Raw genomic sequence first — 140,140 nt, 5'->3', positions numbered from 1 at the left:
CTTTTGGTTTCCATTATGATTATATATCCTTACATCCTCTTCATCCAATTTAGCTACTATTTGATCACTCGAGGACGTAGCACCGCGCCGTGCTGCGCCACCTGAAATGAAGCTTCTCCATCTTGGAGTGTCACATTGTTAACTTGAGCAAAATCTTCTATCCTCCCTCTAGCCCGGCCTGCTCTCAATTTTTACAAAGTACAAGATTCTTAAAATGCCCTGGATTTCTCTCTGGCGGGCTGTCCAGGTCAACAAGAGCCATGACAGTGGTTTCGGAGACCAAATGAACAGAGACCCCCTGCTTAGTCTCCCCATTTGCCTAGAAATATCCCTCTGAAGAACATTGTCCTCCTTTGTTCTAGAAATTGAAATTAACCGTAACTACCTGAGGCTCTAACCTGAGAAACGAGCACAGCCGGAGCTAAGACGCTGCTGTCCCGCAAAAGACTGCCATGAAAACCCAATAATCCCTTCTAGACAACGACGTCTACAAATGCTTTTTCAATTTTTTTCAACTGTCAGGAGAAACTACTTAAGTTCTCCAAGCCCATTTCTCCAGCTGAGGCCGGGAAGGGCCGCCCCGGGGCCTGAAAGGCAGCTGGGCGCAGCGCTCAAGCGGGAAGGGCCTGGGGGCTGCCCCCACCGGCCGGAACCCGGGGGGCATCGGGCAGGGGGCTCAGAGGGTCTTGGCTCAACAGTGAGGGAGAAGAAGGCCGCCCACACCGAAGGCCGCTCCGGTCCCACGGAGCAATAGTCACAGAGGCTCAAAAGCCCCCAACTGCCCCCGGCCCTCTAACCGCATCACAGAACAAAGCTCAGAAACGACGTCCGGGAACACAAAGGCATCCAGCCCCCAAGTGAAAACCCTAATGCTGACATCTAATCTAGAAGGACCAGGTTGCAGAAGTGGGAAAATCAACCCACAAAGAGGAGCTAGAGACCAGATTAGTGGCTTCCAGGGGTAGGAACCAGGGGAGGAGCAGAGGGAAAAATTCAGTCTCCAAAGGTCACAGACTGTATGACTCCACTGATCAAACATCCCTGAAATGACAGCATTAGAGAGACAGAGAACAGATTAGCGGTTCCCAGGGCCTAGGAGGCTGAAGGGAGGGGAAGGTGTGACTATTAAGGGGGAGCACAGGGAGCACCCATCATGGCTCAGTGCCAATGAATCCGACTAGGAGCCATGAGGACGTGGGTTCGATCCCCGGCCTCCCTCAGTGGGTTAAAGATCCGGCATTGCCATGAGCTGTGGTATAGGCTGCAGATGCAGCTCGGATCTGGCATGGCTGTGGCTGTGGTGGTTACACAGATCTACACATGACAAAACAGCACAAAACTACACATATTAAATGAATGTCAACTTCCGGGTTCCCACACTGAACTACAAATTATGTAAGATTTAACCTTTGCGGGAAACTGCATAAAAGGTACAAGGATCCTTATATAGTATTTTTTGCAACGTCCTATGAATCTATAACTGTTTCACAATAAAAAGTTTTAAAAAGATGCAAAAAGTACACACCCTAAGAAGAGACTGATATGTCTGATTATATAAAAGTGCAAAAACAACAATTTGGGAAAAAGAAAACACATACCATGAATAAGCTGAGAAAAATCACTGTCTTTATCACAAAGGGCTAATTTTCTCAACACGAGTACCTACAAATTCTTAAGAAAAATATTTCCAGGGGTTCCCATTGTGGCGCAGTGGAAACAAATCCAACTAGTACCCATGAGGATGCAGATTCAATCCCTGGCCTCGCTCAGTGGGTTAAGGATCGGTTAAGGATCCGGCGTTGCCATGAGCTGGGGTGTAGGTCTCAGACACGGCTCGGATCCCACGTGGCTGTGGCTGCGGTGTAGGCCGGCAGCTGCAGCTCCAATTCAACCCGTAGCCTGGGAACCTCCATATGGTCACAGGCACAGCCCTAAAAAGCAGAAAAAAGAAAAAGAAAATATTTCCGAATCAATAGCAAAATGGGCAAAGGACGTAACCAGATAATTCAGAGAAAAAAACAAATGACTCCTAAAAATTAAAAGCTGATCAAATTTATTCACAAGAAGAAAGCTAATTAAAATCACCAGAAATAAGATACAATTTTTTGCCAATCAGACTGTCGATAATCAAAAACTTACCAGGGCCTGGTGGCACAAAAATAAAAGTTTGCTCATGCACAATGTTTGGAAGTATGTAGGGAAACAGACACTCTTGCACGTGGCTAGAGGGGAGACTGTCCAACTGCTGCAAGTGTATATAACCTTTGCCCCGGACCAGAGATTCAACCCGGGCTGCAGTGGTGAAAGCGCTGAATCCTAATCACTGGACCACCAGGGAGCTCCCCACATTTAAGAATGGATTGATCCTACAGATACACGCACATGTGTGAAATGCTGCAGGGACAAGGTTAGTGGCTGTAGCACTCTCAGTAAAAGATTACAAATAACGTAAATGCCTGCAGGAGGACAGCGCAGTCATCCAGGGCTGGGTTACGTAGTCTTAACAAAGAGGCAGGTCCATGCACTGATATGGACAATTCTCAAGATATACTGTTATGTAATGTCATCGGGTGTCATATGTATTAGATACTTTTAAAAAATTTTACTGGACCAGGAGCTCCCATCGTGGCATAGCGGAAACAATCTGACTAGGAACCATGAGGTTGCAGGATCGAGCCCTGGCCTCGCTCAGTGGGTTAAGGATCTGGCGTTGCCATGAGCTGTGGTGTAGATTCAGATACAGCTCCGATCCCACGTGGCTGTGGCTGTGGCTGTGGTGTAGGCTGGCAGCTGCAGCTCTGATTCGACCCCTAGCCTGGGAACCTCCATATGCCGCGTGTGCAGCCCTGGAAAAGACAAAAAGACCAAAAAAAAAAAAATTACTGGAGTATAGTTGACTTAAAATACTTTTGTTTAGGAAGTTCCCATGTTGCACAGCAGGTTAAGGGTCTGGTGTTGCTGCAGCTGTGGCGCAGGTTAAAACTGCAGCACAGGTTCGATCCCTGGCCCAGGAACTTCCACCTGCTGCTGGCACAGCCAAAACAAAACTGTTTTAATTTTTCAAAAGTACTGTTTCTTTAAAAAAAAGAGAATATCTTTATGTGTTTCTATATGCGGAGAATTCATCCCTAAGGACACATGAAAAGCTGATAACTCGGCTTAGGTCCAGGGAGGGATGGAAGCGGGACTGGGGCACAGAGCTGGGAAAGAAATACTTATTTGTACACCTTTTTGTACCTTTAAAAGTTGCACTATGCATGTTTTCTATTTTTATAAGTTACTGTTTAATTAACTACACGATTAACTTAATCCAAAAGAATGACAATTCCTGACAGCACTGACGTAAATTTCCTTTGTTGGAGTTGAGGTACACGGCCTCCCATCTGGGCATATTCCTTGGCTGCATTTAACAGGGAATATTGCGTTCGGTTCTCAGCAGTGCGTTTTGTTTGAGAGGCAGCCTCAGCGAATCTCCAAAGGATAGAGACCAAGACAGCCAGAGGCCTAGACAGGAAATGATACGAGGAAAACTGCAGGGCTGGGGGAGGGGAGCGCGGCGGGGGAGGAGCAGAAAGGGACTCGCCAAAGAGGCCACTGGCACAGTCCTTGACCACGGCCTCCTTGGCATTTCAGAGCAGAAACGCTAGAGGTGCCTACTTTTCCCGACAAAAGCCATTCAAAAGGCCACGTGGAGAGAAAGCCTAAATAGCCACAGACACACAAACGCTTCTTTCTTATGGACCCATAAGGATATCTCTGCCTCTGTGGAGGCCGCAGACAGCTGCTCGGGAGAAATTTCCACTCGATCCTTCCTCTTATCGGAACGTCGCAAGATGATGACAGAATGAATGTGAACAATTCGCACGGCGTCGACCTAAAGGAAAAGCCACAGAAACGTTTACTCCCTCAAATAACATCTCTCCCTGTGATGCGCCGCATCATGTCACCAGGGCAACATTTCCATCTGAGAAAACGGGCGTTTTTCTCATGAATAATGGAATGTTTCAAATCACAGACATCCAACCTCAGGATATACCTTTCGAAACAAAAATACAAAGGCTGATATTTACATCAAGGGAGGACGTTTCGAATGATCAATCGACTCATGTGCTCGGGTGTCCGACGATGCACAAGAACACGAGCCACAGCGCCAAATCGATGCGGATGAGCTGTGTGCAAGACAAGCTGGCCACCCGATTTAAATGCAGAGCTTGAAATGGAGTGGCAGATACGAAGGCTAAGAGAGAAGGTGAGAGTGAAAGCATCCAAGGCCTCAGATGCCAAGCCGTGGTCTGAAGGGTGAACGGGAAGGGAGGAAATGATTTCAGACAGCTCGACCAGGAGGCAAGGACACAGTCTGGACTCAGTGTGTGTCAGAGATGGAAGAAACAGATTTGACACTCATTAGGAAGGAAGAGTCCAGAAGTTCCCTGGTGGCTCGGCAGGTCAAGGATCTGGCATGGTCACTGCTGTGGCTGTGGCGCAGATGTGATCCCTGGCCCCAAAGGCGACCCCCAAAAAGATGGAAGGATCCACAAGATTGAGTAGCTTATAGACCAGGGATGATAGAGGGCAGGACACTGTCACGGTTGAGACTCAGTGGAACACAGGAGGCAGATTTAAGTTTAGGTCAAGAAAGAAGGAAGACGAGTGTGTTTTCAGCTGAGCTGGACTGAGAGAGGACGTAAATCGAGGCAGGGATGTGCACTGTGATACATGCAGGATGATGACTAAAAGGAGAGTTAAAACTGTCATCACTCATGGAAGAGTAACAGAGGAAAGGGGACTAATACAACATATTGATGAGTCCCAAAGAAGGCAGGAAAGAGAAGAACAAAACAAAGATGTTGGTCAAATCAAAAGCAAAAGTATGGCAGCTTTAATATATACGTAAGATGCGTGTGTGTGTGTGTATGTGTGTGTGTGTGTATAATTACATTAAAAGTAATTGGAGTAAATACTCCAATTCGGAGTTCCTGTTGCGGCTCAGTGGGTTAAGGACCTGATGCTGTCTCTGTGAGGATGCAGGTTCCATGCCTGGCTTCGCTCAGTGGGTTAAAGATCCAGCACTGCCACAAGCTTCAGCAGAGGTCGCAGATGCGACTCAGATCTGGCATCGTGTGACTGTGGTGTAGGCTAGCAGCTGCAGCTTGACCCCTGGCCTGAGAACTTCCATACGCTACAGGTGCAGCTGTAAAAAGAAGAAAAAAGAATTCAAGATGAGGACATGGACTCTTGAAAAATAAACTGACATCATTAACACTGGGAATGTAGGGAGTTCCTGTCATGGCTTGGTAGAAACGAATCTGACTAGCATCCGTGAGGATGCAGGTTCGATCCCTGGCCTCACTTGGTGGGTTAAGGATCCAGCATTGCTGTGAGCTGTGCTGTAGGTCACAGACACAGCTGGGATCCTGCGCTGCTATGGCTCTGATGTAGGCCGGTGGCTGGAGCTCCGATTCGACCCCTAGCCTGGGAACCTCCATATGCTGCGGGGGAGCGGCCCAAGAAATGGCAAAAAGACAAAAAAAAAAAAAAAAAAAAAAAAAAAAAAAAAAAAAGATTGGGAATGTATTTACTAGGAGTTGATGCCCAGGATGAATTTTCTCTCTCTGGGCAGAGACAGCGTCTGTGCCTAAAAAGAATGAGTAAAAGAAGTTCAGCCCGGGAATACAGCAAAACCAAAGTAAAACAGCAGAAACAAAGGTCACAAGGGAAGGAGAGATGTCGCTGAAAGCCCGAGGGAGCTGAAAGGTCTGAGGAACAGGTTATTGTGGTCAGTCACACAAGAAGGAAGGTATTTCAGTGTGGCTAGATCGGTCCCTACACTTTTCCACTCTTAGAATTAAGGTACTAAAACCCAGTTCCTACAAGTGTCCATGGGGACAGACGACTGGATTAGGACGATGTGGTTATATGTACACAATGGACTATTACTCAGCCGTCAAAATGAACGACAGAATGCCATTTGCAGCCACGTGGATGGAACTAGAGACTCTCATCCCGAGTGAAATCAGTCAGAAAGACAAATACCATATGATATCACTTATAACTGGAATCTAATACGCAGCACAAATGAACATCTCCACAGAAAAGAAACTCATAGACTTGGAGAATAGACCTGTGGCTGCCCGGGAGGAGAGGGAAGGAGTGGGAGGGACTGGGAGCTTGGGCTCAACGGATGCAAACTATTGCTCTTGGAATGGATTTACAGTGAGATCCTGCTGTGTCGCATCGAGAACTGTGTCTAGACACTTAGATCGCAACACGACAATGGGAGGAAAAAGAAGGTACACATGCATGTGTAACTGGGTCCCCATGCTGTACAGCGGGAAAAAATAAATAAGTAAAAGATAAAAATTAAACCAATAAATAAACAAACAAACAAACAAAACCCAGTTCCTGGAAGTCCCTGTGTGGCCCAGTAGGTTAAGGATCTGGCGTTGCCACAGCTCTGGTTCAATCCCTGGCCCGGAAACTGAGTAACTGCAAGAGAAACTGCATGGCCAGCCCACAAAGCTCTGTCTGTACCATCTGGCCTTGGCAGAAAGTCTGCTTCCCTGGCATGGCTCCCCATGGATCTCGGGGGCAGGTAACACTACCCTCCTGCCGCAGGGGGTGCATGTGAATGCCTACAAGTATTTATCCAGTGTGTACTACATGTGAGGCGCTCCAAGGGGGCCTAAGTGTGCAGAGATAGACAGGATCCAGCCGTCCCATCCAGGAAGAGAGGCAGGTCAACGAGTCAGGACCACACACATGCACTGCGCTAGACATGTTCAAGGAGCTGGCCCACAGGTGCCTCACAGGAGGCAGGTGGCACCTGGGCTGAACTGCAAGCAGAGAAGGAGAAGGAAGCCGTCCAGGCGTCATACCCAGCAGCTCCCACAAGGAAAGCAGCATCGTCTGCAAAGTGACGTCATTTACCACGGCTGGAACTTGGAGCCACGTAAAGAAATGGAAGGACACGACAAACAGAAATGAGATCACGAAAGATCCTGAATGCGTCACTAATGCGACTTCATCCTCAAGGTAAGGGGAAAGCACTGAGTTTGAAGCCAAGTTATATCAGACCTAAACCTTCTCCAAAGATCATATCCCAAGCAGTCAGAAGACTAGCGGCCAGACAGACTCACGACCGGGCAAGCAGGGCAGAGGCTAACGCGGTATTCGACAAAGGCAATGAGAAGGACCTCAAATAAGGCAGCAGCAGTTGGGATGAAGTGTTGCCAAACAAACCTAAAAGCGGTGTACCTTAATGGTTCAGAATGTCAGGCAGTGGTTCCCCAACTTGGCAGCACCTTAGAATCACCGGAGCTTTTCAAACTCCAGCCACACAGATCTCACCAAAGACCCACGTAGTAGTCGGCATCCGGATTTTGTAAGGATTCCAAGGTGCAGCCAGGTGTGGGAAGTGATATGGCAAGAGGAATGTGCCGAGGGAGCCACGAGGAGCTGGCTGGAGAGACGGAACCGGAAACCAGGCCTTGGTGGGTTTCACTGGTGCAGGTGAAGGGGTTCTGACGGTAGCCTGTTCTCTTAAGAGGCCTGGCTATGAAGGGAAGGGTACAATAGCAGTTAACTGCAGGAGGTTCCAGGATTGAGAAGTTATTTTTCTTTCTGAAAATGAGAGTAATTTAGGCACAGTTGTATCCTAAGGGGGAAAAGCCAGATGACAGCAACAGGCTGAAGACTCAGAAGAGAAATAGGATATTTGATAAGCAAGTGTCTACAGAAGCTGTGGACAGGAAGTGGACTTCTTTCCCCGACGTGGGGAGAAGGGAGGCAACGTGGTTGTGACGTGAAGACTGTACCTAAGGAGGTGGGGTTGCTGCCTGACAGCTCTGCACAAACTGGCCTAATCCCTGGCTGAGAACAGAAATCCCTCCCCAAGTGCGAGTTTCCATCATGCAAAATTAGAGCACACGTACCTTTTCAGCAACTGTGCGCATTTCAGTTCCAGTATATGTAAATTTGGGGTCACTCCTTTTGGGGATAAATTAGAAAAAAGGGAGCTGAGGTTTGGAATATAAAAAGGTATCAAAGCAAAGTAACAGGATTAGCAGTTTTTGCAATGAAACAGCAGACACGAAGGAGGAGGAGGGCAAGTAAACTGAGGCTAGGGCAGTGCTCACATATCTGTTAGAAGCAGTGTGTCACATGCCTAAGTGGCTAAGTGCATAGTTGTCGTGGGCAAGGCAGAGCGACATGTTAAACTCCTTTAATCATGCGTGTTAAGGAGGTGGGTTTGACAAGTAGACGCTGCTATGCTGTGAAGTTTAAATAAAGGAAACCCAAAGCTTCCACCACCTCAAGCATTTGAGCCACTGGGGGTGGGGGGGTCTCTGAAATCACTGTAGGGCATATCAGGGGCAGGCAGAAAGCTACTGACAGTTTAGATGGAGAAGTGGATTAAGAGGGGGCAGTGTCTCTTAATATGCGCAAAGAGCTTTCAACAGGTTCCCTGGTGATCTCCTTTCCCCCCCCCCCATCTTTTCCCCATAGGGTCATAAATATCTCAAGCAAAAATCCTCGTGCTGGAAAGTAAGGCGGAAAGCAACTGTCAGGGTTGAGGTGGAAGTAAAAGTGTATTATTGCGGGGGAGCCAGGGTCCTAATGGTAAGTTAAAACACAACCTATAAAAAACATTGCCAAACTTGTGATCATTGTAAGTTAACAGGGACATAGAGATCAAAAGACAGGAGTAAACAAATGCGGTCTTACCTTGGGTCATCATTCAACTAGAGTGGGAAAGAGCAGAAAACATTATTGATCACATTAAGCTTATCAGATGTAAATGCATGCAGACTACATGAAATTTAGGTTACGTGCTCCTGCACAGCTGCACGAAGGAGTAAAGAATTCTTATTTGGGATTGTCCACAAGTAAGCTCTAGTTCGTCATGCTATTTCGCCCCTCTGCAATACTGAACGCAGCGGAAATTCTGAAGTCTTGGGTTATGTGGTACCTTCCAAATGATTTCTAGAGGGAACAACCGAGGCGAGGCTAGGGACCCTAATTGCGGCCAGCCGCTTGCTAACACACCGACGTCCGCGTTATGCAATAATGTTTTTCGGGTCTCACTTGCGGTTGTGGTGGTGAATGGGGTGATAACTCCAGCTCTAGAGAAAACCCAGACTGCAAGAGAAAAAGCAAGGCTTCCCCCCCTCCCCGCCCCCCTTCCCTGAGGCTTCTGCGGCTCGCTGGGGGCTCGCGGAAGGCTAAACGAGCAGGAAGCGAGCGGAGGAAAGGGGACCCCGGCGACAGGATCATCCCAAGGATCTACCCCAGGAGCCAAGTCAGGGGAGCCTGTGGCCTCCGCAGCCCTGGACGGCGCCGGCACCCCACCCGGGGACGCGGTGGGACCGAGCACTCCGCGCAGTTCCGGCCCGGGGCAACTGACCGACGGACTCACCTCGCCTATGCACAGGCCCATCACCTCCTCCTTCTCGGTGCTCAGAGCGTGGTTGAGACAGACGAGGAAAGCATCCGACTCCAGATGAACCGCTTGCACCGCCTGCACCACCTGCACCGCCATCTTGGTCCGACCCCGCTCACGTCCGCCTCGGGCCCGCTCGGGCCTGGCCAACCCGGTGCTCCGGCTCCGGGTTCCGCGGGGGCGGGCCGGGGGGCGGGGCCGGCGGGCGCGGGGCGGGCGCGCGGGGGCGGGGCCGCGCGGGGGCGGGGCCGGCCCGGCGGCACCTGGGAGACGCCCGCGCCGGTTGGGGCAGGCGTGGCCAGCGCGGCGGAGGGCGGCGGCCGGCCGAGGTCGGGACGTCAGGCCGGGCGCGGGGGGCTGCAGGGAGGCGGCGCTCTCGGGCCGCAGGCGGCCGTGGTCTGTAAGGAGCGGCCGGGCGGCCGGGCTGGCGCCTCCCGAGCGCCGGCGCCCATTTTGCCCGCCCGTTGAGAAGAGTCTTGCGCGGCCTACTCGCTCCGGGGACCTCCCTCCGAGGCGACATCGCCTCGCGCGCCGGCCTCTTGAGCCAAGGGGACGTTCTTTTGCAATTCGGCCCTCAGTCAAGGTTTTCTTTTCTTTTGTTTTGTTTCCAAGTTAGGGGCCCCCGAATGTTGTCCAACTCTCCTTCCCTGGACCACTTCCGGTTGCCGGCCCGCGCCTTGTAACTTCGGTTCTGGTGACCTCGGCCCGGAATGCCCCTCGCCTCGTCCCGGGCTCACGTCCCGATCCCGGCTTGAGTGGCCCGGGGTGGGTGACCAGAAGTTTTAGCCTCGCAGCTCTCGAGGCGGATTAATTAGCCCAAGAAACATTATATTCATGTGAGTAACCTCTCGGCAGCAACAGTGCTATACTGTATCTAAAAAAGTATCACTCTTAAGCTTGGCGGCTGCTCCTTTCTGCAGAGGCTTTTAGGTATCTGTTTGTTGGATACAGGGAAGGGGAACGGGGAACTTCAGTTTTAATTCAAGGTCGGATGTATCGCAGCAGATGTGCACGATGCAAGTTTCCTCAGCTCTCCTTGTCTCGAGGATATCAGACATGGTGAAATGATGGGTAAAAGGCATTGTCTTTGGAGGCGTAACAAACATGCCTTAGGGGAAAGGACCGCCCTTGCAGCTCCCAAGGTTAGGAAGGAATTACACGTGGATTCGAGGTACGAGTCTCAATCAAAGACGAATCTATGCCGTGCTGCCTGCACGGCCCCATCGGGGTCTATGTTCGTTTGATGTGGTTTTCTATTCCGTGGGTACTTTTGAAGCCAGGCCGACATGGCAGTACTGGAAAGGGAACATGCCCAGGGTGCCCCTCGAAGAGGTGTTGATGCTTTGCTCTTTTCTCCCAAGTCAGTTCCAACACAAGTCTCCCCACTAATAGGGCCCGCATCCAGTGCAACTATATCTGCAATATACCTGCCAGCAACCTCCAGGTTTTCCTAATGTTTAAGGATCATATGGCACATGCGTCCATGATTACTTTTGATAATGAGGAAGCTTGGGCAAAATTGCAAGTGTGCAGTCACATTGGACCCACCTCGTTTTTCTCTTAAGCTTCAACTTTACACCATGCCTTATTTTCAGGTGCTATTGGTGGCTATCATGCCCTGCCCTGATGGTGCAAGTATGGCTGTTCTCATTATTGTGTTTTGTGATGGGACGTTGTGTGTTTATAGGCACTTTTAGGCATCTTCAAGAAGAAAAACACCTTTTGTCTATGGTTGGTGTTAGTCAATCTCATACTCCAGAATGACATTCTCTAACTTTTATAATGCTCGTTGCTGCATTTTACAGCTCTAAATGTTTTATTGGAGTAGAAAAAAAACCCATTAACATTTATGGCAACTTTATAATGTGCTACACACTCTCCTAAGCATTTATGTACCTTGTATGTGTAAACGGCCCCAAATGGAATCAGCCTCTGCGACTTCCTAGCTGTGTTACCTCATGCAACTTACCTAACTTCTCTGTGCCTGACTTCCCTCATCTTTAAGTGGGGATCATAACAGTATCCATGTCATCGGTGATTGTGAAACTTGCAATGGTCGCTATGTAGAGAAAACCTGTAGGAAGTGCTAAGTAAGTGCTGACCGTGATGATGGATGTGCTCCTTAAGTCTCATTCTACACCTTAGAAAACTGCTGTGTAGAGAGGTCAACTTCTGTGAGGTCACAGAGCTACTAAGTGGCAAAATCAGCATTGATACACACACCAGGCTGACTCCAGGGCTTGCATTCTTGGTAGCTTCCCCCATTGTAATTAGATGAGTTGATTAATTGCCTTCAAATAAAATAAGTCTGCTCAACTGCTTAATGTTCAAAAACTGTTCAAACACCTGGAAATTGAACCAAATTATACTTTATTTTTTGTTGGTTTTTTGCTTTTTTTTATACTTTTTTTTAAGAAGACACAAAATAATTGATTCTGTAAATGAAAAATAATGGTTTTACTTACATTACCTACCTAAGGAAGCCCTTCTGTGTTTATCATCTACTTAAAACATAGTTTACAAAATGCCTTACTAATAAATATTCGACCTAGGCCAGTGTGCTCCCTGGCCGTGGCGGTAACCCCATGGGGACAGTCTCTTTTAGTGCATTCATGGGTAATAAAGCTATGTAAACACTTTTATGAATCCATTTGAATTTGCAGCTGGTAGTATTCCTTGAGTGGAACAGGTTTATGTTCTGTGTATTGTACCTTGTACCTAAGTTCATCTTGAGGTTTTAAGAGATTCATCTCATTTCACGAGGTCCTGAATTTTGTGCACAAGTACAATATGCAAAAAAAAAAAAAAAAAAAAAAAGTTCTCCAGTCAAATAAATTTGGGAAATGTTAAAATAAACTTTCTTTACTGCATAACTTGCCAGAGTTTTACTATGCTTATGTGCTCTGTGATTCTACAAGATCCCAAACTTATTTGACCAAGGAAAAAGTTAGGGGCAAATATTCTAAGAATCGCATGTAGGGAAACTGTGTTCTGGTCATACAACCTGTGATTTCGTGGGCTTTGATCGGAATCCCTCTCACGCAGCTGGTCCTTTCTCTGCTGAGAATGGTGTTGATTCACGCTCACAGGGGAGCTTCTCCGTCCCCGGATGGCTGCAGCTGCCTTTCGCTGGGCCCGCACGCAGTCTCCGAGTGGCAGCGCACGCAAGGCCAGGGTTGTGCGCTGGGCTTTGTTCCCAGGCTCGCCCTGCTGGTGCTCAGCATGTTGACCTTTGGGTCACACCAGCACATCACACGGCTTTTCTTCGGAGAATATTTTGTAGTGACTCATAGGCCGCTTTGTAGTGATTCATACTAACGCAGACCATCAGCTCCAATGTGTTTGCCCTGAATTCCACTGGCCTTATTTCCTTTTCATGTCAGTATAACCAGGAAGATTTTGCTTTTCATTCGAAACATATTTAAATACCCCTGCGCTGGTTGTCAGTAGGACCTGTCTGTGAATTTGAGATGCTCCTTAAAGCCTTAACACTTGGTTTCTACTTTGAAAGGTGGGGGGCACACTTATTTCTTTTGTACTCAAAATTCAGACTTTAATTTGTCTTATTTTGACATTAGTATTTACTGGGTTTTTGTTTGTATCTCTCCTTTCCAAGGCTCAGGGGAGGACAAGAGGCTGAACAATTGTATCTGCTAAATGGGAAAAAAAATGGCTTCGAGACAATAATCTATAGCTATGTAACATACCTAGAGAATTGATCTCTCCCCGTGCCGTGTGGCTTTTGTCTCCCCTCTCTACCCAGCAGACACAGCCATCCCCTCACAGCAGCACCGCACGACTCAGATCTGAGACTTAGGGCGCCCCGGCACTCATAATACTGTGCTGGAGGGGGAGAGGTGACAGGACGTGAGATAAGCAGAGCCAGATACGAAGCAGTTTGGAATGAGAGCCCCAAAGGCGAAGTTTACCTTAGACAGAAACGCGACCCCAGTCATAAGAGGCGAGTTCTTCCAGAGCAGGCGGGCACCTTCACTGTCCTAATGGCACCGGCATAGGCAGGCCTGGGGAGGCGTTTGGGAGCAAGATACGGAGCTGGCCACGGGAGCCTGGTGTCCCGGGAAAGTTTGTCTCCAATTCGGTGGTAGTGGGCTTGCTGCCCTTGCTGACAGATGGGATGGGCCACGGAAGCAAGGAACGAGCCCGTGGTAACTCAGACGTTTGGAGTCTGCAGGATCAGGAGAGGCTGTGCTGCCGCTGAGAGAAAATCAGGATCTGGATAAGGCGCAGGGCTTCCACGTTAGGTGAGTCGGAAATGAGAGAGCCCTGTAAGAGCAGAGCTGACGGTGGGCTCAGAGTCCGATCTGCTCAGGGTACAATGGGCGCAGCAGCTGTGATGCTCGGAAATTATTCACTACGCTCCAACTATTTCTTAAGCCTAGAAAAGAAAGACTTGCCTTTTAGGGACAGTAAACGAACGGTGTTAAGGAAAACAACAAGTCAGACTCCCCGATCGTTGTTCTCGAAAAGAGGGCTTGGTTTCGCTCGGTTGTTCTCTCTGGCATCCTACTGTGTTCTGGCATCTCCTTTGCGCTTGACAGTCTCGCTTTGAGGGTTTAACAAGCTCCCAAGCTGTGGCGCAATTCCGCTCCTACCTAATGGGCGCCTAATGGGCGTAGGAGGCCTTTGTTTTGTGGAGCAGATCCCCGTGGAGCTGTGCTCTGCCGAGTGGGGAATCCAAGGACTGCTGTGCCCGAAAGACCTGCTCCTGTAAAACCCAGGTCGAGTCGTTGTGAGATCAGGGCTGGGCGGGGGAGTCCTTAGGGGTTAGAGCTGAGTCTGCCTTAGGGAAAGAGTTTGCCCAGAAGGTGTGCAGCCCTTATCCCCATGGAGGGCACAGGGGCTTCTTGGCTGGCCTTGTGACGTGGGAAGCCAGAGCGTAAGCCCACGCCTCTGTGGACACAGGGGCTCCTGCCACTTCTGGAAGCGTATTATTAAAATGCAGCGAGGAGGCTCTCCTGTGCTCTCGCTTGGCTCTGACTCATCGTGATCCCCAGAGTCTCTTGCAGCTGAAGAATAATTCCATGATGCTACCGAAAGCGCTTTCCCTAAAATGAAAGCCCCCTTCTGGAAATGCCTGCCCCCCCCAAGGAACCTTTCTGAGTAAACTGATGACTAGGTGCTTTGCCCTTAAAACACCTCTCACTTCACCTTAGACAAGCCACGCGCAGCGGGAGGCCCTGACTTGACCTTCACAGTCTTGCCTTTGCAAATGCCAAGCGCTTGGAAGGAAGGGGCTTCTCCCTGGCGAATAGGGCCTGCATGTGTTGTCTGGGGTACTGCCTTCCCGCCCGAATAAGCGTGCCCTTGTGCCCACTCCCGTGCAAATTCCGTTGCTAACTCCAGGTTGCCCGGTGCTGCCCGGCTTCTGGTAGTGCTAGGCCTGCGTTTCCACAGAACTCCTCGCCGAGCGGAGTTCTTGAGTGCTTCGCGGTCAACAGCATCACCTGAGGTTCTGCCCGAGGGTCCCTTCAGTGTCTGGCAGGGAGCCTCAGGTGCCCTCGGTTCTGTTTAGGCTGTGCAAGTAGACATTTGCGAGGTTTGGTTCTAGGTGGCGGTTGCTAGGACCAGGTCACCTTGCTCACTGGTGAGTTCGTTCAAACCCAAACAGTCACACCTGTGTCCTGTGCGCGGGTGCTGCAGGCTTAGGTGGAGAAAAGCAGGGCTAGAATTGGAATCCAAAGCCCAGCATGGCAGGAGAGGATGTGGGGGCTCCACCCGATCACCTCTGGGTTCACCAAGAGGGTATCTACCGCGACGAATACCAGCGCACGTGGGTGGCCGTCGTGGAAGAGGTAACTGCTTACGTTTTGCTTACTTCTTTATGGATTTTGCTTTCAAGCAACTTGGTGTCTAACCAGTCTCCATATCCTGAAGTCTTTGGTTTTATTTTTGATCACTTCTTTCATTAGGAGACGAGTTTCCTAAGGGCCCGAGTTCAGCAAGTTCAGGTTCCTTTAGGTGACGCCGCCAGGCCAAGTCACCTTCTTACCTCCCAGCTACCTCTCATGTGGCAACTCTACCCTGAGGAGCGCTACATGGATAACAACTCTCGCTTGTGGCAGATCCAGCATCACTTAATGGTACACATGTTGCTTAATAATTGTTCATTGTGCTGGGACTCGTAGGACAGAGTACTCTAAACTTGTCTTTTCCTGACAGGTCAGGGGAGTACAGGAGCTGTTGCTTAAGCTTTTGCCTGATGATTAATCTGGTAGGTATTTCTAGTTCTCCCCGGCCCCACCCCCTTCATCTTCTTCACTCTGTTCAGCCGGTGATTTTGATGATGTTTTTTTCCAGGTGCTGGGATCTGGGAAGATAAGCCCCTCTGCTCTGTTCAGTACATGGCAGTCACGTCATCCGTCCCTGCAGTGCACCCCCCCGTGGGCCTGGGGGGAGGGAGGGGGTTGAAAAACTGTTCAAGAACACGGAAGTTTAGGAAGGGCCATGAAGAACACCGAAAGCGGAACTGCAGAAAAAGGGTTATGCAGGCAGAAAGCAAGTCGACAAAAGCACTTAGTTAGGACACGTAACTTGAAATTGACTCCTTTGGAAATTGCCATAGAACCTTTAATGGACATCATCAGCTGGAACTGGGATCTGATGAATCCCCCAAAAGTCAGCACCTGCTACAGAACAGATGCCCTGATCACCAAGGACTTGGTACTGATTTAGAGAGAAGAGAGCAGCATCAACATCTATTTGTCGCTTATTGCCCTGCAGCAATCCACCTGCCTTTCCTTCTCCCATCCTGTAAATATCCCAGATTTTGCTCCAGTGTTTCCCATCCCAGTACTGACCTAACTTGGACCCACCAAGAACTTAGGGGGCTCTGAGGAAAAAAAAAAAAAAAAAAAAAGCAGATCATTTGCATTAATGAAATTAGCTACAAAGGCTCCTGGGCCTTTTTCCTTTCTGAAATTGTGTCTTCAAATTATTAGAAGTTGCTGATCAGAATCGTGGGCACTTAAATTATTCCCTGGTTACAAATATTTTAAATAAGTTGCTTTCTGTTAGAACTCCAAAAAGCGTTTTAGCTGCTTAACTAGCACCTCTCTCAGGAAGTAATAATAGCACTAGGTATTGCTGATTCACTACCTGCTAAAGAATTTCCTGAGTTAAAATAGTCATAGCGGTTTACATACAGAAAAAGCAAGGTTTTGCTGGAGTTCTCTTGTGGCGCAGCGGGTTAGTTACAGATCTGGCATTGTCACTGCAGCGGCTTGGGTCTCTGCTGTGGCTCAGGTTCATTCCCTGGCCCAAGAGGTTCCGCATGCCTCTGGTGCCGTCAAAACAAAACAAACCAAAAAAAAAAAAAAAAAAAAAAGTAAGGTTTTACTTTTTAAAAAAATCTTGGGAATAATACCTATCACGTATTGAGGCCTTCCTGCCTGCCAGGCACGGTTCCATGCGCTTTCTATTCGTTATCACTTTACTCCTTCCCTAAATGCTTTCAGGTAGGTATGATCCCCGTTTTACACACAACTAATAAGGAAAAAGGCTCAAGGAGTTAAATCACTTATCACGGGCGGTTCTGTGAAAGACAGAGCCCAGCAGTGAGGCGGTCTCCTCGGGCTGCAGCGCCGGCCCCTCTAGCCCAACGCTAGTTTACGATAGTCAAGATGAGTTGAATTCAAAGGATTTTTTTTTCCCCATGTAAAGCTATTTATATCTTCTAAGTCAACTGGAATATTATAAAAATACAGTTGTTTCATCCTTGAAACGGGAAGAGTATTTCTTAGTGCACTCGTTTTGCAGCGATTGTAAGAGCATCCTGCTTGTCTCAAGAAAATTCCATCTAGAAAGGCTTTAACGTCTATCTGTATAAAATTCAAAATAAAAATCATCTTTCTTATTTTAGTTTTCTGGATATGCCGCAGAAGGATCCGTGCCAGAAACAAGCCTGTGAAATACAGAAATGTTTACAAGGTAGTATGTTAAATGTTTTTTATATTTTTCCACTTCTCTGTGAACTAACTACAAGAGATCAATTGTTCTTTTTATCAGCAGACTATATTAACGCCTCTCGGAATATACTATTTCTGTAATTAACTTAGACTAAAGATTTTCCTCACCGATAGTCAAAGACACAGAAAATAAAAAGCGATGCGATCTAAGCTGGGGGTTTGCAATCCTGGTTGTACTTTTAGAATCACCTGGAGAGTTTTAAACACTTGCCTAGAACAATTAAATCAGACTCTCTGGGGGAGGAATCCGTCTAAAAAGCTAACCAAGTGATTTTAATGGCAGCCAGAGTGGAAATTAGGCTGACTTAAGCTGAGCAAAGTCCTTTTTTAAAAAGACTAGTTTTAAAGGGGTTGGTAATACTTGACTGTGGCCGACAACTCACTTTTTAAAAGCAATCAGGTTAGAAGGGGCAGGGGGTGAAAATGCAATTGGAATTCAGGCTGCCGCAGTCAGCAACTAAACCTCAAAGGCAAAAGTGAATTTGAGCTCATGCGTATTCTTGATGTGATTTGTCCATTTTGTTTTAAGCCAGTTAATAAGTTTGATCAAATGCTAGAGGATTTTACTTTCTTAAGTCAGCAAATGACGATTAGCAGAATAAAGAGAAAAAAAGCTACAGGGCTATCTGAATTTGAAAATTGACTTTTTTGGTAATTTTTCCCATTATTAAAGTAATAGAGATGGATGCCCATGAAAATATAGAACTGCAGGAGGGAAAAATGTTCAGAGTTCACCCAAAGACTCACCACCAAAGAAAACTGCTGTCTGTGTATTTCCTTTGACTTTTAACTTTCATTCTTGGACTTTTCATTTTATGATGTGAGCAGTATTTCATAAACGCTTTTAATCTAAAATGTTCATGTATAATAGTAATCCTACCTATACTAATAAATGAATAATAATCCATTCATGTCTTCCCTTCCTCCAAATTTAAGAAAAATGCAAAATGTCTTTCGCCCTTTCTTCTCCCAAATAAATCCTTACCTGATTCTTTCTTACCTGATTTGCATGAGCAGCATTTGGCTAAAGGAGAATCGAGCTGAGCTGGCTCCCCCCTTGCTTCTGTGCAGATGGGGGAGGACTCAGGACAGCAGCACAGAAGTTCTGTGCCTTGTCCGGGTCACAGAACCAGGAAGGGTCTCAGAGATGATGTGAACCCCTTTGGTCTGGGGCCAGACCTGGACTCAGCCACCCCCCACCCCCACCCTTCCTATTCTGGGCTACCTCCCACACACCCGATTTTAGTCCTGCGGGGGTTGGGGAGGGGCCAGGTCAACTGCAGCAGACCTAGAACCTTTAGCCCTCTTTGACTTGGAGTCTCTGCTTAGGAGGGATCTGCAAATGTTTGTGTGTGTGTGGGGGGGGTTCTTTCATTTTTCTTTTCTTTTTAGGGTCGCACCCATGGCATATGGAAGTTCCCAGGCTAGGGGTCAAATGGGAGCTGCAGCTGCCAGCCTACACCACAGCCACGGCAACTCTGGATCCGAGCTGCTTCTGCAACCTACGCTGCAGCTTGCGGCAACCTTAACCCACAAGGCCAGGAATCGAACCTGCATCTTCACAGACACTATGTCGGGTTTTTAACCCACTGAGCCACAATGGGAACGCCCGCAAATGTTTCATGTAAAGGACCAAACAGGAAATGTTTTAGACTTTGGATGTCAGGAGGTCTTTGGTGTGTGTGTGGTCACCAACTTTTGCAAAAACAATTCTTAGCTCAGCTCTAAAAAGGGTTGGATTCCACCCTGCCGCTGCAGGCTGCCAACCCCTGATGCACAGACATGGTAGGGAAGGTCAGCCACCTGAAACTGAGTGCAAAGCGATGGGCGTAGTTTCTCCATTTCCCTAATTAGCAAAGGTGTCAGTAACCAGAAAAGAGAGAAAGGAGGTCCAAGACCACTGCCCTAGAGAAGGCACGTAGGTAATCAGCCTTAAAGAAAAGGAAAGTATATGCGAGAATACCTTCTGGAGTTCCCTGGTGGCTCAGCCAGCGTGGTCACTGCAGCAGCTCGGGTCGATGCTGAGGCCCAGGTTCAATCCCTGGCCCCAGAACTTCCACAGGCCACGGGTGCGGCCAAAAAAATTTCTTTACCCCCTTTTGCCGACTTTGTAAATCACCTTTTCTTCCTTGTGCACGTGTTTTCGGGTCACTAAATCAGAAAGAATGCGGTGCACTTGGGTACCTGCTGTGTTTCTCGAGTCTGTAGATACGCGGTCAGGGCCAAGGGAGTGGGACGCTCCCACCTAAGCCCCCTGTGCCCTCCCGCAGCCTATGAGGTCGTGACTGAGGTCTACCGGTCTGTCTTTCAGCCAATAACTACATGGAATCTAAGTGTCAGGCTGTCATCCAAGAACTGCGTAAGTGTTGTGCCCGGTACCCCACGGGGAGATCTCGCGTCTGTTCGGGATTTGAGAAAGAAGAGGAAGACCAACTGCCGCCGAAGCCCGCCTCACAGTAAAGTTCTGCTGACCAGTTGGATGCTGCTCCTCATTCCCACCACGCGGGGTTTATTTCTCCTCCTGACTCTGTCTTCAGGCCAGGTAGCAGCAAATAGCCAGTGAAAATGTCAACTGTAAAGGTTAATATGCCATCTATGCAGAACAAATACGAATACATTGAACAAATTTGTACAATGTAATAAACAGCTGCTAAAATAAATCTTTTAAGTGAGAATTTCTGCTTTGGGACCTGTGCTCTTTGGGCTTTGTCTCTGGTCCGGCGCTGGGCTCCTCAAACCCTTGGACCTTCCGTGGCCAAGGTGTCTCTGGTGATTTTAATGAGGTGACCCTGGAAAGCCCCCGGGGAACCGCAGGCTGGGGGCCGGTTGCCAGGGGAGCCGACCCCCGCTACCCGAGGGTCCAGCCCGCCTCCTGGGGAGGGAGGAGGGTGACAGGCTGGGGCAGACGGACATCCGTCCCCAGCAGCCGACGACTTACTCCAAAGATCGCAAATGACAGAACGCCCGCGACTCACCGAAGCAGTACTTCAGGTTTATTGTGCAGGCACCAAACCGGCGTTTGCAAACCGCAGCGCGCAAACCCGAACAAGGCCTGAGGCGCGGATCCGCTGGCACAAAGCAGCTTTGGTAGCACGTGAAGGCGGGACCGTTCGGTTCTTCCCGCCATTGGTTATCGTGTTACAACCGATCCACACAGACTGGTTATGGTGTTAGAATGTTTGAAAACGGTAGGGAATTGGTTAGTGGTTACTTCATGTCAACCTCGGGAAACAGTTGTTAGGTTTGGTTCATCATTTCTGAAGCAGAGGCAAGAGATGACCCAGGTCAAGGTCGGCTTGCCAAACAAGCTGCATTAGGCCATGCTCGGGAAAGCTCAGCTGGTTCCCGGGGAGCTTCTGAGGCTGCTCTGTGTAACGCAGCCTCCTGCCGGACCTCGCCCTTCACCTGTTCACCTGGCCCTCGATCATCTGTATCTTTCATCCTTCCCTTTCGAATAAACTGGTAACGTTTAAGCGAACATTTCTCTCGAGTTCTTCCCCTGAGGTAGTAAATCAAATGAACTCCGGGAGGGTGTTGCTGGGAAGCTCAGATTTAAAGCTAGCTGGTCAGAAGCCTAGCTTACGACCTTGACGTGCAACACGTGTCTCAGCAAGTGGCTGCAGTGGGACTGAGCCCTTAACCTGTACGACCCAGTCCGTGGCCAATAATTCTAAGTGACCTTCCAGATGCCAGGAAGAGCATCTCTTTCCACTTTCGCACCCCCACCACGGTGCCTAGCCGGAAGACACTTCGTACTGGTTCAGCGAGTGGTAGGAAAGGCATAGAAATGACTCCTGGAGTTCCCATCGTGGCGCAGTGGTTAACGAATCCGACTAGGAACCATGAGGTTGCGGGTTCGGTCCCTGCCCTTGCTCAGTGGGTTAACGATCCAGCGTTGCCGTGAGCTGTGGTGTAGGTTGCAGACGCGGCTCGGATTCCGCGTTGCTGTGGCTCTGGCATAGGCCGGTGGCTTCAGCTCCGATTCGACCCCTAGCCTGGGAACCTCCATATGCCGCGGGAGCGGCCCAAGAAATAGCAACAACAACAACAACAACAAAGAGACAAAAAAAAAAAAAAAAAAGGAAAGAAAGAAAGAAATGACTCCTGCAGTGTTTAATGACCCTGAATTTATCATAACACCACGAGGCCAATCAACCCCAATAAAAAAAAAGTTCTCATGAGAGAACTGGAAAAAAAAAAAAACCTTCATCAGAAGTCGAGCAGCAACAGAACTCGAATTCTTAAGTGTTTTCTCTACACTTCACCGCCTTGTAATCAAAACCCACTCCGGTGGATCCTGATGATGTTCGCAGCGACGCCAGATCGGAGCCGCAACTGCGACCTACACCACAGCTCATGGCCACACGGGATCCTTAACCCGCTGAGCTGAGCGAGGCAAGGGACTGAATCCACATCCTCATGGATACTAGTCGGGTTCGTTACCGCTGCGCCACGACGGGGACCCCTGGGGTCTGTTTTATAAGGGCACGAATCCTATTCCTAAGGGCCCTGTGCTCATGACTTCACCACCTCCCAAAGGAACCCGCTTCCCAATACTATCACCTGGGGAGTTCCCATTTCAACATGAATTTTGAGGATCCATCAACTTTCAATCCATAACAGAAAGGATCCTTCCTTCCTTCCCTCTTCCAGCTGTGAGCAAACTGACCGACCCCGATGCTCAAATCCCATTACTGTTTGAGACCAAGGGTTCTTTAAAGCATCACTCCCACAACGGTTTCTGGGAATTGCTGTAACGGGGGGCGGGGCGGGGAGGGCTTGCATGCAAAGCTAAGTTCAGGGAACGCTTGCCCACAGAGAAGCAAACAGGCTTCTTTCCTGTAAGACTGTCAAGCTTCCCCTACGCTCACGTGAATTATGACCCTTTGAAAGCACTACTGTAGGCAGCCCTTGCCAGAGTGAACCAGCAAACCCAGGTCACAGGCAGCATCTCAGGGGCAAGAGCATTCTCCAGAGATTTGGAGAAATGCTGCCTTAGGGTGTTTGGTCTGGGGAAACAGTGCCATATTCTCGTGAAATCATTTGAAGTCTTGTGTTAGGAAAAAGTCAATGAAACATTTTACGACTATATTTACATCATACGCAAATGTAAATTACATTTAAAGTATCGATTGATAGTGGTGTTGAATTCACATCAGCAATCACTACATGATGGAAAAGACTCCTGTGCGTTATTACAAGAGTTATTTTGTTGAGTTAACAACTCAAGTTTCACACTGTTTGTCCGCCAGATTAGGGCTTGCTTTCTTTCCTTTCTTTAGGGCTCTGAAAGCTTCAAATCAACGGTTCGATCTTTAAACTCAGTCCCGTCTCAGTTTAAGTCAACATCTATTAGCAGACGCTGGTTTAAACCTTACTCTTCTCAGCCGTTATCATGACATACAGAGAAAGAAAAGAGCCATCGAAGCAGCTTACCATTAAGAGTGTCATTTCTGTCTCAGGGACCATGACTAGCGCAGCATCTCGGCCTTGGGGAAGAGCTGGGGTAACTAGTGGCTGAGACAGACCCGCCCACCGGAAAGGGCTAAGTGCCGTGGGGCGTGAAATGCTGGCCCGCTGTCATGCCCTGCAACACTTAACAAATGCTATCATTGCACTTCGGTTCTGTATTCAGAAGGCATCTGATGTTGCTTGGCACTTAATTGAAAAGGCTTTAGTGGGTATAATTTCATCAGCACCAGCTTCCAACTGTCCTCCGGCGGTTCTCGGCGCTGGCTGCTCATTGGAAACAGGAGGCGTGTTAAGGCCCCAGGCTGCCCGCCCGGACCTCGTTTCTCCGGGCGGGAGCCACGCAGCAGGCGCTTCCCAAGGTACACAGGTGACTGCCCCGAGGAGGCGGAGGAGGAGGAGGCGGCGGAGGAGGCGGGGAGCCGCCCGTCCTCCCGGCGGTCGGTCGTTCCTCCCTCCCGTTCCTCCCACCGCAGCTTCTGGCAGGTCAATAAGCGGACTTGCCAGGTTTCTGACGATGTGAGGTTCCAAGCGCTCCTGAAATTCCTGATTCCTTAAGGGAAGAATCAAACATCACAGACAGAAGCCATGCCTTGCGGTTTCTGGGAAACCTGGCCCAGCATAAGGTACGTTTTTTGACCCATCCTCGAAGAGATCACGGCGACACTGCATAAGCGAGTAAGAAGGCCCTTGGCCTGGAATTCACGACAAAGAAACGAAGCTGAAAGCGGGTGGAGGGAGCGGTGAGGGTAGTGGTTTAGTTTCACCTACAGGGTCCAACACCGGCCTCGGGCAGGCTTCCGTCCGGGAAGAGACAGACTGTCACGGAGCATGAATGACCTTCGGATACCGCGGCTCCATCCCCACCTTCTTCAACCGGATACTCACTGCGCTTCCCAGACGCCGCTGAAGAGCCCAAGCTTTCGGCACGTCCAGCTTCCGGGCATGTGTCCAACAGCAGGCACCTTCTCACCACAGCGACTCTGCGAGCTACCTTTCCAGAAGACGCACTCCTTGAATCATGTCTTGTGTTCTGCCGGGTCCAGGAAGGAGGGCTCTCAACCAAGTGGCAGGCCAGGCGCGGGGGGGCAGGACGCCCGGCCGGTTGATGAGCCCTGAGGCTGAGGGGTGAGACGTGGCAGCAAACTAGTGGCCCGGATAGACGGCAGGAGGAATGACAACGGGGCTGCTGAGGCAATGGGGCCCTGTAGGCCCTGAGCTGGCAGTGGCCGGAAGGTGAAAGTGACCACGGGCCTTACAAGGAGGGAACAGCGGCAGCACACGAGGGCTCTGGGGAGAGGAGCCAGATGCAGGGTTAAATCCCCGAAACCGCAACACGATCCAAGTGAAGACTGGGGAAAAAACCCCAAACACACTGCTGTCTCTTCAGCCGTCTATGACCTCTTAAAACCCGCTCCAACCTGTAATCTCTGTTGTCATCACCAATAACCACAAGAAACACAGAGAAAGGAAGCCCTACCAGAGGGGCGTTCGGGGCCACTGTCCCCTTTTACAGACACATACCCAAGTATCATAAAACACCACATCTGGTATTTGTTCCAAAATAATTGATCAACTATAATTTGATAATCATTATAGGCCGCTGATGGGCATACGGGGGGGGGGTCACTGTACTACTTTCTGTACTTCTATATATGTTTGAAAATTTCCATCATAAAAAGTGCAAACAATTTTTTGAGTTCTTATATGAAAATACAGAGCAAAGTGGCTCATGCCATTATGATCTGTGGATGATGCACATATATTACAAGCAAAATAACTTATGCTGCCTTAAAATACTACCATGACAGGAGAAAAATGCAAATGGAGAAATTCTAAAAAATTCCATACATCCACCGGTAGTTACAATTTCCAAATTCAATACATCATAAGTTAAAAGGCAAACCTTTGTTTTTGTCTTTTTAGGGCTGCATTTGCGGCATATGGAGGTTCCCAGGCTAGGAGTTGAATTGGGAGCGACAGACAGCTGCCGGCCTACACCACAGCCACAGCAACGCTGGCTTCCAGCCAGGTCTGCAACCTACACCGCAGCTCACGGCAACACCAGATCCTCAACCCACTGAGTGAGGCCAGGGATCAAGCCTGTGTCCTTATGGATACTAGTGAGGTTCATTACTGCTGATCCAAAATGGGAACTCCAAAAGGCAAACATTTTAAAAGGAAGGCCTTGATCGCTTCTCGGCCTTTTGGCTAAGATCAAGTGTAAAAGGAAGGCCTTGAGAGTTCCCTTGTGGCACATCAGGTTAAGGACCTGGCACTGTTGCTGCTATAGCACAGATTTGATCCCTGGCCTAGGAACTTCCACATGCTGCAGGCACAGCCAAAGCAATAAAAAACAAAAAAGGAAGGCTTTAAAAATGTACAGTTTGGGGAATTTCCCATCGTGGGTCAGCAGAAACGAAAGCAATGAGTATCTATGAGGATGCAGGTTTGATCCCTGGCCTTGCTCAGTGGGTCAGGGATCCAGCATTGCCACGAACTGTGGTATAGGTCTCGGACGCAGCTCCGATTCGACCGCTAGCCTGGGAACCTCCATATGCTGCAGGTGCGGCCCTAAAAAGCAAAAAAATAAAAATCAATTTTTTACAAGGGATCACCTGTAACTTTAAAAATTAAATCCAGGTTTTCTGCATCAGTCCCTTTTCCAGATACTTTTCTCTGAGCTTATTATTTATACCCTGGCTGCCTATGACGTGCTCGGCCCCACGGGTACAATGTAGCTGAAGACATAAGCCTTCCTGCAGTGACTCATTTATATTTGTTCCTTTTTCCTTTTTTTCCCCTTCTTGGTCACACCTGTGGCATATGGAAGTTCCTGGGCCAGGGAGCCAATCCAAGCCACAGCTGTGACCTATGCCACACCTACAGAACACCAGCTCCTTAACCCCCTGGGCCACAGCAGGAACACCTGCAGTGGTCCTCCAGGTGGTAGAAGGCCGTTACAGAAAAATGCGTTACGTTTCAAAGCATGGGTTTGCTATAAACTTTTAATTTAAAGAAAAATCCTACAAGTTGGGGTCAGATGTGCTATTGCCATTGCTACTGCTCTCAATTCTGAGTGTTTTAAAGCTCTGGCTCGAGTGTTATGGATTTCTGAGTGACCGGATAAAGAACTACGCGAATTGGCACAGAGGCGCAGTGGCTTCCCCGATGGGCTGTGTTTGTGTGTTCCGGGCCGTGGCATGCAGCAGCTTGAGACAGGATCCCAGTTCCCAGACCAGGGACTGAACCCGGGCCACAGCAGTGAAAGTGCAGACTCTTAACCACTAGACCACCAGGGAGCTCCCTTCGCCTGATGTCTTGACAAGAGGTAAAGAATACATCACATTGCCAAGCTTAAAACTTCTCCATCGAAAAATACAAATCCAAGAGCTTCTTCCCTCTTCCACCTAAAGTCACTTATTTTACCATCAATAAACCCTCTGGAAACAGCCGTGAGCTGCATGATCCAGTAGGGGTGGAGGATATATCCCCCCTGGACAGCACCCCTTAACGCCTTCAATGACGCACTGCCTCTGACCACCCCAACTGTGTCTGCTGCCTGGCTTCCCCGAAGACCTTCCCCCCAACACGACTTCCGCTCAGCCTCTGCGCCTTCAGCACAAGCGGACTCCACATTCGGATTTTTTCCAGTTACAGGGCGTAGGCTGTCCTTGTGTCAGGATCATTTACAGCCACGCCAGGTCGCCAGGTCGCCCTCTTTTCTGAAAGGTAAAAACGCACTAGGAAAGAAAGCAGACACCAGGAAACCAAACTCTTTCATGCTTCAAGGCAAGTGTATTCAGTTCCCTTCCCTGCAGCACAGCATCGGCTATAGCGCACACGCTGCTTCTTCCTTTTCCCAAGCAAGCCGGGCGCCCTCTCGCCCGGGGGTGCCTTGCGGAGCAGGGAGGACTCTTGCCGCGCGGTACTCAGGGGGAGGGGCGCTACCGCCTCCGTGTCTTCACCGCCTGCGAGCTCCCGGCGGGCCGGTCACCTCGGAGCCACAGACGCCTGCAGAAGCCACTCGGACACGCCCGGCGGGGAGGAGAGGGACAGGCTCGGCGTCCTGTCCTGGAGCGGAGCGGCTGCCGTCGGAAAAGCCGGGAAGGACGGCCACGAAGTCGTCGCTCTAGGACGCCATGCCAAGCAGAAAGCCTCCGAAAAACCCCCCCGTCACCAGGACGTTCTTCTTCACAAAGGACACCACCTGCGGAGAGAAGACAGCGGCGGGTGGGTTATCCCGCCGAGGACGGGCGCTTAGCAGGAAGCAGGCCGCCGGCCAGAAGGGGAGGCGCCAGCTCTGGCGGCGGGGGGGGGGGCACCAAATTCAAGCCGTGTCTTTGAGGTGGGCCTGTGCCCTTGGCTGTGCTCCCTCCGGCCGTTCCCGCCGCTCTGAGGCCTCGGCCCCCGTCTCTCCAAACACCCGCCGTCCCCCCAGGCGCACACCGTCCCTCCCTCCCTCCGAAAGCCTACTTCGGCCAGTTGCCACGACGGCCCAGAGCCCCGTCGCTCCAGAGTCCAGAGGGACGCCGGGCAAGGGGGTGGGCCCCCTCTCTGCCAGGACAGGCGCCTGGGCCTTCACTCTTGCCCCGATCCCCCCTCACGGGGAAGGCACCCAAATCGGGCCATTTCCTCGAGGAACTGCTTTGGCTCTTCACCCGCTCCGTGGGAATGGCCAACGACCTCCCCCTGCACTCAGCGTCCGCGTCTCCGCGGAGAGCAACGACATCTAACACGGAAAAGCTTGCAACAGCCAGGTGGGACTTTTGCAAATGTCCGAATGCTAAAATGTTGGCGAAATGAAAAACGGGGAGCAGTTCCCACTGCAGGGCAGTGGATTAAGAATCCAACTTCCGGAGATCCCCCTGTGGCTCAGGGGGTTAAGAATCATGAGGATCTATGAGGATGGGGGGTCTGACCCCTGGCCTCGCTCAGCAGGTCCAGGATCCGGCGTGGCCGTGAGCTGTGGTGCAGGTCACAGACATGGCTCGGATCTGGCGTGGCTGTGGCTGTGCTGTAGGCCAGCAGCTGCAGCTCCAAAAAGAATCCAACTGCGAGGCTCGGGTTGCTGTGGAGGTGCAGGTTCAATCCCTGGCCTGGTGCTGTGAGTTCAAGGAGCATCTGGTGTCGCCGCAGCTGTGGCTCGGGTTTAATTGCTGGCCCAGAAACTTCCAAAAGCTAAGGGTGCCGCCATTTAAAAAAAAAAAAAGGAAAAAAGTGGAACTTTCCGAAGCTTGAGCCTGAGAAGGTCCCTTCCGTCTGCTTCCCAGACCCCCCAAAGTGCTGACGTCCCCCCTCTTCTCTTGGTCCTAGTGAATTCAGCCTTTCTTTGTTACTGTCACTTGGAAATCGTTCAGAAGGACGTGGACACAAATGCACACGTTTAATCTGCCACATTTAAGCCAAGTTCACCGATCACTGCCCACTCTACCTGTTTATGGGACTCTTCCTAGTGTCCATTTCTGCCCAGTTAAGAGCACTTATTTCTCTGGGACATTTGACTTTTTTTTTCTAAAGGTGGTGAGGAACTACCAAAATCCAGCCTTTTTAGACAGAAGGATTTCTCATGTCCTTCCAGTGCCAGCCTGAGTTTACGTGTTGAATCAGGGTCAGCAGACGACAGCCCGTGGGCCAAGGGCAGCCGGCTGCCTGTTTTTAGAGGCACACCACCCCCCCCTACGTATTGTCTGTAACTATTTGCACACCACACGCGGAGCTCAGTTCTGATGACAGAGGCCACGCAGCCTACAAAGCTGAAAACACGTACCATCCGGCCCCTGCCGAAGAGTCCGCCAACCCTGAGCCGCACATGCCCACTAGCTGTGTGTCGAACAAGTGAAGTGTAGATGTTCAGAGGTGTGTGTGTGTGTGGAGACAAAAACACGACTTGAGGAGCTCCCTCTGTGGCCCAAAGGGATCAGCGGCCTGTCTGCAGCACCAGGATGCAGGTTCCATCCCCCGCCCAGCACAGTGGGTTAAGGACCTGGCATTGCGGCAGCGGTGGCATCGGTCACAAGTGCAGCTCAGATCTGAGCCCTGGCCCGGAACTCGCTGCGCCGCAGGGCAGCCAACACGAAAACACACAAGAGCGAAAAACAGGAGTCCCAGTGCCCATCCTGGCTGCACGGCGGTCGTCCCCACCATCCTCCCCAGTGGCCGAGCTGCTCGCATCCTGACGACAACTGGTTACATGCGTGCTCGCGTCGCTCCCCAACAAAGGTCACCAAACCCTCTTTCGGTCCTTGGAGGTTTAACGGCTGCAAACACCTCTGCGGTGAGGACACTGCACCAGAGGCGGATGTGTCGGCAGGCCTACCCACTTTTGCACACAAAATTGCCTGCACCCGTACACGGGCGCTGCATGGGAGCAAAGCACGGCTCACCTCTTCTGCTTTGCTCTTGACCTCCGTCGGTATCTGGTTGCTCTTACGGATCTTCAGCTGCTCCTTGGCCTTCTTCATGTCCTTCTCCACTCGCTGCCAGTCAACTTTGATGTACCCAGTATGGTTTGCAAGCTACCGTTTAAAAAAAACAATGACAACAAGAAATCAGAAACGCAGGCTGGTTATTTCTCTTTATCAGGAGAAACCACTGAAAACACATTAGCAAAAACCCTTCTGATTTTTTTCTTTTTTTTGTCTTTTTAGGGCCACACCCAGGGCATATGCAAGTTCCCAGGCTAGGGGCTGAATGGGAGCTGCAGCCACGGCCTGCAGCCCGTGACCTATGCTGCAGTTCCCAGCAACCCTGGATCTTCAGGCCCCCTGACAGAGGCCAGGGAGCAAATCTGGCTCCTCACAGACGTTATGTCGGGTTCCTAACCCGCTGAGCCACAAAGGGAACGCCCTGGTTTTCCATTTTTGGAGGCATCTGGCATCCGGTTTCTTGTGTGGCGGAGTATCCTCCCTACGTGCAAGGCCCGGGGAAGCAAGGACTGCGGACACTTGCACTTTACTGAGAGTCTGAGCATCGCCATGAAGTTTGAAGTTAGCTCGGGAAGACAAAATGGGAAATGCAAGTCAGAGCTGGAAGGCGAGCTGGAAGGCAAGAACCTGAGGTCAACATAAGCCTGAGTTCCCTGATCATGGGAGGAGAGCAGGGCTGTCAGAGAGAAGTCACTGCTGGCCAGAAAGATGTCTTCCAGAACATGGCCCCACAGAGATGTCTGAGGGGCAACTTCAGGGGTCCTGGGAGAATCACATCCAAATAACCCTGTGGAATAGGCCTGTGTCTCTCAGCCAGACACGAGCCTGGGGAAACAACGCCATCAAGAATGTGTGTGTGCCCTGGCGAGGACAGAAAACATAAAAAGCAGTGTCAAAAAAAAAAAGAACGTGTGAGCAGGGTGTTCCCGTCATGGCAGCGGAAATGAATCTGACTAGCATCCATGAGGACTCGGGTTCGATCCCTGGCCTTGCTCCGTGGGCTAAGGACCTGGCGTTGCCGTGAGCTGTGGTGGAGGTCGCAGATGCGGCTCGGATCCAGCATGGCTGTGGCTGTGGTGTAGGCCGGCGGCTGTAGCTCCAATTCGACCCCTAGCCTTGGAACCTCCATGCGCCTCAGGTGCGGCCCTAAAAAGACAAATGACCAAGGCCGGGCTGTCTACCGGCTCCACTCCTACCCAACGCTGTACGGAAATAAGGCGTAGCACAATGGGGAAGAAAAGGGTACAGGAGGCATCTAGATCGGAAAGACATCAAACTGTCACTCCCCACAAACTGCCTTGTCTACATAATCTCAAAGAATCCACCCAAAAAGAAATAAAAACTCTTACGTCTAAAACGTGAGTTCAGCAAGGTTGAAGAATACAAGATAAACACACAAGATCACCTGTATTTCTACATACTAGCAATGTGAACTAGAACTAGAAATAAAATGTATGATTTTATAGTAGCTGCGAAATGGAGTTCCCGCTGTGGCACAGTAGGTTAGGAAGCAGACTGCAGCAGTTCAGGTTGCCATGAGGTGCAGGTTTGATCCCTGGCCCAGGGCAGTGGGTTAAAGGATCTGACACTGCTGCAGCTGTGGTGCAGGTCACAGCCGTGGCTTGAATTCAATCCCTGGCCCAGGACCCTCCATAAACTGTGTGTTAGGCCATTAAAAAAAGGCTGCAAAATAATTGAATACTAGCTACAAATCTAAACAAAAACCATAATGGGATCTGCATGCCGAACAGTGTGTAACATGGAAGAAAGAATTCAAAGATGACCCAAATAAACGGAGGAACCGGCTGTGTCCATCAACGTCAAAATGCATCCGGGTCTCTGCACAGGAAGCTACAGTTACCGAAGTCCCAATGCCGGCAGGAGGTCCTACGGATACCCAAACAGCTGGCTCTAAAATGCAGGCAGGAGTTCCCGTCATGGTGCAGTGGTTAACGAATCCGACTAGGAACCATGAGGTTGCAGGTTCGGTCCCTGCCCTTGCTCAGTGGGTTAAGGATCCGGCGTTGCCACGAGCTGTGGTGTAGGTTGCAGACGCGGCTCGGATCCCGCGTTGCTGTGGCTCTGGCGTAGGCCGGTGGCTACAGCTCCGATTAGACCCCTAGCCTGGGAACCTCCATATGCCGCGGGAGCGGCCCAAGAAATAGCAAAAAGACAAAAAATAAAAAAAAATGTAGGCAAAGAGACAGAACGAACTAGAACAGCCAAAGATTTCATAGGCATCACACCACCTGATTCTTTCTGGCTGCGCCCAAAGCATGCAAAAGTTCCCAGGCCAGGGATGGAACCCACGCCATAGCTGTAACCAGAGCCACAGTGGTGACAATGCTGGATCCTTAACCCCCTGAGGCACCAGGGAACTCCCATGGCACCTCATTTTAAGATTTACTATAATGCTGCAGCAATCAAGACGCCGTGGTCCTGAAGAGTCATAGGACAGCATAGAAAGTGCAAATGATCTGAACATTCGCTTCACCAAAAGGGGTATCTGGCCAGCAAATAAGATCCTGCGAAGATGCTGCACAGCAGCAGCAGCAGCAGCAGCAGCATTCTGAGTCCGAGCGGGAGACGGCTGCAGGCCGAAGCACCTGCAGAGAGCAGCCCGCGCGCTACAGCGCCCAGAGGTGTGGAGGCACCGGGCTTCCTTGCAGGGGGAAAGCAAGGCCTGGACAGACCTCGGACAAGGTCTCGCTGAGAGGCTCCGAGTCCGCGGTGCTGAGCCCCGCTCAACCCGGAGCTCAGCGAGGCCAGGCAGCTCCGCCGACGGGCACCCCGAAGACGCGCCGCGGGGACGCCCAGGGACAGAGCGCGACCGCGGGCCCGAAGGGAAGGAGATGGCCAGGCCCTGCCCAGCCGGCGGGGCGGGAGCGAGGAGGCTCGACACCGATGAGCTGGGGGGCACCGGACCAAGAGCAGCTTTCACCGGAGGGGAGGGGAGGGCACAGAGCCGGGATGCGGCGCCAGTCACCTGCCACGGGAACCACACGCCGCAACCGCAACCCTCCCAAACCGCCCACCCCAGCCTCCCTGTGGCAAAGGCACTCCCGCGGGAGTCCAAGGCACGGCCAAGCCAGCGCTCCTCCCCCGGCGCCACTTGGCATCCCCCGGGGCAGCGCGAACACACGCGGATGCGCCAGCAGCCCCAGCACCTCGAACACCAGGCAGAGCTGGGCGCGTCCGCCAGGGACCCCACAGCGCAGGCGACGCCAGGCCCCAACCCGCTGGGCGAGGCCAGGGCTCGAACCCGCATCCTCATGGATACCAGTTGGTTTCGTTTCCCCTGCGCCACAACGGGCACTCCAGCCGTGTTTTGTAAAACTCCCAGGTGAATCTGATGTGGAGTCAAGTTTGCCAATAAACTCCAGGCCAAAGGCCAACAGAGGCCGTCTGTCATGTAACCCTCAGGGCTCCTCAGCTGCCCGGCTCAGTGCCCCATGTCAGTGCCTAAAAATACATCAAATCACAGGGCGCTTGCATCACACTTTGATTTTTTTTTTTTTTTTTTTTTTTTGTCCTTTTAGGGCTGTACCCTCCGCATGTGGAGGATCCCAGGCTAGGGGTCAAATCAGAGCTGTAGGCGCCGGCTTACACCACAGCCACGCCAACTCCAGATCCAAGCCACGTCGTGACCCACACCACAGCTCACAGCAACACCCGATGACCCTTAACCCACTGAGCGAGGCCAGGGACCAAACCTGCAACCTTATGGTTCCTAGTCAGATCCATTTCCACTGCGCCAAGACAGGAACTCCCACACTTTGAATTTTTAAAATCACACTTAATATATATATATATTTTGGTCTTTTTAGGGTTGCACCCATGGCATAGGGAAGTTTCCAGGCTAGGAGTCAAATTGGAGCTGCAGCTGCCAGCCCACACCACAGCCACAGAAATGCGGGATCTGAGCTGTATCTCCGACTACACCACAGCTCATGGCAATGCCGGATCCTTAAGCCCCTGAGTGAGGCCCAGGAACCTGCGTCCTCATGGCTTCTAGTCAGATTCATTTCCGCTGCGCCACGATGGCAACTCTCACACTTGCCTAATATTTCAAGTGGCATTATAAACCCTGTAAGGGAACAACAATAAGGAGTATGTACTTGTGTCCCTATGTTATAAAGGACAAAATAAAATGCCACTAGTAACTGGTGAGCTTTGACTCACACGGTCACCGGCATTTCAAATAGCAGACGAAAACAAGGGTGAATCCTGTTACATACACCTCCTCTCACCCACTCCTAAGGGGCAAGAGCAGAATACCCAAGCATCTAGAAATGTTTCTCATACACACCTGCAGGAGAAAAAATCCACCTCCCACAGCCGTTGCAGCCAACTTTCCAACCTTCTGGAATATGAAACCCGTGCACCTACAAAAAGCAAGTTAACAAGCTGTCAGAGAAACTTTTTTTTTTTTTTTTTGGTCTTTTTGCTATTTCTTTGGGCCACTCCCGCAGCCTATGGAGGTTCCCAGGCTAGGGGTCTACGCCAGAGCCACAGCAACGCGGGATCCGAGCCACGTCTGCAACCTACACCACAGCTCACGGCAACGCAGGATCGTTAACCCACTGAGCAAGGGCAGGGATCGAACCCGCAACCTCATGGTTCCTAGTCGGATTCGTTAACCACTGCGCCATGCCGGGAACTCCTCAGAGAAACTTTTAACAACATGCAGAGCCTACTTACCTCGGGATGACCACCTCCTTCCCACGCCATGCAAGGAAACAGCAGAGGCTCTGAACTAGCAAAGACCCCGACTCAGACCACGAGTCTACTACTACTGAAGCTCACCGCCTGGAGCAAATCCTGCCAGCTCCCAAGCTGCAGGTTTTAAAGATGACTCTGGTTCCACTGTGGAGGATGGATTGAGAAAGGAAAGGATAAAAGCAGAGACTCCAGGAGTTCCACTCGTGGCACAGTGGTTAACGAATCCAACTAGGAACCATGAGGTTACGGGTTCAATCCCTGGCCTCGCTCAGTGGGGGAAGGATCTGGTGTTGCCGTGAGCTGTGGTGTAGCTTGCAGATCCCGCGTTGCTGTGGCAGTGGTGTAGGCCAGCGGCTGTGGCTCTGATTGGACCCCTAGCCTGGGAACCTCCATATGCTGCGAGTGTGGCCCTGAAAAGATAAAAAGACCCCCCCCCAAAAAAGTACCAATTTCGGAGTTGTTGGGAGGAGAAAATGACGTATCTATATAAATACTTACAATGGTACCTGGCATGCAATAAATACTGTGTGTAGCCATGACACAGCACTTCCACACTGTGTTTAGATGTACGCCACAAATGAAGCGATCAGGTTCACAAAAGTTGATGTATTTTCATTGGTTAGAGGAGCTGGTTCCTATAAGCACAACACTGAATCATGCAAAAAAGCAGAAACACTGGACATCTTTCTCATCACTTACCAGCCAGTGACACCTCCAATTAACAGCTGGGTTGCCACGCTATACTTTTCGGCTGAAGGCCCAGATTCCTGCCCAAACAGCTTGCGCCACCATGGCTGCTTTTTAGCCAGTTCTGCAAGGTCAAGTGACTCAAAATTCCCCTCAAAGTTTCCTACAAGAATTAAGATACTGAGTAAGAAAACTGTTACTTTTATAATAAACCACTACCATTCCTAACCTAGATTAACGGATATTTAAAGAAACAGAGACAGTTGTAATAAGAACCTTTAAATATTATGTTTTTTTTCTTTTTATGGCCGCTCCTGCGGCAAATGGAAGTTCCAAGGCTAGGGGTTGAATCAGAGCTGCAGATGGGGCCTACACATACAGCAACGAGGGATCTAAGCTGCTTCTGCATCCTACACTGCAGCTCGTGGCAACTCTGGATCCTTAACCCACTGAGTAAGGCCAGGGATGGAACTGGCATCCTCAGAGAGACAACATCCTTAACCCACTGAGCCACACTGGGAACTCCAAATCTATTTTTCAAAAGTAAATTAACTCTAAAATTCTGAGTACAGATTTTTGAAAATCAGACTAAAATCAACAAATATCTTAGAGGAACAAATGTAGACAATGGATTTCCTTTTTTTTTTTTTTTCTTTTTAGGGCTGGACCTGCAGCATATGGAAGTTCCTTGGCTATGGGTCGAATCAGAGCTGCAGTTGCAGGCATACACCACAGCCACAGCAATGCAGGATCCAGGCCACATCTGCGACCTACACCACAGCTCACGGCAACGCTGAATCCTTAACCCACTGAGCGAGGCCAGGGATTGAACCTGCTTCCTCATGGGTGCTAGTCGGGTTCCTAACTTGCTGAGCCACGCTGGGAAGTCCCAAAATAAATTGTCTTCATTTCCATGTCCTCTTCAGGAGTAACTCAACACTATTCAGTAGTCTGCAAATTCACAAATCCTCAGTCCTATGTGGATCTCCAGTGATTACATAATAAAGATAAGAGGTAATGTTTACTTCGGCTCCTGCTATTCAACAGACGATGTGCTAAGGAATAAACATGTATATATAATTAAGCCCGCAGAACAAAGTAGGTACAGAACAACCTTCTATTTTTTAACCTGATTTCATAATTAAGTGGAGGCTCAAATGTTAAGCAATTTGCCTAAAAACAGAAAAAAAATTTAACAAAAAGTCTAATCCCTCTTCTCTGGGAAAATAAGTTTAATGAAAGAGGCACAAGAACTCTACACTGTAAATGACAAAACACTGCAGGTCTTTTTATCAAAAAATTGAGAAGCTGGTTCCAAAACGTACTTGGAGGTGCCAAGGTCCTAGAGCAGTATTCCAGTTACCACAGCCATACCACCCATCACCCCAAAACTTCGTGGAACAAGACGATCAGTCATTGTGGGCTCGGACTCTGCATCAGGAATTCAGACAAGATACAGCATTACGGCTCAGCTCCGTTCCATGACGCCTACAGCTGCAGGTGGAAGAATTATAGGCAGAGGCCTGGAATCATCTACCACATTCACACACACGGGCTGCCTCTCTATGTGGCTTGGTTTGGGTTTCCTTACAGTACGGTGGCTACGTTCAAGGGTGCCTCTCCCAAGAAAGGGAGTGAGAGAGCAGGGAGACTCAAGGGCTAGGTGGAAGCTGTACTGCCATCCAAGACCGAGCCTCCAAGGCCACACAGTGTTACTTCCACTGTCTCTGCTGGAGCAGTGGCAAACGCACACTCGGATTCAAGAGGGAACAGACGCCAGCACTCAGCAGGAGTGTCAAAGTCACACTGAAAAGCAAGAGCACATGGAATGGGGAGCTACCACTGCCATCACTTAGGAAAACACAATGTGCCAGAAGCAGCCGCAACGACTGTGGTAAAAAAGAACCAAGTGCAAAGAATTTCAAGACCTCTTACAAAGCTATAGCAACATACACGAAACGCGTCAAGACTTGTAAAGCTGTGTATGCTATGTGACACGGTGTCAAAATGACCTAAGGATATACAAACACATCAGGGGAAGACAAGAGAGTCTAGAAGTAGATCTACACATACAGTCATTTGATTCTCAATAACATGGCACCAAAGTTATTCAAGAGATAAAAGAAAGTCTTTTCAACAAATTGTGTTAGAACTACTAGGTATCTGTAACTAACTAGACAAACAAACTTCAATCCCAACCTAACACTGTACACAAAATATAACTGAAGAGTTAATTCAAGACAGATCATAGATCCCAATGTAGCAGAGCCAAAATATACATGTTTTAGGGAACCAGGCTTTCTACTGGGTCACAAGTAGTTAAATGAAAATTTTTCTTGCAATGTAAGCACAAAACATTACTGCCCTGTTGAATAAGAACTCTCTCCCTGGATAAAAGAGTATTACCGAAAACAAGAAAGAGTCTGGAGTTGGAACATAATTTGACCAAGCTCCTTAGCTCAATAGGGGATCAAATCAGAGATCTTTTAATTCACCCAGTGTCACTCACTCATGCAGACAAATCAGCAGCTTTGCCTATGGGCCCAGGAAATCAATGATCAAACATTATGTGATCATTAATATACTCAAGATTGAAATTCATGGAGTTCCCGTCGTGGCGCAGTGGTTAACGAATCTGACTAGGAACCATGAGGTTGCGGGTTTGATCCCTGCCGTTGCTCAGTGGGTTAACGATCCAGCATTGGCGTGAGTTGTGGTGTAGGTTGCAGACGTGGCTCGGATCCCGCGTTGCTGTGGCTCTGGCGTAGGCCGGCGGCTGTAGCTCCGATTTGACCCCTAGCCTGGGAACCTCCATATGCCGTGGGAGCGGCCCAAGAAATGGCAAAAAGACAAAAAAAAAAAAAAAAAAAAAAAAAAAGATTGAAATTCATAATATCAACCTCAAAATGTGGCTCAGCGGTTAACGAACCTGACTGGCATCCATAAGGTTCCATCCCTGGCCTCACTCAGTGGGTTATGGATCTAGCGCTGCAGTGAGCTGCGATGTAGGTCGCAGACGTGGCTTGGATCCTGCATTTGCTGTGGCCGTGGTGTAGGCCGGCGGCTACAGCCCCCATTGGACCTCTAGCCCGTAAACTTCCATATGCTGCGGTTGCGTCCCCAAAATGACAAAAAAAAAAAAAATTTCTCCTAACAATTTCTGAGGTGTAAATATCTGATCAACCTATACGTTTTACCTAACTGAAGTCAGTCTGCTCTGCAGGAAAATAATTACATTGCACATTTCAACACCTTAGAGTCACCTGAATCCAGCGGTGTCCAGGTAAATGTTTACCAACCACGCTGGGGTGGGAGAAGGGCTGTTTAGTAGTCTATACCAATTTCGAGGTTGTATCTCTCACCCTGAGCGTGACATCACTAAATTGTGACATCGCTGAACGCAGAGTTGGGAAGAGAGCGAGTGTACGATGCTGTTATTTCCACCACAACGAACAGATTAAATAACCTCAAGAGCAAAACATGGCAAATAATAAGGAAGTAGAGTTTTGATAATTTTCACTTTGTTTTTAACATAAGTTATGTAATCCTAAATTATATAATTGAGTTTTCGATGACGGCTCTGTTTAGCAATCAGACCTTGTGAGCCGGGTACCGAAGTGAATGTAATCTGAAGCATTCGGCGAAGTGGGATAAGCAGCACGACAGGAAGCCGTGCGTCGCATCACAGGGACTCTGACTAAGCGGACCAAACAAAAGACGATGCGAAGTACCGCACCATGTGGACGACTCTTTCAAACCCATCGCAAGCGCAAGCAGAGGCGCCTTGCATAAGAAAGACGCTGGCCAGATGTTTGAGAAGACAGTCCAAAGGGACAAAGCTGTCTTAGTCTCAAGGTGCCGGACTGCTTCCGAAAACAGGAACAAAATGTCTCCGCGCCCAGGCTGCCGTGGGCGGTGCCGGAAGGCTGGGCGAGCCCGACTGGAGACCACACCCCGGAGCAGTTCGGCTCCAGCCGGGGAAGTGACCTTGGCCGGACCTTGGGGGCAGCTGGGCTAGGGACGAGCCCCGGGCGCCCTACCCGCCCCGGCGCCGCTCAGGTTCCCAGGGGAGCTCTGCCGGGACTAGTGGGCGCGGAGCCCTTCCCCTTCCGGAGCCCGGGAAGGCGGCTCCTTGCGGCGCCGAAAGCGCGCGCGCCCTCCCTTACCTTGACTGGCTGCGGCCATTTCGGCGAGCTGGTCTCGCGATGACACCCGCAGGGGCTCCGCGCGGCAGGACGCAAAGTACCGCGCCGCCGTCGGCGCCGGCTGGCTTCCGGCACGTGGGGAAGATGTTTCCATTCCCACGGCGGCGGCGGAAGAGGGCGGGCCGCCTACGGGGCGGCCCCGCCCCTTGCCCGCGCGCAGCCGCGTCACAAGACTCAGCGGGCGGCGTCACAACCCCCCCTCCCGGCAGCCCCGCTGGGACGCGCGTGCGCAGAGAGCCTCCCTGGACGGAGCTGCTGGCCTCCGTGTGCGGGGTTTGCCGGCTTTTGCCTCCAAGGCAGGTCTTCGGCCGCGGCCAGCGGACACCCTCTAACTAGCAAAGACTGTCTTACTCCTTACTTTACTAAAAATAAAGAAAGCTGACGTGTTTGTTTGTTCCTACAAACATTGATCAAATATCACTGCCTGGTACGTGTTCTACTAGAAGAGGACATTTAAAAAATGTAGCGATCGCAATAACCACGGAGAGTACTAAGAAAGAAAGAGCTTAGGACGGTTCTCAGAGCTTTCTTTCTGAAAGGCTCTTCCCGGGTTAAAATGCTCAGTTTGGCTTGAATAAAATTTTCCATTTCTTATAAAAAAAAAAAAAGAGCTTGCTTGCCGGCGGCTGCCCGCCCACCGCTAAACTACACCTCTAGCTGCTGCTCCACCCCAGTTCGTGGCAACTTCACCATCCCCAAAATCTCGCTGTTATTCTGAACGGCTCTCTCCCAATCTCTCTCTCTCAGCCCGCAAATGCAATTCCTTAGTAACCAGCATCAGGGCCAGCTTCAGCTTCACAGTGAATCCAGCCATTTTCACCCCTCCACTGCTACCGTCCTAGTCCCAAATCGCTGCTAGGATTCTCCGTTAACAGGTCGACCTGCTCCGACACTCCCACTGCTGAAGTCTATTCTCTCAGATGTGTCCAGAAAGCTCAGGACCCTCCTCTAACTCAGAACTCTTCCGTGGCTCCCCACAGCCCTCAAGGTAGAAGGCAGAAGCCTTTGCTGAGACATCACCTTCTCAGTGAGACTTTGCATGACGATCCTCATTTAAAATTGCAACTGGAGTTCCCTTTGTGGCTCAAAGGAAACCTACCCGACTAGTATCCACGAGTACGGGGTTCGAACCCTGGCCTCGCTCAGTGGGTTAAAGATCCGGTATTGCCATGAGCTGTGGTGTAGGTCGCAGAAGTGGCTGGGATCTGGTGTTGCTGTAGCTGTGGTGTAGGCCTGCAGCTGTAGCTCGGATTCGACCCCTAGCCTGGGAACTTCCATATGCGGTAAGTGTGGCCCTAAAAAGCAAAAAAATAAAATAAAATTGCAACCTGGTACACCCCTCCTTTCCCTTCCTTCTACTTTTGTTCCTCTTGTGCAGAGCCCTTATTTGCATCTAACACACATAAGTTACTCAAGTATTACAGGTATTGCTTATTGTCTCTCAGTTGTTTACATTTTTCACTGCTGTGCACCAGTGCCTAGGACAGCATCGGGCTAGGCCAAATGTGTGGTTGTGTACTCTTTGGCAAACCATTTAACCTCTCTGCCCCTCAGATGATTCATCTGTGCTCACTTGGCAGTCTCGTTGTGAGGGTTAAATTACATAAGGTGTAAAGCATCCAACGGAGAATCATCACTCGGGGTTGTGACTATCTGTCTACCTTTGTCTCCCCGCCTGCACCATGACTCCCAGAAAGCAGGAACTGGGTTTTATTCATCTCTGAAGCATGGGAGGATGGTGTAAGGGTGGGGAGCATGACTTCTGGAGCCAACTCAAATGGGTTTGAGTGCTACAAACTGTGTGACTACAACCAAGTTGGCTAACCTCTCTGTGCTTTGGTTTCATCAATCACCTATGCAATGAAGACAAGAATTCCAGCTGCATTCGAAAAGCGCTTAGAACAGAGCCTGGAGTATATTACATGCCAGCTATTATCCAGCCAAACTGGTACCTGGCAGAGAGAACGTCTCAGCAAATGTTTAATCAAAGGGGCTTCTTCCTGATTGTTTGCAAGCTGGCCCACACCTTGCCAGCTGCTCCCAAACACGTTCTTATCCATGCAGAAATGGACTCTCATTGATAACGTTCCTTGAAGAAACCCTGGTCAAGATCCCTGTTAGCTCCTATACTTTGGAGCCCTTGGGGAGGCTCTCGCTCCTCCTAATATACCTTCAACTGAGCAGCGTCTCTGCTTAAGCTCAGCATGGCTACATTTTCATGTAAAAAGATAGAGTCTGTACCTGAGCCGAGTGTAAACCACCTTAAGAAGCATCAGGTTACAACAGTGCGAGAGAAGAGTTCCCGGCGTGGCTCAACGGTTAGTGAACCCGATGGCATCCATGAGGACACGGGTTCCATCCCTGGCCTCGCTCAGTGGGTGAAGGATCCGGCACTGCCATGAGCTGTGGTATGGGTCGCAGATGCAGCTCGGATCCCGTGTCGCTGTGGCTGTGGTGGAGGCCGGCGGCTACAGCTGCAATTGGACCCCTGGCCTGGGAACCTGCGTATGCCACTGATGCGGCTCTAAAAAGACAAAAAAGACCAAAAAAGACAGTGGAGGAGAAGTACATTTATGCTGCGTCGCTCATACATACATTAAGCTGCTCTGTAGGAAAATGAAGCCAAGAGGGATCTCGGGGTGCCAGAGGTCCCAGAGCTTGCGGTGCACGCGCGGCGGCACACGTTTGAGCTCATGGACCGGGGTTGCGCCGAGACTGGCAGGAGGCGTGGGGGTGGAAACGCGTGGCGATCTGGGCAAAGGCGTTTCTGGTGCTAAGGTCCCGGTACAAGAGTGTGCTTGGAACATCAAGGAAGAGCAAGAGGCCCGAGGGAGACGAGACCTCGGAGGTCGGGGAGAGGGCTGTGGAGGTCAGGGAGAATTCTCTAGGCCATGGAGAAAACGAAGACCTCCCTCGAGGCAAGCCAGAAGCCAGCGCAGGCTCCGGGCGAAGAGGTGACAGGATGTGCTTCGCGGTTTTAAAGATCCTTCGGCGATGTCTGTGTGAGGGCGGGAGAGAGTGAGGCTTACTCAGGCTGGCGCAGGTGGATTCCAGAATCTTCAACAACGTCCTTAGCGTCTCTTGCTGCTGCTACTACTAAGAACGAGCTGGACCGTGCTGGGCACATGGATACGGGTTGGAGGCCAACGTCCTTCCTTTCGTTAAAGGCTTTGGGCACAGCAGCATTCTGCAGAGGTGAACGGGTTAAGCTTTAGCTCAGCCTCCCTTTTCCTATTCGCTTCTTCCTGTGGCCGTTTCTCACCGCCCCAGAGGAAGCCATCCTCTCTGCTACTGCTTCGTGCTAATGCTGCTGTCACATGCAGCCAGTAAAGTTCCCTAAAATCCTTTGTGAAAAATTTGGGGCTTTTCACGAAATCAGAAAAAGTTTACCTTTTCTCCCGGGAGTCAAAAATAGCTTAGAGAAGAATTCATCTTTCATTTCTCCAGCTGGACATTTTTGATCAGTAAGAGTCATGCAGCTAGAGCTCTCCACCTGTGTCTTTCTGTGTCTCTTGCCACTCGGCTTTAGTGCCATCAGGAGATACTACCTGGGCGCAGTGGAACTGTCCTGGGACTACCGGCAAAGTGAACTCCTCCGTGAGCTGCACGTGGACACCAGGTAAAGAAAGGCGTGTCTAGAGGGTCTGATCAGGACTGTGGGGGTGAGACTCTGGCTGGAGGAAGGTGCAGACATCAGGTTAGGATGGCTGTGAGGCCACTTAAGCCCCCCTGAAAAGAGCCCTTCCAGGTAAGGCACACATGCATCTGTGCTATCAGCACAAATGCTGATTGCCAGTCCTTTCCATAGATCTCACCTATTTACCGAATTTTTTTTTCTGTTTTGTCCATTGCTTCTCTTTGTCACGTGCTGTCACTCTGGAAGCTAGAGGGTAGAGAGAAGGCAAAGAGGCAAGGAGCATAAGAGACAGCTCAAAACCTGTCTGCAGTCACATCTCCATTCTTATACTCTGTGGAAGGATGTGTGTCTCTTTACTTCTCTTAAAAATTGTATGTCCAAGCAGTTTCTCAGTGTTATTGGTTTTGTCAGGAACCATCTTTTGTTGTCATTTCTGCTTTTGCTTTCATCAATTCATTTCTTCTTCCTAATTTCCTTCTTGGTTCATTTGTTGATTTGATTACCGTGGCTCTATAGTATCTTCTGAGGTCTGCTAAGTGAAATCTCAATCCTCACTGCTCTTTCCTGTACCTTTCTCACCATTTTTTTTTTTTTTTTGGTCTTTTCTAGGGCTGCACCCGAGGCATATGGAGGTTCCCAGGCTAGGGGTCCACACCGCAGCCACAGCAACATGGGATCCAAGACAGGTCTGAGACCTACACCACAGCTCGCGGCAATGCCAGATCCATAACCCATCGAGTGAGGCCAGGGATTAAACCTGCAACCTCATGGTTCCTAGTCGGATTTGTTAACCACTGAGCCATGACAGGAACTCCCCTTTCTTACCATTTCTTAGGCATTTTATTCTCCCATGTAAAAATGTTAAAATGTTTTTCTGATTAAAAAAAGCCAAACCCAGAATTCCCATTGTGGTTCAGTGGGTTAAGAAGCCGACATAGTGTCTGTGAGGATACAGGTTCGGTGCCTGGTCTTGCTCAGCGGGTTAAGTATCCGGCCTTGCCACAAGCTGCACTGTAGCTCATAGATACAGCTTGGATCTGGTGTTGCTGTGGCTGTGGTGTAGGCCAGCAGCTGCAGCTCCAATCTGGCCCCTAGCCTGGGAACTTCCATATGCTGCAGGTGTGGCCATAAAAAGAAAAGAGTTAAAAAAAGAAAAAAAAAGAGCCAAGCCCTGTTGCGATTCTATTTGGAATAGCATTAAATTTATACATTAATTGTATTACTATAATAAATGTAACTTCTTTATTGTGACATTTAGCCCTATGCATTTTATAGATGTGTTGCTATTGTTAATCAGATGTTTTCTCCGATGGTCTCGATTTTAAGTACCAGAACTGAGAAAAGCTATTGGTTTGTGTTTATTCATCTTGAATTTAGCTACCTTACCAAAATCGCATATAAACTGTAATCATTTTACACAAGAGTCGGTATGAGTACTGAATCATATTCAAAATGAGCAAAATGAGACACATTCTAGCTCTTTCCCAATGTTTATAACCAATTATTTCTTCTCTTATTTTACTTGAAAGAGTCGTGTAATAGTTTGCTTTTTAGAATAACATTTGCTGGGTTGTGTGTTTGTGTGTGTGAATGTGGTTGTTTGGTGGTTTTTGTTTGTGTGTGTGCTCATTTTGCCTCATCCGAGGCCAGGGGTCAAACCTGTGCCTTAATAGTGACACTGCTGGATCCTTGACTCCTGCTGTTCCTTTCCGATAAGCGGTCTTTGTTCCTTCTATTCCCATTTGCCGAAGCATTTGCATTGGAAATGGCTTCGCAGCAATCTGGCAGGCGAGGAATTTTCTTACTTCGTGTGTGGAGGACAAATCAACTCTGTCAGTAGACTTCCTGACGTCGAACCCCCTTTCATTCTTGGAGTACAGCCTAGCGTTCAGACACATTGATTATTGCCGGGGTTTATGTGCTAATGTTTCTTTATATACTGTGTGCCTTTATTATGGGGATTGATCTATAGCTTTATATTTAATTGAAGTATATTTGATTTGCAATATTGTGTTGGTTTCAAGCGTAAGGCATAGTGTTTCAGTATTTTGCATATTATATTCCATTAAAGATTATTACAAGATAATGGCTCTAACTCCTGGTGCTATACTATGTAGCCTTGTTGCTTATCTATTTATGTAGTTTGTAGCTGTTAATCCCTGATTTGTCCCTCCCCTGCCCTTTGGTAAGTTTGTTTGCTGTGTCTGTGAGTCTGTTTCTGTTTTGTAACTAAGTTCACTTGTATCAATTTTTAAGATTCTGCATAGAAGTGCTATCATACAGTATTTGTCTTTCTCTGACTTATTTCACTAAGTATAATATTCTCGAGGTCCCTTGCTGCAAATGGCATTATTTCGTTCTGTTTTATGGCTGAGCAGTATTCCGTGGTATATATGTACCACATCTTCTGAATCCAATCGTCTGTCGGTGGACACTTAGGTTGTTTCCGTGTCTTGGCTGTTGCAAAGAGTGCTCCTATGAACACCGAAGTGCATGTATCTTTTCAAATTAGGGTTTTCATTTTTCTGGATATATGCCTTTATTTTTTCACTATTGTTATTAGATTTTTTTTTTTTTGTCTTTTTGTTGTTTGTCGTTTGTTGTTTGTTGTTGTTGTTGTTGTTGCTATTTCTTGGGCCGATCCTGCGGCATATGGAGGTTCCCAGGCCAAGGGTTGAATCGGAGCTGTAGCCACCAGCCTACGCCAGAGCCACAGCAACTCGGGATCCGAGCCGCATCTGCAACCTACACCACAGCTCACGGCAACGCCGGATCGTTAACCCACTGAGCAAGGGCAGGGACCGAACCCGCAACCTCATGGTTCCTAGTCGGATTCGTTAACCACTGCGCCACGACGGGAACTCCCAGATTTTGGTATTAAGGTTTTATTGGCTTTATCAAATGAATTAGTGAGTGCTCTGTCTTTTCCTAGTGCCTAGAATAGCGCAAATAACATTACATTATCTATTATTTTATTTTTTCTTTTCTTCTTTTTTTGTCTTTTTGTCTCTTTAGGGCCACACCTGAGGCATATGGAGGTTCCCAGGCTAGGGGTCCAATTGGAGCTGTAGCCACTGACCTGCACCACCGCCACAGCAACGCGGGATCCGAGCTGCGGCTTCAACCGACACCGCAGCTCAGGGCAACGCCGGATCCTTCACCCACTGATCGAGGCCAGGGATCTGTCTAACCCATGTCCTCATGGATGCTGGTCGGGTTCGTTAACCACTGAGCCACGATGGGAACTCCAAGACCATCTATTGTTTTAAAGTTAGACAAGACTCACCTATGAAGCCATGTGGTCCAAGTGACATATGCAGTCTCTTTTACGTTAATTGGTCAAATCAGATTTCAACTTATTTTTGGAGTCAGCTTTAATAATTTTATACCTTTCCAGGAAATCATTTCCTTTATTTTTTCAATTTTGTAGCCACTGTGTTTCATATAGTGCTCTATCATGATTCTTTTACTCCGCATTATCTCTAATTATGTGTCCTTTCTCATTCTCTTTTTTGTTTTTAACTTTTTATTTATTTTTTCTTTTTAAAAAAATTTATTATAGTTGATTTACAATATTCTGCCAATGTCTGCTGTACGGCAAAGTGACCCAGTTATATATATCTATGTATACACACCTTCCTTTTCTCACATTATCCTCCGTCATGTTCCATCACAAGTGACTGGATATAGTTCCCGGTGCTGTACAGTGGGACCTCATTGCTTATCCACTGCAAATGCAATAGTTTGCATCTACTAACCCCAAACTCCCAGTCCATCCCACTCCCTCCCACTTCCTCCCACTCCCCCTTGGCCACCACAAGTCTGTTCTCCAAGTCCATGAGTTTCTTTTCTTTGGAAAGTTTCATTTGTGCCATATTTTATATTGCAAATATAAGTGATATCAGATGGTATTTGTCTTTCTCTTTCTGACTTCCTTCACTTCGTATGAGAGTCTCTAGTTCCATCCATGTTGCTGCAAATGGTATTATTTTGTTCTTTTTGATGGCTGAGTAGTATTCCATTGTGTATATATACCACATCTTCCAAATTCATTCATCTGTCGGTGGACATTTGGGTTGTTTCCCTGTCGTGGCTATTGTGAATAGTGCTGCAGTGAACATACAGGTACCTGTGTCCTTTTCTAGGAAAGTTTTGTCTGGATATATGCCCAAGAGTGGGACTGATGGGTCCTATGGTAGTTCTATATTTAGTTTTCTGATATACCTCCATACTATGCTCCACAGTGGTTGTACCAATTTATATTCCCACCAACAGTGCAGGAGGGTTCCCTTTTCTCCACACCCTCTCCAGCAATTGTTATTTGCCGACTTCTTAATGATGGCCATTCTGCTTTCTCATTCTTAAATTCCTAAATCTTTGCTATGTATCTTGTATCCATGAACAAGTTTACCAGGCATTTGTCTATTTGGCTGTTGGTGGTCTTTTCAAATAATAAGCTTTTGGCTTTTTTGTTCTTCCAAGTGGTTTTTTATACTTATTTTCAGATTTAATCTTTATCAATGATCTCTTCTTAGTTTCTCTTGGCTTGTCCTGCTATATTTTTCTAATATCTGGGGAAAGCAATATATCCTTTTCTTTGTCTTTTGTCCTTTGCTTTTAATATGAAAGGATTACATTTGTCCCTGAGAACAACTTTTCCATATCCCAAGGGTTATGTTATGAAGAGTTTTCTTTTCATCGTTCTCAGTACAATTTGTAATATCCTCTTCAATTTCATTTAGAAGCCTGATTTTGGAGTTCCCATTGTGGCTTAGCAGGTTAAGAACCTGACAAGTATCCATGAGGGTGAGGGTTTGATCCCTGGCCTCGTTCAGTGGGTTAAGGATCCGGCATTGTCGTGAGCTGTGGTGTAGGCCAGCAGCTGTAGCTCTGATTTGACCCCTAGCCTGGGAACCTCCATATGCCATGGATGTGGCCTTAAAAAAAAAAAAAAAAAAAAGAAGCCTAATCTTTTTAATCTCACTTGTTATTTGCTTTTCAACTTATATTTTTGATGCTTGGATCAACGTTGAGTATCCTATTTGTGTCCTATTGCTGTGTAACAAATTACCTCCAACTTAGCTTGCAACAACACTTACCTAATAGTTCACAGTTTTCGTGGGTCAGAAATCCAGTGCCTTCGACCAGGTGCTCTGCTCAGGATCATATGAGGCCCGAATCAAGGTGCTGGCAGGGCTCCCTGCTGGAGGCTCTGGCCGGGGCAGGGCGTGGAGGGGGAGTCCACTTCCAGGCTCCTTTGCAGTTTCATTCCTTCTTTCTGTTTCCACCCTCCATTTTCAAGCCCCTTTCATGCTTCGGGTCTGTTTGACTCCCACTCCCACGGCTCCTTTCCCTTCTGTTCTGCCTCCCTCTTCCACCTTGAGGAACCTTCGTGATCACATTCGACCCACTCAGATATTTCAGGAGGCGCTCCCCCTCTCAAGATCAGCAGATTAGCAACCTTAATTCCATCTGCTCCTGCAGCCTGTGGAGGTCCCCAGACCCAGGGTCAAATCGGAGCTGTAGCCGCCGGCCTACACCACAGCCACAGCAATGCCAGATCCGAGCTGCGTCTGCGACCTACACCACAGCTCAGGGCAACGCCGGATCCTTAGCCCACGGAGCAAGGCCAGGGATCGAACCCGCAACCTCATGGTTCCTAGTCAGATTCATTAACCACTGAGCCATGATGGGAACTCCAGAAACCCACAGATTTTAAATGTATAGTTGGACAAATGCATACAAGTTACATAACACTGCCCGAATCAACATGCGGGACCTGTACATCAACGCTCTTTCAGCTTTTCACTGGGTCTCTCTACCCTGACCTGGCACCAGGCAGCAAGATTCTTTCTGGAATTACAGATTTGCTTTTGACTTTTCAAGATTTTCATATCAGTGGATTCATTCAGTTTCTGGCTTTCCTTTTTTTTTTTTTCTTTTTGGCCATACTGATGGAATGTGGCAGTTCCTGGGCCAGGGATCAAACTGCAGTGCCAATGCCAGATCCTCAACCCACTGTGCCACAGGGGAACTCCTCAGTATCTGGCTTTTTATCCTCAGCATCATGATTTGGAAATTCACCGAGGTTGTTGCATAAAGTTGTTCTGTCCTTTTTATTGCTGATTATTGCTCCGCTATGGGCATATATCCCACTGTGTAATGACCATTGTCTTTTCACCGCCACGGGGACCTTTGGATCGTTTCTAGGGGCTAATATAAATAAGCCTTCTATGAACAGTCCTGGAAAAGTTATTGTGCAGCCATCTGTTTCCACTTATCCTAGCTAAATATCTAGAAGTGAAATTGCTGGGCCATGTGGAAACGCATGTTTAATCTTATAGCATGTATTGTACCATTTTATGCTCTTGCCAGCAGTGCATGAAAGTGCCATGTGCAGCACATACTAGACAGCTAAACATGCTGAGCATCCTTCCATGTGTAATTGGTCATTCCTGTATCTTTAATGACATGTTTATTCAAATCTGTGGTCCATTTTTGTTTTATTTATTTATTTAATTGGGGGGGGTGCTTCACCCACGGCATATGCAGAAATTCCCAGGCCAGGCAGGGATCAAACCTGCGCCATAGCAATGACCTCATGAATTCACTGTGCCACAAGGGAACTCCCTCTTTGGCCCTTTTGAAAATTGGGTTATCTTGAGAATTCTTTTTGTCGTTTCTCCCAGAAGAAGTTTTCATTTTGATGAACTCCAGTTTATCTATTTTTTTCTGCTGGTTTCTTGTGCTTTTGCTGTCATACCTCAAAAGCCATTGGCAAATCCAAAGTCACGGAGATTTACATCTGTATTTTCTTCTAAGGGTTTTACAGGTTTTGCTCTTATGTCGAATTCTTTGATCCTAAAGGTGGCCAGTGGCCTGGTAGCTAAATGAACCATTAGCTAATTAGATCACTTAAAAAATAAATGAACAATTGGCCCTTTAACCGTTAACATGGCCCTTATTGAAAATTAATGCTGAGATAGTTGTGCTGACTCCATTGCGTGCTTTGTGTTATAGCGTTCGCCCAGCATGCAGGCTGATGTATATAGGGAACAGTCGTCTGAGTGTAAAGTTGAATTGAATGGAGAAAATGACTTATTTGTTATCTTGCTTTCTGCTGTTTCATAGTCGGTCACATGTACTTACCAGGAAAAGGTTGATAGCATTTTTATTTTGATGATACCATTTTATAGTCTAGATTATTTTGATAGTGATTAACAGGATAAGCTGACTCTGGACACATCCTGACAACCCCTGCCAAGGTTTGAAATAAACATCTGGGAAAATTCAGTTTTATATTATCTATTCCTGCAGCTGCTCAACTTCTAAGCAGGGGTCAGGGAGTATAATAGGTTTCCCCATTGGTTTTAGATAAAATGTGAACGAACTGTTCAGGTCAAGGACTTTGTTGCCAAATATATTTGGCAAAATTTAATCCATCAAATCCCCAGGGAATTACACAAACAAAACCCCCACATAAATTAGGAAGGAGTAAAACCTATGAACCTAGGAACATTTTGTCACTTACTGCACAGATTACCCTGAAACTGAGACATGAATCACGTCCCACTTGACGAGGGCCTGGGCTTTCTGCTACTCTGGCTCACAATCTTGTTCTTTTATCTAGCTTTGGGTTTTCACTGTTTCCTCAGTGGGAGAAAAAAGTCTTTCCGGGTGCTCATGTCCTATTCATTCTCTGTTCTTCCGAGCTCTCGAGCTAGTAAACAATTTTCATGTATCTTATATTTTCACTTAAGTCCAAAAGTGAAAGCACTGTGCTAGTGTATATGTCACAACACCTATCTCTGGACATGGGTTTGAGTCTTAGAAACCAGGGGAGGAATTCCCATCCTAGCTCAGTGGTTAACGAATCCGACTAGGAACCATGAGGCTGTGGGTTGGATCCCTGGCCTCGCTCAGTGGGTTAAGGATCCGGCGTTGCCGTGAGCTGTGGTGTAAGTCACAGATGCGGCTTGGATCCTGCGTTGCTGTGGCCCTGGCGTAGGCTGGTGGCTACAGCTCCGATTAGACCCCTAACCAGGGAACCTCCATGTGCCACGGGAGCAGCCCAAGAAATGGCAAAAAGACAAAAAAAAAAAAAAAAAAAAAAAGCTGATACAATCCCTGGGAACCCTCGCTATGGGGTCCATGCCACCATGGCCACTAGCCCACATCTCGCCAGCGCCATGTGAGGCTGGCTAATGTCAATTGTCGTTCACTTTGTCTATGTTACTGTTTCGAACATTTTCCACAGTAGATCCTCTCTGGATGACATGAACATATGGCAGAAAGATCTTTTTATTATAACCACTCACTAGTATTCCTTTGCCCCAGACGTCTTCTAGCCGTTTTCCCTCTAGGCCCCAGCCAAGCCATTTTCTGCTGTCCATTAGTCTGTATATATTTGAAACTTGGGCCATTTCTCCTTCTACTCAAAGTGAACAACCAGGAGTTCCCCTCATGGCTCAGTGGTTAACGAATCAGACCAGGAACCATGAGGTTGCAGGTTCGATCCCTGCCCTTGCTCAGTGGGTGAAGGATCCAGCGTTGCTGTGAGCTGGGGTGTAGGTCACAGACAGGGCTCGGATCCCGCGTGGCTGTGGCTGTGATGTAGGCTGGCAGCTGTAGCTCTGATTCGACCCCTAGCCTGGAAACCTCCAAATGCCACAGGAGCGGCCCAAGAAATGGCAAAAAGACAAACAACCAACATTTGGCCCATTGGGGGATTTGCATTCAGCATTAAACCCACCACGGGAGGGTGCATATCAACCTGACCCATCTGTCAATAAGGCTCAGGCTTTTTTCTCCCTGAGCAGCTGGCCATCGGGGTCCCCCACGTGGCTGTGGGGTGACTTGAGGTCCAGGGGGCAGGGCAGCAAGAGTGGACGAGAGGGGCCTCTGACCATCTGCTCCTGCAGCCTACTTGTGGCCTGTGGTCGGTGCATGGAGCCCTTTTCCTGGGAGAGCCTCCCGATTGGCCCACTGGCCGCTGGGCCTCAGCCGGTCCGGAGAGGCCGGTGGCCGGGCCTGGCCTCGCAGGCAGGGCCGCTCCCGCACGTGCTCGCTCGGGTGCCCGGGCCGCCCCGCGCCGCAGCGCCCCGCCGCCGGGCGCGGTGGGGAGCTCTCCGCAGGCCGGCCCGGGTTCGCGGCGCGTGCGTCCCTCTGCCGCCCGCAGCCTGGGCTGCGCGGGGACCGGTGCCGCGCTCTCCGGGTCCCCCCCCGCCCCCGCCCCGGCCCGACCGCCCCGTGCTGGCGGGCCAGGCCCCGGCCCCCTGCGGGCCGCCTGGGCTGCGGCTCTCGGCCTGGCCCTCGACGCCGGCCGGGGCTCGCAGACCTCCTTCCGCGGGCGCCGTCTGCCCGCGGCCTCGGCCTGGGTCCCCGCGGCTGGCGCTCGGGCCGGAGCGGCTCGGACGGACGCACGGGTCTGGGCCCCCGCCTCCCCGGGGCGCCGGGGGCGCAGCTCGGGCGCCGCCCGGCCGCCCTCCGGGCGGCGTCGCATCTCCGGGCTGCGGAGGACCGGGCCCCCCGCCCCCGCTCCCTTGGCGGCGAAGCCCCGGGCGGGCGCGCCGTCGGCCTCCGGCCGTGGAAGGCGGTGCTGCGCTGAGCACGTCCGCGCCCTCGGGGACGGCGTGTCCGCGAGCGCGATTGGACCTGACTGAGAGCAAATGAATGACTTTTCCTTCTCTTCAGATTTCCTGCTACAGCGCCAGGAGCTCTTCCGTTGGGCCCGTCAGTCCTGTACAAAAAGACTGTGTTCGTAGAGTTCACGGATCAACTTTTCAGCGTTGCCAGGCCCAGGCCACCATGGATGGGTAATGTAAACCAAACTTTCATGAGTGCCTAAGCTCCGCTTGTATCGTTTAGATGTGAGGGTTTCTTTTGAAAGCACTTGGGGCATCAAGCTGTAGCCGCGGAGACTTCAGGAGCCCAGGAGATACTGACTAGTGCCTGATTTTTACCAGGAGCGACTTTCAAGGTCAGCGTCCTGGCGCATCGCCTGATCGCATCGTAAGGAGGGGAGCTGTTTCAGAAGCTCACTGCACTGCCCCTGTCAGGCGTGCGGCCAGGGCGGTCACAGGACAACACTTGCCTCAAGACCCTGCCTGAGAGAAAAGACCTATGTCATTGTATTTTCAGAAGCAGAATCTGAGAGGAGAGATAAAGTGACAGTTAGAGAGGTATGCCCATGCCAGGAGGATGTCCCCATACTGAGAGGGAGAGTCACTGAGGAACTCATGTGGGTTCTCTAAGAAAGAAAGATCCAGATTTCGGCATGTGCCACATCCAGGGGGGCCAAAGGCGCATGGCCACGGAAAGATCAAGAAAGATCTTGTCCCCACGCCTCTTGTCCCACCAGCTCCAACCTGAGGCAGCTGCAGAGGCAGTGAATTAGGAGAGGAAGCAGAGAAAGCAGTGAAGCTGCAAACTACCTTCTGGAATTGCAGAGCTGCGAGGATCAGGACTGAGCTGGAGAAGGAAGGGCACATCAAAACCGGGTGTTAGACCGCACTGGCCGGACTTACTGCTGCCTAAAAATGGCAGTTAATGTGTGAACGTTACTGGAAGAAACTTGAAATTGTTCAAAATACAAGAAAGGGAGATTCCCTATACGATGAAAAACTACAAAAAATAAACCTATTTCATATGTTCATTCCATTGAATCCAGCCCACTCAATAAACCATGTGCAGGCAGCTTATGCTGAGTATGCCCATAAGTCGGAAGTCTCGAGTTCCTCTTAATTTTCTGTGCCATGACCTGACTACCGCCCACTTGCTCAAACCAAACTCACAGGAGCCATTGCTGACTTCTCTCTCTCTCTCTGTCTCTCTCTCTCTAATATGCAACTCACCAACAAGTCTTATCGACTTATTGATCTGAAATAAATAGACCACCAGATGGTTCTCAGAAAAGATGGGCTTATCAGGACCAGCAGGGAGTTGCAGTTTTGGATCTGCATGTCGTGTCTCTGTGGTTGGCCAGATGAGAACAAGTCCGCACACAGCAAGGGGAGAGGAAGCGGGGAGGGCGCTAGTGAACAAAGAGCTTGTCCTTGGCTGTGTCCTTGGGGGGAAGGTGGGGCGCTCTCTTCCTGTTGGGCTCCACTGTTGTCTCGGGGCGCCAGAGTTCCCTCTTCTAGTCTCCCAGCTGGAGTTAATTGACGGTCCTGTTGATTTATTTATTTTTACATTTTCTCCTTTTGATCAAGATCTTTCTCTGAAAGATCAAGCGTCAGGTTTTCTATTTTCAGCAGCTTTTTGTTTCAGGAGGGACTTTTCCTGGGTGTACTGTCTCCCGTTGGAGGGCAAGTACACAGACTGGAGACCTAGGGAGGTCACAGGCGAGTGACAGGGAGGGGTGGGAGGGAGAACTCTCAGGCAGTTTTGACTTCAACACCATATGTTATCAAGATCACAGACAATGGGGAACGTCCGAAGCACTGTGTCATCACCAAAGGTTTGGCAACAAACTTCCAACAGCCCTGGCTTGGATACCTGGGGAAAACGGTCTCATCAGATGTCGTCTGCTTCCATTCTGGGAAATCTTTATGTTCGATCTCGGAGAGACATTACCGAGTGATGGCTTGGAGCGAGATCTTAATTCTCTGCTCAGGAATGGAACCTGGGCAGCCCAGGTGAAAATCAGGAATCTTGGCCCCTAGGCGAGCTGGAGGCCTGTTGAAAGCAAGAATGTTTCAAGGAGGCAAAGGCTGGACAAACAGGTAAAGTTTCTTGTTAGAGACACAGCACAGCCTGTGGGAGAGCACCCGGAGAAGGGTCTGTTTGTCTAAGGCAGAAGCAAAGCAGGAACACACACCCAGAGGAGCGGCCTGAGCGGTGCTTTAAGTCACTTGCACGGGGCAGGCCTTCTGGGCCTTTGTTTTCCTTTGGCCAGTTATCTTGCCTCGTCTTTGGCACCTGACCAGCCCAGGGCCCTCCCCCGCCTGCCTGTGCTTCTTTTGGCCCAGACGGATTCGAAAGCAAGGCGTGGCGGGAAGCTTATCTGGACCTCTTAGGGCCTGGCGCCCCCTCCCTTTCGGACCCGGAGGGGTCTCTGTGGCCCTGAGCGGAGGCAGGAGGTGGCCTCTTTGTTCCTCTGCCCGAGCAGGGCTCGGCCCCTCTTTTGATCGTGTCGTTACCCCTGTTTCACAGGTTCACAGAGGACGAGTACCCCGTGTGTGCCTTGTGCGGGTGTTATTTCCAGCCTCAAGTACAGACAGGCGGCTGCTTGTAAATGTTTGTCCTGGAGCCCACCTGTCTCCTGCCTTGCTTTCAGGTCACCAAGCGATGTGCAGGTGTGTGACCTGAACGTACAAGTCTAGTCCTTGGAGTTTGGCAGCATAAGGGGCGCCCTCCGGTGAGGTTAGGGAGAGTGCCTCGGAGCTGCCTTTCCAACAGACGAAATGTCTGCTCTGTAGGGTGTGATGCCTCAAGTGTCTCCTGAAAGCACATTGTGCCAAAACCGCTCTACCAAAACATGGTTATTTTAATAGAAGCCGTTTGGTCTTTGCAATATTGGGACGTTGCCCCTTTTGTCAGTTGTGGGTTAAAAGAAGCAAAAGCCAAGTGCGTTGGGCTTCCTGTCACTCTCAAAGGGTGAGAGTTTTTGAGTTCCAAAAGGGCTGGGTCTGAGATTCAGAAGAACAAACAGCAATTCTTTTGGCCTAATGCCTCTGCACATTTTTCCAGTTGAATCTTTGGTGGTGGTTGTTGTTGTTGCACCCATGGCACGTGGAAGTTCCCAGACCAGGGATAGAACCTGCACCACGGCAGCGACCTGAGCCCCTGCAGTGACAATGCCGGGGCCTTAACCCCCTGAGCCATAAAGGAACTCCTCCAGTTGACTCTGAGTAACGCCATCCACGTGTTCGACTAAAGCAGGTGGTGGAGAGAGGTGTGAAGTGTGCGAAAACTGGCCAAACAGCCGGGACTTGGCAGAGCACCTGGCCAGTATAATGGGTTCCCCAGTGACATTCGAGAGGAGCTACAAAAGACGGCTGCAGTCCAGTGTGCAAGCCTGCAGACCATGATGAGAACATGTTTCTACCCATCCGATGGAAGAGGTTTTATGAAATCCATTTGCCAGCCTTCAAATGGTTCACAAGGCGGTTTCAGACGCCTGGGAGTCGTACAGCCCGCCTTCCCCGAGCCGTATGGCTGTTTCCCTCCCGATATTGCTATTCATTCGTGGAGACGCTCATTTCCTCAGCAACCCAGGCGGTGGTTTCCTGTGTGTACAGCGGTGAAGAGAGGGCGTTTGGGAGCCTCGGGAAGACCGGGCTGTTTTTTGGCTTTCTCTGTTTATCCAGCCAGCAGCGGTTGCATTTCCAATCTTGTCTTTCCTTTCCTGAGGCCAATTGCTGGAGCTGCACAGGAAGAGAGCATCCACCTGCTGGAGCTTTTAGCCTGAAAGGGACATAAGGTGCCAAAGGAAGGTGGCAGTGTGCCCACGCCCCTTCCATATCTGGGACATCTGAGATCCGAACAAGGGCCCAAAGAAGTACCTCCGGATGGACTTCCTGCTGCCCCGAGTTTCCCCAAACCCTGACCTTAGCGCCCGCTAAGGGAGGTTTTCACAGGCCGATGGTTCCTGTCAAAACTGAAGTCCGAATTTCTCTCTTAGGGCCAAACTCTGGATGTTTTCCTAAACGATACCCCATGCCGGGCGGACCTTAAGCAGCGAGCATGTGAACGAGCTGTTCAAAGTCAGAGAAACCAGGTTCCGATCGAGTGACCGTATGAAATTGCTCAGCAGATCGGTGAAAACCTTCAGGTGTCCAGGAGCATCTGACTGTGGCTCGCAGTTGAGCTTCAGTCCAGGACTGTTAGAGATGAAGAGGCTTAATATTCAAGGGACAGGTGGTGACGAGTTCGGGGGAAAAGGCAGTGGAGAGAGTGGCAGAGGAAAGGGGAGGTCGTGTGAGAGAGGGAGGGGGGCTGAGGGTGTCGAGGGGGCGGAGGAAGTGGTTCTGGAGGCGGAACCCGACAACCCCGACGACCCCGTCTAGGGAGAAGAGCCTGAGGCGTCGGGAGCCCTTTATCTGTCTTTCGTCCTCCGTTTGCCGCACTAAATCTCAAAATTCGGTTTTGCCGGGACACGATTGGAGACTCCTGGTAACATTGCGAAGCCTCCCAATACCAAACGACATGAGCATTCCACTCAGTTCTGGAAATGTTTGCACTGTTGTGGTCCAGCTTGGTTTTAAGGAAATGAAGTGTGGGTACTTCCAAAGTCCTCCATCCTGGCCGGTGACGTTCTAAACTGCTTTTGGTCAGGTTGGCACATTTAGTTAGAAGTGTGCCTAAGAGCAAGGGGGTCACCCTAAGATGCCTCCGTAACTGGGACCCATTTCCTCGAGGGCTTTCCTCTCAAGGACAGTTTTCAATCAGCTCAGACAGCTCATGGCACAAATGGATCAATTCAAACAGCTTACAAGCCAATCCTCGCCAGTCCTGAAAATGAAAACACCTCTGATGCAAACCCAGCCAGAACCCAGACTGGGACTTGAACTCATGGTCTTTTTAATTAGAGTCACTCAGCTGGCGCCTGGACTCACTGAAGCTCGGGTTCTTTGGGTCTCAGCACAGACAGAATTCAGCGGGAGACAAAGTGATAGGCAAGGAATACATTTATTAAGCTAGGACGCTCGTGAGAGATGCAAGCGGGCAGGCCAAAAAGAAGAAGCCCTGCCCGGAGAATTAAGTGGGCTACAGTTTTATAATCCAAGGAAAGTGGAAGAAGGGGGAAGACCGCCTTCTTGCTCGTTGTCCTTCGAGGGGACAGCAGGCTTCATGTCCATCCGATAAGAGAGTATTTGACCCTGTGAGGTCAGACTAGGACTGACCTGCGCTTATTCAGACCCGCCGACGGGCAGAGGCTGAAATTTGTGGAACCATCTCAGGTTTCTGCATAACACGGGTCTGCACCTCAGGATCATTATCTCGCTGAACTTGAACGCTCGCTTCATTTTATCTTTCCCTTAGTGACCTGAGTGAGGCCCATCTCGTGCTTTGCTTTATGGTTTTGTGGTCAGGCGCGCCTGCTTCATGCGGATGCTGTCTTGAGCGACGGTTCGCTCCCAGTGGTCTCCCAGAGCCCCCTCGCTTTCCCTCGCCCTCCGTGGTCCCCCACGGGGACGTCTCCAGCCACCTGGGTGACTAGCCTGCTCCCTCCCTATCCCCCCCAAGGGAACCGCTTGGTCTTGGAGGAGCCAGACCAAAGGCCTTTTCTTGTAGCCAGGCTGCAAGAAGACAGCCCTTTCAAAGGAACGGGCTGCAGCCTGGGCCTGCCCGGGGCGACCGAAGCAGACCCTCTCGGCTGGCATTTTCAGCCAGACATTTTCTGCCCACTTTGGTGCAAGTAATGAAATGTCACGATCGGACCAAAGTGCCGGGCAAATACTCCCGTACAGAACAAGGTCTTTACCAGGACATTGAAACTTGAGGATAGGTCCTGAATAAAGCCTGGAGAGCTTCAAACGCGATCCCGGGGAGGCCTCTACCTTCTGCCTGCGGGGTTGGTGAGAAAGCAGAGCAACAATGGCTCGGGCGCCCCCCCCCCCCCCGCCCCACTGTTTGCTCTGGTTCCTTCGAGGGCGAGGAAAGGGCTGACCTGCAGCAATGAGATGGGCAGATGCTTCTCTAGCAAAGATGGCTTTATGTGGGATCTGCAACCATGGCGAGCCCCTCCCACCCCCCACCCCCACCCCCCCCAAGCCCCTGCAGGGCCAGGGAGGGAGCAGCTTTTACAGGGAAAGGAAGAGGGGAGGGCGCTGGGAAACAGAGGCCAGCGCTTGTCACCGTCTGGTCCTTCCAGGAAAGAACGCAGCCTTTCTTCTTCCTGTCCCACCTGCTATCCCCACAGGGTGGGACAGCGCCCCCTTCTGCTCTCCCAAGTCGATTTAATCGAAGCTTCTCTTTATTAATTTTTTTACACCCTTCCTCCCAAACAAGTCCCAAATCTGCTTGCTTCTTGTAACTTCGCAATTCATCCAAACTCATGTGGCCTGTAACATCCTACTGCGCTCTTGCTCATTCACTTTGCTTCAGCCGCATGTGAATTTACCATATTTAAATTACTCTCTACCTCCTGCCTCATCATTTTCTACCATCTTCATTTACAGCATTTGTAACAAGCTGATTGGTTCTCGTTTATGTATTTACATGTTTAATGTCAACGAGCTCATCTCTAGGACCTGGGACCGTCCCCGGAAAGGAGCAGGAGCTCAACGATAAGCTTAAGAAAGAAATGCCTTGAGTGCATTGCCAGAAATCTAGCCTCAGAACAGTCGTGGGGCTGAGCGGTTGTAGCAGCCTGTGCATTCACTCAGCAGCTCCTGTGTTTCATGGGTCATCACAGGGGCGGGCGCTCCCCCGAGACGTCCAGCCTCCCTTTGGTGATGGCGTTCGGGGCCCATCTCATCCCTGCAGGTCTGCTGGGTCCTACCATCCAGGCTGAGGTTTACGACACGGTGGTCGTTACCCTGAAGAACATGGCTTCTCATCCCGTTAGTCTTCACGCTGTCGGCGTCTCCTTCTGGAAATCTTCCGAAGGTGAGTCAGAGGCTCTCCTACTGCCCCAGGGATGGAGGACCACTGGCGATGAGGTCTTACGACGGGGGACTCTTGGAGTCAGGATTCAACGCAAGGCCCATCTCACGCAGCCACGGAGGGGAGGGCGTGTCGCCATAGTCTATGTCGATGCGACAGACTGGGTCGCTGCTATGGCCAAAAAATAATAATAAATAAATTACATCAGTTGCACAGTGCTGACTTTCTGAGGCCGGGAAGACCTGAACTGGCGGAAGGTGACAGGCAGGAGGGGCAGGTGATGTAGAGGAAAAGCATCCCAAGCACTGACTATCATCTGGCAGGCTGTTTCCATGAGGCGTATCCACTTGGAAGCTTCTAGAACGAATCTAGGGGTATTTTACAGAGGCCAGGCTTCCCACACTTCTGTAGCTGGGAGCTGGTGACTCTCTTGCACCTTAACTCTGGGGAATCCTGGGAAAATAGACTATCTAATCTCTCACACATACGTCTGCGGTGGTTTTGCCCAGAAACAACACAGTGAGCCCACGGCCTAACCCCCGTGTGAGCTACGGTCCTGTCACGAGCCTGTGTACTTACATGTCATGGTCCGCAAGCTCCGGGCCTTCTTAGACCAGCCTGGGCCCCGGATGTAAGTTAAATCCATAACGACGGTGAGAATCAGTTCGTATCCTTGTTGACCTTTCTGATATCCTTACGTAAAGTGTCTGATCGAATGCTTACATTTTTTCCTGACGAAAAAAATGAGTTATCATCTTTTTCTTATTGATTTGTGGAGGAACTTTATATAATCTTAGTACAAATCCTTTGACAGATATAAATATTTGCATAACAGCAGAAGTTCCCTGGTGGCTCGGCGGGTTAAGGACCTGGCATTGTCACTGCTGTGGCTCACATTGCAGCTATGGTATGGGTTTTATCCCTGGCCTTGGAATTTCCATGTGCCAAAGGAGTGGCCAAAAGATAAAAAATTAAAGCGTATGATGTATATGCCAAGATATCTAGTTCCCCTGCAGTGTCTGTCACAGGACCCAGAAGAGGAGTGAAAAGCAGGTGGGTGGAAATTTCAGGTTTGGTCATAAGCTGAAAATGGAAACCCATTACTAGAGAAATGGTTTTGATTTCTTCCCTGGAGGAGTGGGGTTCTAAAACGCCAGCCTAGCCTGCAAGTAGGTCCATAAAATGAGGCTCTGAGTAGAACTAAGATGATGTTGGCCACGACCTGCAACCCTTTGAGGGAGGCACGAAAGACAGCGTGGGGGAATACGCCATAAGAGGGGCTGGCCCAAAGCTGCCGAGCAGAGATCCGCAAGAGAAAACTAGACAAAGGCACCCGAGACGGGCCCGGAGTAGCCTCTGAAGCCCAGGGTCCTTGAGCTGTGGCCTTCAGGACTGAGACCGGCACAAATCCTTGGCATGGGACTCCGAATGGGTGGCCACATGCCTACTGGACACACAGGAGTTCAGAGAGTCTGAGCAGGCCCGCGTGGGGGGGGCTGAGGCGAGGCCCGGGGCAAGGCTGACTCACCAGATGCTTGGGGCGGGGGGGGGGGGGGGCAGAGGTTGACCGAGGACATTGGAAGCAGACACATTCTGCTTGGACGATTTTAGTTAGTTAGTTAGGCTTTTTTTAGGCCCACACCTGCGACATATGGAGGTTCCCAGGCTAGGGGTCGAATCAGAGCTGCAGCTGCCGACCTACACCACAGCCCCAGCAGTGCAGGATCCTTAACCCACTCAGTGAGGCCAGGGATCGAACCCTCGTCCTCATGGATACTCATCGGGTTCATCACCACTGAGCCATCGTGGGAGCTCCTGCTTAGAATGTTTGTAGGTGGCTGATGTACAAGCTCAGGTAAGACTCTGATGGAGGCAAAGACCTTGCCAAGGAACTAGGCATGAGTAGCTTCAGGCATAGACCTAACGGCCTGCTGCACTTGGTCCCGACACATCACCTTTGTCTTCACGGAAGGACTGACCTTGTTATTAGCAACCTGAGCAGAAGCCGAAATCTCAGGTTCAACCTTCCGAGCATCACCTGTTTCTCCAGCTGTTTTTCTCTCCCCTCCGACGACTCTCCGTTGTCCCCAGCATCCCCCTTGCCCTGACACTACGGTTTTTCACCATCTGCCTCGGTTCCTCAGGCCCAGCTTAGATGCCCTGGGCTTTCCACACCCATGGCCTCCTGGATCTCCGTTCTGCGCGCTTGGCTAAACCTCTGTCCCGGTTAAATCTGTTCTCCACCTGTCCTACTGGCAACCAAGCGATTGGTCATACTCGAAATAAAAATAACACAGCCACACGGACTGTATGAGCCCGATGTTTGTAATACCTCGGCTTCCTACTGCTGTTGTTCTACCAATCCATTCCCTGTCCTTCTCCCCAAGACGGTAGAGTTTTCACGCGCTCTTAGCCTGTCATCAACCCCCCCACCCTCCTCCCAACCTTAGTATTGGGGAAAAGGGTATTTTCCTCATGAAATATTTCAAGCAAAAACCTGTACAGGAAATAATAGAAGAAGCAAACAAGTACCCATTACCTCACTTTGCTAAATCCTAACATTTTGCCATCTTTACTTACTGCATTTTAAGAAATTAAACATGGAGTTCCCGTCGTGGCGCAGTGGTTAACGAATCCGACTAGGAACCATGAGGTTGCGGGTTCGGTCCCTGCCCTTGCTCAATGGGTTGACGATCCGGCGTTGCCGTGAGCTGTGGTGTAGGTTGCAGATGCGGCTCGGATCCCGAGTTGCTGTGGCTCTGGAGCAGGCCAGTGACTACAGCTCCGATTCAACCCCTCGCCTGGGAACCTCCAGATGCCGTGGGAGCGGCCCCAAAGAAATAGCAAAAAGACAAAAAAAAAAAAAGAAAAAAAGAAAGAAAGAAAGAAAAGAAATTAAACGTGATGGTTACGCGGTGAGATGGCTCCTTCTTTACCCCTCCACGATCCCCTGCCTCCCTCTCCAAAGGCGCTCACCATTCAGACTGTGACACCAGCCCACAGCCGCACAGACACCTGAACCACACTCTGCACCCCTGGCTGCCACTCAGGTTTTTAACATGCCCACCGGGGGCTGCCAAGCACAGGCGGCGGCCTGCTGTTGCTTCTGGACACAGCTAATTGTCCCGAGTGTTTAGATGCAATGAAGGGGTTCAGCACTCGCGGCGCAGAGGTCAGCTTAACAGTCCTGAGGATGTGGGTGGCCCGCAAATCTCTGCCCCTCATAGGGTCTCTGCCCCTGCAGAGAAGACGAACCCAGTTAAAAAGGTTCAGAAAGCTGTGCCTCTCCCCTTCCCTGACCCTCACCAGTGCTTAGGAAAGAGTCTGGGACGAGGTACCCAGTGCGCGTCTACTGAATTCAGTTGACTCAAATTCGGGAAAAGACGCAATAAGGAAGCGATATCGTTGGTTCGAATCTGGAGTTCTCGGAGAACCCCTCAGCCGCTCATGTCTGCGTATATGTGAGGCTTCTCCCCATCTGTCCCTGTCGCTTGTCAGTATCCAAGTTAAGTTTCAGAAAGGCCGTTTCTTGTGTAGAGTGTGCTGGTGACGGTAAAGTTGGTTCTCGTCGTGGCGCAGCAGTGAACGAACGTGACTAGAATTCATGAGGTTGTGAGTTCGATCCCGGGCCTCACCCAGTGGGTTCAGGATCTGGCAGTGCGTGAGCTGTGGTGTAGGTTGCAGGCACGGCTCGGATCCCGCGCGGCTGTGGCTGTGGTGGAGGCCGGCAGCTGTCGCTCCAATTCGACCCCTGGCCTGGGACGCTCCAGATGCCGCAGGTACGGCCCTAAAAAGACAACGAGAAAACAAAGAAAGGACCAGCTTCTTCCTTCCTGACTTAGGCGCTGAATATGAGGATCACACCAGCCAAAGGGAGAAGGAAGACGATAAAGTCCTTCCCGGTAAAAGCCAAACCTACGTCTGGCAGGTCCTGAAAGAAAATGGTCCAACAGCCTCTGACCCACCATGTCTTACCTACTCATACCTGTCTCACGTGGACCTGGTGAAAGACCTGAATTCGGGCCTCATTGGAGCCCTGCTGGTTTGTAGAGAAGGTGCGTATGAGAAAGGGTGGGGGGAGTCTCTCGTGGCTCAGTGGGTTAAGGATCTGGCGTTGTCACTGCAGTGGCAAATGGGGCTGCGTTCCTCGGATGGCCTTTTCAGTAGAAGGTAAATGCTCTCATGTCTTTTTCAGGGAGTCTGACCAGAGAAAGGACCCAGAACCTGCACGAATTTGTACTACTTTTTGCTGTCTTTGATGAAGGTTAGTGCGTGGCAATCTGAATTTTGGTCTCCTGAAAGAAGGGAGTTCTCTCCGTTTAATCTGGTACCTGAGCACCAGGGCTGTTACCGTCCAGAGGAAGGGATGCTACGAAGAAAGATCACAGGCCATCGATGTCCAGGAATGAAGCCCCGGCCACGTGATGAATTCCAGGAAAAAAATGCAACGTGAATTCCATTTGTTTTACTTTCTAAATGCCCCCCATTATCTTCTACACACCCTCTTTTTTGTCTTTTTGTCTTTCTAGAGCCGCACCCGTGGCATATGGAGGTTCCCAGGCTAGGGGTCCAATCAGAGCTGCAGCCGCCAGCCTGCACCACAGCCACTGCAACACAGGAGCCCAGCCACTTCTGTGACCTACACCACAGCTCAGGGCCACGCTCGATCCTTAACCCACTGAGTGAGGCCAGGGATCGAACCCGCGTCCTCATGGTTCCTAGTTGGGTTCGTTAGCCACTGAGCCACGACGGGAACTCCATCTTTTACATACCTTTGTAATAAAAACTATACCTATTTGTGCACAACCTGATTTTAGAGAGAAATGACGGCCACAGTCTAACAAACCCACCTCCTCGCACGGTTACCTTGTGGGTGTGTGTGGTGAGAACCCCTAAAACCTACTCCCTTAGCGTATTTCCACTGTTCAGTACAGCCTGACTGTCACGTCGCCTGTGCATTCATTCCATCCCCAGAACTGATTCATTTTCAAACCGAGCGTTGGTACCATCTGAGCAGCATCTTCCCATTTCCCGCAGCCGCCGTCAACCGCGCTCCTGCTGTGTGTTTCTCCGAGCAGACCTCTCTTTGGAGTAACTTTGGCAAGTTACTAAGCCCTCGGTGTCTCAGGGGCCTCGGGTTTAACATGGAAAGAAGAAGCACGTTTTCACCGGCGGGTTGTGAGGGTTAAGAGAGCGAGTCTGTCCTTCCGCACCTCCTGCATCTTCGTTAGATGCTCCCCCTCCCGCCCCCCCAGCATCACCTCCTTGCCCCTCGTCGCCTCCCGCGCTGCCGTCTTCTGAGATGAGACCCCACCCTCTCTGTCCTGCCCAGGCTCTGGTCTGTTCGTGCCCCTGGCACCTCGGAGGGGCTTCACTGAAACGCAACTCCAGCCTTTATGGTCCTTGGACTTGACGCTGAGGCGGATGCAGCCTCGCCACGCTGAATGCTTTGCTCACGCGGTTCCCTCTGCCTGGAAAGCCTGGCCCTGGCTTCACGCCAAGTGTCTTCTTCCCCTTTGACTCTGCGTTGGACGCCTCTTTATGTCTTTCCACAGCCCCTCGAGCTTTGTCTGTATTCGTCCTCTTTAAGCTCCTATTCCTTTCCCTCGCTCACAGCGCTCCCCAAAGCCCTGTTCTCATCCCTCTTTGTTACCTGAATTGTTCCCCCCCCCCCCCCCCCCCCCCCCCGTCTCTACGAGCTCAGCTCTCCGCACCTTGAAGGCACAGGCTGTGTCTTGGTCTCCGGCATCAGTGCCTAAGGGGCAGCAGCGCTTAGCGAATACGCTCGCGCGAACAGATAAATGCGCTGAGTTCCCCAGGGGCTGGGCGCTTCCGAAAGTTTTGGGCCCTTCCTGCACAAAGGGGCGGCCTCGAGGAGCTGCCCAAGATGATATTTGTAACGCTGCGTTCGCTCCTGTTATATTAGGGAGGAGGTCGGGAAGCTTTGGGTTCCTGGGCTTTCGTTGTACCAGCGGATGAAGCAATTAGTCAGTGCCAGGTCCTGGCAGCCCTGTGCCTAGGCCCGCTTTCATCACCTTGCTTTTGAAGACGTCAGCGGATGAATAGGACGAAATCATCATAGTGCAAACCAGCCCATATTCGCCCAGTCGTCATTTGTCCTTATTTCTTTCTCCCGACCGTCATGGCTAAACGTAGGGAGCGATGATCGGGTCCAGCGAGAAAGGTCTGCCTTTTGGCAACTGTCTCTCTCTTTTCCTTACTGGCCGTGGGACCAAATGCTTCACGGGAGCTGTCTGTGCCCGACGGGGTGGGTGGGAGGGAAGGAGAAAGGGGGGGCCAAGAGACAGACACTGACCTGGCCCCGGCTTGCCTCCTCTCTCACCAGGGAAAAGTTGGCACTCAGCAAGAAATGACTCCTGGACACGGGCCATGGATCCCGCACCTGCCAGGGCCCAGCCTGCAATGCACACAGTCAATGGCTATGTCAACAGGTCTCTGCCAGGTACGCACAGCCTGCCCTGGGAGCCTTGGCACCTTGCGTTCACTGCCGCTTCTCCTCAGACACTTCCCACCCCAACATTCTGGCCTCCAGGGGCCAGTGGCTGCTGCTTCTTCCAGTCGTTTAGAATTAAGGACTGCCCGTGGACACAGAGCTCACGGATTTCTCTCTTCTTTTGCTGAAATGCAAATGGGCGTCCAAGGCTAGACAGACATTTAGGGAAAACCTGAAACACGAAGGGCATGTGCAAAGATACGGAAAGGAGTCTCCCTGAGCATCTCTTCCATCTGGTTGTTCCTGGTGATGCCTTTTATAGTGAACAGGCTCTCTAGTAAGTTACAAAAAAGTAATAATAGGACTGTATGAGAAAAAACAATGGAAACAAGACTACGCTCACTGAATTAGGAATATGACTGTCAAAATACGAACTTAGTAGAAAGAAGATAGTATAAAGAAAATCTCCCGGAAAGCGAAACAAAAGAGATTGAGAGCATCTTTTAAAACAGTTTTTTGTTTTTGGCCATGCCCACAGAATTCTAAAGCTCCTGGGCCAGGGGTTGAACCTGCACTACCGCAGCAACCTGAGCCACAGCAGTGACAATGCCAGATCCTCAACCCATTGAGCCACACAGAATAAAGTGTTTAAAATGAAGAGTCGAGTCTTCATATGGAAATTTCCCAAAATTCTCTGGTGACGTAATGGTTAAGGATCCCACACTGTCACTGCTGTGGTGCAAGTTCCATCCCTAGCCCAGGAAATTCTGTATTCCATGGGAGAGGCCAAAAAAAAAAAAAAAATTCCCAGGATAAATTTTAAAAGATCACCACACATGGAGTTCCTGTTGTGGCTCAGTGGGTTATGAACCTGACTAGTATCCATGAGGATGCGGGTTCGATCCCCGGCTTCGATCAGTGAGTTGAGGATTCGGCATTGCTGTGAGCTGTGGCATAGGCTGCAGGCTGCAGGTCCAATTCCGGTGCTAGCCTAGGAACTTCCATACGCTGCGGGTGCGGTCCTAAAACGAATAGATGGATAGATAGGTAGGTAGATGATAAATAAATGAAAGATCCCCACCCAAAATGAAGATTGTGGAATTCCCAAGAACAAAGAGAAGATATTTAAGCTTCTCCTGGGTGAAATAGGTTACATTACAAAGGCAATACCTTAAAATTGCTAAAGGAAAAGTTATCTTCAATCTAGAAGTCATAGACAAATCAGCTTTGGGGGAAGAATAAACACATTTTAGAAATGGTGGCCCTTAGAAGCCACTGGACTTATGGTTTTACCACAGTAAAACTAGAGAGTAATCCAAGAAAGAGAAAGGTGGAAAATTCAAAACCCAAGAGAGTAAGGAAGGATATTTTCTGAACTCTTCTCTGAATTTTTCAATAATTCTATAATTAACATGCCTGATTTCAGAATGAGACAGTACCCTTGTGTCCTTGGAAAGTTTGATTTCAAGCCAAGAAAAGAAAATCCAGGGAGTTCCCATTGTGGTGCATTGGAAACGAATCTGACCAGTATCCCTAAGGATGCAGGTTCAATCCCTGGCCTCACTCAGTGTGTCAGGGGTCCAGCCCTGCTGTGCCTGTGGTGTAGGCCCACAACTCTAGCTCTGATTCAACCCCTGGCCTGGGAAATGCCGTATGCCTTGGGTGTGGCCTAAGAAAAGAAAGAAAAGAAAAGCCATAAGAATGGTTTGTCCATCGTGTCTAAGAAAGTGTTTTCCATTTCAAATTCTCTACTTCTTTTTTTTTTTTTTTTTTTTTGCCTTTTAGGGCCACATCTGCGGCATACGGAGGTTCCCAGGCTGGGGTCCAATTGCAGCTACAGCTGCCAGCCTACACTAGAGCCACAACTCGGGATCCGAGCCGTGTCTGTGACCTACACCACAGCTCACAGCCAGGCCGTTTCCTGGACCCACTGAGCGAGGCCAGGGATGGAACCCGCCACCTCGCGGTTCCCAGTCGGATTCATTTCCGCTGCGCCACAACAGGAACTCCCCTCAAATTCTCTGCTTCTTGATCACAGCTGTCTTCTTCCTACTTGACAGGTCTGATCGGATGTCATAAGAAATCAGTCTACTGGCACGTGATTGGAATGGGCACCAGCCCGGAAGTGCACTCCATTTTTCTTGAAGGCCACACGTTTCTCGTGAGGCACCATCGCCAGGCTTCCTTGGAGATCTCGCCACTAACTTTCCTCACTGCTCAGACATTCCTGATGGACCTTGGCCAGTTCCTACTGTTTTGTCATATCTCTTCCCACCACCATGGTAACGTGCACATCCCAGAAATGAGTGTTGTCAATATCCAGCTCTTCTTTTAATGGAATTTGCTGTCCACTGTTGTTAGACCTTCTGTGGCATAGAAAGGGTGGGTGTTAGCATTGTCCGCATTTTCTATAGCATGAAGATGAGACCGAGATTATCTCATAGACTTGCTGGAGGGCTTACCCCTAGGCACGGGCAGACCTGCTCTTAAAACCTTTTAACATGTGTCCTTGATTCTAAGTTGTACCTTTGCATGTTTTTGTGAACTTGGACTCTGTGTTGAACTGTATATCGGTACTAACATTTTTCTTGATAAACTCTTGCTAAAATCAATGGCTTGTATCATCATCCAACGGACTATGTGTAAAGTCATTAGGGGCCGGTCTGGCCTGGGCTTCCCAATGACGAAGACAGCCCGTTCCTCGAGCCTCCTCTTTCTAAAAGCCAGGGCACGATAAGCGCAGAGCCAGCTCCAGAAGGGAGGTACTCGTGCATATCATAAGAGCAAATGAGTGCGTCTCGAAAAAGGGGTAAAACACCCAGTGGAGGAGAGTCAGGCACAGCCCGCGGCAAGAGGCCAGAAAGCAGCGGATAGGCGGCGCGAGTGGGCACGGGAACACTTAGGAGAGGGCCTCGAAGGCCAGCAAGGCAGAGCAAAGTCACACGCCTTGAGGCGAGAGAGTCCCGTTGGGACCTGACCCTGCTTTGCCTGCCTCCAGGTGGCATGGAGGCTCACGTCAGAGTAGAAAGCTGCGCCGAGGAGCCCCAGCTGCGGAGGAAAGCTGATGAAGAGGAAGATTATGATGACAATTTGTACGACTCGGACATGGACGTGGTCCGGCTCGATGGTGACGACGTGTCTCCCTTTATCCAAATCCGCTCGGTTGCCAAGAAGCATCCCAAAACCTGGGTGCACTACATCTCTGCAGAGGAGGAGGACTGGGACTACGCCCCCGCGGTCCCCAGCCCCAGTGACAGGCGAGCCCCTTTTGACTCCTGGTGCTGTCGCTTCCCCATAAGGTAGAGAATCACAAGGCAAGGGCAGGAGCTCCCGCTGTGGCAAAACGGGACTGGCGGCTGCTTGGGAGCACTGGGACTCAGGTTTGATCCCCAGCCCAGCACAGTGGCTTAAGGATACGGCGCTGCGGCTTAGGTCACAACTGCAGCTCAGATCTGATCCTTGGCCTGGGAGCTCCATATGCCCGGGGGGGGGGGGGGAATGAAAAAAAAAAGAAAAAAAAAAGGCAAGGAAATTCATCTGCTTGGAAATTAACGTAGCTGAGCCTTAAGAATGCCTGTCCTTTTCTCGCTCCTCTCCTTGATGAAATTGTATCAGCCATTTCCGAGTTGGATTTGAGCCATCTGTCCTCTACCTAGAATTCTCCCCTCCAACCTCTCATCTTTTTGTGTCTCATCCAGAAGTTATAAAAGTCTCTACTTGAACAGTGGTCCTCAGCGAATTGGTAGGAAATACAAAAAAGCTCGATTCGTCGCTTACACGGATGTAACATTTAAGACTCGTAAAGCTATTCCGTATGAATCAGGAATCCTGGGACCTTTACTTTATGGAGAAGTTGGAGACACACTTTTGGTAAGTTGAGGGTTTTGAGTTTTTTAAAACTTCACAATTCAGCCTTGTCTCTAATGGGCATGGTCTTTTAAAAATCATGAAAGTCACGCAAATAAAGGTAGATTCTAATTTTGTTTTAAAATATGAGTATATAGCAAACAAACTTAGTGCCACCCATGCAGCTTTGAAATACCCATTGCTTACACGTTCCCACACATCCTACAACTTTCCCCACTGGTTATGCAGGACGGGAATCAGCAGAATAAGGGCTGGGAGCCAAATTTATCTCTCTTTGGAGAGCCTGGGAACTTAGAAGGATTTTACATTTTTTAAGAGTTGTAAAGAAAAGAAGAGAAAGAATATGTGACAGGACTGAATGTCGCTCCCAAAGCCGAGAGCATTTACTGTTCACCCCTTTCCAGAAAGTGGTTCCTGACCCCTGATGTAAGGTGTGAACAATGCTTGTGCTGCAAAGAACAGAAAACTAAGTGAACAGAGGTTTTAGAAAATAGGTGGGTATTTGTTTTACAATCAGGACTGTCACGGCGTGTCAGGCAGAACTACACAGAGGGCAGCCGAGACCCACACTGCGCCAGCACCCAGGAGCAGAGGTCCAGACACTGCTGCCCACGGCACCGTGGTGCCAGAGCCACCCAGGAAGACACAAGACTGTCGAACACTGTCCGGGCCAATGCTCTTACTCTCAGGGAAGAGACAGAGCAAGCGGGGCTCCGGCAGCGTGGGCGGGGAGCCGATGCACCCCTGCCTCCCGTGGCAGCAGAGGCCTCCCAGCACCTGCCGCGCTCAACTCCTGGAGACCGAAACGGGGAAAGGCGTGGGCCTCTGCTCCTGGTAAAGAGCTACTGCAGACCAGGGCGCACCCGCACGTGGCAGAGCAGGGTCAAGGGACTGCGCCCACGAGACGCCTCTCCGGACACGGCGTTTGACCAGCCGTTGCCAAAGTGCCTTTCCACAACTGGGTACCAATTCCTCCCCCACCGAGAGTATGTGGGTGCCTTTTCCTCCACATCATTGATGACCACATATATTATAACCCTTCAGAAAATGTTGCAGTTGGATGAGCAACAGGGTAATATGTTGTCTTCATTTGCATTTCCCTGGTTAGGTGTGAAACTGCACTGGGTTTCATGTTTGTAGACCATTTATACGACACCCTCTGTGAAGTGCCTGCTTGTAAATTTTGTCGTTTTCTATTAAGGTGGCTGTCTCTTGCTTATATATTTCTAGAAGGCTTTATGCATGACAGATATAAGCCCATTGTTAGTCATCTTTCAAATATTTTTCCCAGTCTGTCCCTCGTACGTTACTCCTTTAGGATGGCTTTCGTCCTGTAAGGATTTTCAATCTTTATGTAGTCAGGATCCTTCATCAGTCTTTACATTTTGGGGGGATATCTTCATTTATGTTTTCTGCCTTGGAACCTCTTCCTTACCCACAAGACATTATAAACATAGTCCACTGTATTTTATTCCTTTACATTTACAGTTTTATTTTTACAGTAAGCATTTTAATTGCTCTGGAAGTTACTTTTGGGTATAGAGCATGGTGTCAAATAGGGATTTTTCCCAAGCGACAGCCAATTGGCCCAACCAATCCTTTTTTCACTCATTTAAAAATACCTTTCTTATTATATATTAAAATGTTAAAATCTGTTCTCTTTAACGGATCTGTTACCATACTGTTTTAATGATCGCTACCTTATAATATGTTTTGATATTTTTAAGGCAAGCTTTCCTCATTTTACTTCTTAAAACATTTTTTTGTCTTTATTTTCTTTAGGGCCGCACTCGTGGCATACGGAGGTTCCCAGGCTAGGGGTTGAATCAGAGCTGCAGCTGCTGGCCTACACCACAGCCATGGCAATGCTGGATCCTCAACCCACGGAACAAGGCCAGGGCTCGAACCCGAAACCTCGTGGTTCCTAGTCAGACTCATTTCCACTGCGCCACAACGGGAACTCTGATAGGAGCTGATATTAACAGGAGAAAACATGGCCAGATATGCATATAGGTTGGTCAAGTTGATGGTGGGAGGATGAGGAATTTCTTCTCCCAGTGAAAAAAGAAGCACCTGAGACTGAGGATCAGGAAGCAAATATTAGTCAGCTAAGCGCGTGGGAAAGTGAATTTGTAGGAAAACATAGCAGGATAACTGGGTAGCTGGCGTGTCTGCTTGTGATTTATGGTCATGAATCTAAAGAGGCTCACTGCAGACATTTCATTCTGCTGCTTAGGTGCAGGCAAGGAATAGGCTGGCAGTGGGTTTTACCAAATGAGCGGGTTGAAGACCAGACTGCAAGTAGAAGTTGATTTTTTTATCCTCATATCATGCAACCTCAGATAAGAGGCCGGTTGATATACTCAGATTTCTTAAGTGCTGCTTCCATGCTATGACTCTTCTAGCCTTTCTCTCTTTCTTGGCCCCTGCGGTCATGCCCCTGCCATCACGCCCCTGCCATGCTTGCTTATGTCATTGTCAACCGTCCTCCTGGTCATGCCTGCTCCTCCATGCAAGATTCTTTCTTTCTGTCTGTCTGTCTTTCTTTCTTTCTTTCCCTTTTACGGCCACACTGTGGCATATGGAGGGTCCCAGGCTAGGGATCAAATCAGAGCTGCAGCTGCCGGCCTACACCACAGCCACAGCAACACCAGATCCTTAACCCACTGAGGAATCCCTAACCCAGGGATCGAACCCACATCCTCATGGATACCAGTTGGGTTGGTTTTGCGGCTGAGCTGCAGTGGGAACTCCAGTTTTATTTTGGTTTTTTATCCTCCCCACCGTTGGGAATTCTGTGCCCTAAAGGTGGGAAAGGCTGAGGGAAGCAGCGTCCTGAGCAGACGGCCAAATTGCAACTCCTAGGGTGAGAAGGTGCAAGGAATTCTTCCCGAAGCAGGTAAAATACTTGTTTTTCTTTTTGATTTTGCCTGCAGCATGTGGAAGTTCCTGGGCCAGGGACTGAACTTGCACCACATTAGCGACCCAGGCCACAGAAGTGACAACGCTGGATCCTTAACCCACGAGGCCACTAGGAAACTCCCTAAAATAATCTCATATAGATGGGAAGGAGCCTTTCGTGAGAAACCTAAGTAGCTGTCTGAGCAATTTTATGAAAGGAACAAGAATTTGAGCTTTATTATCTAGGCTCAACCCCCTCTACCGTGGATACAAATCAGCTCTTATTTTCTGGAATTGGCCACACTTTTCTTGTTGCTCCTAGTTGTCTTGGTTCTTGATCTCACATCGCATTTATACTTTCAGATTATATTTAAGAATAAAGCGAGCCGACCATATAACATCTACCCTCATGGAATCACTGATGTCAGCGCTTTGCACCCAGGGAGACTTCTAAAAGGTCAGTCTGACCTCGATTGCATAGACCTTACTTACCTGTGGATACAGATGCGGCCACAGCCTCAGTAACAACTCAAATCATGCACAGTTATCACCCCACCATCCTTATTCTCCTAAGTTTTATTTTATTTGAAAATGGCTTTATTTTGCTTTCACTGTTTTTATTTTGTTTTGTTTTGTTTTGCTTTTTAGGGCCGCACCCGCAGCATATGAAGGTTCCCAGGCTAGGGGTGTAATCGGAGCTGTGGCCACCGGCCTATACCGCAGCCACAGCCACTGCCACTTGGGGTCCGAGCCGCATCTGCAGGTCACACCACAGCTCAGGGCCATGCTGGATCCTTAACCCACTGAGCGAGGCCAGGGATCGAACCTGCAACTTCATGGTTCCTACCTGGGTTCGTTACTGCTGAGCCATGATGGGAACTCCTAATTTTACTTTCACTTTTGAAACATCTTTATGCTTTTATCAATACGGGAAAATAACAGCACACAAAAGGTAAACTAGCTAAATATATATGGCAATACTGTAATTTGCCTATAACAGCACTTAGATTAAGGAGCATAAAGAGAACCAAGAATTCTGGGTTGAGAGGGGTTCCTTTTTCATTTAGCACCTTTGAAATATTGTCTTACTGTCTTCTAACCTTTTCCAACAGCCACATATTCTTAGCTAGTTTACCTGTTCTGTGCCATTATTTTCATACATCTATATATATTTGGCCACACAGGAAGCATGTGGAAGTTCCTGGGCCAGGGATCAAACCCATGCCACGGCAGCGACTCAAGCCGCTGCAGTGACAACACTGGATCCCCAACGCACTGCACCACAAGAGAACTCCTATTTTCCTGTACTTTTGTTTATTTCGTGTTAGGGCTGCCTTGTGTAAACAGCCTGTATTGGTTTTGTTTTTGTGCCCAGTCTCTACCTTCCAATAGGAGATTTTATCTTAGTCACGCTTGTGTCACTGCTGATATATTCGTGTTACTACTGATGAATGTACATGCTTTACAGTAATTTTATATTTTTACTTACAATTATTTTACTCTTTTATTCTTTTAGTAAGTAGTTTTATTTGATATATATTTTTCCTTTTGGTAGATTGGATGTTATAAATATTCTTTCTACTCTTTAATTTGGGGTGAATATTTATTTCGTCAAAATAATACATGCTGAAAACTATGGAAAGGCTGTAAGCTCCATTCCCTAGAGGCATCCATTTTTAAGCCTTTCTGTTTTAGACTTTTGGGGATTATCTCTATACCTCGAAAAAATCATTTATATGCTACTCCTTTGCTTTTCAGATTTAAACTTTATATGTTGATTTTGTGTAAAATGAGGATTTAGCATTGTGCTTCTTCCCACTCCAATCGTTTTAGACTTTTATCAGTGTTTTTAGTGCCTCGACTGGCTATTATTAGAATTTAAGAAATATGCTGAACACCCACTTTTTATATCTTTATGATATTAGGTGCCAGTTAAAGGTACTAACAACACAGCCCTTTCCCGTTTCCCTCCTCTCTGCTTCCATTTCTCAGCTGCTGCCAGCCATGCCTTTACTTTTATAAAACTAAGGTTGAAAACATTTACAGGGAGTTCCCGTTGTGGCACAGTGGATAATGAATCTGACTAGGAACCATGAGGTTGAGGGTTCGACCCCTGGCCTCGCTCACTGGGTTAACGATCCGGCGTTGCCATGAGCTGACGTGACTCGGATCCTGTGTTGCTGTGGCTCTGGTGTAGGCCGGTGGCTATAGCTCTGATTGGACCCCTAGCCTGGGAACCTCCAAGTGTCACAAGAGTGGCCCCCAAAAAGGCAAAAAGACCAAAAAAAAATTTACATTTTGTACTATTATTTTAAATAAATTCTTGCTTTTACTATGTATCTATTCTGAACTTTAAAAAATGAAAACCCAGCATTTAAATTATTTTATTTTTTTGTCTTTTGTTTTCTTAAGGCCGCACCCACGGCATATGTAGGTTCCCAGGCTAGGGGGTCTAATCTGAGCTGTAGCCACCGGCCTAGCCACAGTCGCAGCAATGCCGGATCCTTCACCCACTGAGCAAGGGCAGGGATCGAATCTGCAACCTCATGGTTCCTAGTCAAATTCATTAACCGCTGTGCCACGATGGGAACTCCCGGCTTGTTACACTTCTAATCAAGCTCTTCTGGGGTTTGGCTGCGGGTAGGTTGGAAACATTTGAAAGACATGCCAATTCTGCCAGGAGAGACTTTCAAGTATAAATGGACAGTGACTGTGGAAGATGGGCCAACCAAGTCCGATCCTCGGTGCCTGACCCGCTACTACTCGAGCTCCATTAATCTAGAGAAAGATCTGGCTTCGGGACTCATTGGCCCTCTCCTCATCTGCTACAAAGAATCTGTAGACCAAAGAGGAAACCAGGTGAGCTTACCTCTTTCCCAGTGCCGGGTCTGAAGCTAAGAAGGAATGACGATGCATGTGAGCTTCAGACAACACGTCCTACGCTCTCTTGGTGTGTGTCTCCCTGTAGCCTGCAGAAAACATGGGAGTCTACAACATTCGCCACTGAAAGAAGTGAGCTGGGTTTCTCACTGCGCCACAGCAGTGACAACACTGCATCCCCAACCGCTGGGCCACCAGGGAACTCACTGCTTTTATCGAATTTAAGTTTGGTGTAATAAACTTGCCTGCTGGATGGATAGGAGCGCCTGGGCCCTAGATATTTCTATATAATACTCATTCTCAGTCTGAAATTACTCTCTGTAGGTGATCTTGCCCCCCCCCTTTTCTTTGTAGGGCCGCACCTGCGGCATATGGATGTATGTTCCCAGGCTGGGGGTCGAATCAGAGCTACAGCTGCCGGCCTACACCACAGCCACAGCAACACTGAATCCTTAAGCCACTGAGTGAGGCCAGGGATGGAACACGCATCCTCCTGGATAATTGTCAGGTTCCTTACTGCTAAGCCACAATGAGAGCTCCCAGATAGTGCCCCCCCCTTTTTTTTTTGTCTTTTTGTCTTTTTAGGGCCGCACCCACAGCATGTGGAGGTTCCCAGGCTAGGGGTCTAATTGGAGCTGTAGCCACCGGTCTACGCCAGAGCCACAGCAACGCAGGATCCGAGCCCCATCTTCGACCTACACCACAGCTCATGGCAACGCCGGATCCTTAACCCACTGAGCAATCTCATGGTTCCTAGTCGGATCGTTTCCGCTGCGCCACCACAGGAACTCCAGTGCCCATTTTTACATGATCAATTACCACCTATTTTTCGATGACTCACAAATCTATATGCCAGCCTGGAGTCTCCCCTAGATGTCTCATTGTGGGTGACTCAGACACCTCAAGATGAACATATCTGCAGCATCTAGCACAGCAGTAGGAGTGCAATAAATATATGTTGAGGAAAATACAGGGAAATATATCAATATTTCAGAATATGGTCAGAATGTGGACCCCTTCTGTTTTAGAAAAATAAAGTTAAGTACTCTGATTTTTTAAAAAGCTTCATTCTTCACAAAACTCATGGTTGGCTCCAGAATAACTCATTGCCATATTGCTGAGGCTTGAGTACATGTCCATTTTGTTACTTAGGATACATAGGATTCCTACTGGTCTGAAAACACTTTGTGACTTTAATGCAGGGAAAACACGAGGCGCACAAACCCAGAGAGGCATAAGTACTTGTCCTGACTAACTTTTCTGAATTATGCTTTTCCCATCAGTTTTTTTGAAGAGGACTGAGATGTACCTGTATTCTGCAATCTCCTGCCCTCAGCATTTTGGTTTCTGCAGTCATAGGTCATACAGTAAATCTTGGCAGCTTCAACTAGCAAGTGACTAACTCATAACCTTGCTTCCTGTGAAAACTCCTCCTCTGAAAAAAACTTGAAAGTCTGTAAACAGAAAACTTAAGAAGTATTGGACTTAGTTAACATTTTATCATTCATCTTAGCTTGGTCATTTGATTTCTGTTTGGTATTTTTAGTTTTTTATGGATTGGCAGCCTTGCGAAAGGGCATTTGGTAGCTGAAAGTTCAGGGAAAGCATTACTCTTCCTTGACTAAATTGTTTAAGAAAGACATTGAATAGTCACTTGAATCTTTAGAAAGTGAAAATTCTATAATCTGAATACGGAAGGAATGAAGAAAATCAGCCAGCATGTGGCCTTGGATCCAGAAGGAACAAGTTTAATGGGTCCGGTCACCCTCTTGCCCTCCTCACTGCTCTCGGCACCCGCCCCCACTCCCAGGTCCTGAGAGCAATGGAATTGAACCAGAGGCTTATAGGTGTGTTGCATGTGTGCCATCATAGATCACTCATTTCCCGGGACAGGGATTGAATCCAAGCCACAGGGACTGACCTACGCCAACTTCTGACACACGCATAAGATTCTGGGCCAAGTTTGAGACGATATGGACCTGCCTCTGACCTCAGCAATATAACCAGGGCTTTCAGTGAACTAATTAATTTTTTAGGCTGATATTCAATCCTGGAACTAGTTCCTATCAAAGCGACCCAGAGAGACAGAGCCCAGCTGATCACAAGTGGGTAGGGGCACATCTCAGGCTTCAACAGACAAAAGCTCTTTAGTAATCTGAGGCTAGTGTCATATTCCTGGCATGTTTTTCTTTCTCTCAATGCCCATAATTAATAGATGATGTCAGACAAGAGAAACGTCATCCTGTTTTCTGTATTCGATGAGAATCAAAGCTGGTACCTCGCAGAGAATATTCAGCGCTTCCTCCCCAATCCGGATGGATTACAGCCCCAGGATCCAGAGTTCCAAGCTTCTAACATCATGCACAGTAAGTAAAGCAGCCCTTGAGTCCAGTGGGCAATGGATCAAGGGAAACTTAAGCCATAAACCGATTTACAGTGAATGCATTCATTCGTATGCCATGCAAGAGTCATATTTCCTTAAAAACTGTTACATATGAATATATGCAATTTTATATAAATGTATAAATATGATCAGATAATGAATATATTTTCTTTAGAAGGCATCTTCAAATGTTCAGAGACGTTTATTTTTAAAGGATAAATAAAAAAAGACACACAGTTTTCATTTACTCAAACAAACGTAAGTCATCCTTAATGCAAAATACACTCAGTTGGTAAATTACACGTGAAATAAAAGGGGATGCATTTGTCCCTTGATAAAACAATTGCCAGCTATAACAATTCAGCAGTCAAATTAACATATTGTACATTGTTTAAAAACCGACCTCTTTTTTCCGGCTTTATTGAGGTACAATTGACAAATTAAAACTATATATATTTGTGGCTCAGCGGTAATGAACCCAACTAGTATCCATCAAGTTGCTGGTTCGATCCGTGGCCTCGCTCAGTGGGTTAAGGATCCAGCGTGGCGGTGAGTTGGGGTGTCGGTTGGCAGCTGCAGCTTCGATTTGACCCCTAGCCTGGGAACCTCCATATGCCACAGGTGTGGCCCTACAAAGCAAAAAACAAAAACAAGCTCTACCTATTCGAAGTGGACAACGTGATCTGCTTGATGTTTACTTGGCTTCCCATTTTGCATCCAGGTAGCCCGTGTTAAAACACATTCTTCCATGATTATATATCCATGTATGAACATATACGTTGTATTAGTCCCCTAGGCTTTGCCATAACGAAGTACCACTGACTGAGTGGCTTCCACTGTAGACATTTCTTGCCTCATGATTCTAGAAGTCAGCGGTCAAGGCGTCTCCTTGGCTTGTAGATGGCCATCTTGCTGTGTCCTCACAAGGTTGTCCCTCTGTATGTGTCTCTGTCTAGATGAACACACAAATCGGAATGGTCAAAAATGTGACAAAAGTTTTCAATCTCACTACAGAGGGATGCAAAGTAGAAAACCACTGCGATGGCACTTTATATCTATCAGCCGGCCCAAATTAGAAGACAATTACTGGTGGGCTTGTGAGTAAAAGATTATCCTACGGAGGCAGGATAGGTGGGCTCAGGACAAACATTTACAAGCAGCCGCCTGTCTGTACTTGAGGCTGGAAATAACACCCGCACAAGGCACACACGGGGTACTCGTCCTCTGTGAACCTGTGAAACAGGGGTAACGACACGATCAAAAGAGGGGCCGAGCCCTGCTCGGGCAGAGGAACAAAGAGGCCACCTCCTGCCTCCGCTCAGGGCCACAGAGACCCCTCCGGGTCCGAAAGGGAGGGGGCGCCAGGCCCTAAGAGGTCCAGATAAGCTTCCCGCCACGCCTTGCTTTCGAATCCATCTTGGCCAAAAGAAGCACAGGCAGGCGGGGGAGGGCCCTGGGCTGGTCAGGTGCCAAGGCAAGATAACTGGCCAAAGGAAAACAAAGGCCCAGAAGGCCTGCCCCGTGCAAGTGACTTAAAGCACCGCTCAGGCCGCTCCTCTGGGTGTGTGTTCCTGCTTTGCTTCTGCCTTAGACAAACAGACCCTTCTCCGGGTGCTCTCCCACAGGCTGTGCTGTGTCTCTAACAAGAAACTTTACCTGTTTGTCCAGCCTTTGCCTCCTTGAAACATTCTTGCTTTCAACAGGCCTCCAGCTCGCCTAGGGGCCAAGATTCCTGATTTTCACCTGGGCTGCCCAGGTTCCATTCCTGAGCAGAGAATTAAGATCTCGCTCCAAGCCATCACTCGGTAATGTCTCTCTGAGATCATTATAACGCTACTGGCTAACTAGCACGCCCTTAACATTAAAAATGTATATGCCTTCTGGAGTTCTGGTTCTGGTTAAGACGGAAGAACACATGTCGCCCTGTCTGTCCCACTGAACACAACCGTTTTTAGTTGCACATTCAGTAGGACAGTTAATGATTTTTTTCCCTAACAGAATGCATGGAGGAGCTGTTTAAGAACCCCGAAAATTAGTTGGCAGCAGGCAAATTGGGAAAGGAAATGAGAAAGATTTAAAAGCATGCAGGTTGGAAGTAAAGAAATAAAACTGAGTATGACCTGAATATCTACATAGAAAATCTCATGAACTCCACAAAAAAAGCACCTAGAAGTAATTTAAGTGAGTTTAGTATGGCTGCAGAATGCAAAACCCACATATAAAAAAAGTCAATCATGGAGTTCCCATTGTGGCTCAGTGGGTTAAGAACTCAACTAGTATCCAGGAGGATGTGGGTTGAGCCCCGGCCTTGCTCAGTGGGTTAAGGATCTGGCGCTGCCACAAGCTGCCGTGTAGGTCACAGACACAGCTAGGATCTAGCATCGCTGTGGCTATGGCTGTGGTGCAGTCCACAGCTGCAGCTTCGATTTGACCCCTAGCTCAGGAAATTTCGTACGCTACAGATGCAGCCCTAAAAAGAAGAATAAGTAAACAAACATTTAAAAAATAAAAAATAAAACATCAGTCATGCGTCTATATAACAACAGCCAACTACTGGAGATCTAAATTACAAAAATAATACCATTTATAATAGCCTCAAAAAAAGAAATACTTAGGCATAAATCTAACAAAACACATGCAGGATGTGCACACTGAAAATTACAAGATGATGCAAGAAATTTGAAAAGACGCAGACAGGTGGGGAGACACACGGTGTTCACAGATTGGAAGACTCAATGGAGTGAAGGCGTCGCTCTCCCCAAACAGACCTATAGATTGAAAGCAATTCCTATTACAATCCCAGCAGGATTTTTTTGATGGTAGGTAAAAGTATTTTATAAAATTTATATGGAAAAGCAAAGGAACTAGCATAGCCACAACAATTTTGAAAAAGAAAAATTGGAGTTCTCATCATGGCTTAGTGGTTCACAAACTCGACTGGTATCCATGAGGACTCGGGTTCAATTCCCTGGCCTTGCTCAGTGGGTTGAGGATCCAGCGTGGCCGTGAGCTGTGGTGGAGGTCACAGATGCAGCTCGGATCTGGCATTGCTGTGGCTGTGGTGTAGGCCGGCGGCTACAGCTCGGATTGGACCCCCAGCCTGGGAACCTCCATATGCCGCAGGTGCGGCCCTAAAATGACAAAAGACAAAAAAAACAGAAAAAGAAAAATTAAGTTGGAGGACTCATACTACCTGATTTTAAGACTTACTCTAAAGCTACAGTAACCAAGATAGCCTTGTATTCACCAAGATGCATGGCACAGTGCAGAAACAGACACACACACACAGCTGACTGATTTTTTTCTAAGTTGAGAGTTATGTTTTATTTGGTGGACAAAACCGAGGACTTAAGCCCAGGAGGCAGCATCTCAGGTAACCCTGAGAAAAGTACTCTGAGGAGGTGCGGGGGGAAGCTGGGATGTCTGGGAGTTTTGCAACAAAGGGCAGGTAGAACAAAAGAGAATAACAGAAAACTAGATCTCTCAGCTGTCTGGGGCCAGAATCCTCAGTGGGTTAAGATCCCAACATAGTGTCTATAAGGATCCAGAGTTGCTGTGAGCTGCAGTGTGGGTTGCAGATGTGGCTCGGATCCCGGGTTGCTATGGCTGTGGTGTAGGCCGGCAGCTGCAGCTCCAATTCGACCCCTAGCCTGGGAACTCCCATATGCCACAGGGGTGGCCCTGAAAAAACAAAAACAAAAAAGCCAAAAACAAAACAGTGAGGTAGCTGTCCATGTCTATTTTAATAGCCCAAATAAAACAGAACAGACGATATTAACTGTGCTAGTGAATGCAGAGCAACAGGCACCCTCATTGTGGAAGATGGTTTGGCAGTTATAACGTTGTACTTACCGTATGATCCAGCAATCCCACTCCTGGGATTCCATTTCACCCTAGAGAATGAAAACTTATGCTCACATAAAAACTTGTCTCTCTGTATACATACATATATATATATATATATATATATATATATACACACACAGCCCCTCTGGCCATACTGCTAAAACTTGGAAATAATCAGAGCTCCTGGAGCCAGCTCCTGACCCCTGCGCCTCGAGCCAGGGGCTCCCTGCCAAGGGGCTGGAAGAAGGCGCCACAGGAGTGGGGGGAGAAAAGCCCCGAGCAGGAATCTGCCGCTTAGGAGGAGCCAGCGTGGATCTGTGCGGAGACCCTGGGAGGCCCTGGCCTCGGGGCGGCCCTCTTCTTTGGCGACCAGTTGGCAGGCTCGCCTCTTTAGCCGGCTCCAGCCCCTGGAGACCATGAACAACGGGGAGCTCCCGGAGGAGGCGAAGAGCAGAACGTTAGGAGGAAAAAATGAAAGCCTTTGTCCCGGAGCTGAGGAAGTGAGGTTGCCCCGACGCCAGGGACCCAGGAGGTCCGTTTCTCTTTTCTGCACACCCGGCCTGCCTGTCGCTCTGCTTTCCCAGCCGCCACTGGCTTGGAAAACGCTTTCTCTTTAGCTTTTGGTAAAACTGGGTGTGAAGCGTTTTTAAGCGCTATAGCCCCGGGCTTGGGCCATTTGGGGCAGATATTTAAGGGAGACCGCCTTGGGTCTTTCCTTTTCATGAGGAATTACGGAGCTGTGAGTTTTGGAAACTCAGCTTGTGGGGTTTTGTTTTCATTTGTTTGTTTTTTTAGGGCCGAACCCGGGGCATATGGAAGTTCCCAGGCTAGGGGGGTCGAATCCAAGCTACAGTTGCCGGCCTACACCAGAGCCACAGCAACGCGGGATCCAAGCCGCATCTGCAGCCTACACCGCAGCTTACGGCAACGCCGGATCCTTAACCCACTGAGCAAGGCCAGGGATCCAGCCCACTTCCTCATGGATACCAGTTGGGTTCCTTACCACTGAGCCACCAAGGGCACTCCTAGTTCGTGGTTTTTATTCGGGCAGGTTTTGGACTCCAAATCATTTTTATCCCGTGGAGAAAACGCAATGAGGTAGAAAAGAAAAGGGGGGGAAACTTTATCTCCCATCTTTATCTTTAGCTTCTTGCAAATGGGGCTCCGCGGAATAAATCTGATAATGTTTTATAGCAACGGAGGCTCAGAAATAATCAAACATCCTCCAATAGGACAATGGTTAAACCAGCTGTGCTGCGTCCATACAATGGAGCCCAGTCAGCGGAAGAACAGCAGCTTTCCGAAGCGGGAGAAGTCGGGCCGCGGGCGGGAAGCTGGGCGGGGACCCGGGCGGGGACCCAGCAAATGAGACGCGAACCTTGGCGGCGGCGGGCGGGGAGGTGCCCCGGCGGAGGCCCCGCCCCCGGCGGAGGCCCCGCCCCCGGCGGAGGCCCCGCCCCCGGCGGAGGCCCCGCCCCCGGCGGAGGCCCCGCCCCCGGCGGAGGCCCCGCCCCCGGCGGAGGCCCCGCCCCCGGCGGAGGCCCCGCCCCCGGCGGAGGCCCCGCCCCCGGCGGAGGCCCCGCCCCCGGCGGAGGCCCCGCCCCCGAGCGCCTGCGCGGACCCGCCGTGGTCGCCATTGGAGACGGCGGCGGCGTCAGGGTCGGCTGTTTGTGCCTGCGGGGAGACCTCCGCGCTGTGAATGACCCAGTGACGGGCTTCTGTGAGTCTTATGCTTTTCTGTAAACTTCCCCTCAAAAGTGTTTCATAAACGGAAAAGCATTTTTGTATTTAGAGGAAGAAAATAAATTAACGGGCAATAAGAAAAGAATTTTGGGAAGAATAGACTTTTCTAAAAGTTGACAATTTTTTTTTAACCTTTTTAGGGCCGCACCCATGGCACATGGAGGTCCCCAGGCTAGGGGTCCAATCGGAGCTGTAGCCACCAGCCTACACCAGAGCCACAGCAACTCAGCATCCGAGCCACGTCTGCGACTTACACCACAGCTCACGGCAACGCCGGATCCTTAACCCACTGTGTGAGGCCAGGGATCGAACCTGTGTCCTCAAGGATGGTGGTCAGATTCGTTTCCACTGAGCCACGACAGGAACTCTGAAAAGTTTAATGTAATTTAATATTATCTGCACAAGCACATATCCTTGACATTTATCCAAAAGCAAACTCCTAAGAGTTTTGGGTTTTAGGGGTTTTTTGTTTGTTTGTTTTTGGTCCCACGCCAGCATGTGGACGTTCCCAGGCCTGGGATCAAACCCGCACCACAGCAGTGACCAGAGCTGCTGCAGTGACAACACCAGAACCTTAACCCGCTGTGCCACAAGAGAACTGCCACTTAAGGGTTTATCGGCCTCTTCTAATGAGATGATTTCACAAAAAGAGGAAAACCTTACAAAGAGCTGCCATTAGGTAAAGGGATGGTGTGAACAGAAAGGACAAGAAGCCATTTTTTTTTTCAGTTGCTATTGGATGCAAAGTCTGTCCTAACCCCCTGGACTGAAATCTGATTTTTTTGGAGTTTTTTCCAACTGGATATGTTAGGTTCAAAATTAAGATTAGTAGAAAAGATAAGCAAAAATGAGTTAAGAAAGAATCTTTAGGGAGTTCCTTTTGTGGCTCAGCAGGTTAAGAACCCAACATAGTATCCATAAGGATGCATGTTCGATCCCTGGCCTCACTCTATGGTTAAGGATTCCGTGTTGCCGTGAGCTGTGGTGTAGGTGGCAGACGCGGCTTGCATCCGGCGTTGCTGTGGCTGTAGTGTAGGCTGGCGGCTACAGCTCCAATTAGACCCCTAGCCTGGGAACCTCCATATGGCTCGGGTGAGGACCTAGAAAAGGCAAAAAGACAAAGAAAAAAAAGGAGTTTGGGAGGAAATATTGCTAGATATGAAAATGTAATGGACTACATTAATTTTAAACATTTATAGAAATATATGGACATGTGATAACCTCTAACACAAGCCAAATATTTTAAAATAATAATAACAAGCTGGAGAGCAACTGTGAAGTTTCTTAAATGTCTTATCTTTTAATAAATGTCAGGCTAAAAACTTTTTTTAGATGCATTGGTAGATATTCATTTTGATCACTCAATCAAGGAGATTTCCTTCTGTTTTTTCCTCTGTGTAGTTATTATTTTTCTCCTTGCAACTAATAAACAGTCTGTAGGGAGATGGTGTGAGACCGTATGCTCCTCAGCAAACTGCCGTCACCCTATCACCTCTAAGTCTCTCATTACCACAGTGGTCGGTGAGGCCCCTCACCTCGAGATCATAACCTAGCTGCTCCAGTACTGACCATTTACTTTTTTGGAAGGTATAATGTCATTTCTTCTTGGGAATAAGGTAACAGATGCAACACATAATCATGTCTTATCATATCACGACAAGCCGAAAGAACGCACCCAGCTACTGCTAAAACCTTGTTTTGGCTCCTTCTTTCGCAGGCATCAATGGCTATGTTTTTGATAGCTTGCAGCTGTCGGTTTGTTTGCACGAGGTGGCATACTGGTACATTCTAAGTGTTGGAGCACAGACGGACTTCCTCTCCGTCTTCTTCTCTGGCTACACCTTCAAACACAAAATGGTCTATGAAGACACACTCACCCTGTTCCCCTTCTCAGGAGAAACGGTCTTCATGTCAATGGAAAACCCAGGTTAGTTACTTATATTATTCTTTTTTTTTTTTTTTGTCTGTTTTGCCTTTTCTTGGGCTGCTCCCACGGCATATGGAGGTTCCCAGGCGAGGGGTCGAATGGGAGCTGCAGCCACCGGCCCACACCAGAGCCACAGCAACGTGGGATCCGAGCCGCGTCTGCAACCTACACCACAGCTCACGGCAACGCTGGATCCTTCACCCATGGAGCAAGGCCAGGGGCCGAACTTGCGTCCTCATGGTTCCTAGTCAGATTCGTTAACCACTGCTCCACGACGGGAACTCTGCTTATATTATTCTTATACTGATTCACATGCCTTGTGAACATAGATATTATTGGATAAATACCACCTAGAAGCCTTTGGAAATTGCATAATAATCTCCTTCTGCACGCACACCCTGAAACCACTGCGAAGCCTTCAGAACGAGGTGGCCAGCAGCTTCTCCTCCTCCCCTTCCCTCCTAACTATGGCCTCAGTCTCACCAGATTGTTGCTGTGTTCATTCAGCTTAGCAGCCGGTGCTCGGCCGCTCCATGCTCCTGGCCACCACCCCCCAACATCTGTGGAGGGAAGTAGCTGAAACTACCCACAGATGTGGTTACTCTCCAACACCTGTGGCTTTTCTGGAGCTAAATTCTCATGGGGAAATTTCTACAGAATGAAAACCAGTCTCGTCATATACAAATATGTATTCACTTTCACACCTAGAAACTTATTTCAAGTAGTGTATTTTTGCGGGAAGCGAGTGAAGAAGAACTTGACAGAACTCCAGTAACACCTCTGGTAGTCTCTTGTTTGTTCATGTTTATGTTTTTGTTATCTGTTTCCAACTAAGTTGGAAGGTCTGAGCACAACTTGTTCATTGCTGTATCCCCGGTGGTTACGGTGCCTGACCTATAATAGATGCTTAATAAATATTTTTTCAATGAATGAATTCATTAAATATGTGCAAAAATATTATAAAATAGTATACATAATATGGTTATAATTGTCCAAACCAAACAGAATGTGTACGTGTGCGCAGGCAGAGAAAAAATAGTTAAAATATCAATATTTTGAGAAGCTTTCGAACTTTGTTGGTGATAACTTAAATTCTACAGACAAATTAAAACTCTGCTTCATGTGTCTTGAGGGAAAATTTTCTAATATTGTATCACTGATTACAAAGCTCAAGCTAAATAAAGCCCCCAGGCAAGACTTCTTGTGGTCAGTATTGTAAAGCTGATGCCTTTTATTTTATTGAGGTAAAATTCACATAACATAAAATTCACGTTTTAACCATCTAAAACTGTACAATTTAGTGGCTTCTGGAACCTTCAATATGTTGTACAACCATCACCGTTATCTAACTCCAGAAAATGTTTATCACCATGTAAGAAACCCTTTACCATTAAGCAGTCAGTCCGCAGCTCCCTTCCCCCAGACCCTGGCACCCACTGATCTACCTTCTGTCTCTATGGATTTGCCTGTTCTGAATATTTCATATAAATGGAATCATACTATTTGTCCTTTTATGTGTGGTTTATTTCATGCAATATAATTTTCACTCAGCAGGACTCATCCGTGTTGTAACACGTGTGTCAGCACACCATTCACTTCACACTCTGCTTGAACCACATATGTGATAATGATTTGTTGTGATAAGGGCGAGTGGCTACCACTGATCACAGGGCCATAGAAAAATGCATCCCATCAACACATGGGAGTTCCCGCTGTGGTTCAGCAGAAACAAATCTGACTACCATCCATGAGGGCGCAGGTTTGATCCCTGGCCTCGCTCAGTGGGTTAAGGATCCAGCATTGCCATGAGCTGTGGTGTAGGTTGCAGACACAGCTCGGATCCTGTGTTGCCATGGCTGTGGTGCAGGCCGGGAGTTACTGCTCTGATTAGACCCCTAGCCTGGGAACCTCCATATGCTGTGGGTGTGGCCCTAAAATGTACCGCCCCCAAAATCAACACATTGTACATTAAACATAAGGGTATCTGTCAGTTATATCTCAATTAAAAAAAGAAATTAGCAGTTTGGTAGACTGCTTTTGTAAATAAAGTTTTATTGGGATACACACACAAAAGTAATGAAATTAACTTTTGTATGTTCACTTTCTTGAAACCTTGCTAAATTCACTTCTAAAATCTAGCAGTTATTTTATAGATTCCCATAAGGTTTTCTTGTACACAAATTGTTGCAAATATTGAGTTTTGGTTTTTCCTATCCAACACTTACGCCTTTTATTTCTTTTTTTTTCCTTTGACTCAATTTTGAATAAAACTGGTCAGAGCAGAAAAACCCCTACATATACAAGTTTTGATGAGTCATTTTTACAATTCATATTTATTGGTTTATTTATTTTCTTTCTTGGCCTCCCTGTGGCATGGAGCTCTCAGGCCAGGGATCAGACCTGAGCCACACGTGTGACCTATGCCTCACCTGCAGCAATGCCAAATCCTCTAACCCACTGTGCTGGGCCAGGGAATTGAACCTGCATCCTGCTGTGGCTCTGGCGTAGGCCGGTGGCTACAGCTCCGATTCAACCCCTAGCCTGGGAACCTCCATATGCCGCGGGAGCGGCCCAGGAAATAGCAACAATAACAACAACAACAACAGCAAAAAAGACAAAAAAAAAAAAAAGAAAGAAAATAAAAGCAAAAATAAACAAATGAGGAATTCCCATATGGTTCAGCAGCGTAAGTATCCAGCATTGTCACTGCAGTAGCCTGGGTCACTGCTGTAGCATAGGTTCAAACCCTGGCCCAGGAACTTCCATATACCTCAGGCACGACCAATAAAATAAAATAAAAACAAACAAATGAGACTGAATTAATCTTAAAAAGCTTTTGCATAGCAAAGGAAACCACTAAAATAGCTGAAAATACAACCCACAGAATGGGAGAAAATCTTTGCAAATGATGTGACCAACAAGGGGTTAATCTCCAAAATATGCAAACACCATATACAGCTTTATATAAAAAAAGGCAAACAACCCAGTAGAAAAATGGACAGAAGACCTAAATAGACATTTATGTAAAGAAAACATATGGATGGTCAACAGGCACGTGAAAAAATGCTCAACATCACTAATTATTAGAGAAATGCAAATCAGAACTACAATGAGGTACCACCTCACATCCGTGGGAGTGGCCATGATTTAAAAGTCTACAAATAACAAAAGCTGGAGAGGGTGTGGAGAAAAGGGAACCCTCCTGCACTGCTGGTGGGAATGTAAACTGGCGCAGCCACTATGGAAAACAGTATGGAATTAACAGAACACTGTAAATAAACTATAATGGAAAAAATAAAAATCATAAATTACAATTGCCAACCTAGGTGTCCATCAACAGATGAATGGATCAAGAACGTTTGGTACACACACACACAATTGAATACTATCCATAAAAAAAGAATGAAATTTTGCCATTTGCAGCAGCATGGATGGACTTGGAGGGCATCATACTAAGTGAAATATGTTGGACAGGTAAAGACAAATACTGTATGATTTCACTAATAGGTAGAATCTAGAAAATACAACAAACTAGTGAATATAATAAAAAAAAAAACAGACTCAGATGTCGAGAACAAACTAGTGGTTACCAGTGGGGAATATGTACTATGACACTAGGAATATAGCTAATATATTATAGTAACTATATATAGATTATAATCTCTAGAAATTGTTAATTACTTGGTTGTACATCAACCATGTCTCAATAAAAATTTTTAAATGTTTTAAATTGGAGTTCCAAAAATAAATAAGTAAATAAATAAATTGGAGTTCCCTTATGCCTATAAATGTAATAAAATTCATTAGGTAATTAAAAAAATAAAGCTGCCAAGTGATTTGAACTTGCAAAAAAAAAAAGTCAACTGATTAGTAACCTAAAAAAAAAATAATAAGATAAATTGGAGTTCCCGTCGTGGCTCATTGGAAATGAATCCAACTAGGGACCATGAGGTTGCCAGTTCAATCCCTGGCCTTGCTCAGTGGGTGAAGGATCCAGCATTGCCCTGAGCTGTGGTGTAGGTCACAGACATGTCTCGGATCCCGAGTTGCTGTGACTGTGGTGTAGGCCGGCAGCTGTAGCTCTGATTTGACCCCTAGCCTGAGAACCTCCATATGCCGCAGGTGAGGCCCTAAAAAAGCAAAAAAAAAAAAAAAAAAAAAGCTTTAAAATATTTAATTAAAAAAACTCTTCAAAAAAGAAAAATGTGGAGTTCCCGTCGTGGCGCAGTGGTTAACGAATCCGACTAGGAACCATGAGGTTGCGGGTTCGGTCCCTGCCCTTGCTAAGTGGGTTAACGATCCGGCGTTGCCGTGAGCTGTGGTGTCGGCTGCAGATGCGGCTCGGATCCCGCGTTGCTGTGGCTCTGGTGTAGGCTAGTGGCTACAGCTCCGATTCGACCCCCTAGCCTGGAAACCTCCATATGCCGTGGGAGCAGCCCCAAAGAAATAGCAAAAAGACCAAAAAAAAAAAGAAAGAAAGAAAAATGTGATATATACGTTTATATATATGTGTGTGTGCATACATATATGTAAATGTGTGTGTGATGGTATATTATTCATCCATCAAAAAGAAGGAAAAATTGCCATTTGTGACAATATGGATAAATGTGGAAGGCATTATGCTAAGTGATATAAGCCAGACAAAGACAAATATGGGAACTCTTAAGAGAAAAAAAGAAAAGAAAAATTGAACTCAGAAACAGGCAGTGGAATGGTGGTTATAGTATGTTTTGTAATGTGCTTTTCCCCCTCACTTAATAATATATTTGATGTTTTTCTATATGCCAGTTAATAAAAGATTGGTTCATATTCTATGCCAGGAATATGACACTAGCCTCAGATTACTAAAGAGCTTTTGTCTATTGAAGCCTGAGATGTGCCCCTACCCACTTGTGATCAGCTGGGCTCTGTCTCTCTGGGTTGCTTTGATAGGAACTAGTTCCAAGATTGAATATCAGCCTAAAAAATTAATTAGTTCACTGAAAGCCCTGGTTATATTGCTGAGGTCAGAGGCAGGTCCATATTGTCTCAAACTTGGCCCAGAATCTTATGCGTGTGTCAGAAGTTGGCATAGGTCAATCCCTGTGGCATGGATTCAATCCCTGTCCTGGGAATTTCCTTATACTGTGGGTGTGGCCAAAAAGGAAATAAATAAATGTATGAACAAATAAGTTCATTTGTATCGGGGTTTTTTTTTAGATTTCACCTAAAGAAATATCATGTAATGTTTGTCTTTCTATGTCAGACTTACTTCACTCAATATGAGAATCTCTAGGTCCATCATGTTGCTATAAATGCCATTATTTCATTCCTTTTCATGGCTGAATAATATTCCATTGTATATGTGTACCACATCTTAATCCATTCCTCTGTTGGTGGACATTTGGGTTGTTTCTCTGTCTTGGCTATTGTGAATAGTGCTGCAATGAACATAGGGGTGCATGTCTTTTTTATTTGGTTATTTTATTGATTTTTCATCATAGAATCAACTCTTTCTTTAAGCCTTTGGATTGAGATTTATTAATTAATTACTATAACATTTTAATTTTATTTTTATTCACACATGTAATATAAAAAGATGTTCTTATTAAAAAATTCAACCAGGAGTCCTGGCTCAGTGGAAATGAATCCAACTAGGGACCATGAGGATGCAGGTTCGATTCCTGGCCCTGCTCATTGGGTTAAGGATCTGGTGTTGGCCATGAGCTGTGGTGTAGGTTGCAGACATGGCTCAGATCCCGAGTTGCTGTGGCTGTGGTGTAGGCCGGCAGCTGTAGCTCCGATTTGATCCCTAGCCTGGGAACTTCCATATGCTGCAGGTGCAGTCCTAAAAAGAAAGGAACAAAAAAGTTGCTTGCAAATGTTGTGTGAGTTGAGGAGGCTGCTCAGGTGTTTTGTTTTCATTGATACTTGTATATGTATATACTTTTACCACCATGGAATTCCTTCACTCAGATTCTCCTGTTCACAGTAGAAATTCAGTATTGTTAGCACTCTTTTAGTTACCTGTATCCTAAACCTAAGTCCTGCTCCCTTATACTTACTCATCCTACAAATTGGTCAGAGTATGTGTTTGGCATTATGTTATGTGATTTGAATGCATTATCAGATACTACTAGTCTCATTTACAAATTAGAAAACTGGAGCTCAGAGAGTTCCTTGGACTTGCTTAAAGCAACACAGCTGGTAAATTGTATAGCTAGGATTCGAACCGAGGCAATCGTACTCTAGAACCCATGCCACTATGTTGCATAGCAATAATAGCCCGCCTATATAAACTTGGCTGAATTAAGTCACGATCTATCATCACCAAAGAGTCCGTGTGACTAAGAGTCTCAACTATTGTATGTCAATTATATTTCTCCATTTTTATCCCAATATATATTCATTTAAATCACAGCCCTTTCTTGTGGTCACAAACAGGTACACTAGAGCCATGGTTGGGCTGCAGTCCATGGTGTACATTTAACCCAACGACCTCGATATAATGGTACCGACTAGTGTTTTGTTTTTGTTTTTGTTTCATTTTTCTGGGAATAGAAGAGAACCTCTAACACAGATCTTGCTTGGGACCTGGGCTGTGAGTAACCAGAGTTTTATTCTTCCTTATCTCCAGGTCTCTGGGTCCTAGGGTGCCACAACTCAGACTTGCGGAACAGAGGGATGACAGCCTTACTGAAGGTGTATAGTTGTGACAGGGACATTGGTGATTATTATGACAACACTTATGAAGATATTCCAGGCTTCTTGCTGAGTGGAAAGAATGTCATTGAACCCAGAAGCTTTGCCCAGAATTCAAGACCCCCTAGTGCGAGCCAAAAGCAATTCCAAACCATCACAAGTCCAGAAGATGACGTGGAGCTTGACCCGCAGTCTGGAGAGAGAACCCAAGCACTGGAAGAACTAAGTGTCCCCTCTGGTGATGGGTCGATGCTCTTGGGACAGAATCCTGCTCCACATGGCTCATCCTCATCTGATCTTCAAGAAGCCAGGAATGAGGCTGATGATTATTTACCTGGAGCAAGAGAAAGAAACACGGCCCCATCCGCAGCGGCACGTCTCAGACCAGAGCTGCATCACAGTGCCGAAAGAGTACTTACTCCTGAGCCAGAGAAAGAGTTGAAGAAACTTGATTCAAAAATGTCTAGTTCATCAGACCTTCTAAAGACTTCGCCAACAATTCCATCAGACACGTTGTCAGCGGAGACTGAAAGGACACATTCCTTAGGCCCCCCACACCCGCAGGTTAATTTCAGGAGTCAATTAGGTGCCATTGTACTTGGCAAAAATTCATCTCACTTTATTGGGGCTGGTGTCCCTTTGGGCTCGAGTGAGGAGGATCATGAAAGCTCCCTGGGAGAAAATGTATCACCAGTGGAGAGTGACGGGATATTTGAAGAGGAAAGAGCTCATGGACCTGCTTCACTGACCAAAGACGATGTTTTATTTAAAGTTAATATCTCTTTGGTAAAGACAAACAAGGCACGAGTTTACTTAAAAACTAATAGAAAGATTCACATTGATGACGCAGCTTTATTAACTGAGAATAGGGCATCTGCAACGTTTATGGACAAAAATACTACAGCTTCGGGATTAAATCATGTGTCAAATTGGATAAAAGGGCCCCTTGGCAAGAACCCCCTAAGCTCGGAGCGGAGGCCCAGTCCAGAGCTTCTGACATCTTCAGGATCAGGAAAATCTGTGAAAGGTCAGAGTTTCTGGGCAGGGGAGAATACGGTGGCAGTGGAAGAGGATGAACTGAGCAAAGGCAAAGAGATGATGCTTCCCAACAGCGAGCTCACCTTTCTCACTAACTCGGCTGATGTCCAAGGAAACGATACACACAGTCAAGGAAAAAAGTCTCGGGAAGAGATGGAAAGGAGAGAAAAATTAGTCCAAGAAAAAGTCGACTTGCCTCAGGTGTATACAGCGACTGGAACTAAGAATTTCCTGAGAAACATTTTTTCACCAAAAAGCACTGAGCCAAGTGTAGAAGGGTTTGATGGGGGGTCACATGCGCCGGTGCCTCAAGACAGCAGGTCATTAAATGATTCGGCAGAGAGAGCAGGGACTCACATAGCCCATTTCTCAGCAATTAGGGAAGAGGCACCCTTGGAAGCCCCGGGAAATCGAACAGGTCCAGGTCCGAGGAGTGCGGTTCCCGCCCGCGTTAAGCGAGACTTGAAACAGATCAGACTCCCGCTAGAAGAAATAAAGCCTGAAAGGGGGGTGGTTCTGAATGCCACCTCAACCCGGTGGTCTGAAAGCAGTCCTATCTTACAAGGAGCCAAAAGAAATAACCTTTCTTTACCTTTCCTGACCTTGGAAATGGCCGGAGGTCAAGGAAAGATCAGCGCCCTGGGGAAAAGTGCCGCAGGCCCGCTGGCGTCCGGGAAGCTGGAGAAGGCTGTTCTCTCTTCAGCAGGCTTGTCTGAAGCATCTGGCAAAGCTGAGTTTCTTCCTAAAGTTCGAGTTCATCGGGAAGACCTGTTGCCTCAAAAAACCAGCAATGTTTCTCGCGCACACGGGGATCTCGGCCAGGAGATCTTCCTGCAGAAAACACGGGGACCTGTTAACCTGAACAAAGTAAATAGACCTGGAAGGACTCCCTCCAAGCTTCTGGGTCCCCCGATGCCCAAAGAGTGGGAATCCCTAGAGAAGTCACCAAAAAGCACAGCTCTCAGGACGAAAGACATCATCAGTTTACCCCTGGACCGTCACGAAAGCAATCATTCAATAGCAGCAAAAAATGAAGGACAAGCCGAGACCCAAAGAGAAGCCGCCTGGACGAAGCAGGGAGGGCCTGGAAGGCTGTGCGCTCCAAAGCCTCCGGTCCTGCGACGGCATCAGAGGGACATAAGCCTTCCTACTTTTCAGCCGGAGGAAGACAAAATGGACTATGATGATATCTTCTCAACTGAAACGAAGGGAGAAGATTTTGACATTTACGGTGAGGATGAAAATCAGGACCCTCGCAGCTTTCAGAAGAGAACCCGACACTATTTCATTGCTGCGGTGGAGCAGCTCTGGGATTACGGGATGAGCGAATCCCCCCGGGCGCTAAGAAACAGGTATGGCTACGTTGGCTACTCCTCTGTCCTACCCTGGGGACCTTTGTCTTGAGCAGGTGCCGAAGCCATGGGAAAGGCACAAGCCGTCTGGGGGTGGAGAGGCCACAGTGGGAGGATGTGCTTGTTGGGGAGCACAGCGTGGTCGGGCAGGGAAGAGCAGACCGACCTGAGGAGAGTCAATCCGTCCACCAGTGTTTGCTGAGCACCAGACACGTTCATAGACCCTGGAGCACGGCCAAGTAGGAGCATGAGATAATAAATTAATAGAAAAAGAAATAAGGGAGCCTTTTCTTAAAGACCATTATTTTTTTTTTTAATTATTAAAGTATAGTGGAGGCGTTCCTGTCATTGCTCAGCAGAAACAAATCCGACTAGAAACCGTGAGGTTGCTGGTTCGATCCCTGGCCTCACTCAGCGGGTTGGGGGTCTGGCATTGCCATGAGTTGTGGTGTAGGTTACAGACGCAGCACGTTGCTGTGGCTGTGGTGTAGGGTGGCAGCTATAGCTCCGATTCGACCCCTAGCTTGGGAACCTCCATGTGCTGCAGGTGTGGCCCTAAAAAGACAAAAAAAAAAAAAAAAAAAAAAAGAGAGAGAGAGAGAGAGAGAAGCTATTGCAATTGTCCAGATAAGAGAAGGCAGTTGTTTCGAGCAGGGTAGGGTGGTGAATGTCTGAAGAAATGTAGGGGTGTTGGGTGTGATTTGAAGATGAGCAGAGAAGGCTTTGCTGTCAGATTGAGTATGGGGTGCTGGGACGGGCAATGGTGAGAAAAGACTCAAAGAAGATTTTCAGTTTTTGTCCTGAGCAACTAGGTGGATAATGGTGACATTTAATGAGATGGGAAAGGCTTGAGGCAGAACAGATGTGTTTGAGGAGACACTCGAAGGTCTGTTTTGTACATGTTTATTTAAAAAAAATTTTTTTTCTTTTAGAGTTTATTTTTGGGGGGGTTCTTTTTATCTTTTCTAGGGCCACACCCATGGCATATGGAGGTTCCCAGGCTAGGGGTCGAATCACAGCTGTAGCTGCCGGCCTACACCACAGCTCACGGCCACGCTGGATCCTTAACCCACTGAGCGAGGCCAGGGATCGAACCCACAACTTCATGGTTCCTAGTCGGATTCGTTGACCACTGCGCCACGCCGGGAACTCTTGTACATGTTTATTTTGAGATGCCTATTAGACATCCAAACTGAGATGATGAGTAGGCAACTGGATATATATGAGTCTGGAATCCAAGGGAGAGGTCTGTTATGGACATAAATTTGGGAGTGATAAGCATATTAGGAGCATTCAAAGAACACGTGATGGGATGAAGAAGGAGTAAAAGTAGATGGAACCCAGTGTTCCGCCAGGGAACTCCTACAGTGTTGTGTTAAGTTCTGATGTACAGCAAAGCGCTTCCGATGTATATATATTTTTTTCATATTCTTTCCATTGTGGTTTATCATAAGATACTGGGAATAGTAGGACCTTGTTGTTCATCCATTCCTCATACACTAGTTTGCCTCTGCTTATCCCTAAATCAAAATCTCTGTTCTTGATCATAATTTAAGCAAGTCTCGGACTGGCAGTGCCTGCAGATATCTGACAGAAGAATACATAAAACCTCTCTAGTGGAAGAAGCCAACGTTAAATTGGGTCCCTAATTCACACCATACACAAAAATCCACTCACCGTGGGTTACAAGTCTAAACATAAAAGCATTAATCTCTTAGAAGAAACAAATAAGGAATATCTCAGTAACTTTGGGGTAGGAGAAGAAAGAGAATTGGTATCAAAAAGCACTAACTGAAGAATGTTTTAATAAATTTCACTACATTAAAATTTTGAATTTATGCTCATCAAAACATAACAAAGAAAGAATGAAAAATTAGCCACGGAAGGGGAGATGTCCGCGAAAAGCCAGGACTTACATCAGAATATATTGGAGTTGCCGTTGTGGTTCAGTGAGTTAGGAACCCAACACTGTCTCTGTGAGGATTCGGATTCGATCTCTGGCCTCGCTCGGTGGGTTAAGGATCCAGTGTTGCCGCAGGCTGTAGCATAGGTCCCAGATGTGGCTCAGATCCACTTTGGCTATGGTGTAGGCCGGCAGCTGCAGCTCTGATTCGACCCCTAGACTGGGAACTTCCATATGCCCTAGGTTTGGCACTAAAAAGACAAAAAAAAAAAAAAGGGGGGGGGGATATGTAGAGTACTCCTTTGAGTCAATAAGGACAAAAGCCAGTTTATCCAATAGAAAAATTGGCACAGGAGTTCCTGCTATGGCACGGTGGATTAAGGATCCAGTGTTGCCACGGTTGTGGTGTAGGATACAGCTGTGGCTCGGATTCAGTCCGTGGCCTGGGAATTTCCATATGCCATGGGTGCCACCATAAAAAGAAAGGAAGAAACTATAGCTACAGACAACAACATAGATGAATCACAACTATCATGCTGAGTAAAAGAAGCCAGAAACCAAAGCATGCATGCAATATGGTTCCATTTGCACGCTCTAAAAATAGGCAAAACTAAACTACATCCTTTAGGTGTGTGTATATAAGTGGTACAATTATGAGCAAGATCAATTGACTGTGGGCTTTGATAAGCCACTCACATGATCTGGATACCACCTAATGTGGCTGATCTTCAGCTAGACCTCTTTGGTGAACCCCTAGTCTCCGTGTAGTTGCCAGTATAATCCACATAGGTATCCCGTGTGTCCAGACCGCGCAGGCAGCCTCCTCCTCCAGCGGATTGCATCACCATCCCTCCCTCTGGCCAAAGCAGAGAGCTGGCAGTTATCTTTACTGCTTCCGGCTCCTCTCCCTTCCCCATGATGCTTCCAGCTCATCATCAAATACACAGAAGACAAGCACATGAGGCATTTCTACCCACCTGCTCCATGAGGATACTGCTTGCCCTCTGCATTTTCCTCCAGGGCTCAGAACGGAGAGGTGCCTCGGTTCAAGAAGGTGGTCTTCCGGGAATTTGCTGACGGCTCCTTCACGCAGCCGTCGTACCGCGGGGAACTCAACAAACACTTGGGGCTCTTGGGACCCTACATCAGAGCGGAAGTTGAAGACAACATCATGGTAAGTTAAGGACAAGGGAATGACAAGACACTTATTCCTGTATATGTTTTTTGGTGTGTTTCTGATTCTAAAAATAACGTACTCTCACTTTCGAAAAAGTTTTAAGTATAGAAAATAAGGCGGTTGAAAAACAATGCCATAATTACCATTTTGGTCTATGTTCTTATCTTCCTCTATGTCCTCTTCTCTTTATGTGCCCAAAGATACAGCCCATCATTCTACTTCTTCCTTTCTTTTTTCTTTTTCTTTTTCTTTTTTTTACCAAGCAAAGGTTTATTAGAAGAAAGCAAATAGCTCCCAGGACTGCTGGGAGGGGGGAGAAGAGCCCCCTTCATTCTACTTTTAAAACAAATATTATCTGATAAACATTTTTTATGTCATTAAAATCACTTCATATGTGTCTTTTTTAAATTATGGAATATTGGTCTCATGATTTTATGGTTTACTTAACAATTTACTTAAAACAGCCTTTTAGATAATTTTTTCATCACTACTTAAGGAATGCTAGAACCACAACACTTTTCCTGGAATAGTTTTTTTGTTTTTGTTTTTGTTTTTGTCTTTTTGCCATTTCTTGGGCCACTCCCACAGCATATGGAGGTTCCCAGGCTAGGGGTCGACGCCAGAGCCACAGCAACGCGGGATCCGAGCCACGTCTGCGACCTACACCACAGCTCACGGCAACGCCAGATCCTTAACCCACTGAGCAAGGCCAGGGACCAAACCCGCAACCTCATGGTTCCTAGTGGGATTCGTTAACCACTGCGCCACTACAGGAATGCCTGGAATAATTTCTTTTGCACAGTTGGTATTTCTGGAGGGAATGCTTTTCTTTTTAAATTACCTTATATATTATAAATCACTGATGTATGAATGATCATGGATTATTTTAGTGAATAATATTTTTCCAAGTTTGTTTTCTCTTAATTTTATATATAGTGATTTCTTAAATAAAACGCATTTGAAATTTTAGGTAATAATTCATGAATCTTTTGTTTATGACACTTTCATAGCTTTTATGTTTATAAAAATCCTTCCCTATTCAGGGATTTTTTTTCCTTAAAATCACCTATACTTTCTTCAACTGTCTTTTACATTTTAAGTTTTTAACAGTCAACTTTTTTTGTCTTTTTTTTTTTTTTTCTGCTTTTTAGGGCTGCACCCCTGGCATATGGAGGTTCCCAGGCTAGGGGTTGAATCAGAGCTGCAGCTGCCGGCCTACACCACAGCCACAGCAACGCCAGATCCGAGCTGTGTCTGTGACCTACACCCCAGCTCACGGCAATGCCGGATCCTTAACCCACTGAGCGAGGCCAGGGATCGAACCTGTGTCTTCATGGATGCTAGTCAGATTTGTTTCCACTGAGCCACAATGGGAACGCCCACAGTCAACTTTTGAATCCATCAATAACTCCTGTAGACTAGAACTTGTTTTGGTTCTTTGTGTGAGCCAAAGATCAAAGTAGTTTTATTTTTTCCAGAAACAATCATCCATTGTCCCAAATGACTGTTGACATTAAGGATATAGAAGGATCTAAAATTATGGGATTCTGAGTGAATTTTTTTCTGACTTGAATTTTATTTTACTTTCCATATGTCCCATGAAAACATATAATCTTTTTTAAATCTGAAAAACAAGTCTTCTTTAACAATCATATGCATCAATCCTGGAATTTGTCATGAAGAATCTCAAGAGTATCAATTTGTGGAGTGAAGAGTATCACCCCTGTGGTGACATTTTTCCTTTTTCCTTTGGAATTCCTTTTAAGTATTTCAAAATTTTCTCCTCTGCAACTTTCAGTTTATGCCTTAAAGATTTTGGAATTCAAAAATTTCTTGTTTCTCTCATAGATCTTTAGGTTTCTAACAACGTCCATACTTTGTACCATTCCTTCTGGGTATTAAAAACCTGGGTAGGAGTTCCTGTCGTGGCGCGGTGGAAATGAATCCGACTAGGAACCATGAGGTTGCGGGTTCAATCCCTGGCCTGGCTCAGTGGGCTAAGGATCCGGCGTGGCCGCGAGCTGTGGTATAGGTGGCAGATGCGGCTCGGGTCCCGTGTTGCTGTGGCTCTGGTGTAGGCCGGCGGCTGCAGCTTCGATTCAACCCCTAGCCTGAGAATCTCCATGTGCCTCGGGTGTGGCTGTAAAAAAGCAAAAAAAAAAAAAAAAAACAACAACAACAAAAAAGAAAAAACCTGGATAAAACCCCCCAAATAGGCATTGCTATTGGGGACATAAACCCCAACCTAAGAACTTTACAAGATCCTAAAACACAGTCCTTGCTTTTTTCCCTTCTTGCTCTACAGGTAACTTTCAAAAACCAGGCGTCTCGTCCCTATTCCTTCTACTCGAGCCTTATTTCTTATCCGGATGATCAGGAGCAAGGGGCAGAACCTCGACACAACTTCGTCCAGCCAAATGAAACCAGAACTTACTTTTGGAAAGTGCAGCATCACATGGCACCCACAGAAGACGAGTTTGACTGCAAAGCCTGGGCCTACTTTTCTGATGTTGACCTGGTGAGCGGGTCCACAGTGTCCTGGTCTGTGTGTTGTCTGCTGCATAATGGGCAGCTTTAAGCAGGGGAGGTGCCATCGTCTTTAGAAACGGGGCTCAGGAGTCCACCAAGGAGGAGGAAGCACGCCGTGGGGAGATGGGGAGTGGGTCGGAGGACTTGTGCTCATGGGAGGGCTGTCTTTCAGGAAAAAGATGTGCACTCAGGCTTGATCGGCCCCCTTCTGATCTGCCGCGCCAACACCCTGAACGCTGCTCACGGTAGACAAGTGACCGTGCAAGAATTTGCTCTGTTTTTCACTATTTTTGATGAGACGAAGAGCTGGTACTTCACTGAAAATGTGGAAAGGAACTGCCGGGCCCCCTGCCACCTGCAGATGGAGGACCCCACTCTGAAAGAAAACTATCGCTTCCATGGTAATACATCCCACAGGCGAAGCGCAGTCCCTGTGCCCCGGGAGGGGTGGGCCTCGAGCCCATGCAGCACCGTTGACCCCAGGGATGAATGTTTTTGACTGGAGCGGAGGGAAGGAAACTTCTACCGTAGATTTTAACAGCTTCCTCTGGTTGTCTTTCTGCAGCAATCAATGGCTATGTGATGGATACACTCCCTGGCTTAGTAATGGCTCAGAATCAAAGGATCCGATGGTATCTGCTCAGCATGGGCAGCAATGAAAATATCCATTCGATTCATTTTAGCGGACACGTGTTCAGTGTACGGAAAAAGGAGGAGTATAAAATGGCCGTGTACAATCTCTATCCGGGTACGAGCTGCCTGGTGCTGGTCGCGAACGCACCTCCCGGGTCCGGGCACTGGCGCAGAGCCAGCGAGCAGAGCAGACAAAGTCCCTGCTCTCGCGCGGCGTACTTTTCCGAGTAGCTTCGCCTACAGAGAGCTCATCAGTAGATGAACTTGGTAATCACGGTCCCTGCTCATACAGGCGATGCGTGCTAGCATTCCAGCACACGTAACGTGTATAAAGTAAATGGAATACTTGAACAGTAAATGGATAATTGATGTCACAGGCTTTCCTGGGCAAAAGGGATTTTTTTCCCCACGTCCAGTCCCACATGGCACCAGTAGTTTCCCAAAGAGTGATTTGTGTGATGTCTGAAACCAGCGTCCTGGTTAAGCGCTGCTCACAGCGTTGACCAAAGTATCATTTCCTTCTAGTTCTCCACCGTCCCTTTAAAATAGGTTGAATGGTGGAAGGGAAGGGCCCCTGTTTCTGTGTAAAATTTCGGATAAGCCCAGTGATTTCTCTGCTTACTCTGAAGTAATAAACAGTCCTGCAGTCACTGTATGTCACAAGTATAGTTCAAGTCAAAATTTTGAACTTGGTTTAACGTCCGTCTCCTCCTCCAGCTTGAGGCTGAGCCAGGCGGGCAGCCTGCATTGAGCAAGGGAGGCCTGGTGGAGTCTGTGTCTCTATCTTGTGCTTATTCCTGTGCTTCTACCTGCACCTGGCACCGCGGTCTGCACTTGGCAGACATTTAAGTGTATCTTATGCTCAGTTTTGTGAAAAGAAATAATTTTTGTTCCTTTGGGTTTTGAGAAGGTGTCTTTGAGACAGTGGAAATGCTACCGTCCAAAGTTGGAATTTGGCGAATAGAATGCCTGATTGGCGAGCACCTGCAAGCTGGGATGAGCACGACTTTCCTGGTGTACAGCAAGGGTGAGTAGCTCGTGGTCATTACCAAACCCCAAATGAAGACTGCTGGTAGAAATCCTGAGTCCTCAGAAGAGGGCCGAGGTGCTCTGAGAGCTCCAAGAGCAAACCTTGAAACTTCATTTTGGTTCAGTTACCAAAGATAACTTACAGACATCACTTGGAAGAATCTCCCCCAAACAAGTGGGAGAACCACTGGTCTGCCTATATAGGGACCCTAGTTTCCTCAGCTGCAAAAGGTGAGTAGTTGTGGCACCGGCCTGTTGGAATGAGCTCAGGGAGATAGTACAATAAAAGCCTTAGCACAGTTCTTGGCATGGAGTAAACACTACAAACTATGAGCATTTGTTGGCGCTCTTCATGACTTGCATTTGCAAAGCTGTGTTTTCTGCACGTCTAACTATTATGATTTCAGAGTGTCAGGCTCCACTGGGAATGGCTTCTGGACGCATTAGAGATTTTCAGATCACAGCTTCAGGACAGTATGGTAAATACTAGTCTTTTCTCTCGAAGCTCTGGGCCCATCATGTCTTTTTTATTCTTTTGGAGAGATTCAGATAACCAGTCCATCTCCATGCTTCTGTTAATTCTACTCTAAACGTGCCTCTCCAGTCCCTTGCCTCTCCTCCATGTCCCATTGTGACCGGTGTCACTTCTCACCCAAGTAATGCCACGGCCTCCTCCGTGCCTGCAGCATTGCTTCATCTGGGTCCGTTCTCTTCACTGGAGCGAGCAGCCACAGTGTCCTCTGAACGGCGATACCCAAGCAAGAGTCCCCAGCATTGTTTTAGAGCGGGGGTCAGCAAAGTTCTGACTGGGTGCGGCCCTCAAGCTAAGAGTCATTTTTCCATTTTTCAGTGATTGAGAAAAAACAAAAGAAGAATAATATTACATGGTGTGAAAATTATATGAAATTCTAATTTCAGTGTCCATAAAGAAGCCACACCCATTTATTTACAATCACCTATGGCTGCTTTCATTCTGCAACAGCATTTAAATAGCTGCGACAGAGACAGATGACCTGCAAAGGTTAAATGATTTACTGTCTGGCCCTTTCCGTAGAAAAGTTTGCCCAACGCTGTTTTAGAGGGGGAAAAAATCCATTGGAGAAAGCGGCTTGAGCGTTAAATACCAAAACAGTGGTATTTTTCTCTGGGTGGAAGGATGATTTTTTTGTTTCTTTCATTTTTATATTGACTTATGTCTTACTTTTATTTTTATTTTCTAATTTTTCTCCAGTGAACACATTATTGAATAAAGAAATATTAATATCATTTGATGGTGCTGGTAACACCTTCCAGTATCAGCTAATTAGAGGTGCTAACATCAACACCTTAGAAAATAAAATGGGCAAGCATTGATACTGCTATGCTTTGTGCCTTTATCTTTTCCACAGCTAGGATTAACCTTTCTCCTAAGCGTGTAGGACCAGCCCAGCTAATCTAATCTCTCTCCCCTTTCTCGGGCAAAGGACAGTGGGCCCCAAAGCTGGCCAGACTTCATTATTCCGGATCAATCAATGCCTGGAGCACCAAGGATCCCCACTCCTGGATCAAGGTTAGAAAATGCATCACTTTCAATCCCATCGCACCTGCCTCTTGGAAGCTCAAAGCATTATCTCTCTCCTTTATACCAAAGGCACATTCACCAAACTGCAGGTAATAGATGAGGCAACAGCTGAAGCATAGAACAGCTTATGATTTGTGCCCAGACAGTCGGGGATGAAAGAGTCAGAGAACTGATCTGGTTTTAATCTTTTTTCCACTGGGATTCGAATGTCTGAATACTTTCCATGACACTGAGTCTACCTCTGTTTTGGCTGCCCCACTGCAGTGGAGTTCCTGGGCCAGGGGTCAGCTCCGAGCTGCAGCTGTGGCAACAGCGGATCCTTAACCCACTGTGCTGGCCGGGTGTCGAACCTGCGTCCCAGTGTGCCGGAGACACACCAATCCCATGGTGCCACAGTGGGAGCTCCTCCAACCCCTTCACTTCAACAGAAAACAAATGGCTCGATCCCCCACCCCACAGCCAAGAAAATGAATGTGTCTTCTTTAGAAAGTCTACACCACTGGGTAGGAAGAAACCCCTGCTGATGTTAGTCCAATCTGGTAAACAACCTGGAGCCAAAAACAGAAATGGTGTCCTCAGATTAACTCAGTTTCTTTTAAAATGACTCAGTCTTGGAGTTCCCATTGTGGCTGAGCAGGTTAAGAACCCCACTCGTGTCCACGAAGAGGAGGGTTCGATCCCTGGCCCTGCTCAGTAGGGCGGGTTAAGGATCTGGCGTTGCCGTGAGCTGTGGTGTAGGTCGCAGACACGGCTCAGATCTGGCGTGGCTGTGGCTGTGCCTGTGCCTGTGCCTGTGGCTGTGGCGGAGGCCAGCAGTTGCAACTCTGATTTGACCCCTCGCCCTCGCCTGGGAACTTCCATATGCCATCCATGCGGCTCCAAAAAGACAAAAAACAACATAAAACACCACACTCAGTCTGGCATCTTTCCACACTGCCCCGTGAAGCACAAAGGCAAACACGGGTGTCGTGTTACCTTTCCCAGTGGCCACACGAAGAAAAAGGAACATGTGAAATTCGTGTTAATGATACATTTTCTTTCACGCAACACATCGAAAAATACTGTCCTGTGCACACGTGGTCAGGCCTGAGGTACCCGTCTTACCACGTGCACCCTCTTCTCCGAGCACATCGGCTTCCTTCGCCCCCTTTTCAGTCGACCCAGGAAGTCCCCACGCCTTTCCCTCCTCTGCAAGACTGCCTCTGCCCTCCCGCTTTTGCTGAGGTTCAGGGATCGGGGAAGGAGCTTCCCGGTAAGCAGACACGATCTGAGCTGAATGTTCACGGATTCCCAAGTATTTTTTATTTGCGAGGCTCTGCCGAACCCCATGCTCTCCGCTTGTGCTTCTGTCAGCCTCACAGGTTGAGCTGTGCCACCGTGTAGGGAACATTCTAATCTGTTCGGCTGCCCTGCATCTGTTCTGTGGACTTCTTTTTTGTCACAGCTTCCCCGTTTCTATGTGAGGACAGTCTGATGAAACCAGTAGAGAGAGTGCCTTTTCCAAAGAACCCTGAGCGACACCGCCTGTTCAATTTCCGCTTCTTCGGTTTGGCCCTTGTTTCGGCTTGCCAAGCTTCTGCCTCCCAGTCTCACAGACTTCACTGACTGGATCAGTAAACTTTTCTATACTTTAGCAAGGTCATGATCAAAATACGCAAGTATACAGCGCTTCCTTACCGCGTACTTAAAGCACATCCAGCTAGTAAATCCTTCGCACAACCTTTAGCGGGAGATGTGCTTACCTTCTCCGTTTCAGATAAGGAAGTTGAAGCCAGAAAACTTAATGACTTGTCCCTTGTCACACAGCCAATAAGCAACTGAGCCAAAATTCAAATGCAGAGCGCTGGGCTCCAGTGCTGCCTTGAGGCTGATAACCACTCAGGACTTCCCGCCAGGGTACTGCCAGGCTGCCCCCGGCCAGGGTAGGGGCTCCTGAAACCCATAAAGCATGTAGAAGGCGCTGTAGAATGCATGTAGAATAAAGTGTTGTTTTAATTGGCAGGTGGATCTGTTGGCACCAATGATCATTCACGGCATCATGACCCAGGGTGCCCGTCAGAAGTTTTCCAGCCTCTACATCTCCCAGTTTATCATCATGTACAGTCTTGACGGGAGGAACTGGCAGAGTTACCGAGGGAATTCCACGGGCACCTTAATGGTATGTAACGAGCCCTTTCAAGAGAACAGGTGGATCTGTGCAAGAGCCTTTGACAGATCTCAGATATGACGCAAGCACTCCTCGCTTCCACAAATGCAACCCGCCCCACCCCAAAGAATATTCCACTCATGGGCAACAGAGCGCTAGCGCCGGGGCCTCACCGGTGATGGAAGTGAGGAGATGGCGCCCTGATGGGAGGAAGCGGCTCGGCCGCCTGGGATGGATGTTGGCGCCCACCCCGCCCGCAGTCTTGGGCCCCCGATGGGTGGCCACAAATCCGGCCAGCTCTTGCTTCGTTAATGCCTCTCTCCTCTCTTCTGTCTTGTTGCTCGTGTGGTGATTGTAGCCCCAGGCCCCTCATCTCACACTTTCGGCATCGTATCATCCGTCCACTGCCTAAAACCTGGCAGTGTCTCCGTCTTGTCTCCAGAATAAAGGTCTCCGTCCTTGGCTGGCCCGGGGCCAGCTGGCTTCTGTTTGCCCCTTTGGGTCCATCTTCCCACTTGTGTTCTGTGAGCCTGGCCTGTGCGGAGTGTGTCAGCAGCTGCCTCTCCTCAGGCCTTTGGTTGGTTTTCACCAAAAAGGACCATTGGCCAGAGATCCGAGGAAGGGAGGGTATTTATTCTCCCGGCCCCTCCTTGTAGAGGATTTGGCTGTGACTCTGCAGTTTAGCGCCATTTAAAAAACAAAGAAACTATTTTGTTTGGTTCTTGGATGCTGTGAGTCAGAACTTGGAACAGGGCACAGTGGGGATGGCTCGGCTCTCTGCTCCATCATATGTGGAGCCTCAGCTGGGACGATTTGGCAGCTGGGGGCTGGAATCCTCTGAAAGCATCTTTGCTTGCATGTCTGGAGGTTGGCGCTGACTGGCCTAGCTGGGACGGCCTGGGGCCGAGGCCCAGGCTGTTCATGGCTCCAGGCAGTCGGCCGCCTTGGGGGGGAGGAGTGGAAGGGGGGGTGTGTGCTCACCTTTGCCAGTGCCTTTGTTAAACCTTCATGGAAAATGACAGATCATCAAAATGCAGCGGGGTGTGACTCAGCAGGTTAAGAACCCGACTAGCATCCACTGAACACAGCCCCAGGCACCTGATAGGCTCTTCCTTCCCACTGAGACACAGATCAGAATAGATTTGCATTTGCAAAGTAGGAACAAGGGCAGCTCCTGTTGTGGCTCAGCAGAAAACGAATCTGACTAGCATCCGTGAGGATGCAGGCTTGATCCCTGGCCTCGCTCGGTGGGTTAAGGATCCGGCGTTGCCGTGAGCTATGGTGGCAGACATGGCTCAGATCCCGCGTTGCTGAGGCTGTGGTGCAGGCCGGGGGCTACAGCTCCAATTCGACCCCTGGCCTGGGAACCTCCATATGCTAGGGTTGCGGCTCTAAAAAGACAAAAAAAAGTAGGAATAAGAGTATTTACTTTTCATGCGTCAAGGCAGTGCCGGTCCCCTTGTTCCTTATCACAGACCCAAGGGAGCCCGAACATCTCGGCGTCCCGCAGAACACACCGCACTGGTGCACCGTGTGCAGACACCATGCCGACCGAACCTGGTAAACAGGAGCGAGCGGTGACTCTGAATGCCGTAGAGATCAATATACGCGCGCACCGACCCTTAAATAGCATAGCTGCATATTGTGTTGTCAGCTAAATGAGGAATGTACAACGTGAGAGTTGGGAGTTACATTTTATTCAGGGCCTTCCTGAGGCCCATAGCCCCAGGGGCCAGGCTCTCAGCGCCCAGGAGCTGCTCGGAAGGGTGGGGGGGAGGCTAGTTTACTAGGATTTTCTTGTTAAGGAATTCGTGCAGTCAGGCAGAAATCTTGGTAAAAGATTACTGCGGGTCACAGAGAAGAGACGTCTCAAGTTCGTGGTTGCAGTGCTTTTCCATGTACGGGAAGGTGCGAGAAGCAAGGTTCATGACAATTCTTCCCAAGATGCTTACGGACTACTAAGGGCCTGTTTGGCCCAGGCTCACAGCATCCTGCTGTCCCCCCAGCTTGCTGTCTGCGGCACACTGGCCTCATCCCGTCCCCTCCCTCCTCTGAAGCAGCGACTTTTTTCTGTTGAATGGGAATGGATCTTAAATTCCACTGTTTGATATAACGTTTACTGTTAGTTTCAAATATTTCTATCGCATTTGAAAAGTTTCTTGCTACTCTTGCTTTATTTGGAACGGCTGTAGCATTTCATCAAATGGTCTTTCAGCGTCTTTGGTATGATTCCCTTTCTCCTCTCTGCTATGGTCAAATTATACTTACGCTCAGTGGGGAGCCGACACATGTTCCACAGCTGGCTTTGGGGCAAAGTGGGGAGCACTTAGGGGACAAGCCTTTATTTGTAGCGCTAGTTCATTTCCACGATGTAAATACTTCCATCACACCTGCGGCTCCCCGGTGGCACAGTGGGTTGAGGATACAGCATTGTCACTGCTGTGCCTCTGGTTTCATCTGTGGTGTGGGTTCAATCCCTGGCCCAGGAACTGCTGCATGCCGTGTGTGTGGCCAAAAAAAGAATCAACTCTTGGCCTTAAAATCAAAGACATATTTGAAGGTTTGTTTTCTAATTCAGTAATTTCTGTTTAAAAATTTAAAAATGCTTTTCTACTCTCTTTTGGTTTCTTCTCTTTTTAGTCTCTTAGAATCTAGAGTTGAATGATTGATTATTTTCAGTCCTTCTTGTTCGGTGACAAAGATAAAATAATTAACTACCCTCATGGTGTTCATTCCTCGAAGAGTCACTGAGCAACTACCGAGTTCTTGATTCGAGTAAAGGGGCGCCGGCCGGAGCCCGCACATGTGCACCACGCCCTGCTTGGGTGCGGGCTGTGGGTTAAGCATGGGCTTCACATGTTTAAAGTTTCAAAAACAAACAGAGAACCTGATGTGCCAGAGATCATCTTTGACATGAAAAGACTGAAATAATTCCATCTTCTCCCTTATGGAACACTGGTGAGCTGGTGCTCTAGTCTAATGGCAGTGGCGACGCCTGGACAGTTGGATAGAACCAGAACCCTGCCATCCCAGAGCTCTGCTACTTTACAGGCTTTCGTCTTAGTCATCGTCCTCCAGCACCGTGGTTCTCAAGTGTTCTCTTATCTTTGTACTATTCACATACAACATATTTCTTCATTGGCAAAATTTTTTTTTTTTTTTTTTTTTTTTTGCTTTTTAGGGCAAGACCCACAGCATATGGAGGTTCCCAGGCCAGGGGTCAAATCCAAGCTACAGCCACCGGCCTACTCTACAGCCGCAGCAATGCAGGATCCGAGCCATGTCTGCGACCCACACCACAGCTCACGGCAACGCCGAATCCTTCACCCAAGAGCAAGGCCAGGGGTCGAACCCACAACCTCATGGTTCCCAGTCGGATTGTTTCCACTGCTGCACGACGGGAACTCCTCATTGGCAAGACTTCCCATAGCAGAAGTCCCTCACAAAGGGACTTCATGCCACTATTTTCAATATTTTATAGTATCTGAATGTTAATTTTGAATTGCCAGTGAACATTTCCATGATGCAGATCTTTCCATATGGTTTTCAAGTTAAAAAGAACACTGCCCATGTCATTTGAAAATATTTAGGAGTTCCCATCGTGGCTCAGTGGTTAACGAATCCGACTAAGAACATTGAGGTTGCGGGTTCGATCCCTGGCCTCGCTCCGTGGGTTAAGGATCTGGTGTTGCCATGAGCTGTGGTGTAGGTTGCAGACATGGCTCGGATCCCGTGTGGCTGTGGCTGTGGTGTAGGCTGGCGACTACAGCTCCGATTGGACCCCTAGCCTGGGAACCTCCATATGCCGCAGGAGCGGCCCTAGAAAAGGCAAAAAGACCAAAAAATTTTGAAAAATTAAAAATTAAAAAAAAATCTATCTATGGACATGTTAGAAATCAGTGTTAATTTTGACATAAATTGAAATATAGGAAGAGAATACTGTCAAAACCACTGAAATCTGCTATTGACCCAGCTCTCTGGGTACACGCTTTCTGAGAGAGCCATGAATGAGGCAATGGCAAACGGGAAACCACCTTCAGGGTTTTGAAGGTTCTCCTTGTAAACCCAATACCAGGCTTTCTGGTGATCCCTCCCCACCTCCTGAATGCAAGGAGTTTAGACCAGAGGTCTCAGCAGGCTTGTCCTTGAGCCCAAACCCAGATGCCATCACCAGTCACATTTCCTAATTCCGAAGCGTTCTTGTCACGGGACAGTGGGGCAGCCGGCCAGGCCCGCAGCCCAGGTTGAGCAGAGTGTGCCAGAAAAAGCAGAAGCACAAAGGAGCACCACCGTCACCACTTGGGCAGTAAGTCGGCCGAGACTCTTAAGGGCTCAGAAGGACCCTTCCTGGCAGCTAGGTGAGAGCACCGGCGCCGTGGCAGAATCTGTCTCAACGGGGCCTCTCGCCTGTTCCATCAGCCGGGGCTGCCACGGTGTGGAAGCACAGGTGGAGACTCCCCTGGAAGTCCCACCCGTGTGGGGACACGTAACCCAGGGAGACCACTCCCCACCTATTCCTCCTCCCCCACGAAGCGTGCAAATCCCAAATCTACTGTGTCCTTCAATCTCAGCCCTGAAGATGAGTGCTGCTTGCAACTTCAGCCTAAAGGAGGCATTCTCCCCAGGGCGAATGACTGAGAACGAGATTATATTCTGAAGCGTTCTCATTATCACCGAAGAAAACGAATTCGAGAAAACGGCTCCGGCGCTTCGCACGCAGCGCTTGGCCCAAAAAAGCCTGGGAAATTTCGTCTCTAAAAGCGGACCGCCGTCCCGCTTTGGGGGAACAAGGTCACGGTCTGGCCCATACAGGATCACACAGTCCCAAAGGCCATGCTGACGTTACGTGTGTGACTAAAGCGTTGCGGAAGGATCCGTGCTACCAGTAAAAGCCGGCATGTGGATCATTCGTACCTCTCAGAACCGAACAGGGACCTGAGAATGTGAAGGCACACCTGACACCTTTGCCCTGGCGCCCATCCCACCTCCACCCCGCTCTGCACGGAAGCATTTGCGTTGCATCTGAGTAAGGACCACGCGGCAAAGGATCTCTGTAGATTCCTGGCCCACATGCCAGGCACACTGCCAGTTTCAAAGGAACAAATGCATCTTGGCGCTAAAAGGGAACGACCTGTTTCTGCTTTCTGTCTCCTGACAGGTAGATAAGCGACTCCCGCTTTACAGTTGAAGTAAATCGAAAACCACAAGTTAGGAGTGCCAGCATGGCTTTATCGTGGATTCAGGGCACCAGTGACAGCAGCGTGGTACCGAATCAAATGATTCCCGCGAGATCGCCAAGTGATCGCATATGGGGCGCAGGAAAGAAGGGAGGAATTGCGGCCTGACACAGGCAGACGTCGAAATACGCTAAGGAATCAGAGTCCGCTGAAGTACTGAGCCAGAGCTGTGCAAACGAGTCCTCACTAAGAAACAGGGATGCGGGGGCCGGCGGGGGCGGGGGGGGGGTGGACACACAGATGGGTGAGAAGGGAAGACGGAAGCGACAGAAGGGACTGTCATTTTTATGTTGCAGTTTGGGGGGAAGAGAGCCGCGTTCTCTGCCCCATTCTATCACGGTGGTTTTGTCGGCCACTCTTACGGAAACAAGGTCCCTTTTCGTCAACTCAATTCCCGTGGTGGCCAGAGGAATAAGCAGCTGCACAGGCCGGAGCGCCGGGTCAACGTCTTTATTTCCCCCTAAACGCAGAGGCGGGTGCGTGCGGTTGGCTAACAGGGAACCAGTCCCTTGGTGGAGACTGGCGGCGCTTCAGATCCCCTGTCCCGAGGGCCAGATGGTTTCCTGCAGAACGAGGTGAAGGAGGTGGTTCTGCTCGGCACTCAACAGGGGCCACATCTCCACCTGCAGCGACTTGACCGCTTCCGTGTCCTTTTCGTGGGTGGCCATGACCAAGGACTGCAGCAGCAGGAAGAGCTCCTCGGGCAGCTGGCCACTGCTCTCCTGCCCGTGGCTGTCGAAGGCCTCCCAGGAGTACTTCTCCAGGGTGTGCGCGTGTTCCGGCAGGAGCTTGGCGGGCGGTGGCTGCAGGAGCAGCAGCAGCAGCACGCGCGACACCTCGCAGCGGACCAGCACGTCCGAGAAGGCGCCCAGCGCGGCGGGAGAGGGCGCGGCCGCAGAACCCGCGCTGGCGGGGGGCAGCGCCAGCGGCAGGGCGGCGGCCGCGCGGGACCCGGGCTGGAGCCCCGGCGGCCTCGGCTGGTGCTGCGGCTGCGACAGGGCCGCCGGCGGCGGCGGCGGCGGCGGCGGCGGCACCTGCACCGGGTGGCTGCCGTGCTCCCACGCCAGGCGCTGCATGCGCGTGAAGACCGCCAAGGCGCCGCTGTAGTCGCGCGCCAGCAGCTGGCAGGAGGCGGCGTCGCCGAGCGCCTGCAGGGCGGCCAGGGGCAGCTGGGGCAGCAGCAGCTGGGCGGCGCGCTGGAAGTGGCCGGCGGCGGCGGCCGGCTGGCCCAGGTCGCGCAGGGCGGCCGCCAGCTCCAGGCACAGGGCGGCGGCGGCGGCCGGCTGGCCCAGCTCCAGGTGCAGGCGCACGGCGGCGCCCAGGGCGCTGGCGGCGGCCTGCAGGGGCTCCCCGTAGGCGGCGGGGCAGGCCAGGCGCTGGCGCGCGTCGCGCTCCTGCCGCAGGAAGAGGCGCGCGGCCTCGGTGAGCGCCAGCGCCTCCCCGGGCCCGTGGAAGAGCGCCTGCTGGCAGCGCGCCACCGCCAGCTGGCACCAGGCCGCGTACGGCAGGCACTCCTGGGCGCGCAGCTCGCGGCCCAGCTGGCCGAACTGCTCGCCGGCCTCCGCCACGTTCGGCTTCCGCAGGAACCGCTTCTTCAGCTTGCTCGACACCTGGCGGTACCGGGCCAGGAAGTCCCCGGACTCGGGCCCCGGGCCCGCTCCGCCGCCCAGGCCGGCCGCGGACGCCGCCATGTTCGCCAGGCCAGCGCTTCCGGGCGCGCTGACGCAGCCGGGCGCACGGGCTCCGCGACGGCCTCGGGCTGCGACGTGCCCTGCGTCGAGCGCAGGTCCCCCCGCGCGCGGGGCGGGCTGGGCCGCCCCAGCCGCCCCAGCGTTCCTCGTCGCCCTGGTGATATGCAAAATAGCGACTTCGGAGCCCGGGCGGGAACTGGCTGCGGCGGCGTCTGCCAATCGGGACTCTTATTTAAAGTCCGGGCCTGGACGGGCGCTCGCTGTTGCTAGGTGACCGCTCGCTCACTCAGGTTGCTACGCAGGGCACCTCCTGGCATCTCCACGGGAAGGTGGCCCAAAACGAAACGCTTCTTTCTTTTTGAGGTGTACAGCACACGTGCGCTGGCATCCATAGGTTGCAAAATACTTACCGCGATGAATTTAGTTAATATCCATCACCTCGTGCAGCAGCAACTAATCTCGATCCCGCTGGACCCTCGTTGCGACTTGCCTAGTTCCTGACGGTGTCCCGCCCAACCCGCCCCCCATCCCGACCCAATCTTCCCGCCAAAGCCCCGGCCCCGCTGGAGTCCACGCCAGCCCCTCTGGGCAGCCACCCGTCCACCCCGCACCGCCGTCGTCGGTGGCCCTGGCACGTTCGCCCCATGACCACGCCCCGCACGGTCCTGAGCTGCGCCACGAGGAACCCGGTCCGTCTGGGGACGTCGCCTGGCTCTGCCTTGCTCAGGGCCAACCGAGGAGCTCGTCGTAGCCCAGCCTCACCCCAGACCCCACCCTGGCCAGCCTCACACCCAGGGCCACCCCAGACCCTGTCACCCTCTGCCCCCGCCCGACTCCGACCCCTCGCCCACCCCCGGCCCGACTCTCGCCCCCTGTCCCTCCAGGAAGCGACGTCCCAGCCCCGCCGCCTCCCACCCCCACGCCGAGTGACCGAAGCACGCACGAGGGTTTCTTTAAACACGTGTATTGCCTGGCAACGAGTCTGCCCGAGGAGGCAGGCAGGGAGGCAGGCCGGGGCTTCCGGGGCTGTGAGGGGCTGGGGCCAGGACATCCAGGGCGCGTCGGGCAGCTACTCCTGGGTCGGGGCCACTTGCGAGATGGCGAGGGTTCCGAAGAAGGCGCTGAGCAGGGCGTTGTTGTGGACCGCCATGGCCACCAGCTCTGGGGTGATGCACCTCCTACCCACAATCTGGGCCTCGTCGCCCGCCAGCTCCAGGACCCTGGCCGTCAGGTACTCGATGGTGGCCGCGAGGAAGACCCGGGCGGACGAGCTCAGGCACTGGGCGTAGGGGCCCTCCCGCAGGAGGCGCTCCATGTGGCTCACGGAGGCGGACAGCCCGGCTCGGGTGGTGCGGGCGCAGGTCCGCCCCTGGCGACCGGGTGACTTTCGACGGCTCCTTTTCCCGGGCATGCGGCGGCTGGGCGTTGGGGGCGCCTTCTCCGACGGACCGACCGACGGGCCTAGCTACCTCTGCCGTGGGGTGCAGCGCGATGAGCTCCAAGAGGTGCCACGAGGTGCGCCGAGGTGCCCTGGGAGGTGCCAGCTGGTCGCGACGTCTCAAGACAACCGCTCCCCTCGGGCCTCCACTGCGTAGCCCAGCGACCACGGGTCGGGGCGGCCCCTCATTGGTCGGGGTGCTCGCGCTCTGACACGTACATCCGGGGAGGTCACTGCTCGCCCGGAACCCACCCTCACCCCGCACCCCCGCACCCCCGCACCCCGCACCCCGACCCCCCGCAGGCCTGGGCCTGCCCCGAAATGGCGCTGGCAGGACCCTGCCGCCCCTGCTCCCGGGACCCTCTCTTTCCGAGGGAACTCTCACGTTGCCCGGGATGGGAGCTTGGTCCCGAGAAGAGGACCAGTGGCGGACCATCCAGGGGCACCAAGAATACACTGGTGGGGCCGGGCCACCGTCACGACGATCTACTTCCCAAACCTTGGCGCCCCCCCACCCCCGCAAAGAAACCCTGTACCCTCCAAGCCGTCTGTCCCCCCGCCCCCTCCTGAGTGCCCTCCACCCCCACACACCTCGCCCCCCCCCCCGCCCCCGCCCGCCCCTGGAGTACCCAGGCAACAGCTCACCGGCTTCCAGGGACCCTTGTTCCTAGAGAGGCACCCCTCCAATAAGCAGGTGGTCTTCTGTGTCTGGCAGCTTTCCCTTCGCATAACGTTGGCATCAGCGTTCCTCCCCTGATGGCACGAAGCGGCACCACGGTCCTTTCCTGGCTGAATGGCGGTCCGCTGCCTGACTCTCGTCATCGCTTAGGCGGCGGATGCCATCGTCCCTCGCTGGACGTTTGGGGGACTCGCGCCTTGTGCCTGTTGGGAAGAGGCTGTGGTGAACCCTCCGTCCAGGCTCCTCTTTGAACACCTCTTTTCCGTTCTCCTGGGCTTATACCCACGAATGGCTTTTCGGGGTTTAGTTCTGGACTCTTACCTCTCTCTCGTTGGCAAACGGGTCTCCCCTTAGGCTGGTACCACCCAGCTTTGATAACTGGAGCTTTATCCTAAGGTTTGAAATAGGGACGTGCGAGTCCTCCAGCTGTTTCCCTCTCTTCCAGGATGACGTGGGCTAGTCAAGGTCCCTGGAAATTCCGGATGCATTCAGCGTTGGCTGTGACACTTCTGTAAAGCAGGGCACTGGGGATTTGATAGGCATTGAATGAATTCTCTAGACAACTTGGGGTGGGATTTCTACCTTAACAGTGCTAAGTCTTCCAGTCCATGACTCCTGCTGTCTTCCCTTCTTCTCTTGTTCCTGATGTTAGTGGAAATGCTTCCAGTCTTGGAGCACCACTGAGTATGTTGTTCTCTATGTGTATCTCATCAATGCCTTTTGGAGTTCCCGTGGTTGCACAGCAGAGACGAATCTGACTAGGAACCATGAGGTTGTGGGTTCAATCCCTGGCCTTGCTCAGTGGGTTAAGGATCTGTGGTGGTGGTGTAGGCCGGCAGCTACAGCTCTGATTCGACCCCTAGCCTGGGAACCTCCATGTGCCGCTGGTGCGGCCCTAAAAGGACAGTGACAAATAAAAATTTTAAAAAAAGTGCCTTTTACTGTGTTGAGGATTTTTCTTTCTGTTCCTGGTTTGCTCGGCGTTTTTGGTCATGTAAGGCTGTTGGACCGTTTCAAGTGCTGTTTCTGCACCGACGGACCCGATCATCTGGGTGTCCTCCTGCTCCATTGTATCCATGTGGTGTTGATTCTTCAGTTTTCTTGTGTTGAGCCATCCTTTCCTTCCTGGGATTGTTCCCATTGGACATGGAATGTAATATTTATAATATGCTGCTTGATTCAGTTTGCTGGAATTCTCTTGGGGGTTTTGCATCCACATTCATGATGGCCATTGGGCTGTAGTTTTTGTTTCTTCTGGTGTATATGTCTGGCTTTGGTATCAAGGTAATGCTGGACCTATAGTATGAATTAAGATGTTTTTCTTCTTGGAGTTCCCGTCGCGGCTCAGTGGTTAACGAATCCGACTAGGAACCATGAGGTTGCGGGTTCAGTCCCTGTGCTTGCTCAGTGGGTTAAGGATCCGGCGTTGCCGTGAGCTGTGGTGTAGGTTGCAGACGCGGCTCGGATCCCGCGTTGCTGTGGCTGTGGTGTAGCCCGATGGCTACAGCTCCGATTTGACCCCTAGCCTGGGAACCTCCATATGCCGCGGAAGCAGCCCAAGAAATGGCAAAAAGACAAAAAAAAAAAAAAAGATGTTTTTCTTCCTTTTCTATCTGTTGGAAGATTTTGGGAAAGGACTGACATTAATTCTTCCTTCCTTTTGTCCGTCCTTCCTTTCTTTTGCTTTTTAGGCCTGAACCTGTGGCATATGGAAGTTCCCAAGCTAGGGGTCTCTTTGGAGCTGCAGCCACCGGCCTACGCCACAGCCACAGCAACATGGGATCCAAGCTGTGTCTGTGACCTACACCACAGCTCACGGCAATGCCGGATCCTTGACCCACTAATGGAGGCCAGGGATGGAACCGTATTTCCTGGATACTAGGTCAGGTTCATTACCGCTGAGTCACTGCCATAACTCCTTTTCTTCTGTATTTAGAATTCACCAGTGAAGCCATGTAGTACAGTTTCTGGCGTATAATACATGGGATCCAGGATTTGTGTAGTCGTTAATTGCTTGTTTGTTTGTTTTGTCTTTTGTCTTTTTAGGGCCGCACCTGCAGCATATGGAGGTTCCCAGGCTAGGGGTCAAATCAGAGCTGTAGCCTCCAGCCTACGCCAGAGCCACAGCAACGCGGGATCCGAGCCGCGTCTGCAACCTACACCACAGCTCACAGTCACGCCGGATCCTTAAGCCACTGAGCAAGGGCAGGGATGGAACCCACAAGTTCATGGTTCCTAGTCGGATTTGTTAACCACTGTGCCATGACGGGATCTCCTGTTTAGTTATTAGTCGTTTGTTGAATTAATACCTTGTCTCCCTAAGAAACTTCCAATCAAGATGCAAGAACTGGGTTAAAAATGAAGCAGATTTCGGAGTTCCCGTTGCGGCTCAGTGGTTAACGAATCCGACTAGGAACCATGAGGTTTTGGGTTTGACCTCTGGCCTTGCTCAGCGGGTTAAGGATCCGGCATTGCCGTGAGCTGTGGTGTAGGTTGCAGACGCAGCTCAGATCTCGAGTTGCTATGGCTCTGGTGCAGGTTGGTGGCTACAGCTCCGATTCAACCCCTAGCCTGGGAACCTCCATATGCCACGGGAAGTGGCCCTAGAAATGGAAAAAAAAAAAAAAAAAAAAAAAAAAAGAGATCTCTTTATCAAAAAATAATGCTGTGATTTCTGGGGCAATGCTATACATTTGTCAATATATTTTATCCCTAGGAAGAAAAAATTATTACATGGCAGAACAATTTTTAAATTCCCCATAATATTATAACTCTGATGTCTGATTATATCAGATCACATTGATTCCTGTTCTAGTATATTCAAGCCGAATCCCAGGCGTTTTTCAAGAGATGATTTTCAACTTTTACTACATGCCACGATTTAAATCTTGGCCTTTTGAATTGGCATTCCTAGTATATTTCTCAAACGGCCTTCCTTTTCCCTTAAATATGACATGTACTTTTCTGTAGAACCTCGATGTGTCAATCATTACACACACACACACACACACACACACACACACACACACACACACACTCGCAGACTCTCGCGAGATCATTATGAGACCACCGTGGTCAGCGTCCTGCTCCTGGTTCCCTTTCACATCTGCCTCTGTCCTCGGCTGCCGCTTCCAGGCTTCACGGTCTGATTCAGTAGATCTGGACGAGGGCTCAAGATCCTGCATATCTAAGTGCCCGCAGGCGATTCTAGCGCTGTGGCCTGACTGGCTTAGCAAGGGCCCGAATGGCCTCCTCGACTTCGAGGAGCCTTCTGCAGGACCCCCGGTAGACCACTTCGCCTGCCCAGCCTACACTCCCTCATTCCAGCCTTCCTCCTGAGGCTCTCCTTCACGCCCCGCATTCGAACGCCTGTCTGGCTGGAATCGTTGTATTTGGTGCTGGGCGCTGCTGAGACATGCGAAAGCCAAAGCGGAAGAAGGGTATGGTTGGGAGGAATTGCTTCTTACTCCGCCTTCATTTTACATGGATCCGCCCTAATAACTCCCTGCAGGTCTTCTTTGGCAATGTGGACGCATCTGGGATTAAACACAATATTTTTAACCCTCCGATTGTGGCTCGGTACATCCGTTTGCACCCAACACATTACAGCATCCGCAGCACTCTTCGCATGGAGTTGATGGGCTGTGATTTAAACAGTAAGTGTCAAGTCATCCCGTGTCCCTCCAGCTCCCGCGGTGGTAGGACGGCTAACTGTCCTGTCTTCCCGAGACTGGGGGATTTCTCAGGAAACCGGACTATCAGTGCGAAAACCAGTACAGTCCTGGGCGAACCCAGGCCTCAGGTATCCTAACCATGGGATGCCCTGGGAGCAGCCACCTCCTGCACTACTGTTCATGAGGCAGACCAAACTCAAGTAGAGCCAGAGCTCCCGTCGTGGCTCAATGGTAACAAACCTGACTGGTATCCATGAGGACTCAGGTTCGATCCCTGGCCTCGTTCAATGCATGAAGGATCCAGCGTTGCCGTGAGCTGTGGTGTAGGTTGCAGACGCAGCTCGGATCCTGGGTTGCTGTGGCTCTGGCGTAGGCCGGTGGCTACAGCTCCGATTCAACCCCTAGCCTGGGAACCTCCATAGGCCGCAGGTGCGGCCCTAAAAGGCAAAAAAAAAAAAAAAAAAAAAAAAGGCAGAGCAGAGCTGACCAGAAAGTAGGGGCCATGTTAACAATAAGGTGCCCAAATTACTGCCTGGGAAACGGCGTCATGATGGCAGTAGGCCTAGAATGTCAGTGGAGGCCAAGGCCGGCAGAGCCTCAGCTGCATCTTGGCCTGTGACTGCGCTCTTGTCTCGTTTCTTTGAGGTTGCAGCATGCCCCTGGGAATGCAGAATAAAGCGATATCAGACTCACAGATCACGGCCTCCTCCCACCTAAGCAATATATTTGCCACCTGGTCTCCTTCACAAGCCCGACTTCACCTCCAGGGGCGGACGAATGCCTGGCGACCCCGGGTAAGAAGCGTGGTTGGGAAACGACATCGAGGTCGCGTGCTTCCCTCACCTGCTCATTCCCCCAAATGTGTCACGGAAGGCTGACTGTGCACAGAAAGCCCCACGGATGTTTAGTGGATGCGTCTACACAGCATTCATGGCCGGAAAAGACCCCCAGTTGAATCTCCTGGAAGCAGGATCCCCATATGCAGGACTGGGCCAAGGTTTGTGAAGGATCAGTAGCGGCTGAGGTCCAGTTTTGCAGAGAAATAGCCCTCTTTGCAGCTTTCTCAGTGCCTCAAAGGAACGGGTCAGAGCTATGTGTGGCACACAGGCACTGTGCTTTTCTAGAAGCCCTCAGTTTGTAATTTTAATCACGGGACAGCTTTGGAGCATGAATGGAGGTCATGGGCTCTGCCCCTCTGGGGGCGTTTTTTTGTTTTGTTTTGTTTTGTCTTTTTGCCTTTTCTGAGGCCGCTCTCGGGGCACATGGAGGTTCCCGGGCTAGGGGTCTAATCGGAGCTGTAGCCGCCAGCCTGTGCCACAGCCACAGCAACGCAGGATCCGAGCCATGTATGTGACCCACAGCACAGCTCACGGCCACACCGGATCCTTAATCCACTGAGCAAGGCCAGGGGTCGAACCCGCACCCTCATGGTTCCTAGTCAGATTCGTTAACCACTGCGCCACAGCGGGAACTCCTGGGGGCATATTTTTAAGACCAGCGGCTGTGTAACCCGTTGCCTCGCTGTAACCCTGCAGTCCGCACATATTTACTGGGCACCTATTAAGTGGCTAAGCCCGGGATACAGAGATAAATGCTGACAAATTCTGGCCCTCGAGTTGCTTCGCGTCTAAGAGGGAGACTGCCACACAGAGCCCCAGTGTGCAGAGGGATGAGAGCGGCGATCCGATGGAGGAGAAGGGTCCGGGGGGTCCTGGGAGCCAGCAGACACCAACCCGCTCCCGCTCTGCCTTCCCCAGGTGAGCAGCGCAGAGGAGTGGCTGCAGGTGGACCTGCAGAAGACGGTGAAGGTCACAGGCATCACCACCCAGGGCGTGAAGTCCCTGCTCAGCAGCATGTATGTGAAGGAGTTCCTCGTGTCCAGTAGTCAGGACGGCCGCCGCTGGACCCTGTTTCTTCAGGACGGCCACACGAAGGTAGGCAGACTCCCGGGCCGGCGCCGCTCTCGGGCTCCGCGCTCGCTGATGCAGCGAGGTTGCCACGGGACCAGGCTTCCCGATAAGCTTCCCTGAGCAGCTGTAGTAACAAGACCCTCTGAGAGGTGAGGACCCAGGCCCCCCGGGCCAGAAGGTCTAAGGCCAGGAAACGGCAGAGCAGAGCCCACAGCTGATTGTCCTCGCAGTGTTGCTGTCACTCGGGACAGTGGCAACAATCAGGAGGATGTAAACAAATAAGAGTGATGCGCCAAATGCCTCACGACGTCCACATCCCACCAGCGGCGCCCATTTCCCAAGAATTCACCGCAGGAGGCCCTTACTGTCTCCGGTGCTCTCTAAACTCCACTTGCACTAAGAAACCCTCAAGGTTTTCTTTTGTCTTTTTTTTTTTTTTTTTTTTTCGCTTTTTAGGGCCACACCTGCAGCTATGGAAGTTCTCAGGCTAGGGTTAGAATCGAGGCTACAGCTGCCGGCCACAGCCAGAGCCACAGCCACGGCAGATCCGAGCCACGTCTGCGACCTACACCACAGCTCTCGGCAACGCTGGATCCTTCACCCACGGAGCGAGGCCAGGGATCGAACCTGCAACCTCATGGTTCCTAGTTGGATTCGTTTCCACTGCGCCACCACGGGAACTCCCTCAACTCTCTCTCACACTGGCCTCTTAGACATACTGTTACTTCTACCTACATCCTAAGGTCCTTCCTACTGCCCCTTCAAGCCTCAGATAAACATCCTCTCCCGCAAGAATTTCCTATTCCTTCAAGGTTAGATTAAATTCTTCTGCTTCTGGCGGTTTAGTGGAATAGGGTATTAATAAGATATGTTCTGAGGACATTTCCGTTTGAAAACGGGTGTGTCTCTGATACATGCGACAGTATGGATGAACCTGGAAAACGTGCTAAATGACACAGGGCAGACCTGAAAGGGTAAATATTAGTCAGAGTTCTCCGGAGAAACAGAACCAATAGGATGTGTGTGTGTGTGTGGCTCACATGATTATGGAGCGGGACAGGTCCCAGGATCTGCAGGGTGAGCCAGCAAGCTGGACTCCCAGGAGAGCCAATGACGTCATCTCAGTCCAAGTCCAAAGGCCTGAGAACCAAGCGAGCTGATGGAATAAGTTCCAGGCTGAAGACCAACAAGAGCCGATATTTGAGTTTGAGCCCACAGGCTGGAAAAAAGCAAACTCCCAGTCCCAACGCAGTCAGGCAGAAAGAATTCTCTCTTCCTCGGGGGCCGGGTGGGGACTCAGCCTTTCTGTTCTCTTCACGCCTTCAGCTGATTACCACTCAGCTACAGGAGGGAGGGCTTTGTTCACGCTGCCCTTTCAGTGCTGATCTCATCCAAAGACACGCTCCCTGACACGCCCAGACTGGCTGACCAGATAGCTGCACATCAAGTTAGCAAAAATCACCACGAGGTCTCTGGAATATGAGCACCTACGTTCAGTCGATGTTACCGGAGGCTGCGCAGAGGGGAGGATGGAGAGGCACTGTTCGAGGGGCCAGAGTTTCAGTTTTGCACGATGGAAATGGGTGGGGTGATGGTTACACAACATTGCGAATGGGCTTCATGCCCCTGAACCACACGCTTCAGCACGGTGAAAATGGTGAGTTGCAGGTTATGTATATAGTAGCACAATAAAAAAGGCTGTACCAGTTCCCAGTGGCTCAGCAGGTTAAGGATATGGTATTGTCACTGCTGTGGAGTGAGCTCGGTCCCTGGCCCAGAAACTTCCACATGCTGCAGGTGCAGCCAAAAAAAAAAAAAAAAAAAAAGCTCTGTCCCTGCTACTACAAACTTCTTACTGCACTGCTGCACTGCTCAGTGAGGGACCCTGCACTTCCTCACTGCCGACAGCAAAAAGAAAACCCCAAAAGAACCCACATGAGCTTTTATTTTAAAATAATGAACTTTAAAATCAATCAAAAAATCATGAACTTGAATCAGAGTAAAGAGAAGTGAAAAATGAGAAACTGCAACATGGAGGCAAGTGTTGGGGTTGGGGTTGTTCCCAGGAGACCAAGCTTTGAGCCAAAGGCGAGAACTCAGTGTGAGACTCTTCTGCACTAAGATGAGCCCCGAAAGGAGCTGAACTATGACATCGTCCACATAGGTCAGCAGACATGCAAGATAACGAGCCACCGTCGCGAAGAGTGACCAAAACCAATCAATACAAATTCAGAACCTGAAGAATATCAGATACTGACATTATCAGATATATACCGTAAAATGACAAATTATCCAAAACTATTAGGCACTTTGGGGAAAAACTGTGCTTTTATAAATTAAAAACATAATTTTTGAAGTTTAAAAGCCAAATAGTGATTGGGCACAGCCAAAGACAATTTCGTCAATTGTAAAAAAAAAAAAAAAAAAAAAATCTGAAGAAATTACTCACGATGGAGCACAGAAGGTGAAATATGTGAAAAAGACACTGAGACAGGCTATCCAGAGAAGGCCTCACAGGTATCCAGTTGGAATCCAGAATGAGTGAAAGAAATAGTGGCAAAATGGCAAAGAAAACAAGGGTGATCACTTTTGCCACTTTTTTTTTTCATTTTGGCCCGGACAGCATATGCAGAAGTGCCTGGACCAGGGATTGAACATGCGCCACAGCAGTGATAAGGCCAGATATTAACCCACTGAGCCACCAGGGAACTCCTGCCACTTCTTTTTTTTTCCTTTTTTTTTCTTTTTTTGCCATTTCTTTGGGCCACTCCCGCGGCATATGGAGGTTCCCAGGCTAGGGGTCTCATCGGAGCTGGAGCCGCCGGCCTACGCCACAGCCACAGCTACGCGGGATCCGAGCCGCATCTGCAACCTACACCACAGCTCACAGCAATGCCGGATCGTCAACCCACTGAGCAAGGGCAGGGACCGAACCTGCAACCTCATGGTTCCTGGTCGGATTCATTAACCGCTGCGCCACAACGGGAACTCCTCCTGCCACTTCTATTCAACATTGTAGTGAAAGTTATAGCCAGAGAAATTATGAAATAAAAAGAAATAAAAGCCATTAAGATTGGAAAGAGGGAAGTAAAATTCTCTTCACCAGTGATATGATTTTATATGTAGAAAATCCTAGGACTCCCCGTCGTGGCGCAGCGGTTAACGAACCCGACTAGCATCCATGACGATGTGGGTTCAATCCCTGGCCTCACTCGGTGGGCTAAGGATCTGGCATTGCCATGAGCTGTGGTGTAGGTCGCAGACGTGGCTCAGATCCCACACTGCTGTGGCTGTGGCATAGGCTGGCAGCTGTAGCTCTGATTGGACCCCTGGACTGGGAACCTACATATGCCTGGGTGTGGCCCTAAAAAGACAAAAAGCCAAAAAAAAAAAAAAAAAAAAGAAAGAAAGAAAGAAAGAAAATCCTAAAGAACCTACACAAAATGATTAGAGCTCATAAATGAATTCGGCAAAGTTGCAGTCTACGTGATCAACAGTCAAAAATCAGTTGTATTTCCATATACTAGCAATGAAAAATCTGAAAAGAAAATTAAGAAAATTTCATTTACAATAGTATCAAAAAGAATAAAATATTTAGGAGTAAATTCAATGAAAGATGTACACTGAAAGCTATCCAAGATTGCTGAAAAAAATTAAAGCCCTAAGTAAATGGGAAGCTATCCTGGGTTAATGGGCTGGAAGATATTATCAAGATGGCACTACTGCCCAGAGCTTTCATTAAAAAAAGAAAAAAAAAAAGGAACCAGAAGACACATACATAATCACAAGAAGAGTGGCAAACTGACTGGTGATTTCTAAACAATAATGAAAATCAGAAGATAATTCATGATATCCATATGAAGGAAAATTCTGAAACCTCCCCTGAAAAGGAAAATCTAGTGAAATTTTTCTCTGCATCCAAGCAAAAACAAAAAATATTTCTAGGAGTCCCTGTTGCAGCTCAGTGGCAACAAACCTGACTAATGTCCATGAGGACACAGGTTCGATCAGTGGAACCTGTGCTCAGTTGATTAAGAATCCAGCGTTGCCCTGAGCTATGGTGTAAGTTGCACATGCAGCTGGGATGTGGCGTTGCTGCGGCTGTGGTGTAGGCCGGCGGCTGCAGCTCCTAGTAGACCCCTAGCCTGGGAACCTCCATCGGCCGCAGATACAGCCCTAAAAAGCACACACACATTTCTAACATGGAGTGATTTTACTCTCCACAGCTAGCTTTGCTACCGAATTTTCAAGGGAGTAATAATGCCATTATTACAAAGATTCTTCCACAAAAAGAGTAAGTAGAGAGAAGAGTCCAGAACACAGGTAAAATCATTTCTGGAAAGAGAAAGGCCAACCCCGGGATGAAATCCTAACATTTGAGGCCTTCTGGACCATGAGCTGAAAGGAAAGCGAGGGAGCACAAATGCAGCGCCGTTTCCCACAGAGGCGACTCCATCTCTTGGAGGCGTGGTGATGAACAAGAGGAGAAGTCAGGCGGCGGAAATGAAGTGTTCTTTTTCTAAAAGCCAGAACAAATCACAAAATCCCAAGACAAATCTTCCTGTCCCGTCTATTAGAGAAATCACTCTCTCTCAACAGTAGAGGGTGCTCCTGGACTGCCCAGCCTCCCCAGCCTCTTCCCTCTGCCGTAAAGGAAACGAAAATAGATGAGGTAACAGGTGTTGTCCTTGACTGTTCGCCTCCTCCGTGTTTGAAAGGTCCCGTGACTTTGGGCTTGACAATAGGACTCGTGCCTCTGCCGTGAGACCAAGACGGCCAGCCTGAGCCGAAATACAGACAGCACGCAGGAGTCCGGAGTCCCGCTGAAACGTGTAAAGGGAGAGGAGGGCCTCTTCCCCACAGAGACATTCCAACGAATAAATGCAGACAAGAAGACAAAACTAGCAGCTCACCTTGTAAGCACCAATAGTCTTTTGACGCCTTGTAAGCAACTTCTTTTGTGACCGCCGGGTGCAGTGGCTTTGCTCTGGAATCTCGGTTTCCAGAGCAGGGGTGGTCGAAGCCAGGCCACAGTGGTGAACGCACCGAGTCCTAAGCACTAGACCACCAGGGAACTCCCCAGTAAGGAACTTGAATGGATACTAAAAGCACTGGACGCAAACTTAACGTGGCACAAAATATTCCCACAGTCGCAAAGGGTCACCCCACAGGTTGTTAGCAAAAGGAAATGACTGCCTTTATGACAGAGCGGTGCGGGGACAGCACCTCGACTGAGCGGGCCAGCCTTGCATCGTCAGTCACGGGACAAGCCTGTGCCGTGTGTCCTCCGATGTGATACAGCAGGAGAGACACATCGTGTGGGACGGTCACTAAACGGGTCAAAGTTAGACTGTGGGACGCTGTGCCGCACGGCGGTCCTCGGCTTTGTAAAATGTCCACGTCGGAGGTCCCGTCGTGGCGCAGCAGGTTACGAGCCTGACTAGGAACCATGAGGCTGCGGGTTCGATCCCTGGCCTCCCTCAGGGGCTTAAGGGTCCGGCGTTGCCATGAGCTGTGGTGTGGGTCGCAGACGCGGCTCGGATCCCGCGTGGCTGTGGCTGTGGCGTAGGACGGCAGCTGTAGCTCCCATGGGACCCCTGGCCTGGGAACCTCCAGATGCCACAGGGGTGGCCATGACTTTAAAAAATAAAATAAAATGTCATGAGGAACAGCAACAAAAAAAGACCAGAGACTAGGCGTCTGTTCTAGATTAAAGAAGATGTAGGAGTTCGTTGTATTCTTCTTTCAGTTTGAGGAACAAGAAGAAGCTAATCGAGCAGGTGTACAGGTCTCCAAATAAACCACCAATGTTTATCCCAGCAGCTTTTGTTTCTCCAAAGTGTTACGGAACAGGCTTTGACACGCGTGGGTAGTATCTTTGCCGCCGTCTTTGATGCGATCTATATCGTGCTGCATGTTCGCTGCGGGGCCTGACTAAGGTCTCTGCTGTCCTGGAAGGGACATTCGGGGGTGGCCGCGCGGGGTGCCATCAGGAAGCGGGGAAAGGGCGGCGAGCGAGCAGGGTGAGCCGAGGAGGCGCCAAGAAGGACGTTTGCACGGAGGCCGGCGTGGCTGCTGAAGTGTCTGGGGGGAGGGTGCGGACGGCTCCGGGGAGCAGTGCAGAGGGGGGATGACAAGCCAGGGACCGCGGGCGCAGGCACTGTCCCAGGCCCTCCCGGGCGGCCGTCCTGGGCTCCTGGGGGCCTGAGACACTCGGCTGTGCTTTGTGGTGGCCTTGGGGGGGAGGTCAGCGGGGCCCATGGGGGGGGGGTGCGGACGAGCGGGGGGCATCTTCCTGGCACGCAACGAACCAACGCTTTGGTCCTCCCTCAGGTTTTTCAGGGCAATCAGGACTCCTCCACCCCCGTGGTGAACGCTCTGGACCCCCCGCTGTTCACGCGCTACCTGAGGATCCACCCCACGAGCTGGGCGCAGCACATCGCCCTGAGGCTCGAGCTGCTGGGCTGCGAGGCACAGCAGCACGTCTGACGTCCCCCGTGCCCCCCGCCAGGGCCCCGCCAGCCTCCCTCGCCTCCTCCGCGAGCCCCACAGCGGCCAAGGCGCACCCTCCTCCCAGTGTAATCAGGCCACAGCCACGAGGACACCCCATGGACCCAGCATCCTCCACCGGGGAAAAGCCAAGTGCGGCCAGTCAGCAGAAGATCGTCCTGCTGTGAGCGGTTCGGACTGGGCTTCAGAGCTTTGAAACCACAGCCACCCCTGCCCACCACCCATCAGGGACCACGTGAGCACAGGCCTGAGACCATCCGCGAGACGGACATAATCTGAGAACTCGACCAGCAAAGGAGACAGACACGGCCAGGTTTCATCATCTGGGCCCCGCGGGGCCTTAGTGTTGGCGACCCGAGGCTCGCAGACAGGATTCAAGAGCGCCCCCAGCCCCCCGCCCCCCGCGAATCACACGCAGCGTGGTGTGTGGATGCGGCGCAGGTGTCCCAAGAATTGGTGCGACTTTTAAAGGGTCAAAAGACTGTAAAACAGTTCAGGTCAGTCTGAGGAGGATGGAGACATGCAGCCATCTGGTCTGAATCCTGAACAACCAGCAGTGAGACTAGGTTAGGCTCACAGAACTCTCGGGAACCTTGGAATGAAATGATAACATCCCCTCGCAGCTTGTGCTGACCAGGAAAGGCCGCTGCCTTTCCCGAGAGGCTGCCAGAGGCCGTGTTTTCCGTACTTCTGCAGAAAGCTGACGAAAGCCGTGGCTGTCTGGGACAGGAGACACAACACCCCGATTCTCATCATGCCCTCGTTTCCCGCTCTCCCTCAGCTAATTTTCTGCTGAAACAGCATAGCAAAAATGTAACAGGAAATTCTACACCGAGACTGAAAACTGCAGCCCGACTCACACGGAGTCAGAAGACAACTGAGCTGGTGAAAGCCGAGAAAAGCCTCCCGGCAGCCAGTCTGCAGGCGGCGGCGGGAGGGGAGCCCCCGCTGCCCCCCCACAGGGTTGTGCAAGGCTTCCTGCCCTCCGCCTGCCTGCCGCCTTCCTCGGCCTGGACGGCGCGCACACGCCACGCCCGAGCTGGACGGAGCATCCCAACGCGGCGATGCAAAGCGACTTCCTAGAGGACGAGGAAAATGCGTTGCAGCGTCGTCGGAAAAACATTGCAGGGTCGGAAAAGCAAGAGGAGAGTGCTTTTCTCGGATGAGGCCGTTTGCTAATCAAACGGCTTGACCCTGGTCTGACCTTTCTGGGGACTGTCGCCCGCTGTCACGGTATAATCACGATCCGCAACGGACGAAGGTGCAAATGGTTTCTGGTCCCGTAAAGTCGGCTAAGGTTAGAGGTTAATGACAGAAATCAGTAAGTTGTTTTGCTTTATAGCCTCCGAGAGAAGTTAACCCCAAAGGTGACACGGTTTTACTCCCTGTAAAAGGTTAACCACTTCCATGTCAGACTTAATCATCTGCTCTGGGCTTTCGTTCCCCATTAACTCCGTACATCTCTGCTCCTCAAATGCTCTCGCCAGCGGCTCCTTGGCTTCCTCAATAATCCAATAAACTACAAAAACCAATGCCTTTGAGGGTTGTGTTTTTTATACTAAAAATTTAAATGTGAACAATGATATGGAAAAAACAAAACAAATCGAGGCACCGAATAGTAGGATGGACAGTTTAGAAAAACAAATTTTTTAAAAAAATTTTAGATGGTGTTCCCGTCGTGGCTCAGCAGTTAGTGAATCCAACTAGCATCCATGAGGTTGCAGGTTCGATCCCTGGCCTCGCTCAGTGGGTTAAGGATCCGGTGTTGCCGTGAGCTGTGGCGTAGATCACAGACACGGCTCAGATCTGGCGTTGCTGTGGCTCTGGCGTAGGCTGGCAGCTACAGCTCCGATTCAACCCCTGGCCTGGGAACCTCCAGATGCCGAGGATGTGGCCCTAAAAAGGACAAGACAAAAAAAAAGAAAAAGAAAAAGAAATCAGTGAATTAGAAAACTAGATTAAATTGAACTCAGGTAAAAAGTGATATAATTTATGAGAGGTGAAGTAACATTTTAAAAATTAGAAATGGAAGCTTCATCCAGGAGCAAGCGGCTGGAGAAAGAGAGGCTGAGAGCGAAAGGGACGGCGAGCGGCTATTCAGCGGATGGGGGAGTTCAGTTATGCCAGACGCCTCAGTCCCTGAGAGCTGCTACACCTCAGGGAGTCTGGAGCTAACAATGCTTGTTTTGTCTGCACATAAAAATTGGAGGCTAGCGGAGTTCCCCATAACTCAGGAGCTTAAAGATCCAGCGTTGTCCCTGCAGAAGCTCGGGTCACTGCTGTGGCTTGGGTTCGATCCCTGGCCCGGGAACGTCCGCGTTCTGCAGGCTCAGCCAAAAAACATTTGTTTAAGAGGACAGGTACATTAAGTGTTCTTACCACAGGACAAAGGGAAAGATCCTAAAGGAAACGTCAGTGTGGACGAGGCCAAACAAAACAATAGGAGAACATTTCTGAAATGTTGAAATAATGAAATAATACTAGCAGTGAAACCAAGTTTGAATCTTTTGATCAGAGTGTCTTAATGCAAGGCAGAATTTAAGAAAGACTGGAAAAAAATGCAACCCGGAGCCAGTGTTAAATTCCAGGGATCGTGTAGAAGAATGAGATTGGCCAGCAACTTGGTCAGGTAGGAAAACAGACGCTCTGCTTAACCCCATTTTACGACGCCAGTAGGCTTTTTTTTTAATTTTTAAAAAAATTTTTGGCTTTCTTTTTAGGGCCGCACCCGCGGCATGTGCAAGTTCCCAGGCTAGGGGTCTAATGAGAGCTACAGCTGCTGCCTACGCCGCAGCCGCAGCCACGCCAGATCCGAGCTGCATCTGCAACGTACACCACATCCACAGCAACGCAGGATCCTTAACCCACTGAGCGAGGCCAGGGATCAAACCCACGACCTCATGGTTCCTAGTTGGATTCGTTTCCGCTGCACCATGACGGAACTCTGACTGTTTGCAACTTTAAGTGAACAGACAAATATGCTTTTCTGTGACACACCCTATCAAACTAATCATAAGATTACAAGTCAACAATTTTTGGAAGATATGTATTAAAACAAGTTTATCTGTCAATGTTATAAAAAAGCTCGGTAGCCGCTTTGGTAAACAGACTGTACAGAAACCCGCTTTAGGATAAGATATGGACGACGTATAAGCTTTTTTTGTTTTTGTTTTTTGGGGGTTTTTTGGCCCTGCCCATGGCATGTGGAAGGTCCCAGGCCGGGGATTGAACTTGCCCCACAGCAACGACCCAGGCTACAGCCGAGGCAATGCCGGATCCTTAACCTGCTGAACTCCATGGGAACTCCAGCATAAGCTTAGCCTTGATGTTTACAAACCGACTAGCTATTTCGAAACGTCTCCCTCACTTTCTCAGCCAAGGGGGAGCCATAGGACTCCCAGGCACTTGTGGGTTTGATTTCACCCCATGGCCAACCGAGACTGAGACTTGCAGTTGCATATGCTCTTCTATAAGTAAGGATAAAAATTTTAAAACATCCTGTCAGGGAGTTCGTGCTGTGCGACAGCAGGGACAGTGGTTTGATCCCCGGCCTAGGACAGTGGATTAAGGATCCGGCATTGCAGCAGCTGTGGCTCAGATTCAGTCCCTCGCCTGGGAACTTCCATAGGCAGTGGGTGTGGCCAAAACAAACCCCCAAACATCCTGTCGGAATAGACCACGAACAAAGAAGATACATTTAGGATGGTAGGGATGGCGACCCCCAGTTCTTTGTCTGCCCTTCCTTTGGGAAAATGACCTCTCCTCTTTGCTCCTAATCCAGACTGCCTTGGGTTTCTGTCACTTGCAACCCAAGAGTACTTTCTAAACAAGACAGTGAGGACACATTTACAGAGATGCAAAGAGAACGTTTCCTCAATACAATGCAAGAATATTTCAAGCCAAAGTATCTATATTCCCATGTGTCTAGTTTATAATAACCTTTCTCCTGGGCTCAACATCGCAATATTCAAACGCCTCCTGTTCCGGCTGGGGCTCCAGTGTTCCCACCCAGAATTTGACATGACGACTCACCACTCCAGAAACTCAAGCATTGTCCTCTGCATCACTGCAGCTTTTCCTAGAATTTAATTGCCCCTCAAATATTTCTCGGCTCACATCCAGCATGGTCATTTGGCCATCGCTGATTTGTCACATCCTCTCTTGCCTCTGGTACTTCATGCCACTGTTCCTTCCACGTGCCTCTCCATAATGGCCCCAAGCTGCAAACTCTCCTTAGTGTTAATTGCCATAGAGTAATCCATTATATGAGATTTATACAGCAAATAATACATACAGTAATGATCACAATTTATTTATCCATTGCTTTTCTGACTGATACATTGTTTACAGCAGTTCTTCTATGGAGTTGATTGCCTTTTTTAAAAAACTGATTTGTAAGAATTCTTTATATGGTAAGGATATTATGTATTATGTCATATATGTTATGGAATTTTTCAGCTAATTTGTCATTAATCTTTTTCTTTACCATGTTTTGCTATATGAAAGCTGCATGGGTTTTTTGTTTGTTTGTTTTTTGTCTTTTTGCCTTTTCTAGGGCCGCTCCCGCGGCATATGGAGATTCCCAGGCTAGGGGTCCGATTGGAGCTGTAGCCGCCGGCCTACACCAGAGCCACAGCAACGCGGGATCCGAGCCGCGTCTGTGACCTACACCACAGCTCACGGCAACGCCGGATCGTTAACCCACTGAGCAAGGGCAGGGACCGAACCCGAAACCTCATGGTTCCTAGTCAGATTCGTTAACCACTGCGCCACGACGGGAACTCCGAAAGCTACATGTTTTTATGCAGTAAATTTATCGGTATTTTCATCTCTGGCTCTTGGATTTTATGACATGCTTCAAGTAGTTTTTTCTATGCCAAGATTACAAAAACATCCACTCATATTTTATTCCAACATGTATGTGGTTTTATTTTTGTTTAGTACTTGACCCACGTAGAATTTATTTTGTGTGTCACGCTCTCACTTCAGTGCCTGCAAATGAACAAGCAATCATCATGTTAAACCGTCAAAGTCCCAGGTATACACTGTTGTACGGTGTACCAGATAGGATGTGGCAGACAAAATATCGTACAATTCTTCAGGCCCAAGAGGATACAGCTCCCGTGAGGATGGGTTTCAGCGTCAACACGGATGTTTACGGTGTCTGCAGGTTGAGGTGTCAAATAGAGACGGGGGGGGCGGGGTCAAAGGCAGTACATGATATCACAAGGGAAAGGAAAATTCTATTTGGAACTTCAGAGACACGAAAGGAAGACTCTGGCCAGCTTCTTCTGAAGACCGAGGCCCAGTTCACTGGCGTCCTTGGCTCCCTGGGTGCCAGGTCAATTTCCAGGCTAGTGGCTTTCCACCCAACACCAGTCTCTCTAAGTCCTCTCCAACAGCGGGTGAGTGTGTCTCGTATAAATGTCTTCAGCAATGAAAAGTTCAAATAGGACTTTCTTTTTTCTCCTAGCAAGCAGCTGACAGGAGGGCAGATAGAGGTGTTGGTTTAATGGCTTAAAATTATCAGAGTCAGAAAACCTGTGGTTTCTTGGCCTTTGCCTCATGGACTTTGCCTCATGGTCGCAAGACAGCTCCTCATGCTTCAGATAACACTTGGAGAACGTTCACGGAAGCACAAAGGGAAACTTGTAGCACCATCGCTTTTATCAATATGGCCAAAGGTCTTCCCAGAAGCTACGCATCAGATCTCCAGGATGCCTCGTTGCTCCAAACCGTGGCACATGCTAGCAGCAGCGTGGACGGAAGAGGCGGGTTCAGCTTTTTAGTCTCTCTCGTTGTTTGCAATCAGTGAAAATGAGGTGGAGATGACAGGCCATGAACCACATCCGCCAACATCCACCACCCATTCAGTCATTAAAAATATTTATCAGGAGTTCCCGTCATGGGGCAGTGGTTAACAAATGCAACTAGGAACCATGAGGTTGTGGGTTTGATCCCCGCCCTTGCTCAGGGGGTTAAGGATCTGGGGTTACCGTGAGCTATGGTGTAGGTTGCAGACGCGGCTCGGATCCCGCATTGCTGTGGCTCTGGCATAGACCAGTGGCTACAGCTCCGATTGGACCCCTAGCCTGGGGACCTCCATATGCCGCGAGAGCGGCCCTAGAAAAGGCAAAAAGACAAATATATATATATATATATATATATATATATGAAGTGCCTGCATAGCCCGGGAGACCAGAACAGGAGGAGCAGAGGGATATGAGGCCCAGGAAGTACACGGGCCCCAATCCGACTTACACCAAAGTGAGAGCTCTTTTGGTGGGTGAGCGACAAGAGCCTGAGGGAGGCCAGGATGGAGACAGAGGTGCTGGTGGCCAGTTTATGGACCCACCTTAGAGATGAAGCTGACCTGATTCTTCTGATAGATAAGCTGGGGGACCCCAACAATACCATTCCTCCAAGTGGCCTCAGCCAAGCCAACTCTGACACAGAAGCAGGCAGTGGCACCTAATCATAAAAGTGGCAGAAAGCAGGAAGCGAGGCAGCCGGCACGTGGTGCCCACGTATCCACTTAAATCAGGCTCGTGTCAACCTTTTATACCGCTTGTTTGCTGATTCAGTAATAAGCCCAAGTAAAAACAAAACAAAACAAAACAGATGAGGGAGCGAAAAAGAGAAGTCAAAGATGACACGGCTTAAAGAGTCTCCACTAACTGAGATGCCCAGAGGGGGTGGGGTTTGGAAGGAAGAGTCGGGGCGTCTGAGCTGCTAGAGCAGCACGCCTTGCGGCCTGCTGTTTGCTTTGCAGGGTTTTTTTTGGGGGGGGGTCGGATATTTTGCTTTGGACCCCGCCTGCATTCAGGATCCAACAGTGTCGGTGAGTGAATTATTCCTGTGCTCATGACAGCCGTGGTGTTGCAATAAAAACGAAACCACCGCTTTCTAACTTTTCAGACGGAGACACCTCCCTGTGGGCCTGGGCGCGGGCATGGAGCCCCCGAGGCCGCTGAGCGGTGGCCTTCTGCTGTGCTCTCTGTCCTGCCTCCTGCTGGAAACCGGAGCATCCTCACTGTCACCTTTATCTGCCTTCGGGATTCAAGACGGAGCAGGACTGAAACCACGCTCGAGGGGTGTGTTTGCTGTTAGGGCGCATGGTCCCCTCTTCATAGGACTTTAGGTTCCTGTCTCCGGTCAGGTAAACCTGATTTTGTATTTTCTTAAAAAAAGGTTCCCAGGAGTTCCCGTCGTGGCGCAAAAGAAACAAATCCGACTAGGAACCGTGAGGTCGTGGGTTCAATCCCTGGCCTTGCTCAGGGGGTTAAGGATCCAGCGTTGCCGTGAGCTGTGGTGTAGATGCAGACGCGGCTCCGATCCTGCGTGGCTGTGGCTGTGGTGTAGGCCGGCGGCTGCAGCTCCGATTGGACCCCTAGCCTGGGAACCCCCATGTGAGGCGGGTGCAGCCCTAAAAAGACAAAAGACAAAAAAACTAAACTGTCCCCGGGAAAGCCAGTTATTCTGGTTTGGTTCATTTTAGTTCAATGAGCACCAAGCCGCCTACTGCACACCAGGCTGTTTGCAGATTGTCGCGGACTAGGCGTCCCCAGAGCCGTAGATGCCAGGCCTCCATGAAAGACGACAAGAGCTGGGGGGAGGGGTACGGAGGACCTGACCAAGGAAGTGACACCTCAGCTCTGGCCCCGAGGAGCGAGGAGCGTGCGGCTCGGCTCTTATGCTGCGGAGGGGGAGCCCCCCGGACGGCAGGCCGCAGACGCCGGGGCTTCCCGAGCCCTGCCCCTGGCCCGCGACACTCCTGCCTCACCAGGGACCCGTGTGTTCACACTCAGACCTCCGAACAAGCTCGAAGACTCTGGGCCGAGGTTTTCGCTCCTGTCCAACACACAAGGAGGCAACAATGACACATCCATCTCCGGATACCTGTTTTTTTTGGGGGGGGGAGGGGGAAGGTGTGTCCCTTTAACCTGTTCCCACAGCAAAGCAGTCCAGAATATGGGCTCTGGGCACCGCCAAGGGCCTGATATCGGGGACAGCTCTTGGAACTTGCCCCAGGATGCAGACCCGCCGCCACCCACGCCTTGGCCTTTCCTCCGCGAACGTCTGTGTTCTCCCTGCAGAGAAGCCCAGGTCCGGTCTGAGCCCCTTCGCGGATTACCTGGGGGACCTCATCCGGAACTCCATCCCCCCAGCAGCCGTTTTTGCGTTTCTTATCAGCTCAGCAATAATGGGGAGCCTCTGCTGCCTCACGTAAGCTCTGCTGGGATGAGGCGGTGGGGAGACGGCTGCCTGCGGGGAGGCGGGAGGAGGCGAGCCGCTGCCGCGAAGGGCAGCTCGGAAGGAAGGCGATTCTGAACGACACTCTGAGAGTGCATTTAACACCCTTTCAAAAAGTCTCCTCCGCGTTCTCTTTCTTTTCTACAATCCGCTCCATCCATTATCAACCACCTATAGGTGACATTTAAAAAGCAGAGTTTAGAGTTCCCACTGTGGCTCAGCGGTAATGAACCCGACTGGTATCCATGAGGATGCAGGCTCCATCCCTGGCCTCACTCAGCGGGTTAAAGACGCAGCGTTGCCGTGGCTGCGGTGCAGGCCGCAGACGTGGCTCGGATCCCGCCTTGCTGTGGCTGTGTGGTGTAGACCAGCAGCTGTAGCTCCTATTTGACCCCTACCCCGGGAACTTCCATGTGCCAAGGTGTGGCCCTAAATAGGCAAAAAAGGTGGGGGGCAGTGTTTGCAGAGTTCCCCAGAGGCTCAGCAGGTTAAGGATCTGTCTTTGTCACTGCAACGGCTCAGGTCACTGCCTTGGCATGGGTTCGATCCCTGGCCTGGGAACTTCCACATGTGTAGGGGCAGCCAAAAAAAAAAAAAAAAAAAAGCCCCCAAAGACTGCGTTGCTGATCTTTTTTCCCTAACTTCACTAATTCCTAATTACCTTTCCCTTTGGTTTACAAATATTGATTTATATAAATGGTTATGAAGCCAACGAAATTTCTGAAATAGCTAACAAAATACTCAAGCTTGGCTAGAAAAGCCAAGATTTCATTATTTCAAGCAGTATTTGCCAAGAGATGGCTACTTCCCTATCACTGTCCTGGTTACTGGAGACAGAGAAATAAGAAAACCGAATCACTTCAAACCGGTGGGTCAGTGCTATGACATGTGAAGGATTTCACAAGAGTGTAGGGAAGGGCTGTTCAAACTTCATCATCTAATAAACTGCTGAGGGCAGAGATTGGAGTAAGGGTGTGGCAACCCCACCCAAGGCTCCTGATAACCTCAAAATCACCGCAGGCCAAGAACCATGTCTAGGAGTTCCCAGCTGTGGCTCAGCCGGTTGAGGGTGTGTCTCTGTGAAGATGGGGCCTCGCTCCCTGGGTTCAGGATCTGGCTTTGCCCTAGGCTGCGCTGCAGGTCGCAGATGCGGCTCAGATTTGACCCCTGGCCCGGGAACCCCACATGCCACCTGTTCAGCGGGAAAAAAAAGAATCATGTCTAGGAAACAAGCTTGGATATGGTTACTGGCACATGGAGCCATCTGGCGCCAAACAGAACTCAGGGAGCTATTCGCTGCTGGGGCATTTTTCAAAGAGTGGTTGGCCCTCTGACCTTCTAGGACAAGGAGGTGGCCTTTGGAGGCACCAGCACTTGCTTCAGAGGCCGCCACATAGAATAACGACCAGGCGGAGCCTCCCCTAGAGGATCCGGGCCTAATCAATGTCTGCCTAGCAAGGTTCCAGAATGACTGCTCTTTTCAAACTGAGTGTTTCCGGCGCCCACCCTCTTCCGGCTCCATCGTTGCTGGGGGGGGGGGGGGGCTGGTGGGCAGAGAGTCTGTTTCAGTTCATGGGTCCCTTAAGCAAGAGGGAACCAGAAACTCTGGACTTGTCCTCAAGTCAGATGTCCTGGAAACAGAACGCCTGCGGCATCGTATCCGGGATTGAGGCCGGTGGTGGTGGTGGCGGGGGAGGAGCTCGACTGCCCGCAGAGCCTCGGTGACCCTCGCAGGAGTTGCCCCACCTCAACAGTTGTGGGGAGGACAATTAAAGACGCCAGGGCTCAGGCCAAGACGCAAGTGATTGGGTGTCTTTTAAGTCATTGTCACCCAAGGTATGGCTAGCCGGCCAGCTGCATCCGAAAGATCTGTGAAGATAAAGCAGACAAGCTGCCAAGACAAAGGCTTCTTTCTTTGAAGCACAGGGCTCAGCCTGAGGAGAAAAACCAGTAGAGCCTTGCTGGGAACGAGTGCGGGCAGTGAAGGCAGGAGGGCAGGAGGGCAAGAGGGCAGTGAGGGCAGCGAGGGCAGGAGGGCAGGCCAGACGGAGCAAAAGCCAAGGAGACCTTGATGGAGAAACAGGACAGGAGAGACGGGAGAGCAACAAACAAGACAGGGAAAGCGGAGAAAAAAGGATAGATGCAGGAGCCCTAAGATTAAATTTTTAGTAGAAAAGACCCCAAATAATACAACAACAACAAAGTATTTCAAGGTATAATTTTTTAAATGTTGCCGAAATCACGGGAGTCTCAAATCTATAAACTGCACGGGGGCCAGGAAAAACGGGCACTTGGAACCGGGCACATAGTACCTGCTCACTAATACTTGATTTCGAAAATAACTCTCTCTCGCAGTAAGGATTGCAAACACTTTCTCTGCGCCTGATTATTCATTTCCTCTCTCCACCACCAGCTGCAGCTGTAACAAGGCTTAAGCTAGCGGCTGGTGGCTGGGGCGAGTGCACAGAAATACATGCATAAGGCATTTTCAGTACGGCGTATAATAGTGAAAAAATAGAGCCAACTTAAATGCTTATCAGCTGCTTAAAGGAAGCGTTGAACACTCATGCAATGAGTGTATACAGTCACCCGAACACTGCTGTAGCTGGATGATTGTGTGAAATCATGTTCATGAAATACTGTTGAGTGGAAAAAAGCAGATAATAATTTAACCCGATTTGCTGTGTTGGTTTTTTGGGTTTTTTTTTTTTTTTTTTTTTTTTGGTCTTTTTAGCGCCACACCCGCGGCATATGGAAGTTCCCAGGCTAGGGATCCGATCGGAGCTACAGTTGCCGGCCTACACCACAGGCACAGCAACGCCAGACCCAAGCCTGTCTGCGACCTACCCCACAGCTCATGGCAACGCCAGATCCTTAACTCACTGAGCGAGGCCAGGGATCAAACCCACATCCTCATGGACACTAGTTGGGTTTGTTGCTGCTTTGCCACAATGGGAACTCCAAACCCGATTTGCTGTTAAAAATTATATGTACAGGAAAGAAGTCTTTAAGGCTCTAACCAAAGTATTGGATCCTTTAAAAAGAAAAGAAGAAAAACCAGCTGACTGTAATTCATTCTGCCTCTACCTCCAATCCCAACTGTTGTAGCAACATTCTTACTCTTGCTTTCTCAAGCCATCAAAACATTTCCTCCACATGAAATCACTTGGTTCCGATTAAGAGAAGAAGCGGTCTAAAACCCTGTCTTGGAAAAGGCGATGTAACTACGTGTGACTCTGGACAGACCAAGAGACTGTGCTGGAATTTAAACTCGGTTGGGCATTCATCATTTTCTCTTCCTTTCCCAGGATTCTCATAGGTGAACCAGTGCAATGACGTCTAGAAGATTCAGTTGGGCAAGCAGAGGGTTTGGCTTGCTGGATTGCAAGAGAGTGGAGAGTGGCTTACATGGAGGAAGCACCTATCAGTTAAAATTAAATTGTCTTCCTGCTTAAACTACCTTTCTCTTTATTTTCGCCTTTAAAACATGCAATTGCAAAGGTGATAATACACTTATTGCTGCTTTCATTACAAAATAATACATATGAATTGCAAAACAATTCATAAAATATAGAAGAAAGAAAAAGTACCCATAATTCGTACAACGAGAAATAAACATTGATTACATCTTGGTGTATTTCTTTTCAAGCTTTTCCCTATGCTTATACTACCAGCTTCCCCAAATTTGTTCTCTGAAACAATAGTTCTGTTCTAATAAATGTTATGAAATAATAGGGCTTTGGGGCCAATTAAGTTGGAGAGATGCTGAATTAAACAAATTTAAGCATGTTTCTTTGCTCCAGGCTAATATGAATCTCCACAAAAGGGTGTGATACGAAGCTTTTCCCAAGTAAATTGGAACATGAGGTTTTTTTTTGTTTTGTTTTTTGTTTTGTTTGCAGCATGTGGAGGTTCCCAGGCTAGGGGTCGAATCGGAGCTGTAGCCACCGGCCTACACCACAGCCACAGCAACTCGGGATCTGAGCTGCGTCTGCGACCTACACCCCAGCTCACGGCAACACCGGATCCCCAACCCACTGGGCAAGGGCAGGGATCGAACCCGCAACCTCATGGTTCCTAGTTGGATTTGTTAACCACTGCGCCACGACGGGAACTCCTGTATGTTCTGTATACTAACGTTTTGTAGGTTCTGATGTGGCAAATACTTTCTCCCAGTTTGAGGGCTGTATCTTCACTCACAATATGATGTGTTTTGATGAGCAGAAGTACTGATTTTGCTGTCGTCAGATTGGCAATTATTATCCTCTAGCTTCGGGTTTTTGCTGTGTGCTTAAGGAGTCCTTTACGCCTCCTGAAGCCATAAAGGAAGTCGCCTGTCTTGTCTTCTGAAAGTTTTATAGTTTCGCCTTTCACATTTCAGACCTTCAGCTACTCAGAATACATTTTTGTATCGTGTGAGGTAAAGTGTAATTTCACTTTTTAAAAATATTACGAGAAACTATATTTTTCCACTCAGGAACTTTGAACTGACTTTCTGTGCCTAAAGGCAGTTCTAGGAATTGAGAAAAGCAGATAGTTGCAGTAAATTCTAAGAAGCCATAAATTCCGAGGAGAAAACCTGATTCTAAGCAATGAGCACCCTGAACTGGAACCAGCCGACCAGAAAAAGGCGAGCATCCTCTGAGTCAGCCGACTCCCTCTCCCAGTGCTCTTCCACCCTGAGCTTTGCCGCAATGAAAACTTTAAACTTTGCTCAAGGAGTCATTCCCTCTGAAGCTCTTCCAAGTGTGAGGGTTGAGATAAAGTGTTTGCCTTCACCTGTCACCAGTCTGGGTTTCTGTTTGGATGCGCCCTGGAGCACTTAGTGCAAGTCTACACTTCCCCTGCTGCTCGGCCGTGTCGCCTGTAGCCATTTCTACTGTGTCTCCTGTCGCTTTGGTCTATGTGCCGATTCTGTGTCTATTGCTCACGCTCTGCATTAACACAGCTTTATTCTAGCTCTTGTGGTCCAGAAGGCGGGTCCCCCCGCATTGTTCTTCTAGAGTACTTTGGCCATTCTTGTTCTTTACAAGCCCTTTAAAATTAGATTATCAAGCTTCACAAAACGTATCTGTGGAGATTTTTGATTGGAATGGGCATTTATATCTACCCCTAGGATGGAACTGCGGGCTCAGAGGGTAGATGCATGTTCAACTTTAGAAGATAATGAAAAACCATTCTCCTAAACAGTATTACCAACTTAGACTCCCAGCGGCAATGTTCAAGAACTCACATGGATTCACATCTTCTCCAGCGCTTGATATTGTTAGACTTGGAAAGTTTTGATAATGGAATGGATGTACAGTGGTGTTTCACTGGGGTCTGATCACTAATGAGGTTGATATGTTTATGGTTCATATATGTTCCTCCGCCGGTGAAATGTTTGTCTTTTTTACTCATCTTTCTGCTGAGTTGGTTCTGTTTTTCTTATTAGTTTGTAGTCCTTCATATATTCACAATAGGAATTCTTCATCACGTGCATGTATTGAAAATATTTTCTTCCGATGCACATCTGGACTTTTTTTTTGCTTTTTGCTTTGTCTTTTTTATTTTTTATTTTTTTTTGGCCATGGCT

The 140,140-nt window shown here is 49.3% G+C and overlaps 8 protein-coding genes across 19 annotated transcripts in view; 4 read left to right on the top strand and 4 right to left on the bottom strand.

Moving 5' to 3' along the window:
• BRCC3 (BRCA1/BRCA2-containing complex subunit 3) overlaps positions 1 to 9,618 on the bottom strand; it is a 55,715-nt gene extending 46,097 nt beyond the window's left edge. For 2 of the 6 annotated variants that reach the window (XR_014834564.1, XM_021079471.2), the window contains exons 1-4: positions 9,416 to 9,550; positions 8,725 to 8,741; positions 7,932 to 7,986; positions 3,755 to 3,874 (exon numbers count right to left, since the gene is read on the bottom strand). Coding sequence is in view for 5 of the 6 variants with exons in the window: in XM_021079471.2 (XP_020935130.1) it covers positions 3,755 to 3,874; positions 7,932 to 7,986; positions 8,725 to 8,741; positions 9,416 to 9,538 (315 nt within the window). In the remaining variant the exon portion in view is untranslated. 6 annotated transcript variants of the gene reach the window in all.
• A 108-nt stretch (positions 9,619 to 9,726) lies between these two features.
• On the top strand, positions 9,727 to 16,215 carry MTCP1 (mature T cell proliferation 1). 3 transcript variants are annotated; one of them, XM_085007580.1, is made up of 6 exons: positions 9,727 to 9,768; positions 10,052 to 10,275; positions 13,056 to 15,252; positions 15,370 to 15,540; positions 15,620 to 15,671; positions 15,758 to 16,215. In XM_085007580.1, exons 3-5 carry the CDS (start codon positions 15,148 to 15,150, stop codon positions 15,665 to 15,667), a joined length of 324 nt encoding a protein of 107 aa, XP_084863706.1. In that variant the 5' UTR covers positions 9,727 to 9,768; positions 10,052 to 10,275; positions 13,056 to 15,147; the 3' UTR covers positions 15,668 to 15,671; positions 15,758 to 16,215. The 3 variants fall into 3 exon arrangements, with proteins under 3 accessions (XP_084863706.1, XP_020935623.1, XP_084863707.1); XM_021079964.2 differs by having other exon boundaries at positions 9,727 to 10,275; positions 15,101 to 15,252; XM_085007581.1 differs by lacking the exons at positions 9,727 to 9,768; positions 10,052 to 10,275 and having other exon boundaries at positions 13,569 to 13,701; positions 15,101 to 15,252.
• On the top strand, positions 9,849 to 20,099 carry CMC4 (C-X9-C motif containing 4). 4 transcript variants are annotated; one of them, XM_005674031.4, is made up of 3 exons: positions 9,849 to 10,022; positions 17,319 to 17,386; positions 19,736 to 20,099. In XM_005674031.4, exons 2-3 carry the CDS (start codon positions 17,329 to 17,331, stop codon positions 19,882 to 19,884), a joined length of 207 nt encoding a protein of 68 aa, XP_005674088.1. In that variant the 5' UTR covers positions 9,849 to 10,022; positions 17,319 to 17,328; the 3' UTR covers positions 19,885 to 20,099. The 4 variants fall into 4 exon arrangements, with proteins under 4 accessions (XP_005674088.1, XP_005674087.1, XP_084863709.1 ...); XM_005674030.4 differs by lacking the exon at positions 9,849 to 10,022 and adding an exon at positions 10,136 to 10,275; XM_085007583.1 differs by lacking the exon at positions 9,849 to 10,022 and adding an exon at positions 15,985 to 16,120.
• Positions 20,100 to 26,671: 6,572 nt separating this feature from the next.
• FUNDC2 (FUN14 domain containing 2) lies at positions 26,672 to 39,051 on the bottom strand. Of its 2 annotated transcripts, none has more exons than XR_014834584.1 (5): positions 38,897 to 39,051; positions 34,640 to 34,893; positions 33,631 to 33,811; positions 29,280 to 29,411; positions 26,672 to 27,103 (listed from the first exon to the last, which is right to left on the bottom strand). XR_014834584.1 is itself a non-coding variant. In NM_213743.1 (5 exon segments), coding segments are annotated over 5 exon segments (570 nt in total).
• Positions 39,052 to 42,206: 3,155 nt separating this feature from the next.
• Positions 42,207 to 127,840, top strand: F8 (coagulation factor VIII). The gene is given in 26 exon segments (NM_214167.3): positions 42,207 to 42,554; positions 52,266 to 52,387; positions 59,004 to 59,126; positions 62,966 to 63,178; positions 63,319 to 63,387; positions 65,470 to 65,586; positions 67,638 to 67,859; positions 68,576 to 68,834; positions 69,276 to 69,447; positions 72,709 to 72,802; positions 74,990 to 75,204; positions 77,441 to 77,591; positions 84,915 to 85,124; positions 91,741 to 94,195; positions 97,119 to 97,272; positions 99,581 to 99,793; positions 99,977 to 100,205; positions 100,370 to 100,552; positions 101,348 to 101,464; positions 101,874 to 101,945; positions 102,930 to 103,015; positions 105,030 to 105,185; positions 117,730 to 117,874; positions 118,538 to 118,686; positions 119,650 to 119,826; positions 126,136 to 127,840. Coding segments are annotated over 26 exon segments (6,405 nt in total). The 5' UTR covers positions 42,207 to 42,408; the 3' UTR covers positions 126,292 to 127,840.
• On the bottom strand, positions 110,382 to 112,121 carry F8A1 (coagulation factor VIII associated 1). The gene has a single exon (XM_003135522.7). The coding sequence runs from the start codon at positions 112,099 to 112,101 to the stop codon at positions 110,941 to 110,943; it is 1,161 nt and encodes a 386-aa protein (XP_003135570.1). The 5' UTR covers positions 112,102 to 112,121; the 3' UTR covers positions 110,382 to 110,940.
• On the bottom strand, positions 113,050 to 114,611 carry H2AB1 (H2A.B variant histone 1). The gene is made up of 3 exons (XM_021080529.2): positions 114,540 to 114,611; positions 114,185 to 114,421; positions 113,050 to 113,747 (listed from the first exon to the last, which is right to left on the bottom strand). The coding sequence occupies exon 3, from the start codon at positions 113,510 to 113,512 to the stop codon at positions 113,171 to 113,173; it is 342 nt and encodes a 113-aa protein (XP_020936188.1). The 5' UTR covers positions 113,513 to 113,747; positions 114,185 to 114,421; positions 114,540 to 114,611; the 3' UTR covers positions 113,050 to 113,170.
• A 5,051-nt stretch (positions 127,841 to 132,891) lies between the features above and the next one.
• Positions 132,892 to 138,192, top strand: SMIM9 (small integral membrane protein 9). Its single transcript, XM_085007568.1, has 4 exons — positions 132,892 to 133,153; positions 133,231 to 133,406; positions 134,409 to 134,538; positions 137,874 to 138,192. The coding sequence occupies exons 2-4, from the start codon at positions 133,265 to 133,267 to the stop codon at positions 137,899 to 137,901; spliced, it is 300 nt and encodes a 99-aa protein (XP_084863694.1). The 5' UTR covers positions 132,892 to 133,153; positions 133,231 to 133,264; the 3' UTR covers positions 137,902 to 138,192.
• Positions 138,193 to 140,140: the final 1,948 nt, after the last annotated feature.

This window comes from Sus scrofa, chromosome X (assembly GCF_054392235.1).
Source record: "Sus scrofa isolate SSC_HxYL_T2T_F1_AM1 chromosome X, Sscrofa_HxYL_maternal_Yorkshire_Landrace_v2.0, whole genome shotgun sequence".
NCBI classification, from domain to species: domain Eukaryota; kingdom Metazoa; phylum Chordata; class Mammalia; order Artiodactyla; family Suidae; genus Sus; species Sus scrofa.
This window is presented reverse-complemented; position numbering and strand designations above follow the sequence as displayed.

Coding starts and splice junctions, on each gene's coding strand:
- CMC4 (XM_005674031.4), top strand. CDS start 17,329: ATGCCGCAGAAGGATCCGTGCCAGAAACAAGCCTGTGAAATACAGAAA. Junction 17,387..19,735: donor AATACAGAAATGTTTACAAG/GTAGTATGTTAA, acceptor TCTGTCTTTCAG/CCAATAACTACATGGAATCT.
- F8A1 (XM_003135522.7), bottom strand. CDS start 112,101: ATGGCGGCGTCCGCGGCCGGCCTGGGCGGCGGAGCGGGCCCGGGGCCC.
- SMIM9 (XM_085007568.1), top strand. CDS start 133,265: ATGGAGCCCCCGAGGCCGCTGAGCGGTGGCCTTCTGCTGTGCTCTCTG. Junction 133,407..134,408: donor ACTGAAACCACGCTCGAGGG/GTGTGTTTGCTG, acceptor TTCTCCCTGCAG/AGAAGCCCAGGTCCGGTCTG. Junction 134,539..137,873: donor GGGAGCCTCTGCTGCCTCAC/GTAAGCTCTGCT, acceptor TTCCTTTCCCAG/GATTCTCATAGGTGAACCAG.
- MTCP1 (XM_085007580.1), top strand. CDS start 15,148: ATGGCAGGAGAGGATGTGGGGGCTCCACCCGATCACCTCTGGGTTCAC. Junction 15,253..15,369: donor GGGTGGCCGTCGTGGAAGAG/GTAACTGCTTAC, acceptor TTCTTTCATTAG/GAGACGAGTTTCCTAAGGGC. Junction 15,541..15,619: donor AGATCCAGCATCACTTAATG/GTACACATGTTG, acceptor TTTTCCTGACAG/GTCAGGGGAGTACAGGAGCT.
- H2AB1 (XM_021080529.2), bottom strand. CDS start 113,512: ATGCCCGGGAAAAGGAGCCGTCGAAAGTCACCCGGTCGCCAGGGGCGG.